Source organism: Ascaphus truei, chromosome 4 (genome assembly GCF_040206685.1).
Source record: "Ascaphus truei isolate aAscTru1 chromosome 4, aAscTru1.hap1, whole genome shotgun sequence".
In the NCBI taxonomy this organism is placed as follows: Eukaryota; Metazoa; Chordata; class Amphibia; order Anura; family Ascaphidae; genus Ascaphus; species Ascaphus truei.
In genome coordinates, this window is record NC_134486.1 from 7,782,664 (window position 1) to 7,926,842 (window position 144,179).

The 144,179-nt window shown below is 49.1% G+C and overlaps 3 protein-coding genes across 19 annotated transcripts in view; 1 reads left to right on the top strand and 2 right to left on the bottom strand.

The window, feature by feature from the left end:
- Positions 1-13,872: 13,872 nt before the first annotated feature.
- On the bottom strand, positions 13,873-97,157 carry LOC142492559 (zinc finger protein 212-like). Of its 3 annotated transcripts, XM_075595278.1 has the most exons (10): positions 96,680-96,899; positions 94,757-94,830; positions 76,488-76,575; positions 70,736-70,862; positions 63,467-63,574; positions 42,265-42,378; positions 33,225-33,329; positions 30,219-30,332; positions 21,287-21,400; positions 13,873-16,848 (listed from the first exon to the last, which is right to left on the bottom strand). In XM_075595278.1, exons 2-10 carry the CDS (start codon positions 94,795-94,797, stop codon positions 15,989-15,991), a joined length of 1,671 nt encoding a protein of 556 aa, XP_075451393.1. In that variant the 5' UTR covers positions 94,798-94,830; positions 96,680-96,899; the 3' UTR covers positions 13,873-15,988. The 3 variants fall into 3 exon arrangements, with proteins under 3 accessions (XP_075451393.1, XP_075451395.1, XP_075451394.1); XM_075595280.1 differs by lacking the exons at positions 94,757-94,830; positions 96,680-96,899 and adding an exon at positions 96,998-97,157; XM_075595279.1 differs by lacking the exon at positions 94,757-94,830 and having other exon boundaries at positions 96,680-96,895.
- Positions 97,154-109,004, top strand: LOC142492566 (uncharacterized). The gene is made up of 2 exons (XM_075595298.1): positions 97,154-97,357; positions 108,260-109,004. The coding sequence occupies exons 1-2, from the start codon at positions 97,216-97,218 to the stop codon at positions 108,784-108,786; spliced, it is 669 nt and encodes a 222-aa protein (XP_075451413.1). The 5' UTR covers positions 97,154-97,215; the 3' UTR covers positions 108,787-109,004.
- Positions 109,005-135,310: 26,306 nt separating this feature from the next.
- Positions 135,311-144,179, bottom strand: part of LOC142492557 (uncharacterized) — an 11,120-nt gene continuing 2,251 nt past the window's right edge. For 13 of the 15 annotated variants that reach the window (XM_075595264.1, XM_075595277.1, XM_075595273.1 and 10 more), the window contains 3 exons: positions 139,055-139,175; positions 138,621-138,716; positions 135,311-137,743 (listed from right to left, as the gene is read on the bottom strand). In XM_075595264.1, the coding sequence (XP_075451379.1) occupies positions 136,122-137,743; positions 138,621-138,716; positions 139,055-139,175 (1,839 nt within the window). In that variant the 3' untranslated portion in view covers positions 135,311-136,121. Of the gene's footprint in view, positions 137,744-138,620; positions 138,717-139,054; positions 139,176-141,087; positions 141,192-144,179 lie in introns of all 15 variants that reach the window. The other 2 variants (XM_075595275.1, XM_075595274.1) reach the window with 1 other exon arrangement.

The window sequence follows — 144,179 nt, forward strand, 5'->3', positions numbered from 1 at the left end:
TAAATACTACCTACTTGTTATCATATTATGTACTGTAATTAATGGTGGAATAAATACTACCTATTTGTTATCATGTTATGTACTGTAATTAATGGTGGAATAAATACTACCTACTTGTTATCATGTTATGTACTGTAATTAATGGTGGAATAAATACTACCTACTCGTTATCATGTTATGTACTGTAATTAATGGTGGAATAAATACTACATACTTGTTATCATATTATGTACTGTAATTAATGGTGGAATAAATACTACCTACTTGTTATCATATTATGTACTGGAATTAATAGTGGAATAAATACTACCTACTTGTTATCATGTTATGTACTGTAATTAATGGTGGAATAAATACTACCTACTTGTTTTCATATTATGTACTGTAATTAATAGTGGAATTAATACTTCCTACTTGTTATCATGTTATGTACTGTAATTAATGGTGGAATAAATACTACCTACTTTTATCATGTTATGTACTATAATTAATGGTGGAATAAATACTACCTACTTGTTATCATGTTACGTATTGTAATTAATGGTGGAATAAATACTACCTACTTGTTATCATGTTACGTATTGTAATTAATGGTGGAATAAATACTACCTACTTGTTATCATGTTACGTACTGTAATTAATGGTGGAATAAATACTATCTACTTGTTATCATGTTCGTATTGTAATTAATGGTGGAATAAATACTACCTACTTGTTATCATGTTACGTATTGTAATTAATGGTGGAATAAATACTACCTACTTGTTATCATGTTACGTATTGTAATTAATGGTGGAATAAATACTACCTACTTGTTATCATGTTATGTACTGTAATTAAAGGTAGAATAAATACTACCTACTTGTTATTATGTTATGTACTGTAATTAATGGTGGAATAAATACTACCTACTTGTTATCATGTTATGTCTTGTAATTAATGGTAGAATAAATACTACCTACTTATTATCATGTTATGTACTGTAATTAATGGTGGAATAAATACTTCCTACTTATTATCATATTATGTACTGTAATTAATGGTGGAATAAATACTACCTACTTGTTATCATGTTATGTACTGTAATTAAAGGTAGAATAAATACTACCTACTTGTTATTATGTTATGTACTGTAATTAATGGTGGAATAAATACTACCTACTTGTTATCATGTTATGTACTGTAATTAAAGGTAGAATAAATACTACCTACTTGTTATTATGTTATGTACTGTAATTAATGGTGGAATAAATACTACCTACTTGTTATCATGTTATGTCTTGTAATTAATGGTAGAATAAATACTACCTACTTATTATCATGTTATGTACTGTAATTAATGGTGGAATAAATACTTCCTACTTATTATCATATTATGTACTGTAATTAATGGTGGAATAAATACTACCTACTTGTTATCATGTTATGTACTGTAATTAATGGTGGAATAAATACTACCTACTCGTTATCATGTTATGTCTTGTAATTAATGGTGGAATAAATACTACCTACTTGTTATCATGTTATGTACTGTAATTAATGGTGGAATAAATACTACCTACTTGTTATCATGTTATGTACTGTAATTAATGGTGGAATAAATACTACCTACTTGTTATCATATTATGTCTTGTAATTAATGGTGGAATAAATACTACCTACTTATTATCATGTTATGTACTGTAATTAAAGGTGGAATAAATACTACCTACTTGTTATCATGTTATGTCTTGTAATTAATGGTGGAATAAATACTACCTACTTGTTATCATATTATGTACTGTAATTAATGGGGAATAAATACTACCTACTTGTTATCATGTTATGTACTGTAATTAATGGTGGAATAAACACTACCTACTTGTTATCATGTTATGTACTGTAATTAATGGTGGAATAAATACTACCTACTTGTTATCATGTTATGTACTGTAATTAATGGTGGAATAAATACTACCTACTTGTTATCATGTGATGTACTGTAATTAATGGTGGAATAAATACTACCTACTTGTTATCATGTTATGTATTGTAATTAATGGTGGAATAAATACTACCTACTTGTTATCATGTTATGTACTGTAATTAATGGTGGAATAAATACTACCTACTTGTTATCATATTATGTCTTGTAATTAATGGTGGAATAAATACTACCTACTTATTATCATGTTATGTACTGTAATTAAAGGTGGAATAAATACTACCTACTTGTTATCATGTTATGTCTTGTAATTAATGGTGGAATAAATACTACCTACTTGTTATCATATTATGTACTGTAATTAATGGGGAATAAATACTATCTACTTGTTATCATGTTATGTACTGTAATTAATGGTGGAATAAACACTACCTACTTGTTATCATGTTATGTACTGTAATTAATGGTGGAATAAATACTACCTACTTGTTATCATGTTATGTACTGTAATTAATGGTGGAATAAATACTACCTACTTGTTATCATGTGATGTACTGTAATTAATGGTGGAATAAATACTACCTACTTGTTATCATTTTATGTACTGTAATTAATGGTGGAATAAATACTACCTACTCGTTATCATGTTATGGACTGTAATTAATGGTGGAATAAATACTACCTACTTGTTATCATGTTATGTACTGTAATTAATGGTGGAATAAATACTACCTACTTGTTATCATATTATGTACTGTAATTAATGGGGGATAAATACTACCTACTTGTTATCATGTTATGTCTTGTAATTTATTGTGGAATAAATACTACCTACTTGTTATCATATTATGTACTGTAATTAATGGTGGAATAAATACTACCTACTTGTTATCATGTTACATATTGTAATTAAAGGTGGAATAAATACTACCTACTTGTTATCATGTTACATATTGTAATTAAAGTTGGAATTAATTCTACCTACTTGTAATCATGTTATGTACTGTAATTAATGGTGGAATAAATTCTACCTACTTGTTATCATGTTATGTCTTGTAATTAATGGTGGAATAAATACTACCTACTTGTTATTATGTTATGTACTGTAATTAAAGGTGGAATAAATACTACCTACTTGTTATCATGTTACATATTGTAATTAAAGGTGGAATAAATACTACCTACTTGTTATCATGTTACATATTGTAATTAAAGGTGGAATAAATACTACCTACTTGTTATCGTGTTACGTACTGTAATTAATGTTGGAATAAATACTACCTACTTTTTATCATGTTACATATTGTAATTAATGGTGGAATAAATACTACCTACTTGTTATCATGTTATGTACTGCAATTAATGGTGGAATAAATACAACCTACTTGTTATCATGTTATGTACTGTAATTAATGGTGGAATAAATACTACCTACTTGTATCATGTTATGTACTGTAATTAATGGTGGAATAAATACTACCTACTTGTTATCATATTATGTACTGTAATTAATGGTGGAATAAATACTACCTACTTGTTATCATGTTATGTCTTGTAATTAATGGTGGAATAAATACTACCTACTTGTTATCATATTATGTACTGTAATTAATGGTGGAATAAATACTACCTACTTGTTATCATGTTATGTCTTGTAATTAATGGTGGAATAAATACTACCTACTTGTTATCATATTATGTACTGTAATTAAAGGTGGAATAAATACTACAGTACCTACTTGTAATCATGTTATGTACTGTAATTAATGGTGGAATAAATACTACCTACTTGTTATCATGTTATGTACTGTAATTAATGGTGGAATAAATACTACCTACGTGTTATCATGTTATGTACTGTAATTAATGGTGGAATAAATACTACCTACTTGTTATCATGTTATCTCTTGTGATTAATGGTGGGAGATGACCTTCTCTGTTGAGACCTCTGGGTGGGAGTGAGGCCTCGGACCCCTTCACACTGTGCAAAGGGCGCTGCTAAATAATGCAACGAATAATCCGAGTTGGGAAAAATATGTGATCACAAATATATCGTCAGATGGGGGGAAATTGTGCCTTGAAAATTACTCTAAATACAGTGCGTCCTCGCTATCCGACTTCCCAGTATCCGTCGGATACGATATCTGACGCCGCATAATGCAGTCCAATAACCGACGCCGGACCCGCTTATACAACGGTCACCGCCGCCGATTAACAATGAGCCGCAATCCCCCGACCATTAACTGACTGCGGTTTGCGGACGCATTCCGTGGGATAAGCGAGGACCGCCTGTATAGGCAAACCGTAATAATTACAATGTTCAAACAGCGTCACAATCAGCACAAGTGAACCATGTTCATACCAGCTCACATCTTTAGAAAGCATGGAAGTAAAGGGCACCATTGTGACTCTGACATGTTTCACTCCCTCGCTGGCAGATTGCACTGTATTTACTCCTTCTTTAATGGCATTTCCACCACTAGGACCTCCACCTTCTTCCCACGTAGCAAAAACAAGGAGGGTGAGAGAGAACGAATGTGTGACGATGTTTGTCTGCGATCAGGAAGTGGACCCACAGGGCTAAGGGAGGGATGCCAATTAACCGACCAGAGCCCAGGGACCGAGTCCTGTTAGAGTATCCGTGGTCAGTAAGCAGACAAAGAGTCAGGGCAGGCGGCAGTGATGCAGAATCCAGGTGACAGGCAAAAGGTCAGGGCAGGCAGAAGGCAGCAAGGTCAGGGTCACGGTCTGGGGTCAGCAATAGGGATTCCAAATAAACAGGGAAGCCATAGGGATAGGCACGCAACAGGCTAACCTCTGGAACAGGGAAGCCACAGGGATGGACAAGCCACAGAGATAGGCAAGTCACACGGAAGGCTCAGGAACTAGGAAGGCTCAGGAACTAGAGCCCAGGGTGGCCAAGACACAACGAAAAGTATACAATGCTCAGGCAGGGTCTGGGAGTCACTGGCTGCTATTTAAGCCATTGAACAGGTGCAGCCAATATAGCAGGCTGCCAGTAATCAAAATGTCCACAGCAGCCAGGTAAGGGCGGGATCCTGCCAAAGCCTGGACTGGAACCCTTACAAGAATGGGAGAGGCAGAGAATGATCGAGAGAGGAAAGGAGAGTGACAGGAAGAAGGGAAGCAATACGCTGAGAAGGTAGTGATAACGATGAAAGAATAATCTGCTTTGTAAACAAACACATGAGAGTCTATGTATCGGCACAATACTGAGGGTGGGGGAGTCACTGCGCGTCAGCATCTGAACTTGTTGCAGTTCCTCTATTTGATGCAAATCGTTTAGCCTAAACCTGGAGATTTGTTTTGATGCACCAAAAATGGAGAAAACTGACAGAAAGGAATGCAGAAACTAGTACATCCATTATAAGACATGTCAAGTATCTTTCCCCCGTGCTTGTATCGCTCCACATAATGACTACAACTATTTCCTGCTCTAATGAAGCTCTAGGCATTTATATTTTATATATTTTAATTAACTTAGTATGCTTAATATGTTGTTCATCTATATGGCTGTACTAGTATCCCTGATTCATAAGAATTGAGATAATCACTCCAATTGATGTGTTACACCAGCTATCTGGTACTCAATGTTTATGATATAGTTATATATATTATCAATTATGTATGATTTATTATCATCATTACGGATGTTTTGGCACAGTGTTAGTCCTTATTGCCAACAGGTGGTAAGTGGTTTGTGTGTTTAGCAATCAAGCTTCGAGCCTGACAGCACTTATTGGTTATCTGATCAACAAATAGGGCAGCAGTAGAGGGTATTTCAGCAGGATATTTGTCACGGTGGACTAGTACTTATCAACAATTCTATATTTCTGGGATTTTCGATTGAGCATAACAAGGCGGACAAAATAAATTGTAATTTATTTTCTTTATAGACAAACACACGACAACCTCAGAAAACACATAATAATCACTTACTGGGATGGGGAAACGAAATAAAGTGTCCATAGAACTAAATATGAAGAAACAAAGTCTCTGGGTTACAATCCTAGATTGGGCATTTGCCTTAGTCTGTGGTAATCGCTTGGGAGCTCCATTTTACATATTGCTATAGTTTGCACTATGTCTGTCTTTTTTTCTTTTTAAAGGTATCAACGCTCCCCTGGTTTCTCTTACCTTACAATCCTTTTGGTTAGGGCACAACTTGCCGGCCCGATATTTCCACCAAATGTAAAAAGTGTGTTCTGGTTCGTTGGAATTCGTTCTGAGATCCCCAGCGCTAACGAATTCCTGAAGTAGGGGTAAATCCTTGGTTACGATGTTTTAACCCCTTGCGCTCTGGAACCGCTGCCGCTGTACTTGGACGGGATCTTGAACCACGCTTGAACAAATCGTGAATCACACAGGGGATAGCTCGGCAGGCTGGTTTATAGGGTTTACAGTCCTATACCTAACATGCGTGCCCAATCCCCTCCGTGGGAACATTTAACCCACCTATCCCCGATTTGCCCGGAGTTTGCAGAACGGGCAAAAAGGGCTTTCCGGTTTGCAAAGCGCATGTGTCAACCTGACACCTAAGCGGTTTACTATACCGGGGTCCACCCCTTACCTGGCGACTCTCAGTCTGGGGTTTGGTCACAAAGTGTGAATGGCCCATGCTGAGTACCGGTATCTGGCACTCAGCAACATCCCGGACACTTTCACACTTTGGATCTCTGAGGATTTTCAACTCCGGACTTCACTAGACTCAGAGGCTCCCATTTAGCAGGGGCTCTTTGAAGTACGGAGAGGAAAATACCCTCAGCTCATTCACCCTTAGCATATTTGCATGCTAAAGTATTCTTCCTGGGCTTACAGAAAAAACCTTTCCTGCCTGTCCATTTAAAAACAACAGTAAAATACATTTTATTAATAAAGTATGTTCTGCTTGTGCCACTGGAATAAACTATATGTGGGTGCATGGTTTCTTTATTCTGAGCTGCACTCCAAAAATTAGAGTGCTAGCCCACCCCGTTCGCAAGTTAGCTTACTTAATTGAAAGGGCTATGATGTGTGGTCTGTGGTTAACCTAGTTCCCACGTCAATATACTTCCCCCCTTTCAAGTTAAGAAGCTAACAAGGCAAGGGATACATTTTGACAGGAACCACTTCAGTTAAACCGCAAACAACTTGTTCACTTAACCTTGCGGTTGCGAGGTCAAGAGCTCAGAAATGGATACCCATACTTTCAACACGGCCACCCGTACACAGCCACACGTCTTCAATCAGCGCTTACAGCGCCATCTTGTGTCTGAAAACCAATTGGCACAGTTTGTATTCATTCTTATAACTACAGTCAGGGAATAGACTGCAAAATTGGGACAAAAGAGATGGTGTAGGGGAAAACACATCAGTGTGATGCACATACATTCAACCCCTTCACTCCCTGTGCGATTTGGGGTTAATCAGCCGGGTATAATGCCTTTATTAATGGCCTGATTAACCCTTTCATCGCCACAATATTTCTTCACTCATGCGATACCTTACATCCCCGAAGAAGCTGGTGGAGGAAAAAACGAAGGCGCTCGCTATATAATGCCATACAAATAACGGGGTAAAATTACCGCAAAGGTGGACCCTTCTAAGCACCCTATTGCCGGTGGCTTATGATGGAGTCCAATTCGTGCTGCTCAACCCAATAGGATCTGTCCAGGATCCTCATATATTGTGGGTAAGAAAAGGGGGGAGAGGAGCACAGAAATTAGCTGAAATGTTGTGTGAACAATACAACAGGGATGGGTGTACAATTAGAGGTGTGAAGAAAGCACACATATCTAGGTGTAACACATCAATGGTTTAGGAGAATATAATATCAAATGCGATACCTGACACCCCTGAAGAAGGTAACTGTGTCCTAGCGAAACGTGCAGGAGGAAGGGAGAAGGACAAGTTATTGTTTGTTCGCATGCCCTATGTGAGTGTATTTTAATTATTATTTTATGCATTTAAATCCCAAACTTATTTCTCCATGGGGGCAATTCTTTGCGCTTTCTTCTAGGCATTCTTAACTATTTCCTGCTGCAGGATGCAAAGAAAGGCAAAGAAAGGTAACTTGATGCACAAACACGTACTGTAAATCTGCAGACTTTTTATTGCCAGTTTTGGAGCTGGATACAAACAGCTGACACCGGGCAATACATTTTCTGCGCTTGATATTGGTTACTGTAAAACCAGAGACTCTAGTTAATATTATTCTATAATCCTACCTTTTGCTGAAGGCATTTGCTACGGTAAGGGCTACGTTTACGTGCCGCTTAAAAGTAAAATACAAGTGTGTTTGAGTCCGACCATCTAATTCAGATTCAGGGAAGATCGCTAAAGCTATATAGCTGGACTCACACGGAGGACGGCTACTAGGTCCTCAATAACAGAATATCACTGAGCAAAGAGGATCAATGCAAATTGGGGTTACCTATCTGGGATATATATATTTATATTGCATACTTCTGTGCATCTGGAGAACCAGTGAAATCCCACTCGGATTCCAAATGCATTAATATAATGTAGGTCAAAGTTCTAATACACACATTGGTCCTAGAGAAATGTAGACCTGCTGTAGGATGTGATACCATGTAAGGGCGCATTCCCACATAATCAGCCAGTTGAATATCTTAGGGGCTCTTATTGGGTGCCCTGTTAGGCACCAATAAAGATGGGCTCAAGTGCGCTGAGCGGATCCCAATGGCTAGAGAAGGTGGAACAGGACTGAGCGTGGAACAGGGCCATAGAGACTGGTTGAGCGTCACTAGTTGCTGCAGGTCAGGATCGACAAATGCACTACAATCGACGAGGCAGAAAAGAAAGTCAGGCAAGTGACAGAGGTCACAAGCGAAGGTCAGGCAAGCGACAGAGGTCACAAGCGAAGGTCAGGCAGGCGACAGAGGTCACAAGTGTAGTCAGGCAGGCAGTTGTTCAGGCAGGAAGCAGGTCAGACAGTATAAGATATTCTCAGACAGCAAGACTGGATGCAATGTCAGGAACACATTGATCTGGCAATCAGGAAGTGGTCAGTTTATAAAGGGAGCCAGGGGGAGTGACCAGAAAACTAATTTGTAACTGGTGTGAGCAATGGAGAGCTGTGACAGGCAAGGGTAACCAGGCTTCATAATAAAGGTTAAGCCCTCTGGTTGCCCTTGGGTCCCTGGCAGCTATCTAGCACTGTAAGCCAGGGGCCAGGTATCTATCCACTTTCCTTGTTCCCGTTACCCCAGACTCATGAAACTTGCTGTGTGTAAGTTGGAGTTTCCAGACTTGGTGGAGCCGGCCCTGCAGGTGGCAATGAGTTAACCATAGAGTCTGCTCTCCCTTTGGCTAAAATCATATTTCCCGCACACACGGCTTTTCGAGCCTGCTGGGCACGCCTACTCCTCTGACGTCAGCCGGAATCGAGCCCCTCTTTCTATTGGCTGATGGGGAGGAATTCCCACGCTCCGATTGGCTGCTCCTTCACCCTCTGTTCTGGGGATAGCCCAGCGGAGTGTATGTAAGGGGCCAAGAGATGGAGCAAGTCCATCCAAGCCAACCAATGAGGTGAGTCGGTGAAACTCGGCGGGTTTTTCAAAGTTGCTCTTTTCGAAATAACAGAGTGACCGCCTTCGTTTTGAAGCCTGAAAAGTCTGTCTCACAGGGACTAAGTCCCATCTTTTGCGCCCAAGTTCTCAAAATTGAACGGAGCGGTCTCGGCTGGGAATTGAAGCTGAAAAGAGGACAAGGAGAACCGGTGTGTGACGGTGAAGGGGTTACAAAAAGGTGTTGTAGAACCTGGTCTCCCGTATGAGGGGTGGGATAGAGGATGAGTGTGCTTGGATAGATGAAACGTCACACTTTCCTGTGATATTTTGTAAAGGTTTCACATGTATATGATATGCAAGAAGTGAACAACTATAACACATTAACATCTGTGTCATATAACTTCCCCCAACTTCTGTTACGGCTTAATATAATTGCTCTGTATATTTCCTTATTTAAACCTTATATTGCTCCATATAATCACTTCATATTTAGTCCTGCTCCATAACAGATCCTTATAAGTGGCCCATAACACCTACCATTACTCCCTAACAGTCCTATTACTCCGTATAATATAGACATATTCCACCCGGACAGCTCATGTTACTGGTAAGTGCTAAGTTTACGTAACCGTCCAGTCGTTCAGTTCACAAGACGTACGCAGTGCCTCACAGAATAGAATACAGGGAATACAAATAGAATATGTGCATGAAATGTACAACCACAGGATACAGGATGGAACCAATGTCCTGTGCACAGACACATGGAGGGGCAGAGGAATGTGAGTGGTGAATGAACTTTGTAGGTGATACAGATTTTGATGGGAAGCCAGGAGAGGGGTTTAAGGAGGAGATGAGCAGATAATGTTCTAGGACAAAGGTCGGCAACCTACTGCTCCTGAGCCGCATGTGGCTCTTTCCGCTCCCACTTCCAGCTCTCTGCAGGTTGCAGACACCCCACCTGCTGCTGGTCGAGCCTCTTGTTGCCGCCGAGCCTGGCGTCTCCCCAGCTGCTGGCCTGCCCCTTTCCTGTACTGTCCTATGCCAGGCTGTCATGCTGGTGCGGAAGTGCGTGTTGCGTGTTGCAACGTCCGGCGTGAACCGACGCCACAGAGCCTGACGTGGGACAGTACAAGAGAAAGGCAGGCCAGCAGCTGGGGAGACGCCAGGTTCAGCGGCAACAAGAGGCCCGACCAGTGTTGGCTGGGCCCCCCTGCAGCCACCGCCAGGATAGTGAGGGAGAGGCACCAGCTGGGGGGTCAGCATCCTGCAGTCACTCCCCCCTCCCCCGCAGCCACCGCCAGAACAGTGAGGGAGAGGCAGCAGCTGGGGTCAGCATCCTGCAGAGAGCCACTCCCCCCTCCCCCGCAGCCACCAGCAGGACAGTGAGGGAGAGGCAGCAGCTGGGGTCAGCATCCTGCAGAGAGCCACTCCCCCCTCCCCGCAGCCACCGCCAGGACAGTGAGGGAGAGGCACCAGCTGGGGGTCAGCATCCTGCAGAGAGCCATACACCCTCCCCCGCAGCCACCAGCAGGACAGTGAGGGAGAGGCACCAGCTGGGGGTCAGCATCCTGCAGAGAGCCATACACCCTCCCCCGCAGCCACCAGCAGGACAGTGAGGGAGAGGCACCAGCTGGGGGTCAGCATCCTGCAGAGAGCCATACACCCTCCCCCGCAGCCACCAGCAGGACAGTGAAAGAGAGGCACCAGCTGGGGGTCAGCATCCTGCAGAGAGCCACTCCCTGTCCCCCCGCAGCCACCAGCAGGACAGTGAGGGAGAGGCAGCAGCTGGGGGTCAGCATCCTGCAGATAGCCACACACCCTCCCCCGCAGCCACCAGCAGGACAGTGAGGGAGAGGCACCAGCTGGGGGTCAGCATCCTGCAGAGAGCCATACACCCTCCCCCGCAGCCACCAGCAGGACAGTGAGGGAGAGGCACCAACTGGGGGTCAGCATCCTGCAGAGAACCACTCCCCCCTCTTCCCCCGCAGCCACCAGCAGGACAGTGAGGGAGAGGCAGCAGCTGGGGGTCAGCATCCTGCAGAGAGCCACTCCCCCTCCCCCGCAGCCACCAGCAGGACAGTGAGGGAGAGGCACCAGTTGGGGGTCAGCATCCTGCAGAGAGCCATACACCCTCCCCCGCAGCCACCAGCAGGACAGTGAGGGAGAGGCACCAGCTGGGGGTCAGCATCCTGCAGAGAGCCACTCCCCGTCCCCCCGCAGCCACCAGCAGGACAGTGAGGGAGAGGCACCAGCTGGGGGTCAGCAACCTGCAGAGAGCCATACACCCTCCCCCGCAGCCACCAGCAGGACAGTGAGGGAGGCAGCAGCTGGGGGTCAGCATCCTGCAGAGAACCACTCCCCCCCTCTTCCCCCGCAGCCACCAGCAGGACAGTGAGGGAGAGGCACCAGCTGGGGGTCAGCATCCTGCAGAGAGCCACTCACCCCTCCCCCGCAGCCACCGCCAGGACAGTGAGGGAGAGGCACCAGCTGGGGGTCAGCATCCTGCAGAGAGCCACTCCCCGTCCCCCCGCAGCCACCAGCAGGACAGTGAGGGAGAGGCAGCAGATGGGGGTCAGCATCCTGCAGAGAGCCATACACCCTCCCCCGCAGCCACCAGCAGGACAGTGAGGGAGAGGGTTAATGTAAGTGAATATATATATATGTGTGTGTGTGTGTATGTATATATAATAAGTGTGTATTTCGGGGGTAGTGTGTGTGTGTATTTGGGGGGTCTTGTAAGTGGTTTTTTGGGGGGTATTGTGTATTTGTAAATGACACTGTTTTGCACAGAAAAACAATGAAAAAAAACTAAATAAAGGGACTTATTATTGTGAGATGCATTTTATTCCCACATATGTTGTCGAATGTTAATGCTTACACAGTATATACCTATTAGTGTGTGCACAATATATATATGTGTGTGTGGGGGTGTAATATTCATGCATGTGTTGCGGCTCTCGGAATATTTTGGAGAAAGACATTTTGTATAAAATGGCTCTTCTTCCTCGAGAGGTTGCAGATGCCTGATCTAGCTACTCTACACTGCCGCCTTCCTTCGACCTCTGCCTGTGACCCTGACTATGATACACTGCCACCTGCCTCCGACCCCTGCCTGTGACCCTGACTATGATACACTGCCGCCTTCCTTCGACCTCTGCCTGTGACCCTGACTCTTCTTCCTCTTGAGGTTGCAGACCCCGTGGCCTAGGGAAAGTGAAATGATTCTAGCTGCAGCATTTTGGATGGGCAAACAGAGAAAGTTGTGAGGAGGTAGGGAGACCCATCAGTGCTGGAATACAATAGTGAAGACAGAAGAGAATGAATTAGTGTTTTAGCAGTAGAGTGACAGAGGAAGATGAGGGTCTTGCCATGTTACGGAGGACAACGTTTTCCCCAAAGAATGAATTAAAAAGGAGTCAAATGTAAAAGCTAAGCCACATGCGTTGTTGAATGGATGCCATTTTCAGTGAAGAAGAAGGAAGCTACAGTATTGTGCCAGGAATGGCAGGAAATATAAGGAGCTCTGTTTTAAACATATTAGGTTTATGTCGGTGAAACGCCATCCATGAGGCGATAGTCTAAAGGCAATCAGAGAATGGAGGTTGGACTGCGGGTTTACGTTTAGGTGTGAATGGATAGAGGAGTATCATCTGCAGAACAGAGCCCGGATGCCAACACCAACGGGGGATGAAGACATATTAGCAAAAAAAGACAGAGGGAGGCATGAAGAGATCAAAGCTTAGAGCTTTGCAATAGAGAGTTCAAAATCTGAAGCAGAAGAGAGATTACAGTATTAAATGCAGCAGAGATCAAGCAGGATAAGCAGGGAGAGATGACCTTGGGATATAGCTTCATGGAGATCAATGGCTACTTTGCTAAAGGCAGTCTCAATTGAGTGAGTGGTACAAGAACTATATCGCAGAGGCACAATGAGAGCCTGGGAATTAGGAAAGAGGAGTGAAACAGGGACTTATCCTTGTTGAAGAAAATGCCTCTAAATCCAGCAGAAAGCAGGTTAAGTGCAGTCACGCAATCAAACCAGACTCCAGCTGCCTAATCAGAGCTCTGTGAAATAGTGTCATGTGAGACACAGGAAGAGGATTCCTGAGCTCACAATGGGGGCTGACCCAGGAAGGGCAGACCATAGATTCCCTAGTCCACAACTGGGCTGACCTGGGAAACAACAGATGTCTTGAGCTGCAAAGAGACTGCAGGCTGACAGCAAGACAAAAGGGACACGACCTCTAAACCTGGATCCTGATATTGCCATAGCACACAAGGGTGCAGACTCAGGAGAGCAGAGAGGCCTTCCCCTACAGATACAACAGATAAGACTTTCTTATGGGACTGTTGTATATGTGTGTGTGTATCTGTGTATGTGTGTGTGTGTGTGTATATATATATATATATAAAAAATTATTTGAGGCTGGTTATTAGCTTAGCTAATCACCCAGTTAGAGAGGGCTGGACTAAATGTGTAGATATTCTCCAAAGCAGAGTAGGCTTTCCTTTAGCTTATTTTGAATGTTTTTGCTGTGTTAAAGGAACAGGCGCAATAAAGCCTAATTTTAGTTTCACTTTAAACGGTCTCCATTGCGTACCTCTGCACACGTATCTTTCAAGGAGCATAATAAATTAAGATCAGTCAGTCTTCAGTTTGGAAGAAAGTGTCGGGAAAGAGACAGGGTGATAGTTAGCAAGACAATTGGGGTTAAGTGTGTCATTTTTGAGAATTGGTGTGATGACCGCGTGCTTGAAGGATGAGGAAAGTCAGAGAAAAAGGGAAGTAATGAAGATATATGTGTGAGAGTAAGAACTGATAGAAGCAATAAGTCTGATAAGCTGTAAGAGAAAAGGATGAAGAGGGCAAGTAGTAGAGGGAGAAGAGGAGAGCGACAAAGAAACTTCTACAAGTGAGAAAGTGTCAAACATGGAAAGAAGAGCTTAAGATGGAAGCAGTGCAGTGGAGTAATGCCACATATACGACGAGGTAGTTACATAACACAGAGAGGGACAGCAGTATGGACTAGAACAGTGAGATCTATTCCATTGTTTCCTGGCAGGTAAAAATTCCTATTGCAAGTGAATATGTTTCCATGTATAATAATATGGTGCATCTAATAGTAAGCTTTGTATGTCTGCCCACCAAACGAAACATTGAAATGTTACTTAAATTACAGTAACTGCAACAGATAATACTATGTTGAATTTGTAGACTGTCCACCCCACGGCCTAAACCACAATAGTAGCCAATAGCAGAGTCCTTCCAAGAACTGGAATTTTCTCTCTCAGTGTCTGGAGAAGTCAGAGGTCAAAGATGGTATTGGGCCTAAAAGGTAACTTGGCAACTCTGTAAAGTGTTTTGTACTTAAAATATTAAACATGGTATTGCAGCCCCTAGCACCAACAAACCCCCTCAGAGTCATGTCTACAGTGGGTAAACCCTCTCATGAGCGTAGGAAGCCAATAGGAGAACTCTGAAGTCTCACAAGTCCTTTTTTTCTATAGGATATGTGGAGAGATACTTAGCATCCTTATATAGTGCCTCATGCTGATCTGCATGAGGGGCAGAGGTGGAACACTTATGACTCACACGTAACATTTGTAATAGGTCTCGTGTGACAGTCCTGGGCAATGCTCGTCTGAGGGAATCTTTGGTATATTAGGCAGTCTCAGAAGGGAATCGGGAGAGGATCCGATCACACAGGAAGCCTGTGATGTTGTTTAATATAAACATTTCTTGTGATTCCAGCGTATTAATCAGTTTCACAAGGTTCTCATGTTGCCACTGACTATGAGAAAATTGAACCGATTTAACATTACCTAGTTGGGCAACCTGACACAAAAGGAGATAACCCCATTTAAAAAAATGGACTGCAGCTCTAAGTGACCACATTTGGGTCTGGAATTGAACCCATAATCTTGGGAATCTGAAGATGGCATGTTAAAACATCACAAAACACCTTCCTCACGTGTGAAACAGGAACTATCCAAACAAAAAGAAAAAAGAAACATGGCACGCGGTTGGGTGGAAATGCAAAGGCCAGATCTGTTGTTCTAGCTTCTAAAGTTCCCATTTAAAGATGACCCTGCGTGCAGGTTCTGTACTATTGTTCCTGTAGCAAATTATACCAGTAAAAGGGAAGGAATCACAAAAGAAAACAAATACTGAAATAGGGTCCAGCAAAGACCTTTTAGGAACTATCCTAAAACAAACCCTGAAATGGGGTTAAAGTATTTAGGATCGCCTTAGGATTATAACACATATGTAGGAGCACAGCAATGGTCTTTCATCATTGAACCTGAAGCATACATTGATATTAAAAGGCATTGAGCCAGCCACTTCTGTTGTGTTTCAACTCTTTCCCACAGCAATGTTCCACGTTTAGAGCCTCAAGGGTTTGCAAAACATCATGTGTGTTCATGCTATGAACCCCATGGGGTGAGCCTCTTATTGAGCCTTGTAAGGACTTCTAGTATTAAACGGCATAAAGGGTAAGAGTTGACCCTGGAAAGTGGCCAAAAATGTCTGTCATTTCTCCGGCCATAGTGTCTTCCAGCTGAGCTTCCTACGTTCCCCGATTCTCTGGTGAGACTTCTGGTGTCCGAGGAGGCTGGTCTTCTGACGGAAGCTCTTGCCGCATTCAAAGCAGACAAAGGGTTTTTCCCCTGTGTGAGTTCTCTGGTGGACGGTGAGGTGCGAGTTGACACTGAAGGTTTTGTGGCACTGAGGACACTGGTATGGCCTCTCCCCCGTGTGTGTCCTTAGGTGGACCTTGAGGTGATAGGACTTGGTAAACCTCTTTCCGCAAACCTGGCACCCATAGGGACGCTCCCCAGTGTGTGTTCTGTGATGGACCTTGAGGTGGGCACTCTTGTGAAAACGCTTCTCACAGACAAGGCACTTATATGGCCTCTCCCCGGTGTGGATTCTCTGGTGAATCTTCAGCTTGTACGAGTTGGAGAAGCCCTTCCCACAGTCCCCACATATATAAGGTGCTGGTATCACCGGGCAGACCCCGATGAGTGCGGGAGAAGGTTGTGGAGCAGAGTAGCTACCCCCACCATTCTCTTCTTGATCACAACTCCATGACGCATGAACTGTTTGATGTAAAAGTAGAGTCTCGCTCTCGTTGAAGCTCTGCTGGCACTCAGAGCACTGGAACGCTCTTGGTTGCTTGGGACTCGATGGGTCAGCAAAGTCATACGTGCACTGGGACACAGGCTGGCCAATCCTGTATATGGACTGGCACTTTCTGGGCCGTGGGAGTCGGATTGGAGATGGGTCATCCCATTCCTCCTCGCATGAGTGGGACCCGTTTTCTAATGACAACTCGTTGGGCTGGAGATCAGCAAGACACTCATCTGTCGGGCTCTGTACAAAACCGTTATCTGTCAGATCAAAATAAAGAGAGCTACAGTATTGTAACAGCAATGCAGAAAGAGGAGGGGTATGCAAACTCTGCAGTAATTCACTGCCAAAATATTAATATTTGGGGGTGAAAGAGTAAATTAGGGGCAACAACCAGGCTCAAATTCCATTGTAAGCACCTTGCTCACTTCCTGTGCCTCAGGTAACAAAATTAGACTGTAAGCTCTGAGATAGGGACTCGTTGTGCCTGTAATATTCTATGTACAGCGCTGTGCATACTATGAGTTCTACATTGAAAAAAAACTATTAGACTCATTTTTAACAGGTGGAAACATGTTTTGCAACACAGCACAGGTAGCATTAAGGGAAATAAAACACGACCATAATATACTGGTACAGCGTGATGTCCGTACTCATACAGCTTACAATCGTTCAAAGCTCGAGATATGTACCAAACAGGGAGTCCCCCAATAATTCCAGCGCACCCATCGTCACGTTAAAGACGCACACAAAAACGTCAGCGGCAATTCTTTAATAATAATAATAATAAAATGAACGCCTTTTTCTCGCACTTTCAGATTTCCAATGCACATTTAAATTATTTTAATTAAACTGCCAAGTCAGGCTGCACCTTTAATGACCAAAACCGCTGAGGTTATTTGATGACGGCTGCCATGAGCCACAATATAATATTTTAATACCTACCACACTATATCCTTTATTTTGACTCTTCCTTTTATGCCCATCGGGCGCCACGTTCCTTTCATGTGGAACATTCTGGTTTTCTCATTCATGGCCGATATTGTAAGGTAGTTTGTGGAGAGCAGCACCGGAGGGCTCTTATTGATCCCATAGGAATATTGGTGATTTTGGGACCTCTACTACATATTTTATACATTTTTTTATATTATTTATGCACAGTTTCACGTTATTTATATATATTTTGATATCAGTTTATTCTTTCAATCTCTCGGTATATATATTTTGATATCAGTTTATTCTTTCAATCTCTCGGTATATATATTTTGATATCAGTTTATTCTTTCAATCTCTCGGTATATATATTTTGATATCAGTTTATTCTTTCAATCTCTCGGTATATATATTTTGATATCAGTTTATTTTTTCAATCTCTCGGGTATTTATATGTTTTATCTATAATAGATCTTGAGACAAAACAATTTATCACATATTTTTTTTCGGACAGCACATTTCTATGTTTTGTTTTTATTTATACTTGGATATAGATATTTATATATTATTAAGTCATTTTGTATTAGTCACCTCATTATATATAGAGATTAGCGCTAGAGTAGGGATGGCCAAATGACAGAATCTGGAATGGCCCGCGTCAATCCCCGCGTCCATCCTCCATCCATCGGTGCACCTAGCCGGTGCCAGAAGTTGGGCTCACATGGAAGTCGAGTCCAACGTCCGCATCCGCCCGAGGATGCTACCCATCTCCCCTCTACTGCGGGACCGGATGCCGCCACATCCCCCAAGGTAAAATTGTTAGAGGGGGGGGGGGGGTGTATTACGTGAGATAGGAGGGGGTAGTATTGGATGAGATAGGAGGGGAGGTATTGATTGAGATAGTGGGAGGAGCTTTGAGTGATAGGAGGAAGGGGATATTTAGTGATAGGAGGAGGATGGGGGAGTATTGAGTGATAGGAGGATGGGGTGTTTAGTGAGAGAGGAGGAGAGGGGAATACTGAGTGATAGGAGAAGGGGGTGTTTAGGGAGAGACGAGGGGGTGGTATTGACTGATAGGATGGGGATATTGATTGAGAGAGGAGGGGGATATTGATGGAGTCTCATGTTCTTCTTGATGTCCTAATCTGCAGTACCCAAGCATATCCACAAGGACTGCTGTAGCTCTTGCTAGCTCTCTCAAAGAACCTTCCACACTCTGAAACCTGACACCCTGCACCTGTGCTCTACCTCTCAGCCTGCCTATATAAACCCCCCCCTTCCTGTCTATCAGTGCCTGTTTATACTGGTTCCTCCAGCACCTGCTAGGTTCCTTTGTTCACTGCTCCCTGCTGCTGCACTGCTATTGCCTTGCCCCAGTCCTGTTCCTGACTCCTCGCTGCCGACATCTGCCTGTGACCCTAGCTCAGGGGTAGGCAACCTGCGGCTCCCAAGCTGCTTGCAGCTCTTTCAGCATCTACATGAGGCTCTCCTCGGTGTCCTGGGTTGTCGTTCCCCAGCTGCTGCCTCTCTCCCTGTGATGGTGAAAGGTTACCCAGGCTCACTAATAAAGGTTCAGCCCATTTGGGTACCCCTGATCCGTGTGTTGAGGTCCTAGAGTGTCAGCTCTTGGACCCAGATGTCAGAAATGCATTACTGTGACTGTGCAAATTATGCGATAATAAAGATTTCTGTGTGTTTTGCATTTCTCGGGGTGCTGGGACCAGGAGATTTCTAGGCTGTAAGTTTCATGGTGGGTTTGCCGGAGAAAGTCTTTACAGAATGTGGCTATGTATCGGGGTTCCAGAGTTATGGGATACCCCAAAAGTTGGATCCGGGAATCAAGTGAGATTCTCAGATGCAGCCAAACACATTGCTCCGGGCAAACTCAGACTCTGAAAACGTTCATGCGACTCACCGCCAGGATCCCTGCTGCAGCATAATCCAGACAAGGTATAAGGGGCATGAAGGGGTTAATGCATGCCTACACCATATAGGGTGTCTCTAGTATAAAAAGGGGTGCCCAGATACATGCCCAGGTACCCTGAATCTGGCATAGGGGTTCAAGGGATGCTCCAGCTATATGATAAAGCTGAGAGTGTTTTTTTGTGTGTAAAAAGTTAAAAAGTTATTTCTAGAGTGTAGCAAGGATGAGGCTAGTGAGTGTAGACAGTATATCCCCTCACTCCATCCCTGACACCAGAACAGGGACTTACACAAGAACGTAGCGGTCAGTTCCAGGACTTTCATGAGTACCTACCGGTCATTGGAAAGGGCTCCTACAGAGGTCATTTTTGTGAATTTTGTTTAAAGAACAAGTTTATTCGTTAGCCCCGTTCCCAGTAAGTGTGTTAACCCTGTAAATTGTGTTATATTGTGTGTATGTCTTTTCCTGAAATAAATTACCATTTATTTTACCTCCTTGCTTTGCTCAATCATATGATCCCAGAATAAAAAGGTGTAAACCTGGTCTCCCGTGACACTCCTTCACTGTCCTGGCGGTAGCTGCGGGGGGGGGGGGGGGGAGGGGGCGTCCGGCACTGGTCAGGCCTCTTGCTGTTGCTGGGCATCTCCCCAGCTTCTGGCATGCCTCCTACACTGTTCCACACAGGGCCTCTCATGCCTGTGCGCGCCGCAATTTCCGGTGCACACTGACATCAAAGAGAAGCCCGCCGTGAGTGCAGGAGGCAAACCAGCAGCTGGGGAGATGCCCGGAAACAGTAAGAGCCAGCACAGCTCCCCGCAGCTACCGCCAGGACAGTGAGGGAGAGATGCACGCCCAATGTAAGTGTGTGTATATATGTATGTATACATTTTGGGGGGGCAGTGTTTGTGTGTGTATTTGGGGGGGTAGTGTGTGTGTATTTGGGGGGGTATTGTGTGTGTGTGTTTGGGTGTGTGTGTGTGTGTGTGTGTGTGTGTATTTGGGGGTATTGTGTGTGTATTTGGGGGGGTAGTATGTGTGTATTTGGGAGGTATTGTGTGTTTGTGTTTTTAGGGGGGTGTGTGTGTGTGTGTGTGTGTGTATTTGGGGGTTGGGGGGTAGTGTGTGTGCGTGTATTTGGGGGGGTAGTGTATGTATTGTGTATTTGTAAATGACAAACTGTTTTGCACAGACAAACAATGAAAAAAATGAATTGTATATACGTATTAGTGTGTGTACAGTATATGTATGTGTTTGTGGGGGTGTAATATTCATGTATGTGTTTGTGGGGGTGTAATATTCATGCATGTGTTGTGGATCTCTGAATATTTTGGACAAATAATTTTTTTATAAAATGGCTCTTCTTCCTTCAAAGGTTAAAGACCCCTAATCTAGCTACTCTACACTGCCGCCTGCCTCCGACCTCTGCCTGTGACCCCGAAAACGATACACTGCCGCCTGGCTACGACCTCTGCCCGTGACCCCGACAACGATACACTGCACCTGCCTCTGCCTGTGTCCCTGACAACGATACACTGCCGCCTGCCTCCGACCTCTGCCCCCGACAACGATACACTGCAGCCTGCCTCCGACCTCTGCCTGTGACCTGGACAACGATACACTACCGCCTGCCTTCGACCCCTGTCTGTGACCCTGACTACGATACACTGCCGCCTTCCTCCGACCTCTGCCTGTGACCTCGACAACGATACACTGCCGCCTGCCTCCGACCTCTGCCTTTATCCCCGACAACGATACACTGCTGCCGACCCATGCCTGTGACCCCAATGACGACACACACATGGTCCTCACGTGACTGACAGACACACACACACAGTCCTCACCTGTGTGCTGCTCCCTCAGAGGGTCCTCGCGATCCGTCTCGTGGATGTTCACCCAGAAAGGTTCATCCTCCCTGTCTATGGTCACAGAGATGCCCGTTTTCAAGGCCGGGTCACCTGGGGACACAAACACACGACTTGCCACCCAATCTCAGGGTTAAGCCCTTCCTTGTCAACCAGGCGAGTGCCACATTGAGGGTTGAAACGTGTGAGGGAGTGATTCTGCACTGACATGCCCCAAGCTACATCTGACTGGGCTCTGGGTCAGGGAAACCTTTATTTGAATGTCTGGAAATATTTCTGCAGTATTGATATGTGGATCCCCTGCAATAACAGTTATACTATCTGGTGCTGCAGAGTGCAGAGTGTATTAACCAAATGACGTCTCCATTGCAGCGTTTCAACTGGTCGGGGGCATCAAGGGCAGTGGCACAGTTTTGCCAGTCCTGTGATGCCTGCCAGCGAGTAGGTAAGGCAGGTGACCGTGTGAAGGCACCCATGAATACACTACCGGTATTTGGGGAACCTTTCCAGAAGAGTAGTCATGGACATAGTGGGACCCCTGAAGATCCCTAGCTGGACCGGCAAGCATTACATACTCACGGTGGTAGATTTTGCCTCCAGGTACCCTGAGGCTGTAGCACTGGCCACCATTGAGGTGAGTGCAGTAGCAAAGGATTTCTTAGTTATCTTCTCTAGCATAGGATTCCCTAGTGAGATTCTAACTGATCAAGGGTCGCAATTCAACTGTCTCTGGGATTCGTGCTGGGTGAAGCACCAGCGTACGACCCCTTACCACCCCCAGACAACGGGCATTTATAGAGGCTGAAGTAAAAGACTGGGAGACTCATCTGCAGCACTTGCTGTTTGCCTACCGAGAGGTACCGCAAGAGTCCACTGGGTTCTCTCCCTTCGAGCTTCTATATGGTCGCAGGGTACAGGGATCTCTTGACCTATTCCGTCAGGGATGGGAAGGGGAGAATACTAATACTGATGCTTCTGTTCTGAAGTATGTAGTAGATCTTAGAGACCAGTTAGAAATGCTTATGGGGTTGGCACAGGACAATTTCAGGGAGGCTCAGACCAAGCAGAAGACTTGGTATGATCAGAATGCCAGTAGCAGAGAATTCATCCCTGGGCAGCAAGTGCTTGTTCGGTAGCCCACTCGCAGAACAAATTAATGGCTGCCTGGTCTGGTCCGTATACAGTACTCATGAGAATGAATGAGTGCAACTATGTTGTACAGTTAGATGGAGAGACAGGAAGAAGTAGGACTTATCACATTAATATGCTTAAGGAGTATTTTCAACAGTGTGGCATCAGTGATCAGCTATCTGTAGCCCACCAATGGGGGACCCGGCGATCCAAGCTCTGCCCAACCTCCTAGGTGAGTCTAGGCAGGGGTGCACAGTACAGCAGGTTGAGATAGGGTCTCAGCTCAGTGCACAGCAGAGAGTGCAGGCAAGGGCTATCTTAGAGCAGCACAGGGACCTGTTTACGGATAAGCCGGGTAGGACACATATTACTGATCACCCAGTCCACATTGGTGATCAGAGACCTACATGTATGCATAAGCATGCCTATCGGGTATCAGCTGAGGTGAAGGGGAGTTTAGAGAGGAAAGTGAAGGAGATGCTCCTCCTAGGGGTAATTGTCCTGTCCCAGAGCTTTGGGCTTGTCAGGTAGTCCTCATGCCCAAGAAGGACAGAACCACTCGGTTCTGTGTGGACTACCGGCACCTCAATGCTCAGACGGTGTCGGATGCTTATCCCACACCCCGCATGGATGAGCTCTTAGATGAGCATGGGGGGGGGGGGGTGCAAATTATCTGACTACTATCGATTTGTCCAAAGGGTATTGGCAAATCCCTCTGACCAAGGAGGCACAGGAGAAGTCAGCCTTCATCACTCCAAGTGGCCTATATGAATTCTTAATTATGCCATTTGGGATGAAGAATGCCCGGGCTACCTTCCAATGCCTGGTCAATAGGTTAGTGGAAAGAATGCAGAGTTCTACAAGGGCATACCTGGATTAAATTGCTGTGTTTAGTAATTGATGGGAAACACACTTAGTGCATGTAGCAGCGGTGCTGAAAAGGATCAGGGAAGCAGGGCTGACACTGAAACCTACAAAGTGTCTAGTGGGTATAGCAGAAGTGTTGTACTTAGGGCACAGAGTGGGTGGAGGGCATCTGAAGCCAGAACCAGCTAAGGTAGAAGCTATTGTTCAGTGGCCAGTACCTAGGACCAAGTAACAGGTCATAACTTTTTGGGGCACCACTGGCTACTAAAGGAAGTTTGTTCCCCAGTATAGTGCCATTGCTAAACTCCTGACTTGACTTGACTCAGAATGGACTCTCGGCAGAATGGACTCTCGGTTCTGGTAGCCTGGTCTCCTGCCTGTGAAAAAATCGTTTCAGGCACTGAAGACAGCACTGGCTGGTGCTCCCATCATGGCAGCACCTGATTATAGCAAGAATTTCCTTGTACAGACGAAGCCTCAGACTATGGTATCAGTGCTGTACTCAGCCAGGTGGGCGAGGAGGGGGGCGAACACCCCATTGTCTACTTGAGCAGGAAACTGCTACCCAGGGAAGTGGCTTATGCCACTATTGAGCAAGAATGCCTGGCCATCGTTTGGGCACTGAAGAAATTGCAGCCCTATTTGTATGACAGGTCATTCACAGTGATCACTTATCACAACCCTTTGAGTTGGCTTCAGAGAGTGTCGGGGGAGAATGGAAAATTACTTCGCTTGAGCCTTGCCCTTCAAGAATTTGACTTTATCATACAGCACAAGAAGGGTAGTGAGCATGGTAATGCCGATGGACTCTCCCAACAGGACATCCCCAGTGAGCCAACAGCTTCAAGGACTTCCAGGCTTGCGGAGCCACCAGAAGAGGACTATCACCCTTATAGACTAATAGGTGTAGGATGCCTAGAAGGGGGTGTACCTGGGTGGTCCCCAGGAGCCGCTGAAGGAAGGGTCTGCAGTATTAGTGCCTAGGGGGTGGCAGAAAGTCTCTGGGTATTGTCCGGAAAGGAGGTACCACAGGGTCCTATGTATGAGTAGTAAGTCCCAGGCACCAAGAATCACAGAGAGCTGGATTTATTAATAGCAAGATGAGATATGCTTCAAAAGAGGTTTTGCCTGCCAAAGAGTAGTCTCTTAGTTATTAGCTGCAACAGAAGAAACATTCACATACACTACAGGGTTCCAAGATGGCGTCCACCATGTGGTGGTACGTGTGCATGAGTCCAAAATGGCGCTCCCGCCAAGAAAACGGGACCGCATGGGACGGGTGTGCAAGATTTGCAAAAGTTTGCAGAAAGAGTTGCAAGCTATTGCCGCCCCTTATGCTGATTTGCTCAGACGGAGTCAAGTCAAGCTGATGATACTAGTCCCACCTCTGAGATTCAACCAGGGGAGGAGCTGATCGAGTACAGCCAATCGGAGCTGTTGTCCCGGATGGGAGGAGTCCTAAGAGCAGACTATACATTAATACCGGGATTCTGCAATGAGCACACAAGTTGAGTAAAATAAATTGTAATTTCTTTCTTTCCAGACAAACACACAAATCTTCACAATATACACTCAATAAAACACTTACTGGGATGGGGAAACAAAAACAAATGTACTTGGAACGAAACAAAGTCTCTGGGCACCCCTGCACGCATGTAAGTGGGTGCGCAAAAGGATCCGTGTAGCAGTTCTTGGCTAGGGCGCAACTTGCCAGCCCTATATCTCAGCCAACAGGAAAAAGTTTGTTCAGTCCTTATAGGGTTCGTTCGGGAACCCTTAGCTCTAACGAATTCCAGAAGAGGGGTATGATCCTTGGTTACGATATTATTAACCCCTCACACTCCGGAACCGCTGACGCTGGAACTTGGTTGAATCGTTGTTACAATCAGGTGAATCTCTCTGGGACTGGGCTGCAGGCATCTTTATAGGGTAAAGGGTCCTATACCTAACATACACACCCAATCCCTTCCGTGGGAACACTTTTTCCCCCTATCCCAGACTTGCCAGTAGTTCATAGCGTGGGCGGGCAGAAGTGGCTTCCTGGTTTGCACAGAGCATGTGTCAACTTGACACCTAAGCTGCTTAGCATACTGGGTCCAACTTTTATCTGGCGACAGTAAGTCTGGGGTTTGGCTACCAAGTGTGAATGGCCCCTCCTGTGTACCTGGATCTGATTTTAAGGGATATCCTGGCCACTTTAACACCTAGCCTCTCTGAGGCTTTTCAACTTCGGATTTCTCATAGGCAACAGGGGCACCAACTTAGCAGAGGGCCCTTTGAAGCCCAAAGATGAAAAGGCCTTCAGCTCATGTACCCTTAACATATTTACATGTTAATAGATTCCTGGCAGAAAAAGCTTCCTAGGTAAGTGCTGTGTGAAGGTGAAAAAGACGGCGCTAACTCTACTAGTGTACACTTGTATTATACAGTGAGTGATGATTGTAATCAAATAAACAATGGTGACGTGATATACAACGTGAAAATGATAATAATAAGTTCAAACCCCCTGCTCAAACCCAGCTGGTAGGGACTGGTTCCACTAGTCCCACAAATCGTCGTTCTCCAATTGCAATCCAGGGGGAGCATGAAAGGGAAATAAAACAAAAAGCAATCTAAGTGCAGACAGTTTGATAACTTATATATAGAATCTGTGATGGATCTTGGCTCGTATGTGTGGCCTACTTACAAGATGTAAGTCAAAAACAAGCGGTTTGACACAATGGTCTCTGCAAGGAGGGTTTCTCACCCAGGAATATACAGACTCCCAATCTCAGCTCAGCAGCAGTGTGTATGAAAAGAAAAGATAGCCATAGTGCAGACCAGTAATGTATAAAAACTTGACTTTATATGGTTAAAAATGAACACTTACAATAAAAACATGTATTTCATGCGTGTATCACATTATAAGTGACCGAGGAGAGAATGCTGTTAGCTTCAGGCTCACCCACCACCTCCGGTATGGACTCTGCGTGGGACACTGCTGTCTGGGACTGGAAAAACACACCCCAGAGGGAGCCTACGAGGTGGAGAGTCCCAGTTATGAGGTGGTGGGTGAGCCTGAAGCCAACAGCATTCTCTCCTCGGTCACTTATAATGTGATACACGCATGAAATACATGTTTTTATTGTAAGTGTTCATTTTTAACCATATAAAGTCAAGTTTTTATACATTACTGGTCTGCACTATGGATATCTTTTCTTTTCATACACACTGCTGCTGAGCTGAGATTGGGAGTCCCTATATTCCTGGGTGAGAAACCCTCCTTGCAGAGACCACTGTGTCAAACCGCTTGTTTTTGACTTACATTTTGTAAGTAGGCCACACATACGAGCCAAGATCCATCACAGATTCTATATATAAGTTATCAAACTGTCTGCACTTAGATTGCTTTTTGTTTTATTTCCCTTTCATGCACCCCCTGGATTGCAATTGGAGAAAAAGCTTCCTGCCAGTACATTTAAAAACACCAGTACAAGACAGTTTATTGATAAAAGTATGTTCTGCTTATGCTACTATTATAAACCTTATATGTATGTATATGTTTTTTTTTTACTTAGCTGCACTCCAAAAATTAGTGTGCTAGCTCACTCCTAGTGCCGCAAATACAATTAGCACATTCACATACATCCAGTTACCTGCAGCTAGCTTTAGAGCTGCAAAAGAGGGACACAAATAATAGTGTAGGGGAAAACATGATATTAGGGGGACAATACATGTTAACCCCTTCAGTCCCAACAGGGATTAGGGTTATTAGCGGTGGTGTAGGGGAAAACATGTCAGTGTGGTGAACATACAGTTAAACCCTTCTGTCCCAACACGATTTAGTGTTAATAGCGGTGGTGTAGGGGAAAACAGGGGATTATGGGGATAATACATTTTAACCCCTTCACTCCCAACAGGGTTTAGGGTTAACCAGCCGGGCATAATTCCTTTATTATTGGCCTGGTTAACCCCTCTCGCCACACAGTCCCCAGAGCTCAGTCTGCTGTGAGCTGTTAGAGAGGGGAGCTGCTATACTAACGTGAGAAATCACTGCAAAACTGGCTGCTTCTAGCGAATCTCTTGATTTGGAAGTATCCAACTACTCCCTCCCAGGTGGCTACCTGATGGTGAAGATTGGAGACCAAATTCATCTGCGCTGTCTGTGCGCGCACTGTCGCCTGCCTGGTGGACCTGTCGGCCTAGATGTGCGGAGCCAGCACTGTGGCACCTACTACCTGCGGCCTGCCATCCCAGTGCCTGCGGAGGTGTGTGTGCCTGTCTCGAGAGCCATTACCCCGACTGGTGCGGTCTCTTTCCTGTTTCCTACTGCCACGGATGCTGCGGGCCCGTGCGCCCTTATTAATGTGGCCGGAGGCTCAAGTGGTCCGGTGCCAACTACAACCACTACCTCATATGCTGCTGTGGACCCTACTGTGGGTCCGTGTGTCCTACAACGGCCGGTATGGCCTATCAAGAAGGTACCGACGGTCCCGGGCTTGGGATCAGTCCCGGGCTTGGGATCAGCCAAGAAGGGTGAGTGGACTGCCCCAGGGGTGTCGGGTGTGAGTCTCCAGGTGACCGCAGAGCAAGGTGGCTCCATAAGCATGGTCGCCCGGATGACTGACTCACCCCGGCATCGCGCCTGGCAGAGGTGTCTACCCTGGATGTGGAAGAGGATCTCTACCAGGCGGGACCTGCGGAGGAGAGATCACCACTCACCTGTCCGTTACTGTCGAGCTCCGGTCCAGATTCGTCCTTCCAAGAGGGTGCGCAGGTTCTGGAGCATCTGACGAGATCCGCCATCGCAGATGACATCAGAGATGCCTGTATGCTGCCTGCAGAGGAACCGATGGACGTCCCCTACCTTTCTGTGGTTGAGCCGCCAAGTTCCTACTTCACAGCTAATCAGGTTGCGACCTACTTGCCTGAAGCGAATGTATCCAGCCGTCTCGTTATCCACTTAAGCTGAATTGGTGGCGCGTGTCAGTGGTTACAGATCAAATCCAGGACGGATACGTTGTATGCCGCCTTGTAACCCAGACCGATTATAGGTCAAACCGCAACCCACATCACAGAGCCCCTTCAATTAAGTGGATAACTTGCGCTAGGAAAGAGCTAGCACTCTAATTTTTGGAGTGCAGCTAGTTAATAAAGTACCATGAACATACATATGAGTTTTATAATTGTTACATATACAGAACATACATATAAAAATAAACTGTATTTCAGTGGTGTTTTAAAATGGATAGGCAGGAACCCTTTCCTGTCAGCCCGGCAATGAATCCATTAACATGCCCATATGTTATGGATGAATGAGCTAAGGGATTTTTCATCTCCGTACTTCAAAGGGCACCCTGCTAAGTTGGTGCGCCAGTGTCTAGAGAAGTCCGGAGTTGAAAAGCCTCAGAGACCTGAGGTGTTAGGTTGGCCGGGATATTTGTAAGTATCAGATATCGGTGCAAAGTATGGGCGCTTCACACTTGGTAGCCAGACCCCAGACTTACTGTCGCCAGGTAAGATGTTGGTATGCTAAGCAGCATAGGTGTCAGGTTGGCACATGCTCTGAGCAAACTGGGAAGCAACTTCTGCCCTTTCTGTGAGCTACTGGAAAGTCTGGGATAGGTGAGAAAAGTTGCTCCCACTGGAGGATTGGCTGTGTATGTTAGGGATAGGGCTCTTACCCCAATAAAAATACCTGCAGCCCAGTCCTAGTCAGATTCACCTAAGATCAACCAAGAAACGTCCAAGTTTTAGCATCAGCGGTTCTGGAGTGTGAGGGTTTAACAACATCGTAACCAAGGATCGTGCCCCTCTTCCAGAATTCGTTTGAGCTAAGGATTCCCGAACGAATCCTGTAAGGACATAACAAAATCTTTCCTTTCGACGAATATATAGGGATGGCAAGTTGCGCCGCTAGCCAAGGACTATCGCACGGTTGAAATCACGCACCCACTTGCATGCGTGCAGGAGTGTCCAAAGACTTTGTTTCGTTCCGTGGACATTTAATTTCCCCATCCCAGTAAGGATTTATTGAGTGTAATTGTGAAGAATTCTGTGTTTGTCTTAAAAGGAAATAAATTACAATTTATTTTGCCCGCCTTGTTGTGCTCAATCCAGAATCCCGGTATTAATGTGTTGGTAAGACCTGGCCTACCGTGACCCCCGCCCCTTCCAGAGACTTCCAAGTGAGAGTAGTAAAATTAGTCAGTCTTGTGCTGGGAGAAGAAGAGAGCACAAGGGCTGTCAGTCTTCCCCATCTGGGAAAGCATGCCCACCCCAGGCCTAGGCCTTGGGACCATCAAGTCCTGCCCCCTACTACCGGAGCAAGCACTCTCCAGACGTTTGGGACTTCGGAGATCACCATCTATGCTGCAATGAAGAGCTGCAGTGATGCACAATAAACCCTTGTTCGATATACCCCTGCTTGGGTGTCAGTTCCTGGGCAGGAAGGGGAAGAGGTGTTGTGGTGGGAACTGATGTCCTGCAACCCAGGAGCCCATCACAACTGGAGGTGCTGAAGTACCAACAAGAAAATCAGATATCACCATAAGCCTGTCCTGGTCTTACTACCATCATGCAGACGACTCAGTATTTCCTGGAGCCTAACAGGTACCGCACCATACACATATTAGTAACAGCATGTAGATTTCCCAGGGGGGGGGGGGGGACAGTGTTACACTTGTTTTATTCAATGCATGATCCTGGCTTCACCTGACTGACTGACGCTCTGACGCTCTGACGCTCTGACGCTCTCACGCTCTCACACTCTCACACTCTCACACTCTCACACTCTCACACTCTCACACTCTCACACTCTGACACTCTGACACTCTTACACTCTCACACTCTCACACTCTCACACTCTCACACTCTCACACTCTCACACACTGACACACTGACACACTGACACACTGACACACACAGTCCTCACCTGTGTGCTGCTCCCTCAGAGGGTCGTCGCGATCCATTTCGCGGATGTTCAGCCAGAAAGGCTCAGCCTCCCTGTCTATGGTCACAGAGATGCCCGTTTTCAAGGCCGGGTCACCTGGGGACACAAACACACGACTTGCCACCCAATCTCAGGGTTAAGCCCTTCCTTGTCAACCAGGCGAGTGCCACATTGAGGGTTGAAACGTGTGAGGGAGTGATTCTGCACTGACATGCCCCAAGCTACAGCTCACTGGGCCCTGGGTCAGGGAAACCTTTATTTGTATGTCTGGAAATATTTCAGCAGTATTGATATGTGGATCCCCTGCAATAACAGTTATACTATCTGGTGCTGCAGAGTGCGGAGTGTATTTACCAAATCAGCAGCTAAATGGCCGATGAAAGACATTAGAATAAAAGTAACATAATATGATTGTGCTTTTCATATCGTCTGTAAGGGTCACACAATGGGCCCTTAGTCTGTGAAATGGATCCTTTTCCTATCACAATCTGAAGTCCCTCCTCTGTTTGTGCACCCCCCCTCTGTTTGTGCACCCCCCCTCTGTTTGTGCACCCCCCCCCTACCCTCCACGGACCTGAATAGCAGTTCCAGCTGCAGTGGAGACGCAGAGGAGAGCAGCCTGCTTCCAGCCTCTGCTGCAGCGCCCCAACATGCGCTGCCCTATGCGACCGCCTAGTGGTTGCACCGGCCCTGAAAACGAGTAGCTGATATGTTGCAAGCTTACGAACCTCTCAGGGTCAGCGTTACCGATTAAAGACCCAAAGAGGGTCGAAAGCTTGTAACTTATCAATTACTTGTTGTCCATTAAGAAGTATCATACCACCTGCTCCCTCTCCCTCCTTTTCCTGGGTTATCTTTCAGTCTCGGCTCCACTGTTCTGAATTTTGAGGGTAATTCTGTACACCCCAATGCAGCCGTTCTGGCCATTTTGGGCCGAAAATCCCCTGTAACTTCAATGAAGATTTCCGTCCACAAAACGGGTAACGGACGCTTCGTGGTGTGAAGACTTACCCCCTTAATTAGAGGATTTCATACGTGAAGCAGTAGCATAACATGTTAGCACACGGGACATATGAAAAATACAATCTTTAACTGCATAGTGACATAGACAGAAAACACCAACCTAGCCTGTCCCTCCACCCATCCAGTCGGTCCCCCCGCCCATCCAGTCTGTCCCTCCGCCCATCCATTCAGTCCCCCCGCCCACCCAGTCAGTCCCCGCGCCCATCCAGTCAGTCCCCGCGCCCATCCAGTCAGTCCCCGCGCCCATCCAGACAGTCCCTCCGCCCATCCATTCAGTCCCCCCGCCCACCCAGTCAGTCCCCGCGCCCATCCAGTCAGTCCCCGCGCCCATCCAGTCAGTCCCCGCGCCCATCCAGACAGTCCCCCCTCCCACCCAGTCAGTCCCCGCGCCCATCCAGTCTGTCCTTCCGCCCATCCAGTCAGTCCCTTCACCCATCCAGTCTGTCCCTCCGCCCATCCAGTCTGTCCCTCCGCCCATCCAGTCTGTCCCTCCTGCCCATCCAAGGTGTCCTTCCCCATCCAGTCTGTCCTTCCGCCCATCCAGTCTGTCCCTCCTGCCCATCCAATGTGTCCTTCCCCATCCAGTCTGTCCCTCCCCAATCCAGTCTGTCCCTCCCGACCATCCAGGCTGTCCCTCCCCAATCCAGTCTGTCCCTCCCAACCATCCAGTCTGTCCCTCCCGACCATCCAGTCTGTCCCTTCCCCATTCAGGCTGTCCCTTCCCCATCCTGGCTGTCCCTCCCCATCCTGGCTGTCCCTCCCCCATCCTGGCTGTCCCTCCCCCATCCTGGCTGTCCCTCCCCCATCCTGGCTGTCCCTCCCCCATCCGGTCTGTCCCTCCTCCATCCGGTCTGTCCCTCCTCCATCCGGTCTCTCCCTCCTCCATCCGGTCTCTCCCTCCTCCATCCGGTCTGTCCCTCCTCCATCCAGTCTGTCCCTCCTCCATCCAGTCTGTCCCTCCTCCATCCAGTCTGTCCCTCCTCCATCCAGTCTGTCCCTCCTCCATCCAGTCTGTCCCTCCTCCATCCAGTCTGTCCCTCCCCCATCTAGTCTGTCCCTCCCCCATCTAGTCTGTCCTTCCCGTCCATCCTGGCTGTCCCTCCCGTCCATCCAGTCTGTCCCTCCCGTCAATCCAGTCTGTCCCTCCCGTCCATCCAGTCTGTCCCTCCTCCATCCAGTCTGTCCCTCCCGTCCATCCAGTCTGTCCCTCCTCCATCAAATCTGTCCCTCCTCCATCCAGTCTGTCCCTCCTGTCCATCCAGTCTGTCCCTCCTCCATCCAGTCTGTCCCTCCCGTCCATCCAGTCTGTCCCTCCTCCATCAAGTCTGTCCCTCCTCCATCCAGTCTGTCCCTCCTCCATCCAGTCTGTGCCTGCTGCATCCAGTCTGTCCCTCCTCCATCCAGTCTGTCCCTCCTCCATCCAGTCTGTCCCTCCTCCATCCAGTCTGTCCCTCCTGCCCATCCAGCCTGTCACTTCCCATCCAGTCTGTCCCTCCTCCATCCAGTCTGTCCCTCCTCCATCCAGTCTGTCCCTCCTGCCCATCCAATCTGTCACTTCCCATCCAGTCTGTCCCTTCCCATCCAGTCTGTCCCTTCCCATTCAGTCTGTCCCTCCTCCATCCAGTATGTCCTTCCCAACCATCCAATGTGTCCTTCCCCATCCAGTCTGTCCCTCTCGACCATCCAGTCTTTCCCTCCCCATCCAGTCTGTCCCTCTCGACCATCCAGTCTACCCCTCCCCCCCATCCAGTCTGTCCCTCCCCACCCTTCCAGTCTGTCCCTCCTGCCACTGCAAGGGGCCTCAGGGACAGGCAGGACATATGACCTTCCCGGTGCAGAATAACACTGTGACATTTTTCCCTGTGGATGCGGATTACCTGCAGAGCAGCACAGGCATTATAAGACCCCCTGGATGAGCATTACTTCCTGAAATGATGTGCAACCTCAGCTGGGGCTCTCACTTACTCAGCCCCTTCTGGCTGCTCTCGGGCACCACGTCAGGACAAGCTTCAAACACCAGCTCTTCCGGCTTTATCCGCAAGAAAATGTCCGGCTTCACGACAGGGAACTCTGCCAATACAAAAACAATCACACAGTATTAGAGCGGCCTTCCCGCGGGAGAGAGCACAGTGATATAACAATATAACACACCTGCGACATGAACTCACCTTCCCGCGGGAGAGAGCACAGTGATATAACAATATAACACACCTGCGACATGAACTCACCTTCCCGCGGGAGAGAGCACAGTGATATAACAATATAACACACCTGTGACATGAACTCGCCTTCCCACGGGAGAGAGCACAATGATCTAACAATATAACACACCTGTGGCAGAAGGCACAGTGATATAATATAACACACCCGCGACATGAACTCGCCTTCCCGCAGGAGAGAGAACAGTGAAAAAACAATATAACACACTTGCGGGAGAGAGCACAGTGATATAACAATATAACGCACCTGCGGGAGAGAGCACAGTGATATAACAATATAACACACCTGTGGGAGAGAGCACAGTGATATATAACAATATAACACACCTGTGGGAGAGAGCACAGTGATATAACAATATAACACACCTGCGGGAGAGAGCACAGTGATATAACAATATAACGCACCTGTGGGAGAGAGCACAGTGATATAACAATATAACACACCTGTGGGAGAGAGCACAGTGATATAACAATATAACACACCTGTGGGAGAGAGCCCAGTGATATAACAATATAACGCACCTGTGGGAGAGAGCACAGTGATATAACAATATAACACACCTGTGGGAGAGAGCACAGTGATATAACAATATAACACACCTGTGGGAGAGAGCACAGGGATATAACAATATAACACACCTGTGGGAGAGAGCACAGTGATATAACAATATAACACACCTTGGGAGAGAGCACAGTGATATAACAATATAACACACCTGTGGGAGAGAGCACAGTGATATAACAATATAACACACTTGCGGGAGAGAGCACAGTGATATAACAATATAACACACTTGCGGGAGAGAGCACAGTGATATAACAATATAACGCACCTGTGGGAGAGAGCACAGTGATATAACAATATAACGCACCTGTGGGAGAGAGCACAGTGATATAACAATATAACACACCAGTGGGAGAGAGCACAGTGATATAACAATATAACACACCTGTGGGAGAGAGCACAGTGATATAACAATATAACACACCTGTGGGAGAGAGCACAGTGATATAACAATATAACACACCTGCGGGAGAGAGCACAGTGATATAACAATATAACACACCTGCGGGAGAGAGCAGAGTGATATAACAATATAACACACCTGCGGGAGAGAGCACAGTGATATAACAATATAACGCACCTGTGGGAGAGAGCACAGTGATATAACAATATAACGCACCTGTGGGAGAGAGCACAGTGATATATAACAATATAACGCACCTGTGGGAGAGAGCACAGTGATATAACAATATAACACACCTGTGGGAGAGAGCACAGTGATATAACAATATAACACACCTGTGGGAGAGAGCACAGTGATATAACAATATAACACACCTGTGGAAGAGAGCGAAGGGATATAACAATATAACACACCTGTGGGAGAGAGCACAGTGATATAACAATATAACACACCTGCGGGAGAGAGCACAGTGATATAACAATATAACACACCTGTGGGAGAAAGCACAGTGATATAACAATATAACGCACCTGTGGGAGAGAGCACAGTGATATAACAATATAACGCACCTGGGGGAGAGAGCACAGTGATATAACAATATAACGCAACTGTGGGAGAGAGCACAGTGATATAACAATATAACACACCTGTGGGAGAGAGCACAGTGATATAACAATATAACACACCTGTGGGAGAGAGCACAGTGATATAACAATATAACACACCTGTGGGAGAGAGCACAGTGATATATAACAATATAACACACCTGTGGGAGAGAGCACAGTGATATAACAATATAACGCACCTGCGGGAGAGAGCACAGTGATATAACAATATAACACACCTGCGGGAGAGAGCACAGTGATATAACAATATAAACACACCTGTGGGAGAGAGCACAGTGATATAACAATATAACACACCTGTGGGAGAGAGCACAGTGATATAACAATATAACACACCTGTGGGAGAGAGCACAGTGATATATAACAATATAACACACCTGCGGGAGAGAGCAGAGTGATATAACAATATAACACACCTGCGGGAGAGCACAGTGATATAACAATATAACACACCTGTGGGAGAGAGCACAGTGATATAACAATATAACACACCTGCGGGAGAGAGCACAGTGATTTAACAATATAACACACCTGTGGGAGAAAGCACAGTGATATAACAATATAACGCACCTGTGGGAGAGAGCACAGTGATATAACAATATAACACACCTGTGGGAGAGAGCACAGTGATATAACAATATAACAAACCTGTGGGAGAAAGCACAGTGATATAACAATATAACACACCTGTGGGAGAGAGCACAGTGATATAACAATATAACACACCTGTGGGAGAGAGCACAGTGATATAACAATATAAACACACCTGTGGGAGAGAGCACAGTGATATAACAATATAACGCACCTGTGGGAGAGAGCACAGTGATATAACAATATAACACACCTGCGGGAGAGAGCAGAGTGATATAACAATATAACACACCTGCGGGAGAGCACAGTGATATAACAATATAACACACCTGCGGGAGAGAGCACAGTGATATAACAATATAACACACCTGTGGGAGAGAGCACAGTGATATAACAATATAACACACCTGTGGGAGAGAGCACAGTGATATATAACAATAACACACCAGTGGGAGAGAGCACAGTGATATAACAACATAACAAACCTGTGGGAGAAAGCACAGTGATATAACAATATAACAATATAACGCACCTGTGGGAGAGAGCACAGTGATATAACAATATAACACACCTGTGGGAGAGAGCACAGTGATATAACAATATAACACACCTGTGGGAGAGAGCACAGTGATATAACAATATAACACACCTGTGGGAGAGAGCACAGTGATATAACAATATAACACACCTGTGGGAGAGAGCAGAGTGATATAACAATATAACACACCTGGGGGAGAGAGCACAGTGATATAACAATATAACGCACCTGTGGGAGAGAGCACAGTGATATAACAATATAACACACCTGTGGGAGAGAGCACAGTGATATATAACAATATAACACACCTGTGGGAGAGAGCACAATGATATAACAATATAACACACCTGCGGGAGAGAGCACAGTGATATATAACAATATAACACACCTGTTGGAGAGAGCACAGTGATATAACATAATAACACACCTGTGGGAGAGAGCACAGTGATATAACAATATAACACACCTGCGGGAGAGAGCACAGTTATATAACAATATAACACACCTGCGGGAGAGAGCACAGTGATATAACAATATAACACACCTGTGGGAGAGAGCACAGTGATATAACAATATAACACACCTGCGGGAGAGAGCACAGTGATATAACAATATAACACACCTGCGGGAGAGAGCACAGTGATATAACAATATAACACACCTGTGGGAGAGAGCAGAGTGATATAACAATATAACACACCTGTGGTAGAGAGCACAGTGATATAACAATATAACACACCTGCGGGAGAGAGCACGGTGATATAACAATATAACACACCTGCGGGAGAGAGCACGGTGATATAACAATATAACACACCTGCGGGAGAGAGCACAGTGATATAACAATATAACACACCTGCTGGAGAGAGCACAGTGATATAACAATATAACGCACCTGTGGGAGAGAGCACAGTGATATAACAATATAACGCACCTGTGGGAGAGAGCACAGTGATATAACAATATAACGCACCTGTGGGAGAGAGCACAGTGATAAAACAATATAACACACCTGCGGGAGAGAGCACAGTGATATAACAATATAACACACCTGTGGGAGAGAGCCCAGTGATATAACAATATAACACACCTGTGGGAGAGAGCACAGTGATATAACAATATAACACACCTGCGGGAGAGAGCACAGTGATATAACAATATAACACACCTGCGGGAGAGAGCACAGTGATATAACAATATAACACACCTGTGGGAGAGAGCACAGTGATATAACAATATAACACACCTGCGGGAGAGAGCACAGTGATATAACAATATAACACACCTGCGTGAGAGAGCACAGTGACATAACAATATAACACACCTGCGGGAGAGAGCACAGTGACATAACAATATAACACACCTGCGGGAGAGAGCACAGTGACATAACAATATAACACACCTGTGGGAGAGAGCACAGTGATATAACAATATAACACACCTGTGGGAGAGAGCACAGTGATATAACAATATAACACACCTTGGGAGAGAGCACAGTGATATAACAATATAACACACCTTGGGAGAGAGCACAGTGATATAACAATATAACACACCTGTGGGAGAGAGCACAGTGATATAACAATATAACACACCTTGGGAGAGAGCACAGTGATATAACAATATAACACACCTGTGGGAGAGAGCACAGGGATATAACAATATAACACACCTGCGGGAGAGAGCACAGTGATATAACAATATAACACACCTGCGGGAGAGAGCACAGTGATATAACAATATAACGCACCTGTGGGAGAGAGCAAAGTGATATAACAATATAACACACCTGTGGGAGAGAGCACAGTGATATAACAATATAACGCACCTGTGGGAGAGAGCACAGTGATATAACAATATAACACACCTGCGGGAGAGAGCACAGGGATATAACAATATAACACACCTGTGGGAGAGAGCACAGTGATATAACAATATAACACACCTGCGGGAGAGAGCACAGTGATATAACAATATAACACACCTGCGGGAGAGAGCACAGTGATATAACAATATAACACACCTGTGGGAGAGAGCACAGTGATATAACAATATAACACACCTGTGGGAGAGAGCACAGGGATATAACAATATAACACACCTGTAGGAGAGAGCACAGTGATATAACAATATAACACACCTGTGGGAGAGAGCACAGGGATATATAACAATATAACACACCTGCGTGAGAGAGCACAGTGACATAACAATATAACACACCTGCGGGAGAGAGCACAGTGATATATAACAATATAACACACCTGTGGGAGAGAGCACAGTGATATAACAATATAACACACCTGTGGGAGAGAGCACAGGGATATAACAATATAACACACCTGCGGGAGAGAGCACAGTGATATAACAATATAACACACCTGCGGGAGAGAGCACAGTGATATAACAATATAACACACCTGTGGGAGAGAGCACAGTGATATAACAATATAACACACCTGTGGGAGAGAGCACAGGGATATAACAATATAACACACCTGTAGGAGAGAGCACAGTGATATAACAATATAACACACCTGTGGGAGAGAGCACAGGGATATATAACAATATAACACACCTGCGTGAGAGAGCACAGTGACATAACAATATAACACACATGTGGGAGAGAGCACAGGGATATAACAATATAACACACCTGTGGGAGAGAGCACAGTGATATAACAATATAACACACCTGCGGGAGAGAGCACACACCTGTGGGAGAGAGCACAGTGATATAACAATATAACACACCTGCGGGAGAGAGCACAGTGATATAACAATATAACACACCTGCGGGAGAGAGCACAGTGATATAACAATATAACACACCTGTGGGAGAGCACAGTGATATATAACAATATAACACACCTGCGGGAGAGAGCACAGTGATATATAACAATATAACACACCTGCGGGAGAGAGCACAGTGATATAACAATATAACACACCTGTGGGAGAGAGCACAGTGATATAACAATATAACACACCTGTGGGAGAGAGCACAGTGATATAACAATATAACACACCTGTGGGAGAGAGCACAGTGATATAACAATATAACACACCTGTGGGAGAGAGCACAGGGATATAACAATATAACGCACCTGTGGGAGAGAGCACAGTGATATAACAATATAACACACCTGCGGGAGAGAGCACAGTGATATAACAATATAACACACCTGTGGGAGAGAGCACAGGGATATAACAATATAACACACCTGTGGGAGAGAGCACAGTGATATAACAATATAACACACCTGTGGGAGAGAGCACAGGGATATAACAATATAACGCACCTGTGGGAGAGAGCACAGTGATATAACAATATAACACACCTGCGGGAGAGAGCACAGTGATATAACAATATAACACACCTGTGGGAGAGAGCACAGGGATATAACAATATAACACACTTGCGGGAGAGAGCACAGTGATATAACAATATAACACACCTGCGGGAGAGAGCACAGTGATATATAACAATATAACACACCTGCGGGAGAGAGCACAGTGATATAACAATATAACACACCTGTGGGAGAGAGCACAGTGATATAACAATATAACACACCTGTGGGAGAGAGCACAGTGATATAACAATATAACACACCTGTGGGAGAGAGCACAGTGATATAACAATATAACACACCTGTGGGAGAGAGCACAGGGATATAACAATATAACGCACCTGTGGGAGAGAGCACAGTGATATAACAATATAACACACCTGCGGGAGAGAGCACAGTGATATAACAATATAACACACCTGTGGGAGAGAGCACAGGGATATAACAATATAACACACCTGCGGGAGAGAGCACAGTGATATAACAATATAACACACCTGTGGGAGAGAGCACAGTGATATAACAATATAACACACCTGTGGGAGAGAGCACAGTGGTATAACAATATAACACACCTGTGGGAGAGAGCACAGTGATATAACAATATAACACACCTGTGGGAGAGAGCACAGGGATATAACAATATAACACACCTGCGGGAGAGAGCACAGTGATATAACAATATAACACACCTGTGGGAGAGAGCACAGGGATATAACAATATAACACACTTGCGGGAGAGAGCACAGTGATATAACAATATAACACACCTGCGGGAGAGAGCACAGTGATATATAACAATATAACACACCTGCGGGAGAGAGCACAGTGATATAACAATATAACACACCTGTGGGAGAGAGCACAGTGATATAACAATATAACACACCTGTGGGAGAGAGCACAGTGATATAACAATATAACACACCTGTGGGAGAGAGCACAGTGATATAACAATATAACACACCTGTGGGAGAGAGCACAGGGATATAACAATATAACGCACCTGTGGGAGAGAGCACAGTGATATAACAATATAACACACCTGCGGGAGAGAGCACAGTGATATAACAATATAACGCACCTGCGGGAGAGAGCACAGTGATATAACAATATAACACACCTGCGGGAGAGAGCACAGTGATATAACAATATAACACACCTGTGGGAGAGAGCACAGTGATATAACAATATAACACACCTGTGGGAGAGAGCACAGTTATATAACAATATAACACACCTGTGGGAGAGAGCACAGTGATATAACAATATAACACACCTGTGGGAGAGAGCACAGGGATATAACAATATAACACACCTGCGGGAGAGAGCACAGTGATATAACAGTATAACACACCTGTGGGAGAGAGCACAGTGATATAACAATATAACACACCTGTGGGAGAGAGCACAGTGATATAACAATATAACACACCTGTGGGAGAGAGCACAGTGATATAACAATATAACACACCTGTGGGAGAGAGCACAGTGATATAACAATATAACACACCTGTGGGAGAGAGCACAGTGATATATAACAATATAACACACCTGTGGGAGAGAGCACAGTGATATAACAATATAACACACCTGTGGGAGAGAGCACAGTGATATAACAATATAACACACCTGTGGGAGAGAGCACAGTGATATAACAATATAACACACTTGCGGGAGAGAGCACAGTGATATAACAATATAACACACCTGTGGGAGAGAGCACAGTGATATAACAATATAACACACCTGTGGGAGAGAGCACAGTGATATAACAATATAACACACCTGTGGGAGAGAGCACAGTGATATATAACAATATAACACACCTGTGGGAGAGAGCACAGTGATATAACAATATAACACACCTGTGGGAGAGAGCACAGTGATATAACACACCTGTGGGAGAGAGCACAGGGATATAACAATATAACACACCTGTAGGAGAGAGCACAGGGATATAACAATATAACACACCTGCGGGAGAGAGCACAGTGATATAACACACCTGCGGGAGAGAGCACAGGGATATAACAATATAACACACCTGTGGGAGAGAGCACAGGGATATAACAATATAACACACCTGCGGGAGAGAGCACAGTGATATAACACACCTGCGGGAGAGAGCACAGGGATATAACAATATAACACACCTGTAGGAGAGAGCACAGGGATATAACAATATAACACACCTGCGGGAGAGAGCACAGTGATATAACACACCTGCGGGAGAGAGCACAGGGATATAACAATATAACACACCTGTGGGAGAGAGCACAGTGATATAACAATATAACACACCTGTGGGAGAGAGCACAGTGATATAACAATATAACACACCTTGGGAGAGAGCACAGTGATATAACAATATAACACACCTGCGGGAGAGAGCACAGTGATATAACAATATAACACACCTGCGGGAGAGAGCACAGTGATATAACAATATAACACACCTGCGGGAGAGAGCACAGTGATATAACAATATAACACACCTGTGGGAGAGAGCACAGGGATATAACAATATAACACACCTGTGGGATAGAGCACAGTGATATAACAATATAACACACCTGTGGGAGAGAGCCCAGTGATATAACAATATAACGCACCTGTGGGAGAGAGCACACACCTGTGGGATAGAGCACAGTGATATAACAATATAACACACCTGTGGGAGAGAGCACAGGGATATAACAATATAACACACCTGAGCTAGGGGTCTCCCAGGGGGTTTTCTGCTTTGGGTCGCGGGAGCCGGGCAGATCCTCTTCCACCACTTCCCGGATCCAGAGGGAGATGTCAGGGTTAAATACAGGTGCGCCTGCAGGGGAGGCACAGGTCAGAGGGACACTCACCCCATCCAAAACACCCAGGGGAGGCACAGGTCAGAGGGACACTCACCCCTTCCCAAACACTCAGGGGAGGCACAGGTCAGATGGACACTCACCCCATCCCAAACACTCAGGGGAGGCACAGGTCAGAGGGACACTCATCCCTTCCCAAACACTCAGGGGAGGCACAGGTCAGAGCGACACTCACCCCTTCCCAAACACTCAGGGGAGGCACAGGTCAGAGGGACACTCATCCCTTCCAAAACACTCAGGGGAGGCACAGGTCAGAGGGACACTCATCCCACCCCAAACACTCAGGGGAGGCACAGGTCAGATGGACACTCACCCCATCCCAAACACCCAGGGGAGGCACAGGTCAGAGGGACACTCATTCCTTCCCAAACACTCAGGGGAGGCACAGGTCAGATGGACACTCATCCGTTCCCAAACACTCAGACGAGGGAGGCACAGGTCAGATGGACACTCATCCGTTCCCAAACACTCAGACGAGGGAGGCAGGGCCAGGGTAAACCCTAAGTACTGAGCCTGTTCAGAGGTTCACAAACATAGAATCTCGAAAGAGGGATCAAACGATCCCTCAGAAAAACACTGCACTCACTACTTCTATGTACTGTAGTGTATGCGTCAAACATATATTGTCCAGAACCACAGATATCTCCAAAGTATGGCCGAGATCAGAGGTTCACCTGCTAAGTGTATTCAGAGATTGAACTCGACAGACAATAGATAAACTACTACAGATGTAGCATGCTTTATTGTTGGGAAAAATTGCTGCGTGAGTCGCAATGGGGTGTGTTAGTTGTTAGATGTAGTTCAGCCCTCTCTAACTGGGTGGTTAGCTAAGCTAATTACCAGCCCCAAATATATATACAGATATATAACAGTCCCATAAGAAAGTCTTATCTGTTTCGTGTAGCTGTAGGGGAAGCCTCTCTGCTCTCCTGGGTCAGCACCTTTGTGTGCTAAGGCAATGTCTGACCAGGTATAGTCTGCTCCTCTTTGTCTTGCTGTCAGCATGCAGTCTCTTTGCAGCTCAAGACATCTGTCCTATGGTCAGTCCAGTGTCCACTAAGGAAATTCTCTGGTCTGTCTTTCCTAGGTAAGCTCCAATTGTGAGCTCAGGAATCCTCTGCTCCTGTCTCTCAGAACAAGAGTTCTGATTGGGCAGGTGGGGTGGCTGGACAGGTGTGCAATTAACCAGCACACTGCTGGATTAGAGGCAAGATTCTTAACAGGGATAAGTCCCTGTTACACGGAGGTTCGGTATGTGTGCTCAGTATACATGGGGAGGATCTGTATGTGCTCGGTATAGATGGGGAGGATCTGTGTGTGCTCGGTATAGATGGGGAGGATCTGTGTGTGCTCAGTATAGATGGGGAGGATCTGTGTGTGCTCGGTATAGATGGGGAGGTTCTGTGTGTGCTCGGTATAGATGGGGAGGATCTGTGTTTGTGCTCAGTATAGATGGGGAGGTTCTGTGTGTGCTCGGTATAGATGGGTAGGATCTGTGTGTGCTCAGTATAGATGGGGAGGATCTGTGTGTGCTCGGTATAGATGGGGAAGTTCTGTGTGTGCTCAGTATAGATGGGGAGGATCTGTGTGTGCTCGGTATAGATGGGGAAGTTCTGTGTGTGCTCGGTATAGATGGGGAGGATCTGTGTGTGCTCGGTATAGATGGGGAGGATCTGTGTGTGCTCAGTATAGATGGGGAGGATCTGTGTGTGCTCAGTATAGATGGGGAGGATCTGTGTGTGCTCGGTATAGATGGGGAAGTTCTGTGTGTGCTCGGTATAGATGGGGAGGATCTGTGTGTGCTCAGTATAGATGGGGAAGTTCTGTGTGTGCTCAGTATAGATGGGGAGGATCTGTGTGTGCTCAGTATAGATGGGTAGGATCTGTGTGTGCTCGGTATAGATGGGGAAGTTCTGTGTGTGCTCAGTATAGATGGGGAGGATCTGTGTGTGCTCGGTATAGATGGGGAGGTTCTGTGTGTGCTCGGTATAGATGGGGAGGATCTGTGTGTGTGCTCAGTATAGATGGGGAGGTTCTGTGTGTGCTCGGTATAGATGGGGAGGTTCTGTGTGTGCTCAGTATAGATGGGGAGGTTCTGTGTGTGTGCTCAGTATAGATGGGGAGGATCTGTGTGTGCTCGGTATAGATGGGGAGGATCTGTGTGTGCTCGGTATAGATAGGGAGGATCTGTGTGTGCTCAGTATAGATGGGGAGGATCTGTGTGTGCTCGGTATAGATGGGGAGGATCTGTGTGTGTGCTCAGTATAGATGGGGAGGTTCTGTGTGTGCTCGGTATAGATGGGGAGGTTCTGTGTGTGCTCAGTATAGATGGGGAGGATCTGTGTGTGCTCGGTATAGATAGGGAGGATCTGTGTGTGCTCAGTATAGATGGGGAGGTTCTGTGTGTGCTCGGTATAGATGGGGAGGATCTGTGTGTGCTCAGTATAGATGGGGAGGTTCTGTGTGTGCTCAGTATAGATGGGTAGATCTGTGTGTGCTCGGTATAGATGGGGAGGTTCTGTGTGTGCTCGGTATAGATGGGGAGGATCTGTGTGTGCTCAGTATAGATGGGGAGGATCTGTGTGTGCTCAGTATAGATGGGTAGGTTCTGTGTGTGCTCGGTATAGATGGGGAGGATCTGTGTGTGCTCGGTATAGATGGGGAGGTTCTGTGTGTGCTCAGTATAGATGGGGAGGATCTGTGTGTGCTCAGTATAGATGGGTAGGTTCTGTGTGTGCTCGGTATAGATGGGGAGGATCTGTGTGTGCTCGGTATAGATGGGGAGGTTCTGTGTGTGCTCAGTATAGATGGGGAGGATCTGTGTGTGCTCAGTATAGATGGGTAGATCTGTGTGTGCTCGGTATAGATGGGGAGGTTCTGTGTGTGCTCGGTATAGATGGGGAGGATCTGTGTGTGCTCAGTATAGATGGGGAGGATCTGTGTGTGCTCAGTATAGATGGGTAGGTTCTGTGTGTGCTCGGTATAGATGGGGAGGTTCTGTGTGTGCTCAGTATAGATAGGGAGGATCTGTGTGTGCTCGGTATAGATGGGGAGGATCTGTGTGTGCTCAGTATAGATGGGTAGGTTCTGTGTGTGCTCGGTATAGATGGGGAGGATCTGTGTGTGCTCGGTATAGATGGGGAGGTTCTGTGTGTGCTCAGTATAGATGGGGAGGATCTGTGTGTGCTCAGTATAGATGGGGAGGTTCTGTGTGTGTGCTCGGTATAGATGGGTAGGATCTGTGTGTGTGCTCGGTATAGATGGGGAGGTTCTGTGTGTGTGCTCGGTATAGATGGGGAGGATCTGTGTGTGATCGGTATAGATGGGGAGGATCTGTGTGTGTGCTCGGTATAGATGGGGAGGATCTGTGTGTGCTCAGTATAGATGAGGAGGATCTGTGTGTGCGCAGTATAGATGGGGAGGTTCTGTGTGTGCTCGGTATAGATGGGGAGGATCTGTGTGTGCTCGGTATAGATGGGGAGGATCTGTGTGTGCTCGGTATAGATGGGGAGGATCTGTGTGTGCTCGGTATAGATGGGTAGGATCTGTGTGTGCTCAGTATAGATGGGTAGGATCTGTGTGTGCTCGGTATAGGTGAGGAGGTTCTGTGTGTGCTCAGTATAGATGGGGAGGTTCTGTGTGTGTGCTCGGTATAGATGGGGAGGATCTGTGTGTGCTCGGTATAGATGGGGAGGTTCTGTGTGTGCTCGGTATAGATGGGGAGGTTCTGTGTGTGCTCAGTATAGATGGGGAGGTTCTGTGTGTGCTCGGTATAGATGGGGAGGTTCTGTTTGTGCTCGGTATAGATGGGGAGGATCTGTGTGTGCTCAGTATAGATGGGGAGGTTCTGTGTGTGTGCTCAGTATAGATGGGGAGGATCTGTGTGTGCTCGATATAGATGGGGAGGTTCTGTGTGTGTGCTCGGTATAGATGGGGAGGTTCTGTGTGTGTGCTCAGTATAGATGGGGAGGTTCTGTGTGTGCTCAGTATAGATGGGGAGGTTCTGTGTGTGCTCAGTATAGATGAGGAGGTTCTGTCTGTGCTCGGTATAGATGGGGAGGATCTGTGTGTGTGCTCAGTATAGATGGGGAGGTTCTGTGTGTGCTCGGTATAGATGGGGAGGTTCTGTGTGTGCTCAGTATAGATGGGGAGGTTCTGTGTGTGCTCAGTATAGATGGGGAGGTTCTGTGTGTGTGCTCAGTATAGATGGGGAGGTTCTGTGTGTGCTCAGTATAGATGGGGAGGTTCTGTGTGTGTGCTCAGTATAGATGGGGAGGTTCTGTGCGTGCTTGGTATAGATGGGGAGGATCTGTGTGTGCTCGGTATAGATGGGGAGGATCTGTGTGTGTGCTCGGTATAGATGGGGAGGTTCTGTGTGTGCTCGGTATAGATGGGGAGGTTCTGTGTGTGCTCGGTATAGATGGGGAGGATCTGTGTGTGCTCGGTATAGATGTGGAGGTTCTGTGTGTGCTCGGTATAGATGGGGAGGTTCTGTGTGTGCTCGGTATAGATGGGGAGGTTCTGTGTGTGCTCGGTATAGATGGGGAGGATCTGTGTGTGTGCTCAGTATAGATGGGTAGGATCTGTGTGTGCTCGGTATAGATGGGGAGGATCTGTGTGTGCTCGGTATAGATGGGGAGGATCTGTGTGTGCTCGGTATAGATGGGGAGGTTCTGTGTGTGTGCTCGGTATAGATGGGGAGGATCTGTGTGTGCTCGGTATAGATGGGGAGGTTCTGTGTGTGTGCTCGGTATAGATGGGGAGGTTCTGTGTGTGCTCAGTATAGATGGGTAGGATCTGTGTGAGCTCAGTATAGATGGGGAGGTTCTGTGTGAGCTCGGTATAGATGGGGAGGATCTGTGTGTGCTCGGTATAGATGGGGAGGATCTGTGTGTGCTCGGTATAGATGGGGAGGATCTGTGTGTACTCAGTATAGATGGGGAGGATCTGTGTGTGCTCGGTATAGATGGGGAGGTTCTGTGTGTGTGCTCAGTATAGATGGGGAGGTTCTGTGTGTGTTCGGTATAGATGGGGAGGTTCTGTGTGTGCTAGGTATAGATGGGGAGGTTCTGTGTGTGTGCTCAGTATAGATGGGGAGGTTCTGTGTGTGCTCAGTATAGATGGGGAGGTTCTGTGTGTGTTCGGTATAGATGGGGAGGTTCTGTGTGTGCTAGGTATAGATGGGGAGGTTCTGTGTGTGTGCTCAGTATAGATGGGTAGGATCTGTGTGTGCTCAGTATAGATGGGGAGGTTCTGTGTGTGCTCAGTATAGATGGGGAGGTTCTGTGTGTGCTCAGTATAGATGGGGAGGTTCTGTGTGTGCTCGGTATAGATGGGGAGGTTCTGTGTGTGTGCTCAGTATAGATGGGGAGGATCTGTGTGTGCTCGGTATAGATGGGGAGGTTCTGTGTGTGCTCAGTATAGATGGGGAGGTTCTGTGTGTGTGCTCAGTATAGATGGGGAGGTTCTGTGTGTGTGCTCAGTATAGATGGGGAGGTTCTGTGTGTGTTCGGTATAGATGGGGAGGTTCTGTGTGTGCTAGGTATAGATGGGGAGGTTCTGTGTGTGTGCTCAGTATAGATGGGTAGGATCTGTGTGTGCTCAGTATAGATGGGGAGGTTCTGTGTGTGCTCAGTATAGATGGGGAGGTTCTGTGTGTGCTCAGTATAGATGGGGAGGTTCTGTGTGTGCTCGGTATAGATGGGGAGGTTCTGTGTGTGTGCTCAGTATAGATGGGGAGGATCTGTGTGTGCTCGGTATAGATGGGGAGGTTCTGTGTGTGCTCGGTATAGATGGGGAGGTTCTGTGTGTGCTCGGTATAGATGGTGAGGTTCTGTGTGTGCTCGGTATAGATGGGGAGGATCTGTGTGTGCTCGGTATAGATGGGGAGGATCTGTGTGTGCTCGGTATAGATGGGGAGGTTCTGTATGTGCTCGGTATAGATGGGGAGGTTCTGTGTGTGTGCACGGTATAGATGGGGAGGTTCTGTTTGTGCTCGGTATAGATGGGGAGGATCTGTGTGTGCTCGGTATAGATGGGGAGGATCTGTGTGTGCTCGGTATAGATGGGGAGGATCTGTGTGTGCTCGGTATAGATGGGTAGGTTCTGTGTGTGCTCGATATAGATGGGGAGGTTCTGTATGTGCTCGGTATAGATGGGGAGGTTCTGTGTGTGCTCGGTATAGATGGGGAGGATCTGTGTGTGCTCGGTATAGATGGGGAGGTTCTGTGTGTGCTCGGTATAGATGGGGAGGATCTGTGTGTGCTCGGTATAGATGGGGAGGATCTGTGTGTGTGATCGGTATAGATGGGGAGGATCTGTGTGTGCTCGGTATAGATGGGGAGGTTCTGTATGTGCTCGGTATAGATGGGGAGGTTCTGTGTGTGCTCGGTAAAGATGGGTAGGATCTGTGTGTGCTCGGTATAGATGGGGAGGTTCTGTGTGTGCTCGGTATAGATGGGGAGGTTCTGTGTGTGCTCGGTATAGATGGGGAGGTTCTGTGTGTGCTCGGTATAGATGGGGAGGTTCTGTATGTGCTCAGTATAGATGGGGAGGATCTGTGTGTGCTCGGTATAGATGGGGAGGTTCTGTATGTGCTCAGTATAGATGGGGAGGATCTGTGTGTGCTCAGTATAGATGGGGAGGTTCTGTATGTGCTCAGTATAGATGGGTAGGATCTGTGTGTGCTCAGTATAGATGGGGAGGTTCTGTGTGTGCTCGGTATAGATGGGGAGGTTCTGTGTGTGCTCGGTATAGATGGGGAGGTTCTGTGTGTGCTCGGTATAGATGGGGAGGTTCTGTGTGTGCTCGGTATAGATGGGGAGGTTCTGAATGTGCTCAGTATAGATGGGGAGGATCGGTGTGTGCTCGGTATAGATGGGGAGGTTCTGTATGTGCTCAGTATAGATGGGGAGGATCTGTGTGTGCTCAGTATAGATGGGGAGGTTCTGTATGTGCTCAGTATAGATGGGTAGGATCTGTGTGTGCTCGGTATAGATGGGGAGGTTCTGTATGTGCTCAGTATAGATGGGTAGGATCTGTGTGTGCTCAGTATAGATGGGGAGGTTCTGTGTGTGCTCGGTATAGATGGGGAGGTTCTGTGTGTGCTCGGTATAGATGGGGAGGTTCTGTGTGTGCTCGGTATAGATGGGGAGGTTCTGAATGTGCTCAGTATAGATGGGGAGGATCGGTGTGTGCTCGGTATAGATGGGGAGGTTCTGTGTGTTCTCAGAATAGATGGGGAAGTTCTGTGTGTGCTCAGTATAGATGGGGAGGTTCTGTGTGTGCTCAGTATAGATGGGGAGGTTCTGTGTGTGCTCGGTATAGATGGGTAGGATCTGTGTGTGCTCAGTATAGATGGGTAGGATCTGTGTGTGCTCAGTATAGATGGGTAGGATCTGTGTGTGCTCGGTATAGATGGGGAGGTTCTGTGTGTTCTCAGTATAGATGGGGAGGTTCTGTGTGAGCTCAGTATAGATGGGGAGGTTCTGTGTGTGCTCAGTATAGATGGGGAGGTTCTGTGTGTGCTCGGTATAGATGGGGAGGTTCTGTGTGTGTACTCAGTATAGATGGGGAGGTTCTGTGTGTGCTCAGTATAGATGGGGAGGTTCTGTGTGTGTGCTCAGTATAGATGGGGAGGATCTGTGTGTGCTCAGTATAGATGGGGAGGTTCTGTGTGTGTGCTCGGTATAGATGGGTAGGATCTGTGTGTGTGCTCGGTATAGATGGGGAGGTTCTGTGTGTGTGCTCGGTATAGATGGGGAGGATCTGTGTGTGATCGGTATAGATGGGGAGGATCTGTGTGTGTGCTCGGTATAGATGGGGAGGATCTGTGTGTGCTCAGTATAGATGAGGAGGATCTGTGTGTGCGCAGTATAGATGGGGAGGTTCTGTGTGTGCTCGGTATAGATGGGGAGGATCTGTGTGTGCTCGGTATAGATGGGGAGGATCTGTGTGTGCTCGGTATAGATGGGGAGGATCTGTGTGTGCTCGGTATAGATGGGTAGGATCTGTGTGTGCTCAGTATAGATGGGTAGGATCTGTGTGTGCTCGGTATAGGTGAGGAGGTTCTGTGTGTGCTCAGTATAGATGGGGAGGTTCTGTGTGTGTGCTCGGTATAGATGGGGAGGATCGGTGTGTGCTCGGTATAGATGGGGAGGTTCTGTGTGTGCTCGGTATAGATGGGGAGGTTCTGTGTGTGCTCAGTATAGATGGGGAGGTTCTGTGTGTGCTCGGTATAGATGGGGAGGTTCTGTTTGTGCTCGGTATAGATGGGGAGGATCTGTGTGTGCTCAGTATAGATGGGGAGGTTCTGTGTGTGTGCTCAGTATAGATGGGGAGGATCTGTGTGTGCTCGGTATAGATGGGGAGGTTCTGTGTGTGTGCTCGGTATAGATGGGGAGGTTCTGTGTGTGTGCTCAGTATAGATGGGGAGGTTCTGTGTGTGCTCAGTATAGATGGGGAGGTTCTGTGTGTGCTCAGTATAGATGAGGAGGTTCTGTCTGTGCTCGGTATAGATGGGGAGGATCTGTGTGTGTGCTCAGTATAGATGGGGAGGTTCTGTGTGTGCTCGGTATAGATGGGGAGGTTCTGTGTGTGCTCGGTATAGATGGGGAGGTTCTGTGTGTGCTCAGTATAGATGGGGAGGTTCTGTGTGTGTGCTCAGTATAGATGGGGAGGTTCTGTGTGTGCTCAGTATAGATGGGGAGGTTCTGTGTGTGTGCTCAGTATAGATGGGGAGGTTCTGTGCGTGCTCGGTATAGATGGGGAGGATCTGTGTGTGCTCGGTATAGATGGGGAGGATCTGTGTGTGTGCTCGGTATAGATGGGGAGGTTCTGTGTGTGCTCGGTATAGATGGGGAGGTTCTGTGTGTGCTCGGTATAGATGGGGAGGATCTGTGTGTGCTCGGTATAGATGTGGAGGTTCTGTGTGTGCTCGGTATAGATGGGGAGGTTCTGTGTGTGCTCGGTATAGATGGGGAGGTTCTGTGTGTGCTCGGTATAGATGGGGAGGATCTGTGTGTGTGCTCAGTATAGATGGGTAGGATCTGTGTGTGCTCGGTATAGATGGGGAGGATCTGTGTGTGCTCGGTATAGATGGGGAGGTTCTGTGTGTGTGCTCGGTATAGATGCGGAGGATCTGTGTGTGCTCGGTATAGATGGGGAGGTTCTGTGTGTGTGCTCGGTATAGATGGGGAGGTTCTGTGTGTGCTCAGTATAGATGGGTAGGATCTGTGTGAGCTCAGTATAGATGGGGAGGTTCTGTGTGAGCTCGGTATAGATGGGGAGGATCTGTGTGTGCTCGGTATAGATGGGGAGGATCTGTGTGTGCTCGGTATAGATGGGGAGGATCTGTGTGTACTCAGTATAGATGGGGAGGATCTGTGTGTGCTCGGTATAGATGGGGAGGTTCTGTGTGTGTGCTCAGTATAGATGGGGAGGTTCTGTGTGTGTTCGGTATAGATGGGGAGGTTCTGTGTGTGCTAGGTATAGATGGGGAGGTTCTGTGTGTGTGCTCAGTACAGATGGGGAGGTTCTGTGTGTGCTCGGTATAGATGGGGAGGATCTGTGTGTGCTCGGTATAGATGGGGAGGTTCTGTGTGTGCTCGGTATAGATGGGGAGGTTCTGTGTGTGCTCGGTATAGATGGTGAGGTTCTGTGTGTGCTCGGTATAGATGGGGAGGATCTGTGTGTGCTCGGTATAGATGGGGAGGATCTGTGTGTGCTCGGTATAGATGGGGAGGTTCTGTATGTGCTCGGTATAGATGGGGAGGTTCTGTGTGTGTGCACGGTATAGATGGGGAGGTTCTGTTTGTGCTCGGTATAGATGGGGAGGATCTGTGTGTGCTCGGTATAGATGGGGAGGATCTGTGTGTGCTCGGTATAGATGGGGAGGATCTGTGTGTGCTCGGTATAGATGGGTAGGTTCTGTGTGTGCTCGATATAGATGGGGAGGTTCTGTATGTGCTCGGTATAGATGGGGAGGTTCTGTGTGTGCTCGGTATAGATGGGGAGGATCTGTGTGTGCTCGGTATAGATGGGGAGGTTCTGTGTGTGCTCGGTATAGATGGGGAGGATCTGTGTGTGCTCGGTATAGATGGGGAGGATCTGTGTGTGTGATCGGTATAGATGGGGAGGATCTGTGTGTGCTCGGTATAGATGGGGAGGTTCTGTATGTGCTCGGTATAGATGGGGAGGTTCTGTGTGTGCTCGGTAAAGATGGGTAGGATCTGTGTGTGCTCAGTATAGATGGGGAGGTTCTGTGTGTGCTCGGTATAGATGGGGAGGTTCTGTGTGTGCTCGGTATAGATGGGGAGGTTCTGTGTGTGCTCGGTATAGATGGGGAGGTTCTGTATGTGCTCAGTATAGATGGGGAGGATCTGTGTGTGCTCGGTATAGATGGGGAGGTTCTGTATGTGCTCAGTATAGATGGGGAGGATCTGTGTGTGCTCAGTATAGATGGGGAGGTTCTGTATGTGCTCAGTATAGATGGGTAGGATCTGTGTGTGCTCAGTATAGATGGGGAGGTTCTGTGTGTGCTCGGTATAGATGGGGAGGTTCTGTGTGTGCTCGGTATAGATGGGGAGGTTCTGTGTGTGCTCGGTATAGATGGGGAGGTTCTGAATGTGCTCAGTATAGATGGGGAGGATCGGTGTGTGCTCGGTATAGATGGGGAGGTTCTGTGTGTTCTCAGAATAGATGGGGAAGTTCTGTGTGTGCTCAGTATAGATGGGGAGGTTCTGTGTGTGCTCAGTATAGATGGGGAGGTTCTGTGTGTGCTCGGTATAGATGGGTAGGATCTGTGTGTGCTCAGTATAGATGGGTAGGATCTGTGTGTGCTCAGTATAGATGGGTAGGATCTGTGTGTGCTCGGTATAGATGGGGAGGTTCTGTGTGTTCTCAGTATAGATGGGGAGGTTCTGTGTGAGCTCAGTATAGATGGGGAGGTTCTGTGTGTGCTCGGTATAGATGGGGAGGTTCTGTGTGTGATCGGTATAGATGGGGAGGATCTGTGTGTGCTCGGTATAGATGGGGAGGTTCTGTATGTGCTCAGTATAGATGGGGAGGATCTGTGTGTGCTCGGTATAGATGGGGAGGTTCTGTATGTGCTCAGTATAGATGGGTAGGATCTGTGTGTGCTCAGTATAGATGGGGAGGTTCTGTGTGTGCTCGGTATAGATGGGGAGGTTCTGTGTGTGCTCGGTATAGATGGGGAGGTTCTGTGTGTGCTCGGTATGGATGGGTAGGATCTGTGTGTGCTCGGTATAGATGGGGAGGTTCTGTGTGTGCTCGGTATAGATGGGGAGGTTCTGTGTGTTCTCAGAATAGATGGGGAAGTTCTGTGTGTGCTCAGTATAGATGGGGAGATTCTGTGTGTGCTCAGAATAGATGGGGAGGTTCTGTGTGTGCTCGGTATAGATGGGTAGGATCTGTGTGTGCTCAGTATAGATGGGTAGGATCTGTGTGTGCTCAGTATAGATGGGTAGGATCTGTGTGTGCTCGGTATAGATGGGGAGGTTCTGTGTGTTCTCAGTATAGATGGGGAGGTTCTGTGTGAGCTCAGTATAGATGGGGAGGTTCTGTGTGTGCTCAGTATAGATGGGGAGGTTCTGTGTGTGCTCGGTATAGATGGGTAGGATCTGTGTGTGCTCAGTATAGATGGGTAGGGTCTGTGTGTGCTCAGTATAGATGGGGAGGTTCTGTATGTGCTCGATATAGATGGGGAGGTTCTGTGTGTGTGCTCAGTATAGATGGGGAGGTTCTGTGTGTGCTTGGTATAGATGGGGAGGATCTGTGTGTGCTCGGTATAGATGGGGAGGTTCTGTGTGTGCTCGGTATAGATGGGTAGGATCTGTGTGTGCTCGGTATAGATGGGGAGGTTCTGTGTGTGTGCTCAGTATAGATGGGGAGGTTCTGTGTGTGCTTGGTATAGATGGGTAGGATCTGTGTGTGCTCAGTATAGATGGGGAGGATCTGTGTGTGATCGGTATAGATGGGGAGGTTCTGTGTGTGCTCGGTATAGATGCGGAAGATCTGTGTGTGCTCGGTATAGATGGGGAGGTTCTGTGTGTGCTTGGTATAGATGGGTAGGATCTGTGTGTGCTCAGTATAGATGGGGAGGTTATGTGTGTGCTCAGTATAGATGGGGAGGTTCTGTGTGTGCTCGGTATAGATGGGTAGGATCTGTGTGTGCTCGGTATAGATGGGGAGGATCTGTGTGTGCTCGGTATAGATGGGGAGGATCTGTGTGTGCTCGGTATAGATGGGGAGGTTCTGTGTGTGCTCGGTATAGATGGGGAGGATCTGTGTGTGCTCAGTATAGATCGGGAGGATCTGTGTGTGCTCAGTATAGATGGGGAGGTTCTGTGTGTGCTCGGTATAGATGGGGAGGTTCTGTGTGTGCTCAGTATAGATGGGGAGGTTCTGTGTGTGCTCGGTATAGATGGGGAGGTTCTGTGTGTGTGCTCGGTATAGATGGGGAGGTTCTGTGTGTGCTCAGTATAGATGGGGAGGTTCTGTATGTGCTCAGTATAGATGGGGAGGTTCTGTGTGTGCTCGGTATAGATGGGGAGGTTCTGTGTGTGCTCGGTATAGATGGGGAGGTTCTGTGTGTGCTCGGTATAGATGGGGAGGTTCTGTATGTGCTCAGTATAGATGGGGAGGATCTGTGTGTGCTCGGTATAGATGGGGAGGTTCTGTATGTGCTCAGTATAGATGGGGAGGATCTGTGTGTGCTCAGTATAGATGGGGAGGTTCTGTATGTGCTCAGTATAGATGGGTAGGATCTGTGTGTGCTCAGTATAGATGGGGAGGTTCTGTGTGTGCTCGGTATAGATGGGGAGGTTCTGTGTGTGCTCGGTATAGATGGGGAGGTTCTGTGTGTGCTCGGTATAGATGGGGAGGTTCTGAATGTGCTCAGTATAGATGGGGAGGATCGGTGTGTGCTCGGTATAGATGGGGAGGTTCTGTGTGTTCTCAGAATAGATGGGGAAGTTCTGTGTGTGCTCAGTATAGATGGGGAGGTTCTGTGTGTGCTCAGTATAGATGGGGAGGTTCTGTGTGTGCTCGGTATAGATGGGTAGGATCTGTGTGTGCTCAGTATAGATGGGTAGGATCTGTGTGTGCTCAGTATAGATGGGTAGGATCTGTGTGTGCTCGGTATAGATGGGGAGGTTCTGTGTGTTCTCAGTATAGATGGGGAGGTTCTGTGTGAGCTCAGTATAGATGGGGAGGTTCTGTGTGTGCTCGGTATAGATGGGGAGGTTCTGTGTGTGATCGGTATAGATGGGGAGGATCTGTGTGTGCTCGGTATAGATGGGGAGGTTCTGTATGTGCTCAGTATAGATGGGGAGGATCTGTGTGTGCTCGGTATAGATGGGGAGGTTCTGTATGTGCTCAGTATAGATGGGTAGGATCTGTGTGTGCTCAGTGTAGATGGGGAGGTTCTGTGTGTGCTCGGTATAGATGGGGAGGTTCTGTGTGTGCTCGGTATAGATGGGGAGGTTCTGTGTGTGCTCGGTATAGATGGGGAGGTTCTGAATGTGCTCAGTATAGATGGGGAGGATCGGTGTGTGCTCGGTATAGATGGGGAGGTTCTGTGTGTTCTCAGAATAGATGGGGAAGTTCTGTGTGTGCTCAGTATAGATGGGGAGGTTCTGTGTGTGCTCAGTATAGATGGGGAGGTTCTGTGTGTGCTCGGTATAGATGGGTAGGATCTGTGTGTGCTCAGTATAGATGGGTAGGATCTGTGTGTGCTCAGTATAGATGGGTAGGATCTGTGTGTGCTCGGTATAGATGGGGAGGTTCTGTGTGTTCTCAGTATAGATGGGGAGGTTCTGTGTGAGCTCAGTATAGATGGGGAGGTTCTGTGTGTGCTCAGTATAGATGGGGAGGTTCTGTGTGTGCTCGGTATAGATGGGTAGGATCTGTGTGTGCTCAGTATAGATGGGTAGGATCTGTGTGTGCTCAGTATAGATGGGGAGGTTCTGTATGTGCTCGATATAGATGGGGAGGTTCTGTGTGTGTGCTCAGTATAGATGGGGAGGTTCTGTGTGTGCTTGGTATAGATGGGGAGGATCTGTGTGTGCTCGGTATAGATGGGGAGGTTCTGTGTGTGCTCGGTATAGATGGGTAGGATCTGTGTGTGCTCGGTATAGATGGGGAGGTTCTGTGTGTGTGCTCAGTATAGATGGGGAGGTTCTGTGTGTGCTTGGTATAGATGGGTAGGATCTGTGTGTGCTCAGTATAGATGGGGAGGATCTGTGTGTAATCGGTATAGATGGGGAGGTTCTGTGTGTGCTCGGTATAGATGCGGAAGATCTGTGTGTGCTCGGTATAGATGGGGAGGTTCTGTGTGTGCTTGGTATAGATGGGTAGGATCTGTGTGTGCTCAGTATAGATGGGGAGGTTATGTGTTTGCTCAGTATAGATGGGGAGGTTCTGTGTGTGCTCGGTATAGATGGGTAGGATCTGTGTGTGCTCGGTATAGATGGGGAGGATCTGTGTGTGCTCGGTATAGATGGGGAGGTTCTGTGTGTGCTCGGTATAGATGGGGAGGATCTGTGTGTGCTCAGTATAGATCGGGAGGATCTGTGTGTGCTCAGTATAGATGGGGAGGTTCTGTGTGTGCTCGGTATAGATGGGGAGGTTCTGTGTGTGCTCAGTATAGATGGGGAGGTTCTGTGTGTGCTCGGTATAGATGGGGAGGTTCTGTGTGTGTGCTCGGTATAGATGGGGAGGTTCTGTGTGTGCTCAGTATAGATGGGGAGGTTCTGTATGTGCTCAGTATAGATGGGGAGGTTCTGTGTGTGCTCGGTATAGATGGGGAGGTTCTGTGTGTGGTCGGTATAGATGGGGAGGTTCTGTGCGTGCTCGGTATAGATGGGGAGGTTCTGTGTGTGCTCGCTATAGATGGGGTGGTTCTGTGTGTGTGCTCAGTATAGATGGGGAGGTTCTGTGTGTGCTCGGTATAGATGGGGAGGTTCTGTATGTGCTCGGTATAGATGGGGAGGTTCTGTGTGTGATCAGTATAGATGGGGAGTATCTGTGTGTGCTCAGTATAGATGGGGAGGTTCTGTGTGTGCTCGGTATAGATGGGGAGGTTCTGTGTGTGCTCAGTATAGATGGGGAGGTTCTGTGTGTGCTCGGTATAGATGGGGAGGTTCTGTGTGTGCTCAGTATAGATGGGGAGGTTCTGTATGTGCTCAGTATAGATGGGGAGGATCTGTATGTGCTCAGTATAGATGGGGAGGATCTGTGGGTGCTCAGTATAGATGGGTAGGATCTGTGTGTGCTCGGTATAGATGGGTAGAATCTGTGTGTGCTCGGTATAGATGGGGAGGTTCTGTGTGTGTGCTCAGTATAAATGGGTAGGATCTGTGTGTGCTCGGTATAGATGGGGAGGTTCTGTGTGTGCTCAGTATAGATGGTGAGGATCTGTATGTGCTCAGTATAGATGGGGAGGTTCTGTGTGTGCTCGGTATAGATGGGGAGGTTCTGTGTGTGTACTCAGTATAGATGGGGAGGTTCTGTGTGTGCTCAGTATAGATGGGGAGGTTCTGTGTGTGTGCTCAGTATAGATGGGGAGGTCCTGTGTGTGCTCAGTATAGATGGGGAGGTTTTGTGTGTGCTAGGTATAGATGGGGAGGTTCTGTGTGTGCTCGGTATAGATGGGGAGGTTCTGTGTGTGCTCGGTATAGATGGGGAGGTTCTGTGTGTGTGCTCAGTATAGATGGGGCGGTTCTGTGTGTGCTCGGTATAGATGGGGAGGTTCTGTGTATGTGCTCAGTATAGATGGGGAGGTTCTGTGTATGCTCGGTATAGATGGGGAGGTTCTGTGTGTGTACTCAGTATAGATGGGGAGGTTCTGTGTGTGCTCAGTATAGATGGGGAGGTTCTGTGTGTGCTCAGTATAGATGGGGAGGTTCTGTGTGTGCTCGGTATAGATGGGGAGGTTCTGTGTGTGTGCTCAGTATAGATGGGGAGGTTCTGTGTGTGCTTGGTATAGATGGGGAGGATCTGTGTGTGCTCGGTATAGATGGGGAGGTTCTGTGTGTGCTCGGTATAGATGGGTAGGATCTGTGTGTGCTCGGTATAGATGGGGAGGTTCTGTGTGTGTGCTCAGTATAGATGGGGAGGTTCTGTGTGTGCTTGGTATAGATGGGTAGGATCTGTGTGTGCTCAGTATAGATGGGGAGGATCTGTGTGTGATCGGTATAGATGGGGAGGTTCTGTGTGTGCTCGGTATAGATGCGGAAGATCTGTGTGTGCTCGGTATAGATGGGGAGGTTCTGTGTGTGCTTGGTATAGATGGGTAGGATCTGTGTGTGCTCAGTATAGATGGGGAGGTTATGTGTGTGCTCAGTATAGATGGGGAGGTTCTGTGTGTGCTCGGTATAGATGGGTAGGATCTGTGTGTGCTCGGTATAGATGGGGAGGATCTGTGTGTGCTCGGTATAGATGGGGAGGATCTGTGTGTGCTCGGTATAGATGGGGAGGTTCTGTGTGTGCTCGGTATAGATGGGGAGGATCTGTGTGTGCTCAGTATAGATCGGGAGGATCTGTGTGTGCTCAGTATAGATGGGGAGGTTCTGTGTGTGCTCGGTATAGATGGGGAGGTTCTGTGTGTGCTCAGTATAGATGGGGAGGTTCTGTGTGTGCTCGGTATAGATGGGGAGGTTCTGTGTGTGTGCTCGGTATAGATGGGGAGGTTCTGTGTGTGCTCAGTATAGATGGGGAGGTTCTGTATGTGCTCAGTATAGATGGGGAGGTTCTGTGTGTGCTCGGTATAGATGGGGAGGTTCTGTGTGTGCTCGGTATAGATGGGGAGGTTCTGTGTGTGCTCGGTATAGATGGGGAGGTTCTGTATGTGCTCAGTATAGATGGGGAGGATCTGTGTGTGCTCGGTATAGATGGGGAGGTTCTGTATGTGCTCAGTATAGATGGGGAGGATCTGTGTGTGCTCAGTATAGATGGGGAGGTTCTGTATGTGCTCAGTATAGATGGGTAGGATCTGTGTGTGCTCAGTATAGATGGGGAGGTTCTGTGTGTGCTCGGTATAGATGGGGAGGTTCTGTGTGTGCTCGGTATAGATGGGGAGGTTCTGTGTGTGCTCGGTATAGATGGGGAGGTTCTGAATGTGCTCAGTATAGATGGGGAGGATCGGTGTGTGCTCGGTATAGATGGGGAGGTTCTGTGTGTTCTCAGAATAGATGGGGAAGTTCTGTGTGTGCTCAGTATAGATGGGGAGGTTCTGTGTGTGCTCAGTATAGATGGGGAGGTTCTGTGTGTGCTCGGTATAGATGGGTAGGATCTGTGTGTGCTCAGTATAGATGGGTAGGATCTGTGTGTGCTCAGTATAGATGGGTAGGATCTGTGTGTGCTCGGTATAGATGGGGAGGTTCTGTGTGTTCTCAGTATAGATGGGGAGGTTCTGTGTGAGCTCAGTATAGATGGGGAGGTTCTGTGTGTGCTCGGTATAGATGGGGAGGTTCTGTGTGTGATCGGTATAGATGGGGAGGATCTGTGTGTGCTCGGTATAGATGGGGAGGTTCTGTATGTGCTCAGTATAGATGGGGAGGATCTGTGTGTGCTCGGTATAGATGGGGAGGTTCTGTATGTGCTCAGTATAGATGGGTAGGATCTGTGTGTGCTCAGTGTAGATGGGGAGGTTCTGTGTGTGCTCGGTATAGATGGGGAGGTTCTGTGTGTGCTCGGTATAGATGGGGAGGTTCTGTGTGTGCTCGGTATAGATGGGGAGGTTCTGAATGTGCTCAGTATAGATGTGGAGGATCGGTGTGTGCTCGGTATAGATGGGGAGGTTCTGTGTGTTCTCAGAATAGATGGGGAAGTTCTGTGTGTGCTCAGTATAGATGGGGAGGTTCTGTGTGTGCTCAGTATAGATGGGGAGGTTCTGTGTGTGCTCGGTATAGATGGGTAGGATCTGTGTGTGCTCAGTATAGATGGGTAGGATCTGTGTGTGCTCAGTATAGATGGGTAGGATCTGTGTGTGCTCGGTATAGATGGGGAGGTTCTGTGTGTTCTCAGTATAGATGGGGAGGTTCTGTGTGAGCTCAGTATAGATGGGGAGGTTCTGTGTGTGCTCAGTATAGATGGGGAGGTTCTGTGTGTGCTCGGTATAGATGGGTAGGATCTGTGTGTGCTCAGTATAGATGGGTAGGATCTGTGTGTGCTCAGTATAGATGGGGAGGTTCTGTATGTGCTCGATATAGATGGGGAGGTTCTGTGTGTGTGCTCAGTATAGATGGGGAGGTTCTGTGTGTGCTTGGTATAGATGGGGAGGATCTGTGTGTGCTCGGTATAGATGGGGAGGTTCTGTGTGTGCTCGGTATAGATGGGTAGGATCTGTGTGTGCTCGGTATAGATGGGGAGGTTCTGTGTGTGTGCTCAGTATAGATGGGGAGGTTCTGTGTGTGCTTGGTATAGATGGGTAGGATCTGTGTGTGCTCAGTATAGATGGGGAGGATCTGTGTGTAATCGGTATAGATGGGGAGGTTCTGTGTGTGCTCGGTATAGATGCGGAAGATCTGTGTGTGCTCGGTATAGATGGGGAGGTTCTGTGTGTGCTTGGTATAGATGGGTAGGATCTGTGTGTGCTCAGTATAGATGGGGAGGTTATGTGTTTGCTCAGTATAGATGGGGAGGTTCTGTGTGTGCTCGGTATAGATGGGTAGGATCTGTGTGTGCTCGGTATAGATGGGGAGGATCTGTGTGTGCTCGGTATAGATGGGGAGGTTCTGTGTGTGCTCGGTATAGATGGGGAGGATCTGTGTGTGCTCAGTATAGATCGGGAGGATCTGTGTGTGCTCAGTATAGATGGGGAGGTTCTGTGTGTGCTCGGTATAGATGGGGAGGTTCTGTGTGTGCTCAGTATAGATGGGGAGGTTCTGTGTGTGCTCGGTATAGATGGGGAGGTTCTGTGTGTGTGCTCGGTATAGATGGGGAGGTTCTGTGTGTGCTCAGTATAGATGGGGAGGTTCTGTATGTGCTCAGTATAGATGGGGAGGTTCTGTGTGTGCTCGGTATAGATGGGGAGGTTCTGTGTGTGGTCGGTATAGATGGGGAGGTTCTGTGCGTGCTCGGTATAGATGGGGAGGTTCTGTGTGTGCTCGCTATAGATGGGGTGGTTCTGTGTGTGTGCTCAGTATAGATGGGGAGGTTCTGTGTGTGCTCGGTATAGATGGGGAGGTTCTGTATGTGCTCGGTATAGATGGGGAGGTTCTGTGTGTGATCAGTATAGATGGGGAGTATCTGTGTGTGCTCAGTATAGATGGGGAGGTTCTGTGTGTGCTCGGTATAGATGGGGAGGTTCTGTGTGTGCTCAGTATAGATGGGGAGGTTCTGTGTGTGCTCGGTATAGATGGGGAGGTTCTGTGTGTGCTCAGTATAGATGGGGAGGTTCTGTATGTGCTCAGTATAGATGGGGAGGATCTGTATGTGCTCAGTATAGATGGGGAGGATCTGTGGGTGCTCAGTATAGATGGGTAGGATCTGTGTGTGCTCGGTATAGATGGGTAGAATCTGTGTGTGCTCGGTATAGATGGGGAGGTTCTGTGTGTGTGCTCAGTATAAATGGGTAGGATCTGTGTGTGCTCGGTATAGATGGGGAGGTTCTGTGTGTGCTCAGTATAGATGGTGAGGATCTGTATGTGCTCAGTATAGATGGGGAGGTTCTGTGTGTGCTCGGTATAGATGGGGAGGTTCTGTGTGTGTACTCAGTATAGATGGGGAGGTTCTGTGTGTGCTCAGTATAGATGGGGAGGTTCTGTGTGTGTGCTCAGTATAGATGGGGAGGTCCTGTGTGTGCTCAGTATAGATGGGGAGGTTTTGTGTGTGCTAGGTATAGATGGGGAGGTTCTGTGTGTGCTCGGTATAGATGGGGAGGTTCTGTGTGTGCTCGGTATAGATGGGGAGGTTCTGTGTGTGTGCTCAGTATAGATGGGGCGGTTCTGTGTGTGCTCGGTATAGATGGGGAGGTTCTGTGTATGTGCTCAGTATAGATGGGGAGGTTCTGTGTATGCTCGGTATAGATGGGGAGGTTCTGTGTGTGTACTCAGTATAGATGGGGAGGTTCTGTGTGTGCTCAGTATAGATGGGGAGGTTCTGTGTGTGCTCAGTATAGATGGGGAGGTTCTGTGTGTGCTCGGTATAGATGGGGAGGTTCTGTGTGTGTGCTCAGTATAGATGGGGAGGTTCTGTGTGTGCTCAGTATAGATGGGGAGGTTCTGTGTGTGCTCGGTATAGATGGGGAGGTTCTGTGTGTGCTCGGTATAGATGGGGAGGTTCTGTGTGTGCTCGGTATAGATGGGGAGGATCTGTGTGTACTCAGTATAGATGGGTAGGACCTGTGTGTGCTCGGTATAGATGGGGAGGTTCTGTGTGTGCGCTCAGTATAGATGGGGAGGTTCTGTGTGTGCTCAGTATAGATGGGGAGGTTCTGTGTGTGTGCTCAGTATAGATGGGGCGGTTCTGTGTGTGCTCAGTATAGATGGGGAGGTTCTGTGTGTGCTCAGTATAGATGGGGAGGTTCTGTGTGTGCTCAGTATAGATGGGGAGGTTCTGTGTGCGTGCTCAGTATAGATGGGGAGGTTCTGTGTGTGCTCAGTATAGATGGGTAGGACCTGTGTGTGCTCGGTATAGATGGGGAGGTTCTGTGTGTGCTCAGTATAGATGGGGAGGTTCTGTGTGTGTGCTCAGTATAGATGGGGCGGTTCTGTGTGTGCTCGGTATAGATGGGGAGGTTCTGTGTGTGCTCAGTATAGATGGGGAGGTTCTGTGTGTGCTCAGTATAGATGGTGAGGATCTGTATGTGCTCAGTATAGATGGGGAGGATCTGTGGGTGCTCGGTATAGATGGGGAGGATCTGTGGGTGCTCGGTATAGATGGGGAGGATCTGTGTGTGCTCGGTATAGATGGGGAGGATCTGTGTGTGCGCGGTATAGATGGGGAGGTTCTGTGTGTGTGTTTTGTATAGGTACGGAGGCTTTAGGTGAGTACTTTCTATGAAGGACACAGTTGCCCCCTTACTTGCGGTGAGCGTGTTTCTGTGGTCCCTCACTCTGTCTGCCCCCGGCGTGGACGTCCCTTTTTCCTCCTGCACACGCAGCAGCTGTTCTGGGTTCAGAATCGTGTATCCTGTTGTAATGAATCAGATAGAAGAACCAATAAAGTCCATTCAACCAAACTCTCCCATCACACCGGCCACGGAACCCACGTGCCCCTGCGCTAATAACCCTTTCTGTGCCAAACTCTCCCATCACACCGGCCACGGAACCCACGTGCCTCTGTGCTAATAACCCTTTCTGTGCCAAACTCTCCCATCACACCGGCCACGGAACCCACGTGCCTCTGCGCTAATAACCCTTTCTGTGCCAAACTCTCCCATCACACCGGCCACGGAACCCACGTGCCTCTGCGCTAATAACCCTTTCTGTGCCAAACTCTCCCATCACACCGGCCACGGAACCCACGTGCCTCTGCGCTACTCACCCTTTCTGTGCCAAACTCTCCCATCACACCGGCCACAGAACCCACGTGCCTCTGCGCTAATAACCCTTTCTGTGCCAAATTCTCCCATCACACCGGCCACGGAACCCACGTGCCTCTGCGCTAATAACCCTTTCTGTGCCAAACTCTCCCATCACACCGGTCACGGAACCCACGTGCCTCTGCGCTAATAACCCTTTCTGTGCCAAACTCTTCCATCACACCGGCCACGGAACCCACGTGTCTCTGCGCTAATAACCCATTCTGTGCCAAACTCTCCCATCACACCGGCCACAGAACCCACGTGCCTCTGCGCTAATAACCCTTCCTGTGCCAAACTCTCCCATCACACCGGCCACAGAACCCACGTGTCTCTGCGCTAATAACCCTTTCTGTGCCATACTCTCCCATCACACCGGCCACAGAACCCACGTGCCTCTGCGCTAATAACCCTTCCTGTGCCAAACTCTCCCATCACACCGGCCACGGAACCCACGTGTCTCTGCGCTAATAACCCTTTCTGTGCCATACTCTCCCATCACACCGGCCACGGAACCCACGTGCCTCTGCGCTAATAACCCTTTCTGTGCCATACTCTCCCATCACACCGGCCACAGAACCCACGTGCCTCTGCGCTAATAACCCTTTCTGTGCCAAACTCTCCCATCACACCGGCCACGGAACCCACGTGTCTCTGCGCTAATAACCCTTTCTGTGCCAAACTCTCCCACCAAAACGGCCACGGAACCCACGTGTCGCTGCGCTAATAATCCTTTCTGTGCCAAACTCTCCCATCACACCGGCCACGGAACCCACGTGCCTCTGCGCTAATAACCCTTTCTGTGCCAAACTCTCCCATCACACCGGCCACGGAACCCACGTGCCTCTGCGCTAATAACCCTTCCAGTGCCAAACTTTCCCATCACACCGGTCACGGAACCCACGTGCCTCTGCGCTAATAACCCTTTCTGTGCCAAACTCTCCCATCACACCGGCCACAGAACCCACGTGCCTCTGCGCTAATAACCCTTTCTGTGCCAAACTCTCCCATCACACCGGCCACGGAATCCACGTGCCTCTGCGCTTATAACCCTTTCTGTGCCATACTCTCCCATCACACCGGCCACAGAACCCACGTGCCTCTGCGCTAATAACCCTTTCTGTGCCAAACTCTCCCATCACACCGGCCACGGAACCCACGTGCCTCTGCGCTTATAACCCTTTCTGTGCCATACTCTCCCATCACACCGGCCACAGAACCCACGTGCCTCTGCGCTAATAACCCTTCCTGTGCCAAACTCTCCCATCACACCGGCCACAGAACCCACGTGTCTCTGCGCTAATAACCCTTTCTGTGCCAAACTCTCCCATCACACCGGCCACGGAACCCACGTGCCTCTGCGCTAATAACCCTTTCTGTGCCAAACTCTCCCATCACACCGGCTACAGAACCCACGTGCCTCTGCGCTAATAACCCTTTCTGTGCCAAACTCTCCCATCACACCGGCCACGGAACCCACGTGTCTCTGCGCTAATAACCCTTTCTGTGCCAAACTCTCCCATCAAACGGCCACGGAACCCACGTGTCTCTGCGCTAATAACCCTTTCTGTGCCAAACTCTCCCATCACACCGGCCACAGAACCCACGTGCCTCTGCGCTAATAACCCTTTCTGTGCCAAACTCTCCCATCACACCGGCCACGGAACCCACGTGTCTCTGCGCTAATAATCCTTTCTGTGCCAAACTCTCCCATCACACCGGCCACAGAACCCACGAGCCCCTGCGCTAATAACCCTTTCTGTGCCAAACTCTCGCATCACACCGGCCACGGAACCCACGTGCCTCTGCGCTAATAACCCTTTCTGTGCCAAACTCTCCCATCACACCGGCCACGGAACCCACGTGTCTCTGCGCTAATAACCCTTTCTGTGCCAAACTCTCCCATCACACCGGCCACGGAACCCACGTGCCTCTGCGCTACTCACCCTTTCTGTGCCAAACTCTCCCATCACACCGGCCACAGAACCCACGTGTCTCTGCGCTAATAACCCTTTCTGTGCCATACTCTCCCATCACACCGGCCACGGAACCCACGTGCCTCTGCGCTAATAACCCTTTCTGTGCCATAACTCTCCCATCACACCGGCCACGGAACCCACGTGCCTCTGCGCTAATAACCCTTTCTGTGCCAAACTCTCCCATCACACCGGCCACGGAACCCACGTGTCTCTGCGCTAATAACCCTTTCTGTGCCAAACTCTCCCATCACACCGGCCACGGAACCCACGTGCCTCTGCGCTAATAACCCTTTCTGTGCCAAACTCTCCCATCACAACGGCCACGGAACCCACGTGCCTCTGCGCTAATAACCGTTTCTGTGCCAAACTCTCCCATCCCACCGGCCACAGAACCCACGTGCCTCTGCGCTAATAACCCTTTCTGTGCCAAACTCTCCCATCACACCGGCCACAGAACCCACGTGCCTCTGCGCTAATAACCCTTTCTGTGCCAAACTCTCCCATCACACCGGCCACGGAACCCACGTGCCTCTGCGCTAATAACGCTTTCTGCGCCAAACTCTCGCATCACACCGGCCACGGAACCCACGTGCCTCTGCGCTAATAACCCTTTCTGTGCCAAACTCTCCCATCACACCGGCCACAGAACCACGTGCCTCTGCGCTAATAACCCTTTCTGTGCCAAACTCTCCCATCAAACGGCCACGGAACCCACGTACCTCTGCACTAATAACCCTTTCTGTGCCAAACTCTCCTATCACACCGGCCACAGAACCCACGTGCCCTTTCTGTGCCAAACTCTCCCATTACACCGGCCACGGAACCCACGTGCCTCTGTGCTAATAACCCTTTCTGTGCCAAACTCTCCCATCACACCGGCCACAGAACCCACGTGCCTCTGCGCTAAAAACCCTTTCTGTGCCAAACTCTCCCATCACACCGGCCACGGAACCCACGTGCCTCTGCGCTAATAACCCTTTCTGTGCCAAACTCTCCCATCACACCGGCCACAGAACCCACGTGCCTCTGCGCTAATAACCCTTTCTGTGCCAAACTCTCCCATCACACCGGCCACGGAACCCACGTGTCTCTGCGCTAATAATTCTTTCTGTGCCAAACTCTCCCATCACACCGGCCACAGAACCCACGTGCCTCTGCGCTAATAACCCTTTCTGTGCCAAACTCTCCCATCACACCGGCCACGGAACCCACGTGCCTCTGCGCTAATAACCCTTTCTGTGCCAAACTCTCCCATCACACCGGCCACAGAACCCACGTGCCTCTGCGCTAATAACCGTTTCTGTGCCAAACTCTCCCATCACACCGGCCATGGAACCCACGTGCCTCTGCGCTAATAACCCTTTCTGTGCCAAACTCTCCCATCACACCGGCCACGTAACCCACGTGCCTCTGCGCTAATAACCGTTTCTGTGCCAAACTCTCCCATCCCACCGGCCACAGAACCCACGTGCCTCTGCGCTAATAACCCTTTCTGTGCCAAACTCTCCCATCACACCGGCCACAGAACCCACGTGCCTCTGCGCTAATAACCCTTTCTGTGCCAAACTCTCCCATCACACCGGCCACGGAACCCACGTGCCTCTGCGCTAATAACGCTTTCTGCGCCAAACTCTCGCATCACACCGGCCACGGAACCCACGTGCCTCTGCGCTAATAACCCTTTCTGTGCCAAACTCTCCCATCACACCGGCCACAGAACCACGTGCCTCTGCGCTAATAACCCTTTCTGTGCCAAACTCTCCCATCAAACGGCCACGGAACCCACGTACCTCTGCACTAATAACCCTTTCTGTGCCAAACTCTCCCATCACACCGGCCACAGAACCCACGTGTCTCTGCGCTAAAAACCCTTTCTGTGCCAAACTCTCCCATCACACCGGCCACGGAACCCACGTGCCTCTGCGCTAATAACCCTTTCTGTGCCAAACTCTCCCATCACACCGGCCACAGAACCCACGTGCCTCTGCGCTAATAACCCTTTCTGTGCCAAACTCTCCCATCACACCGGCCACGGAACCCACGTGCCTCTGCGCTAATAATTCTTTCTGTGCCAAACTCTCCCATCACACCGGCCACAGAACCCACGTGCCTCTGCGCTAATAACCCTTTCTGTGCCAAACTCTCCCATCACACCGGCCACGGAACCCACGTGCCCCTGCGCTAATAACCCTTTCTGTGCCAAACTCTCCCATCACACCGGCCACGGAACCCACGTGTCTCTGCGCTAATAACCCTTTCTGTGCCAAACTCTCCCATCACACCGGCCACGGAACCCACGTGCCTCTGCGCTAATAACCCTTTCTGTGCCAAACTCTCCCATCACACCGGCCACAGAACCCACGTGCCTCTGCGCTAATAACCGTTTCTGTGCCAAACTCTCCCATCACACCGGCCACGGAACCCACATGCCTCTGCGCTAATAACCCTTTCTGTGCCAAACTCTCCCATCACACCGGCCACGGAACCCACGTGCCTCTGCGCTAATAACCGTTTCTGTGCCAAACTCTCCCATCCCACCGGCCACAGAACCCACGTGCCTCTGCGCTAATAACCCTTTCTGTGCCAAACTCTCCCATCACACCGGCCACAGAACCCACGTGCCTCTGCGCTAATAACCCTTTCTGTGCCAAACTCTCCCATCACACCGGCCACGGAACCCACGTGCCTCTGCGCTAATAACGCTTTCTGCGCCAAACTCTCGCATCACACCGGCCACGGAACCCACGTGCCTCTGCGCTAATAACCCTTTCTGTGCCAAACTCTCCCATCACACCGGCCACAGAACCACGTGCCTCTGCGCTAATAACCCTTTCTGTGCCAAACTCTCCCATCAAACGGCCACGGAACCCACGTACCTCTGCACTAATAACCCTTTCTGTGCCAAACTCTCCTATCACACCGGCCACAGAACCCACGTGCCCTTTCTGTGCCAAACTCTCCCATTACACCGGCCACGGAACCCACGTGCCTCTGTGCTAATAACCCTTTCTGTGCCAAACTCTCCCATCACACCGGCCACAGAACCCACGTGCCTCTGCGCTAAAAACCCTTTCTGTGCCAAACTCTCCCATCACACCGGCCACGGAACCCACGTGCCTCTGCGCTAATAACCCTTTCTGTGCCAAACTCTCCCATCACACCGGCCACAGAACCCACGTGCCTCTGCGCTAATAACCCTTTCTGTGCCAAACTCTCCCATCACACCGGCCACGGAACCCACGTGTCTCTGCGCTAATAATTCTTTCTGTGCCAAACTCTCCCATCACACCGGCCACAGAACCCACGTGCCTCTGCGCTAATAACCCTTTCTGTGCCAAACTCTCCCATCACACCGGCCACGGAACCCACGTGCCTCTGCGCTAATAACCCTTTCTGTGCCAAACTCTCCCATCACACCGGCCACGGAACCCACGTGTCTCTGCGCTAATATCCCTTTCTGTGCCAAACTCTCCCATCACACCGGCCACGGAACCCACGTGTCTCTGCGCTAATAACCCTTTCTGTGCCAAACTCTCCCATCACACCGGCCACAGAACCCACGTGCCTCTGCGCTAATAACCCTTTCTGTGCCAGGTGGAGTCACAACACATGCTGGTGCAGACTCCGTGGTAGAGCAGAGAGTAGTGGCAGTGGATGGGTTGGCAGAACAGGCCACCCACAACACGGGAAGACCTCTGTGCCGTTCTCTTGATAAACCCTGCAGCTTCTCGCCTGTTCATTCCTGTGGTTATCTCGCACATTATAGGTGCGCTTCTCCGTACATGGAAGGGGAGCAGGGGATCGCCGGAGCTGAATCACGCTATTTTCAGCTTCCGGTACCCTCTAGTTCACGAAGTACCAAGCTAGAGCCGATAGCGTCACCTCCAGGGGAAACAAAATGGAGGTTTAAATCGTCCCACTTCCTATTGGCCCTCATGACGCATGGGATTTAAATAAATGGGAGTGTCAATGGCAAATGTCCCGATATGTACTTCAGGAATAAAAGGGGGTCCTGTGAGCTGCAGTTAGCACAGATCCGCTCCTGGAACCCCCCACTCACCATCCATGAAATAAAACAGGGTGGGGGCCGAGGCGGACTGCTCCTTTCAGCTTCAGAAACTGCTCATTTACCCACAGACCCCAGCGTGGGTTTATGTGACACGCTACGATTTAATACAGGGGTGGCCAACTCCGGTCATCAAGGGCCACCAACAGGATATCCCTGCTTCAGCACAGGCGGAGCAGTCGTTGCCTGAGCCACTGTTTGAGCCACCAGCGCTGAAACCGGGATATCCTAAAAACCTGACCTGTTGGCCCTTGAGGACTGGAGTCTTCCAGCCTGTAAAAGCCACACATTACTTCCGCATGCGTGGAGCGGTTACCTTCATATCACCGCGTTTGTGAAGTAGAACCATTTTATTCTTCTTGAATGAACCCTAAAGATGAAGCCGTTATTCATATTTCTTTGTCTGGCAATCTGTGGTGTCCGTGGCCACCCGTCGGCCATATTAACACACAGGGGGAACTCCTTTTTTGGAGCCTGGCTTTCAGGAATGGAAAATGGTACAGGAACCAAATCCATATTCAACCGAGCAAGAGCAGCTACTGTATGTCACCGGAAACCAGACCAAAAACGTACGTTCTTTAAACAGGTCGCATGACTTTCTCCTACATTATAAGTTCATAGGTTTAGGGTCATCTTCCCCCATTTCATTTCCAGGGGACCCTCTTACCACACAACACGGAGGAGGCACGGACCCTATTAACTCACAAGCCACAATGCACCCTTACCCATGGCCTGCAGTGCGGAGTGGATCTCCCTCATCACGTTCCCGTACACCTCCTTCTGCCAGTCCTCTAACTGGCCCCACTCCTGCGCAGAGAAGCAGGCGGCCACGTCGTGGAACGTTACCAGCGCCTAAAAACAGCAAGATGGACCAAGTTACCATCTTTCGGGGAGCCTCGTCTGTGGGTTGCAATAAGAGCGTTCCCTCTATGGGAGAGGGATTCACAAAGTTCCCATAAGGGATATTGGAGCGTGACCCCGTGTTAAGTGCTGTTGACGTGTACGGCAGATTGAGCTCTTGTACCGGTTATCGACACTTTGTGAATCCCGCCCTCTGCGAGAGATAGATGCTGCTACTTGCAGCACTGAGCCAATGAAAGCATTAGGGCAAGGGGTGGTCGACTGCACTCATCAGGGGCCACCAACAGGTCAGGTTTTAAGGATATCCCTGCTTCAGCACAGGTGGCTCAATCAGTGGCATTGAGAATTACTGAACTGCCTGCGCTGAAGCAGGGATATTCTTCATACCTGGCCTGTTGGTGGCCCTTGAGGATTGGCGTTGGCCACCCTTGCATTAGGGCAACTCATGTAAACGTGCAGTCTCTCCAGAAAAATCTTACGGAGGAAAAACTCAAAGTCGCCAAAGCGCCCGTGGGAATATTATAGGAGAATTCATTCCGCCAGCTCCTCGTTTGGCCAAAACTCATTCGAAATCACAGAATGTTAAACGTGATCGTAGTGACTCAGTGACACCAAGTGACAGGACAATGCCGACGGTATCAACAAGAAGCTGCATGACTGTTACAACGCCCAGCATGTAACACCGGCCCAGGAGGGACCGACACAGAACGTGCGCCCTCCTCCACTGCTCATTTTCTGCACATTTGTTTCTTTTCAGGTTACATTTTGCAATCTTGGCATGTTGAAGTTGTATTTATGGGACCGATCCTCTTCGTGTGGCTGAATCATCTTGTTGTCTTAATCAGTTTGTGTGATGCAGACATCTTTCGTATTTCCGTCTGATTTATGGGCTTATCCTATATCCGCCGAGGAGGCCGATCTGGACTTTTTTTGAGCAAAATTCTTTATTGAAGTCAATGGAGAATTTTGGCCGAGTAACGGCCTGATCCCTAAGGCGTGTTACATAAGCGCTGGTGCGCGTGCGGGCGCCCGGCGTTGCGCACGTTTTGTTTATATGTTGTAAGCGGTGGCGTGGCTATAGACGTCACAGCGATAGCTGCGCTGTGATTGGCTTGGCAGCGTAACGTGGCGCAGCAGCTGTGCGAAAACATACATTTTCATGTATTTGCTGTGAGCTGCCGCGCCCGGTGACGCTGCCGTGCAGCTGAAGTATAGAACGCCAGGCCTGGACACTGCCAATTCTAATTGACACGCGCACTATATTACACGCCTTAGACAGTGCGCGGCAGCTACCGCATCGGAAGGTTTGTTATAACTACAGCAGATTAAGGAAATCAAAATCAAAAGAGCTTGCGTGTACTGACTGATCTGTGTGGTTGATTTGAAGTGCTGGTTGGTTAAAGTGTGTGCAGTTAGAACCAGAAGCAGTTTGAACAAGGAAGCGGTTAAACAAGGTATAGTTTATTGAAGTACAGTTTACTGTTAGTACTTCTAAACTTCATAGTTGCTAGAATGAGCAGGATTGAAAATGCCACTCAATGCTCATCTTGCCACATGTATGTGCACTGGGATCTAGGCCAAAAGCTTAAGGCAAGGACCTCCAAGGTAGTATTTTCTGAAATACTACCAGTGCCATGCGCTACGCAGGGAGACAGTCAGAGATCAGGGAGGTTAATGCATGGCTAAGAAAGTGGTGTAGGAAGGAGGGGTTTGGGTTTTTAGAGCACTGGGACTCCTTTTCTGAGAGGTGCCATCTATATTCTAGGGACGGATTGCGCCTCAATGAAGAGGGATCTTCTGTGCTAGGGGGGTGAATGCTAAAAAGGTTGGAGGAGATTTTAAACTAGGATGGAGGGGGGAGGGGAATGAAACAGATAATGAACTAAATGGAATAGATGAGGATACAAGGTGGTATGGAGGTAGAATGAGGGCAAGTGCAAGTTTGACAAGCAGTGAGACACCCATAGTAAATACAGATAATACTAGAAAACTTCTAAAGACTAAACCAAGTGGGAGCAGAAAGGAAAGAGCAGATAAGATAATAGTACAGGCTGAAAAAAAACTTAAATACATGCTTGCTAATGCAAGAAGCCTGACAGATAAAATGGGGGAGCTTGAATTAATAGCTGCAAGGGAGCAGTATGATATCATAGGCATTACTGAAACATGGTGGGATGAAACTCATGACTGGACAGTTAATTTAGAGGGTTATTCTCTTTCTCGGAAGGATCAAACAAATAGGAGAGGAGGTGGAGAATGTTTATATATTAAACCGGATATAAAACCTATTACAGTATAAAGGGATGATGTCTATGAAGGGAATGATGAAAATGTAGAGACTTTGTGGATAGAAATTAGCAGTGGAGGTAAAAGTATAAAGAAAATGTTTGAGGGAATATGCTATAAACCACCAAATATCTGTGAGATTGAGGAAGCTAAAATACTTTTGCAAATGGAGAAGGCATCAAAACTGGGTCATGTTTGCATAATGGGGGATTTTAATTATCCAGACAGACTGGGGCAATGAGATTAGCATTACAACAAAAGGAAACAGGTTTTTGGGAGTGCTTAAAGACAATTATATGACCCAAATTATTGAGGAACCAACCAGGAGAGGGGCTGTTCTGGATTTGGTCATATCAAACAATGTAGAAGTAATAACAAATATTCAAGTCCTGGAACATTTTGGTAACAGTGATCATAACATGGTCTCATTTGAAATAAATGATCAAAAAACAGATTACTTGGGTTCAACAAAGACTTTAAACTTTAGAAAGGCAGATTTTAATAAACTGAGGTCTAATCTAGTAGTAATACAATGGGATGAGATTTTTGCAGGGAAAAATGTAGAAGATAAATGGGCAGTCTTTAAAACATTGTTAGAAAAGCACACTTATCAGTGTATACGATTGGGTAATAAGTATAAAAGAAATAAGTCAAAACCAATGTGGCTAAATAAACAGGTAGGGGAGGAAATGGACAAGAAGAGGAAGGCGTTTAGATTCTTTAAGTCAGAAGGGACAGAGACATCGTATCAGAATTATAAGGAATGTAACAAAAATTGCAAAAGGGCAATCAAATTAGCAAAAATGGATAATGAAAAAAGGATTGCAATAGAAAGTAAGGTCAACCCTAAAAAGTTCTTTAAGTACCTTAATAACAAAAAAATGAGAAAATAAACTATAGGACCCTTTCAGTGTGAGATGGGTAGGCAGATTATTGGAGAGAAGGAAAAAGCTGAGGTATTAAACAAATTCTTTGCCTCTGTGTTTACCAGGGAAGAATCAAGTTCAATAGTAGTGCCGCAGGAGGAAGCCACAACCTCCATATTAATGAACAATTGGTTAACTGAGGAAAAAGTTCATAAGCGACTTGAAAAATTTAAAGTAAATAAGGCACCTGGCCCCGATGGCATACATCCAAGAGTTCTCAAGGAGTTAAGCTCAGTAATAGCAAAACCATTATATTTAATATTCAAGGACTCCATTTCCACAGGCTTAGTACCACAAGATTGGCGTAAAGCAGATGTGGTGCCTATATTTAAAAAAGGGAGCTAGATCACAACCGGGAAATTACAGACCTGTAAGCCTGACTTCAATAGTAGGGAAACTACTTGAAGGTTTAATACGGGATAATATTCAGGAATACCTAATGGAAAACAAAATCATTAGTAATAGTCAGCATGGATTTATGAAGGATAGATCTTGCCAAACTAACCTTATTTGTTTCTTTGAGGAGGTAAGTAGGAATTTAGACCAGGGTAATGCAGTTGATGTGGTCTACTTAGATTTTGCAAAGGCTTTTGATACGGTTTCACACAAGAGGTTGGTGCACAAAATAAACAAGGACTCAGTAATAATATGTGCACCTGGATTGAAAACTGGTTAAAGGACAGACAACAGAGGGTTGTCATAAATGGAACTTTTTCAGGTTGGGCTAAAGTCGTGCGTGGAGTACCTCAGGGATCGGTACTGGGACCCCTGCTTTTTAACTTGAGGTTGGGATCGAGAGCAAAGTCTCCATCTTTGCTGATGATATTAAATTATGTAAGGTAATAGAATCAGTGCAGGATGTAATTTCTCTTCAGAAGGACTTGGAGAGACTGGAAACGTGGGCAGGTAAATGGCAGATGAGGTTTAATACAGATAAATGTAAGGTTATGCATTTGGTATACAAGAATAAAAAGGCGACTTACAAATTAAATGGAGATATATTGGGGGAATCCTTGATGGAGAAGGATTTAGGAGTGCTTGTAGACAGCAGGCTTAGCAATAGTGCCCAATGTCAGGCAGTAGCTGCAAAGGCAAACAAGATCTTATCTTGCATCAAACAGGCAATGGATGGAAGGGAAGTAAACATAATTATGCCCCTTTACAAAGCACTAGTAAGACCACACCTTGAATATGGAGTACAATTTTGGGCACCAATCCTAAGAAAAGACATTATGGAACTAGAGAGAGTGCAGAGAAGAGCCACCAAATTAATAAAGGGGATGGACATTCTAACTTATGAGGAGAGGCTAGCTAAATTAGATTTATTTACATTAGAAAAGAGGCGTCCAAGAGGGGATATGATAACTATATACAAATATATTCAGGGACAATACAAGGAGCTTTCAAAATAACTATTCATCCCGCGGGCAGTACAAAGGACTCCGGGCATCCCTTAAGGTTGGAGGAAAGGAGATTTCACCAGCAACAAAGGAAAGGGTTCTTTACAGTAAGGGCAGTGAAAATGTGGAATTCATTACCCATGGAGACTGTGATGGCAGATATAATAGATTTGTTCAAAAAAAGGTTGGACATCTTTTTAGATGGGAAAGGTATACAGGAATATACCAAATAAGTATACATGGGAAGGATGTTGATCCAGGGATTAATCCGACTGCCAATTCTTGGAGTCAGGAAGGAATTCATTTTTCCCCTTAATGGGGTTTTTTGTTTGCCTTCCTCTGGATCAATAAGTAAGTATAGATATAGGATAAAGTATCTGTTGTCTAAATTTAGCATAGGTTGAACTTGATGGACCTACGTCTTTTTTCAACCTCATCTACTATGTAACTATGTAAAAACAGATTTAAAATGTCATTAAGGGATTTGGCTGTCTGACCCCATAACATATAAATGAAGTTGAAAACATAACCTGATAGAAATAAATCAGCATAACATGAACTATTATTGTTTTGTTTCAAACTGTCCATTATTTCTCTGGCATCAGCTCTTACCGTGGTAACATCTTCTAATTGGTGTGAATAGCAGCCGCCATTTTAACCTCCCAGAGGCAAACTTTCAGCAACTGAAATCTCCAGAATTTACTTATATAAAATTGCAGGGGGGAAAAAAATGTGTGGGATTGCTAAAAACAGCAGCAAAATAACTTTGCAATGGTAAAAAGAAAAAAAAGAGACATTTTTTTTTTTTATGGTGAGTAGAGCAGATTGCATCTTTAATTCCTTGAGGACTTCAATTACTGGTTACATTATATGAAAAGAAAACATGAATTATGCATTTTCACTGTGACAAAACAAGGGAAAATAAATTTTGCATGGTCAGTATATTCTGAGGGTCTCTCCATCCTCAGTTACACAGCTGCCTACTCGGCCACACATTTTCGTACCCGGACTGAAACCTGCTGCGGGAGGCTTGCAGCCTCCATACTGCCACACGCTGAGACTTGCAGGGAGAGAAGCGTCTGCACCGAGGCTCTGAGGAGAGAGGAAAGCCTGTTAGTTCTCATCTGTACATCATCAACGTATCCTTCCACCGTCAAGGCGATTTAGCACACACAGGGCCAGCAGGGATACTGGTAGCAGGCTTTTTTGGGAGAAAAATGGGGGATATTTCCCAACATGACTCCTAGTCACCCCAGGAATGTAATCTAGTCCTTGTTTTCTAACGTTAATCTCTGCACGTTCCGGTTCTAAGTCGCAACATGAACAGGTGTGTGTCGAATCACAAGGTGACTGGTTAATTGCCCTTCAGCTGCCAGAAAGGCTGCTTGGCAACGAGTTGTTGGCTCCCTCTGGCAGTGAAAGGGTTAAGAAATATAGTCCTGGTTTCCCAACCTTTGCTACGAGTAGCACACCGGTGGTATACAGGGTGGTAAGATGTGGTTCTCCGTACCCCTGTGGGTCTAAGCCTCAGGTTGCTGCGGGGTAAGCGGAGAACTGGAGCAAAGAACAAATAAGCATGATGCAACTTCATTAAAAACAAGTCAAACACAGAGGGAAAGAGCGAGGGACAACAGGCGTATATCCTGCGAGATACAGCGGCACCGCCGGGAATATCTGCTCATACAGGCAGTTCTGCTGCTTTCTTTTAATCATTTAGATAAGCAGGGGAACCTGGTTCAATCCCCAGAATCAGCTCCGTGTGGCCTTGGGCAGGTCACTATCTCCCTGTGCCTCAGGCAGCACAAAGCACTGTCCGCACAACAGCCTGGTGAAGGAGAGTGGGCGGGAAGGTCTCCATGGTCACATCAAACAGAAGAGTCAAAGGAATCCCAGCAGTGTGTGGCTGCAGGGTCGCTTTGTGCCAGCGCCCAACGCAGGGGCGGGCCAACCCCAGTCCTCAAGGGAGGCCAAAACGTCAGGCTTTTAGGATATCCCTGCTTCAGCACAGGTGGCTCAATCAGTGGCTTAGTCAGAATGACTGATCCACATGTGCTGAAGCAGGGAGATCCCCAATACCTGACCTGTTGGTGGCCCTTGAGGACTGGAGCTGTCCGCCACTGCCGTAACGCAAGAAACTCTCGTTATGTTGCCTCCATTTGACCTCTCAGGCGAGGACACACCAGTGTTGACCTGAACCGAAACAAGAGACATCTACAGGAGAAACACTGCAACGTCCGGAAAAAACATGGCGCCTGCAACTCCTCCTATAACCACTCCCCGAATCACTCCCCAGCAAGAGTGGCTATAACGCGACACTTCCCCGAGTCCATCACTCACAACGGAAAACGGACACAATACTCACTTACAACACCATGTATAGCACCCTAAGGCAGGGGTGCACGAGATGTTTCTGGGGTGGCACAGCAGTTGCAGAGGTCCCGCGCTCTTCCCCCAAGGAGGGGGGCGCGAGCAGGGAGGGAGAGCTGGCTGGGGGTGCAGGGAGGAGGGAGAGCTGGCTGGGGGCGCAGGGAGGAGGGAGAGCTGGCTGGGGGCGCGAGCAGGGAGGGAGAGCTGGCTGGGGGCGCGAGCAGGGAGGGAGAGCTGGCTGGGGGCGCAGGGAGGAGGGAGAGCAGGCTGGGGGCGCAGGGAGGAGGGAGAGCTGGCTGGGGGCGCAGGGAGGGAGAGCTGGCTGGGGGCGCAGGGAGGGAGAGCTGGCTGGGGGCGCAGGGAGGGAGAGCTGGCTGGGGGAGCAGGGAGGGAGGGAGAGCTGGCTGGGGGCGCAGGGAGGGAGAGCTGGCTGGGGGCGAAGGGAGGAGGGAGAGGTGGCTGGGGGCGCAGGGAGGAGGGAGAGCTGGCTGGGGGCGCAGGGAGGAGGGAGAGCTGGCTGGGGGCGCGAGCAGGGAGGGAGAGCTGGCTGGGGGCGCAGGGAGGGAGAGCTGGCTGGGGGCGCGAGCAGGGAGGGTGAGCTGGCTGGGGGCGCGAGCAGGGAGGGTGAGCTGGCTGGGGGCGCGAGCAGGGAGGGAGAGCTGGCTGGGGCGCGAGCAGGGAGGGAGAGCTGGCTGGGGCGCGAGCAGGGAGGGAGAGCTGGCTGGGGGAGCAGGGAGGGAGAGATGGCTGGGGGCGCAGGGAGGGAGAGCTGGCTGGGGGAGCAGGGAGGGAGAGCTGGCTGGGGGCGCAGGGAGGGAGAGCTGGCTGGGGGAGAAGGGAGGAAGAGCTGGCTGGGGGCGCAGGGAGGGAAAGCTGGCTGGGGGCGCAGGGAGGGAGAGCTGGCTGGGGGAGCAGGGAGGGAGAGCTGGCTGGGGGAGCAGGGAGGGAGAGCTGGCTGGGGGAGCAGGGAGGGAGAGCTGGCTGGGGGCGCAGGGAGGGAGAGCTGGCTGGGGGCGCAGGGAGGGAGAGCTGGCTGGGGGCGCAGGGAGGGAGAGCTGGCTGGGGGCGCAGGGAGGGAGAGCTGGCTGGGGGCGCAGGAAGGGAGAGCTGGCTGGGGGCGCAGGGAGGGAGAGCTGCCTGGGGGCGCAGGGAGGGAGAGCTGGCTGGGGGCGCAGGGAGGGAGAGCTGGCTGGGGGCGCAGGGAGGGAGAGCTGGCTGGGGGCGCAGGGAGGGAGAGCTGGCTGGGGGCGCAGGGAGGGAGAGCTGGCTGGGGGCGCAGGGAGGGAGAGCTGGCTGGGGGAGCAGGGAGGGAGAGCTGGCTGGGGGAGCAGGGAGGGAGAGCTGGCTGGGGGAGCAGGGAGGGAGAGCTGGCTGGGGGCGCAGGGAGGGAGAGCTGGCTGGGGGCGCAGGGAGGGAGAGCTGGCTGGGGGCGCAGGGAGGGAGAGCTGGCTGGGGGCGCAGGGAGGGAGAGCTGGCTGGGGGCGCAGGGAGGGAGAGCTGGCTGGGGGCGCAGGGAGGGAGAGCTGGCTGGGGGCGCAGGGAGGGAGAGCTGGCTGGGGGCGCATGGAGGGAGAGCTGGCTGGGGGCGCAGGGAGGGAGAGCTGGCTGGGGGCGCAGGGAGGGAGAGCTGGCTGGGGGCGCAAGGAGGGTGAGCTGGCTGGGGGCGCAGGGAGGGAGAGCTGGCTGGGGGCGCAGGGAGGGAGAGCTGGCTGGGGGCGCAGGGAGGGAGAGCTGGCTGGGGGCGCAAGGAGGGAGAGCTGGCTGGGGGCGCAGGGAGGGAGAGCTGGCTGGGGGCGCAGGGAGGGAGAGCTGGCTGGGGGCGCAGGGAGGGAGAGCTGGCTGGGGGCGCAGGGAGGGAGAGCTGGCTGGGGGCGCAGGGAGGGAGAGCTGGCTGGGGGCGCAGGGAGGGAGAGCTGGCTGGGGGCGCAGGGAGGGAGAGCTGGCTGGGGGCGCAGGGAGGGAGAGCTGGCTGGGGGCGCAGGGAGGGAGAGCTGGCTGGGGGCGCAGGGAGGGAGAGCTGGCTGGGGGCGCAGGGAGGGAGAGCTGGCTGGGGGCGCAGGGAGGGAGAGCTGGCTGGGGGCGCAGGGAGGGAGAGCTGGCTGGGGGCGCAGGGAGGGAGAGCTGGCTGGGGGCGCAGGGAGGGAGAGCTGGCTGGGGGCGCAGGGAGGGAGAGCTGGCTGGGGGCGCAGGGAGGGAGAGCTGGCTGGGGGCGCAGGGAGGGAGAGCTGGCTGGGGGCGCAGGGAGGGAGAGCTGGCTGGGGGCGCAGGGAGGGAGAGCTGGCTGGGGGCGCAGGGAGGGAGAGCTGGCTGGGGGCGCAGGGAGGGAGAGCTGGCTGGGGGCGCAGGGAGGGAGAGCTGGCTGGGGGCGCAGGGAGGGAGAGCTGGCTGGGGGCGCAGGGAGGGAGAGCTGGCTGGGGGCGCAGGGAGGGAGAGCTGGCTGGGGGCGCAAGGAGGGAGAGCTGGCTGGGGGCGCAGGGAGGGAGAGCTGGCTGGGGGCGCAGGGAGGGAGAGCTGGCTGGGGCGCAGGGAGGGAGAGCTGGCTGGGGGCGCAGGGAGGGAGAGCTGGCTGGGGGAGCAGGGAGGGAGAGCTGGCTGGGGGCGCAGGGAGGGAGAGCTGGCTGGGGGCGCAGGGAGGGAGAACTGGCTGGGGGCGCAGGGAGGGAGAGCTGGCTGGGGGCGCAGGGAGGGAGAGCTGGCAGGGGGCGCAGGGAGGGAGAGCTGGCTGGGGGCGCAGGGAGGGAGAGCTGGCTGGGGGCGCAGGGAGGGAGAGCTGGCTGGGGGCGCAGGGAGGGAGAGCTGGCTGGGGGCGCAGGGAGGGAGAGCTGGCTGGGGGCGCAGGGAGGGAGAGCTGGCTGGGGGCGCACGGAGGGAGAGCTGGCTGGGGGCGCAGGGAGGGAGAGCTGGCTGGGGGCGCAGGGAGGGAGAGCTGGCTGGGGGCGCAGGGAGGGAGAGCTGGCTGGGGGCGCAGGGAGGGAGAGCTGGCTGGGGGCGCAGGGAGGGAGAGCTGGCTGGGGGCGCAGGGAGGGAGAGCTGGCTGGGGGAGCAGGGAGGGAGAGCTGGCTGGGGGCGCAGGGAGGGAGAGCTGGCTGGGGGCGCAGGGAGGGAGAGCTGGCTGGGGGCGCAGCGGGGAAAGTATCACACAGTTAACTCGCTGGCACCATGGACAGCTAAACCTGGATTAATAAAGTACAAAGCCTACAACCATTTCAGGGATAGATCATTTAGTTTATTTTTTTTCTTCAATAAATTAAAGCATCTGACTGTATAGAAATCAATAAAAAAATGGTGATAAGATTAAGCGAGGCTGGCTTCTCAGTGAAGACCGCTTCAGAGAAGGTTTTCAGGATATCCCTGCTTCAGCACAGGTGGCTCAATCATTATGACTGAGCCACCTGTGCTAAAGCAGGGATATCCTGAAAACCTGACCTGTTAGTGGCCCTTGGGAACTGGAGTTGCTAGGACATAGCTCCTACATTACGGGGCTCCTGGCTGCTACATTACGGGGCTCCTGGCTGCTACATTACGGGGCTCCTGGCTGCTACATTATGGGGCTCCTGGCTGCTACATTACGGGGCTACATTATGGGGCTCCTGGCTGCTACATTACGGGGCTCCTGGCTGCTACATTACGGGGCTCCTGGCTGCTACATTACGGGGCTACATTATGGGGCTCCTGGCTGCTACATTATGGGGCTCCTGGCTGCTACATTATGGGGCTCCTGGCTGCTACATTATGGGGCTCCTGGCTGCTACATTACGGGGCTACATTATGGGGCTCCTGGCTGCTACATTATGGGGCTCCTGGCTGTGAGTGTGAGGGAGTCCCACAGGTAACGGGCAGTGAGGGAGAGAAGGTGCTCGGTATATACTGAGGGTGAGGGAGTCCCACAGGTAAGGGGCAGTGAGGGAGAGACGGTGCTCGGTGTATACTGAGTGTGAGGGAGTCCCACAGGTAAGGGGCAGTGAGGGAGAGAAGGTGCTCGGCGTATACTGAGTGTGAGGGAGTCCCACAGGTAACGGGCAGTGAGGGAGAGAAGGTGCTCGGTATATACTGAGGGTGAGGGAGTCCCACAGGCTCCTGGCTGCTACATTATGGGGCTCCTGGCTGCTACATTATGGGGCTCCTGGCTGCTACATTATGGGGCTCCTGGCTGCTACATTACGGGGCTACATTATGGGGCTCCTGGCTGCTACATTATGGGGCTCCTGGCTGCTACATTATGGGGCTCCTGGCTGCTACATTACGGGGCTCCTGGCTGCTACATTACGGGGCTACATTACGGGGCTCCTGGCTGCTACATTATGGGGCTCCTGGCTGCTACATTATGGGGCTCCTGGCTGCTACATTATGGGGCTCCTGGCTGCTACATTACGGGGCTACATTATGGGGCTCCTGGCTGCTACATTACGGGGCTCCTGGCTGCTACATTATGGGGCTCCTGGCTGCTACATTACGGGGCTCCTGGCTGCTACATTACGGGGCTCCTGGCTGCTACATTATGGGGCTCCTGGCTGCTACATTACGGGGCTCCTGGCATGCCAGACCTCATGATGTGGCGGCTAAACCCGGGGCACCCAAAGGGTTAAAGACTAACAGCGAGCTTCCCTAACTAACCACATGGGTTATGAAGTCAATGGCAGTTAATGCATGGTCGCCGTTCCATTGCCGTATCGGCGATTAATGAAGCCCAGAGTCAGTCAGTCTGTCTGTCTGTATATAGCACCCAGAGTCTGTCTGTCTGTCTGTATATAGCACCCAGAGTCTGTCTGTCTGTCTGTATATAGCACCCAGAGTTTGTCTGTCTGTCTGTCTATAGCACCCAGAGTTTGTCTGTCTGTCTGTCTATAGCACCCAGAGTTTGTCTGTCTGTCTGTCTGTCTATAGCACCCAGAGTTTGTCTGTCTGTCTGTCTGTCTATAGCACCCAGAGTTTGTCTGTCTGTCTGTCTGTCTATAGCACCCAGAGTTTGTCTGTCTGTCTGTCTATAGCACCCAGAGTTTGTCTGTCTGTCTGTCTGTCTGTCTTTCTATAGCACCCAGAGTTTGTCTGTCTGTATATAGCACCCAGAGTCTGTCTGTCTGTCTGTATATAGCACCCAGAGTTTGTCTGTCTGTCTGTCTATAGCACCCAGAGTTTGTCTGTCTGTCTATAGCACCCAGAGTCTGTCTGTCTGTCTATAGCACCCAGAGTTTGTCTGTCTGTCTGTCTATAGCACCCAGAGTTTGTCTGTCTGTCTGTCTGTCTGTCTTTCTATAGCACCCAGAGTTTGTCTGTCTGTCTATAGCACCCAGAGTCTGTCTGTCTGTCTATAGCACCCAGAGTTTGTCTGTCTGTCTATAGCACCCAGAGTTTGTCTGTCTGTCTGTCTGTCTATAGCACCCAGAGTTTGACAAGAGAGACAATACAGTACACTGAATTATAATACATTACGTGCAACAAACAAACCTGCATCAGGACCGAAAGAAAACCTTCAGGAGACCGGCGAGGAGCGACAACAAATGGCAGAACTCGTGGATGGGAGCGGGAAAGCGCTGTGCCCGGGTACGGGGGGTCTGTTTGTCACGTTTTGTTTCATTCCTTTGGTTTGGGACAGCAGCCACGGCTCCGGGCTAATGAAATGCTTCATTTAAGAGGCGAGTTAAGGATAGACGTAAAGATGGGGAGAGAAGGTGCTCGGTGTATACTGAGTGTGAGGGAGTCCCACAGGTAAGGGGCAGTGAGGGAGAGAAGGTGCTCGGTGTATACTGTGTGTGAGGGAGTCCCACAGGTAAGGGGCAGTGAGGGAGAGAAGGTGCTCGGTGTATACGGAGTGTGAGGGAGTCCCACAGGTAAGGGGCAGTGAGGGAGAGAAGGTGCTCGGTGTATACTGAGTGTGAGGGAGTGCCACAGGTAAGGGGCAGTGAGGGAGAGAAGGTGCTGGGCATATAGTGAGTGTGAGGGAGTGCCACAGGTAAGGGGCAGTGAGGGAGAGAAGGTGCTCGGCGTATACTGAGTGTGAGGGAGTGCCACAGGTAAGGGGCAGTGAGGGAGAGAAGGTGCTCGGTGTATACGGAGTGTGAGGGAGTGCCACAGGTAAGGGGCAGTGAGGGAGAGAAGGTGCTGGGCATATAGTGAGTGTGAGGGAGTCCCACAGGTAAGGGGCAGTGAGGGAGAGAAGGTGCTCGGTGTATACTGTGTGTGAGGGAATCCCACAGGTAAGGGGCAGTGAGGGAGAGAAGGTGCTCGGTGTATACTGAGTGTGAGGGAATCCCACAGGTAACGGGCAGTGAGGGAGAGAAGGTGCTCGGCGTATACTGAGTGTGAGGGAGTCCCACAGGTAAGGGGCAGTGAGGGAGAGAAGGTGCTCGGCGTATACTGAGTGTGAGGGAGTGCCACAGGTAAGGGGCAGTGAGGGAGAGAAGGTGCTCGGTGTATACTGAGTGTGAGGGAATCCCACAGGTAAGGGGCAGTGAGGGAGAGAAGGTGCTCGGCGTATACTGAGTGTGAGGGAGTTACACAGGTAACGGGCAGTGAGGGAGAGAAGGTGCTCGGCGTATACTGAGTGTGAGGGAGTGCCACAGGTAAGGGGCAGTGAGGGAGTCCCACAGGTAAGGGGCAGTGAGGGAGAGAAGGTGCTCGGTGTATACTTAGTGTGAGGGAGTCCCACAGGTAAGGGGCAGTGAGGGAGAGAAGGTGCTCGGCGTATACTGAGTGTGAGGGAGTGCCACAGGTAAGGGGCAGTGAGGGAGAGAAGGTGCTGGGCATATAGTGAGTGTGAGGGAGTCCCACAGGTAAGGGGCAGTGAGGGAGAGAAGGTGCTCGGTGTATACTGTGTGTGAGGGAATCCCACAGGTAAGGGGCAGTGAGGGAGAGAAGGTGCTCGGCGTATACTGAGTGCGAGGGAGTCCTGCAGGTAAGGGGCAGTGAGGGAGAGAAGGTGCTCGGTGTATACTGAGTGTGAGGGAGTCCCACAGGTAAGGGGCAGTGAGGGAGAGAAGGTGCTCGGTGTATACTGTGTGTGAGGGAGTCCCACAGGTAAGGGGCAGTGAGGGAGAGAAGGTGCTCGGTGTATACGGAGTGTGAGGGAGTCCCACAGGTAAGGGGCAGTGAGGGAGAGAAGGTGCTCGGTGTATACTGAGTGTGAGGGAGTGCCACAGGTAAGGGGCAGTGAGGGAGAGAAGGTGCTGGGCATATAGTGAGTGTGAGGGAGTCCCACAGGTAAGGGGCAGTGAGGGAGAGAAGGTGCTCGGTGTATACTGTGTGTGAGGGAATCCCACAGGTAAGGGGCAGTGAGGGAGAGAAGGTGCTCGGCGTATACTGAGTGTGAGGGAGTGCCACAGGTAAGGGGCAGTGAGGGAGAGAAGGTGCTCGGTGTATACGGAGTGTGAGGGAGTGCCACAGGTAAGGGGCAGTGAGGGAGAGAAGGTGCTGGGCATATAGTGAGTGTGAGGGAGTCCCACAGGTAAGGGGCAGTGAGGGAGAGAAGGTGCTCGGTGTATACTGTGTGTGAGGGAATCCCACAGGTAAGGGGCAGTGAGGGAGAGAAGGTGCTCGGTGTATAGTGAGTGTGAGGGAATCCCACAGGTAACGGGCAGTGAGGGAGAGAAGGTGCTCGGCGTATACTGAGTGTGAGGGAGTCCCACAGGTAAGGGGCAGTGAGGGAGAGAAGGTGCTCGGCGTATACTGAGTGTGAGGGAGTGCCACAGGTAAGGGGCAGTGAGGGAGAGAAGGTGCTCGGTGTATACTGAGTGTGAGGGAATCCCACAGGTAAGGGGCAGTGAGGGAGAGAAGGTGCTCGGCGTATACTGAGTGTGAGGGAGTTACACAGGTAACGGGCAGTGAGGGAGAGAAGGTGCTCGGCGTATACTGAGTGTGAGGGAGTGCCACAGGTAAGGGGCAGTGAGGGAGTCCCACAGGTAAGGGGCAGTGAGGGAGAGAAGGTGCTCGGTGTATACTGAGTGTGAGGGAGTCCCACAGGTAAGGGGCAGTGAGGGAGAGAAGGTGCTCGGCGTATACTGAGTGTGAGGGAGTGCCACAGGTAAGGGGCAGTGAGGGAGAGAAGGTGCTGGGCATATAGTGAGTGTGAGGGAGTCCCACAGGTAAGGGGCAGTGAGGGAGAGAAGGTGCTCGGTGTATACTGTGTGTGAGGGAATCCCACAGGTAAGGGGCAGTGAGGGAGAGAAGGTGCTCGGCGTATACTGAGTGCGAGGGAGTCCTGCAGGTAAGGGGCAGTGAGGGAGAGAAGGTGCTCGGTGTATACTGAGTGTGAGGGAGTCCTGCAGGTAAGGGGCAGTGAGGGAGAGAAGGTGCTCGGTGTATACTGAGTGTGAGGGAGTCCCACAGGTAAGGGGCAGTGAGGGAGAGAAGGTGCTCGGCGTATACTGAGTGTGAGGGAGTCCCACAGGTAAGGGGCAGTGAGGGAGAGAAGGTGCTCGGTATATACTGAGGGTGAGGGAGTCCCACAGGTAACGGGCAGTGAGGGAGAGAAGGTGCTCGGTATATACTGAGGGTGAGGGAGTCCCACAGGTAAGGGGCAGTGAGGGAGAGAAGGTGCTCGGTGTATACTGAGGGTGAGGGAGTCCTGCAGGTAAGGGGCAGTGAGGGAGAGAAGGTGCTCGGTGTATACTGAGGGTGAGGGAGTCCCACAGGTAAGGGGCACTGAGGGAGAGAAGGTGCTCGGTGTATACTGAGTGTGAGGGAGTCCCACAGGTAACGGGCAGTGAGGGAGAGAAGGTGCTCGGTATATACTGAGGGTGAGGGAGTCCCACAGGTAAGGGGCAGTGAGGGAGAGACGGTGCTCGGTGTAAACTGAGTGTGAGGGAGTCCCACAGGTAAGGGGCAGTGAGGGAGAGAAGGTGCTCGGCGTATACTGAGTGTGACGGAGTCCCACAGGTAACGGGCAGTGAGGGAGAGAAGGTGCTCGGTATATACTGAGGGTGAGGGAGTCCCACAGGTAAGGGGCAGTGAGGGAGAGAAGGTGCTCGGCGTATACTGAGTGTGAGGGAGTCCCACAGGTAAGGGGCAGTGAGGGAGAGAAGGTGCTCGGCGTATACTGAGTGCTCGGGAGTCCCACAGGTAAGGGGCAGTGAGGGAGAGAAGGTGCTCAGCGTATACTGAGTGTGAGGTAATCCCACAGGTAAGGGGCAGTGAGGGAGAGAAAGTGCTCGGCGTATACTGAGTGTGAGGGAGTGCCACAGGTAAGGGGCAGTGAGGGAGAGAAGGTGCTCAGTGTATACTGAATGTGAGGGAATCTCACAGCTAAGGGGCAGTGAGGGAGAGAAGGTGCTCGGCGTATACTGAGTGCTCGGGAGTCCCACAGGTAAGGGGCAGTGAGGGAGAGAAGGTGCTCGGTGTATACTGAGTGTGAGGGAGTCCCGCAGGTAAGGGGCAGTGAGGGAGAGAAGGTGCTCGGCGTATACGGAGTGTGAGGGAGTGCCACAGGTAAGGGGCAGTGAGGGAGAGAAGGTGCTCGGTGTATACTGAGTGTGAGGGAGTCCCACAGGTAAGGGGCAGTGAGGGAGAGAAGGTGCTCGGCGTATACTGAGTGTGAGGGAGTCCCACAGGTAAGGGGCAGTGAGGGAGAGAAGGTGCTCGGCGTATACTGAGTGCTCGGGAGTCCCACAGGTAAGGGGCAGTGAGGGAGAGAAGGTGCTCAGCGTATACTGAGTGTGAGGTAATCCCACAGGTAAGGGGCAGTGAGGGAGAGAAAGTGCTCGGCGTATACTGAGTGTGAGGGAGTGCCACAGGTAAGGGGCAGTGAGGGAGAGAAGGTGCTCAGTGTATACTGAATGTGAGGGAATCTCACAGCTAAGGGGCAGTGAGGGAGAGAAGGTGCTCGGCGTATACTGAGTGCTCGGGAGTCCCACAGGTAAGGGGCAGTGAGGGAGAGAAGGTGCTCGGTGTATACTGAGTGTGAGGGAGTCCCGCAGGTAAGGGGCAGTGAGGGAGAGAAGGTGCTCGGCGTATACGGAGTGTGAGGGAGTGCCACAGGTAAGGGGCAGTGAGGGAGAGAAGGTGCTCGGTGTATACTGAGTGTGAGGGAATCTCACAGGTAAGGGGCAGTGAGGGAGAGAAGGTGCTCGGCGTATACTGAGTGTGAGGGAGTCCCACAGGTAAGGGGCAGTGAGGGAGAGAAGGTGCTAGGCGTATACTGAGTGTGAAGGAGTGCCACAGGTAAGGGGCAGTGAGGGAGAGAAGGTGCTCGGTGTATACTGAGTGTGAGGGAGTTCCACAGGTAAGGGGCAGTGAGTGAGAGAAGGTGCTCGGCGTATACTGAGTGTGAGGGAGTCCCACAGGTAAGGGGCAGTGAGGGAGAGAAGGTGCTCGGCGTATACTGAGTGTGAGGGAGTCCCACAGGTAAGGGGCACTGAGGGAGAGAAGGTGCTCGGCGTATACTGAGCATGAGGGAGTCCCACAGGTAAGGGGCAGTGAGGGAGAGAAGGTGCTCGGCGTATACTGAGTGTGAGAGAGTCCCACAGGTAAGGAAGGGGCAGTGAGGGAGAGAAGGTGCTGGGCGTATACTGAATGTGAGGGAGTCCCACAGGTAAGGGGCAGTGAGGAGAGAAGGTGCTCGGCGTATACTGAATGTGAGGGAGTTACACAGGTAAGGGGCAGCGAGGGAGAGAAGGTGCTCGGCGTATACTGAGTGTGAGGGAGTCCCACAGGTAAGGGGCACTGAGGGAGAGAAGGTACTCGGCGTATACTGAGTGGGAGGGAGTTACACAGGTAAGGGGCAGTGAGGGAGACAAGGTGCTCTGCGTATACTGAGTGTGAGGGAGTCCCACAGGTAAGGGGCAGTGAGGGAGAGAAGGTGCTCGGCGGATACTGTGTGTGAGGGAGTCCCACAGGTAAGGGTCAGTGAGGGAGAGAAGGTGCTCGGCGGATACTGTGTGTGAGGGAGTCCCACAGGTAAGGGGCACTGAGGGAGAGAAGGTGCTCGGCGTATACTGAGCATGAGGGAGTGCCACAGGTAAGGGGCACTGAGGGAGAGAAGGTGCTCGGCGTATACTGAGCCTGAGGGAGTGCCACAGGTAAGGGGCAGTGAGGGAGAGAAGGTGCTCGGCGTATACTGAGTGCTCGGGAGTCCCACAGGTAAGGGGCAGTGAGGGAGAGAAGGTGCTGGGTGTATACCGAGTGTGAGGGAGTCCCACAGGTAAGGGGCACTGAGGGAGAGAAGGTGCTCGGCGTATACTGAGTGTGAGGGAATCTCACAGGTAAGGGGCAGTGAGGGAGAGCAGGTGCTCGGCGGATACGGAGTGTGAAGGACTCCCACAGGTAAGGGGCACTGAGGGAGAGAAGGTGCTCGGCGAACAATGAGTGTGAGGGAGTTCCACAGGTAAGGGGCAGTGAGGGAGAGAAGGTACTCGGCGTATACTGAGTGTGAGGGAGTTACACAGGTAAGGGGCAGTGAGGGAGAGAAGGTGCTCGGCGTATACTGAGTGTGAGGGAGTTACACAGGTAAGGGGCAGTGAGGGAGACAAGGTGCTCGGCGTATACTGAGTGTGAGGGAGTTACACAGGTAAGGGGCAGTGAGGGAGACAAGGTGCTCTGCGTATACTGAGTGTGAGGGAATCTCACAGGTAAGGGTCAGTGAGGGAGAGAAGGTGCTCGGCGGATACTGTGTGTGAGGGAGTCCCACAGGTAAGGGGCACTGAGGGAGAGAAGGTGCTCGGCGTATACTGAGTGTGAGGGAGTGCCACAGGTAAGGGGCACTGAGGGAGAGAAGGTGCTCGGCGTATACTGAGTGTGAGGGAATCTCACAGGTAAGGGGCAGTGAGGGAGAGAAGGTGCTCGGCGGATACGGAGTGTGAAGGACTCCCACAGGTAAGGGGCACTGAGGGAGAGAAGGTGCTCGGCGAACACTGAGTGTGAGGGAGTCCCACAGGTAAAGGGCAGTGAGGGAGAGAAGGTGCTCGGCGTATACTGAGTGTGAGGGAGTTCCACAGGTAAGGGGCAGTGAGGGAGAGAAGGTGCTCAGCGTATACTGAGTGTGAGGGAGTCCCACAGGTAAGGGGCAGTGAGGGAGAGAAGGTGCTCGGCGTATACTGAGTGTGAGGGAGTACCACAGGTAAGGGGCAGTGAGGGAGAGAAGGTGCTGGGTGTATAGTGAGTGTGAGGGAGTCCCACAGGTAAGGGGTAGTGAGGGAGAGAAAGTGCTCGGCGTATACTGAGTGTGAGGGAGTCTCACAGGTAAGGGGCAGTGCGGGAGAGAAGGTGCTGGGTGTATACTGAGTGTGAGGGAGTCCCACAGGTAAGGGGCAGTGAGGGAGAGAAGGTACTCGGCGTATACTGAGTGTGAGGGAGTCCCACAGGTAAGGGGCACTGAGGGAGAGAAGGTACTCGGCGTATACTGAGTGCTCGGGAGTCCCACAGGTAAGGGGCAGTGAGGGAGAGAAGGTGCTGGGTGTATAGTGAGTGTGAGGGAGTCCCACAGGTAAGGGGCAGTGAGGGAGAGAAGGTGCTCGGCGTATACTGAGTGTGAGGGAGTCTCACAGGTAAGGGGCAGTGAGGGAGAGAAGGTGCCCGGCGGATACGGAGCGTGAGGGAGTCCCACAGGTAAGGGGCAGTGAGGAGAGAAGGTGCTCGGCGTATACTGAGTGTGAGGGAGTCCCACAGGTAAGGGGCAGTGAGGGAGAGAAGGTGCTCGGCGTATACTGAGTGTGAGGGAGTCCCACAGGTAAGGGGCAGTGAGGGAGAGAAGGTGCTCGGCGTATACTGAGCATGAGGGAGTCCCACAGGTAAGGGGCAGAGAGGGAGAGAAGGTGCTCGGCGCATACTGAGCATGAGGGAGTCCCACAGGTAAGGGGCAGTGAGGGAGAGAAGGTGCTCGGCGTATACTGAGTGTGAGGGAGTCCCACAGGTAAGGGGCAGTGAGGGAGAGAAGATGCTCGGCGTATACTGAGTGCTCGGGAGTTACACAGGTAAGGGGCAGTGAGGGAGAGAAGGTGCTCGGCGTATACTGTGTGTGAGGGAGTTACACAGGTAAGGGGCAGTGAGGGAGAGAAGGTGCGCGGTGTATACTGAATGTGAGGGAGTTACAAAGGTAAGGGGCAGTGAGGGACAGAAGGTGCTCGGCGTATACTGAGTGTGAGGGAGTCCCACAGGTAAGGAGCAGTGAGGGAGAGAAGGTGCTCGGCATATACTGAATGTGAGGGAGTCCCACAGGTAAGGGGCAGTGAGGGAGAGAAGGTGCTCGGCGTATACTGGGTGTGAGGGAGTCCCACAGGTAAGGAAGGGGCAGTGAGGGAGAAAAGGTGCTCGGCGTATACTGAGTGTGAGGGAGTCCCACAGGTAAGGGGCAGTGAGGGAGAGAAGGTGCTCGGCGGATACGGAGTGCGAGGGAGTCCCACAGGTAAGGGGCAGTGAGGGAGAGAAGGTGCTCGGCGTATACTGTGTGTGAGGGAGTCCCACAGGTAAGGGGCAGTGAGGGAGAGAAGGTGCTCGGCGTATACTGAGTGTGAGGGAGTCCCACAGGTAAGGAGCAGTGAGGGAGAGAAGGTGCTCAGCATATACGGAGTCCGACAGGTAAGGGGCAGTGAGGGAGAGGGTGTGCTCGGCGTATACCGAGTGTGAGGGAGTCCCACAGGTAAGGGGCAGTGAGGGAGAGAAGGTGCTCGGCATATACTGAGTGTGAGGGAGTTACACAGGTAAGGGGCACTGAGGGAGAGAAGGTGCTCGGCGTATACTGAGTGCTCGGGAGTCCCACAAGAAAGGGGCAGTGAGGGAGAGAAGGTGCTCGGCGTATACTGAGTGTGAGGGAGTCCCACAGGTAAGGGGCAGTGAGGGAGAGAAGGTGCTCGGCGTACACTGAGTGTGAGGGAGTCCCACAGGTAAGGGGCAGTGAGGGAGAGAAGGTGCTCGGCGTACACTGAGTGTGAGGGAGTCCCACAGGTAAGGGGCAGTGAGGGAGAGAAGGTGCTCGGCGTATACGGAGTGTGAGGGAGTCCCACAGGTAAGGCGCAGTGAGGGAGAGAAGGTGATCGGCGTATACCGAGCGTGAGGGAGTCCCACAGGTAAGGGGCAGTGAGGGAGAGAAGGTGCTTGGCATATACGGAGTCCGACAGGTATGGGGCAGTGAGGGAGAGGGTGTGCTTGGCTTATACTGAGTGTGAGGGAGTCCCATAGGTAAGGGGCAGTGAGGGAGAGAAGGTGCTCGGCATGAGGGTGTCCCACAGGTAAGGGTTCAAAGCGAGAGAGAGTAGTATGGGTGAAAGGGGTGGAAAAAGAGACAGTTATGGGTAGAGCGCAGGAGACGGGCTGGGGCATAACGAGAGATCAAAGCTGATATGTAGGGAGGAGCAGATGAGGGGAGAGTCTTGCAAGGAAAGAGGGGAACTCTGTATGTCATCCAACATTTGATGGGAAGCCAGGAGAGGGATTTAAAGAGGAGATGAGCAGAGACTGTTTTGGAAGAACGTGAAATTATTCTAGCAGACAAATTTCGGATAAAATACAAAGGAGAAAGCAGTGAGACGGGGAGGCCGGCTAGCTGTATGTTGCAATAATCCAGACAGGAGAGGGTGATGCATTAGCGTAGCAGTAGATTGACAGAGATGACGGCGGATCTTGGCAATGTTATGAAGGAAGAAGCGACACATTTTAGCCATGCTGTGCATGGATGAGGAACGGGACGAGTTAAATATCACTCCTAGGAACGTGCTTTGGCGAGAGGATAGATGGTAGTACTGTTTACTGTGATGGAAAAGGGGATAGTAGGCTAGATTCAGGGGAAAATATGAGGAGCTCAGTTGTAGACATATTAAGCTTAAGGCAGCAGAGCACGATCCATGCAGATATAACCAGGAGTCACTCCGACACTTGGACAGGATTGCAGGTGTGCGGATCGGGTAGGATAGATATATCTGTGTATCATCTACCTAAGGCAAAAAGGGTTGATGAGACCACCAAGTGATAGAGAAAAGGAGAGGTCCCAGAACAGAGCCCTGAGGTACACCGACAGACAGATCAACAGGAGACGAAGACATGTTAGCAACAGAAAATGAGAATGTGTGATGGCAAAGGTAAGATGAGAACCAGGATAGAGCTTTGTTACGGACACCAAGAAGTTTACAATATGAAGAAGAGAGTGATCGACGGTCTCAAAAAGCAGCAGAGAGCTCGAGCAGGAGAAGTAGGAAAAAGGACCATGGGATTTAGCTTCATGTAGATCATTGGCTACTTTAGTGAGCACAGTCTCTGTTCAGTGAGCTGTACAAAAATCCAGATTGTAAGGGGCCCGGGAATTAAGAACGTTGATCATACAGGAGAATACAAGACCTTGTGGCAGATTGGAGGGACACAGGGTAGTACTTAGCAATGCACGTAGGGTCTATGGAGTATTTGAAAATAATGCATGCTTAAAGGAAGAGGGGAAAGTGCCAGAGGACGGGGAGGAATTGGAGATTGTATTGTATGTCTTTATTTATATAGCGCCATTAATGTACATAGCGCTTCACAGTAGTAATACAGGTGGTAATCGAATAAATAACAGATAATATAAATAACAGATCATTGGAATAAGTGCTTTAGACATAAACATAACATTAAGGAAGAGGAGTCCCTGCCCCGAGGAGCTTACAATCTAATTGGTAGGTAGGGAGAACGTACAGAGACAGTAGGAGGGAGTTCTGGTAAGTGCGTCTTCAGGGGGCCAAGCTTTATGTATCATGTGTTCAGAATGTTCACAGTGCTATTCATATGCTTCTTTAAGCAAGTGTGTCTTAAGGTGGGTCTTAAAGGTGGATAGAGAGGGTGCTATCGGGTACTGAGGGGAAGGGCAAGTCGGGTACTGAGGGGAAGGGCAAGTCGGGTACTGAGGGGAAGGGCAAGTCGGGTACTGAGGGGAAGGGCAAGTCGGGTACTGAGGGGAAGATGATGTAAGAGTGAGGACTGAGACAGGAGTAAGCGTTCTCAGAAGGTGTGAGAATGGGATTGAGTGGGAATGTGGTAGAGGGAGAAAATAAAATCAGCTTACAAACTTCCAACTCTACCAGGAGAAAGGAGTCCAGAGTGGAAGGAGGAGGTTCCAGCGGGAGCAGAGAGGGGAGCGACAGGAGTAGGACTGCCGTACAATGTGTGAGAAATGTGTGTGTTTTTATGCTATGGCAGACAAAGAACAAAATAGCTATTATTTTACTGCTAACAGCTTTGTCAAAAAGCCTATAGGATAAAGCAAAGACACCAATGGCAGATTCTAACCACATGGCCCACTCTGTGTGCCTATTTTCCTATGTGCGTTGAAACCTCAGACACAATTAAATCCTTGGTTTGAATAGAGAAATAAAACAAACAACAACAACAACAACATACATACATATATATATATATATATATATATATATATACACATACACATATATATATATATATATTATTCGTTTTCACCACCTCTGTTGGGAGACCATTCGTTGAAACCACTACCCGTTCTGTAATAAAGTACTTTCCTACTATTCCCATGAGCCCGCCACCCTCCTTCCTCTAGCATTCATCTTTCTCTGAAGGCAAACATGTGTTTAGTCCCATAGGCTGCTCCCATTAAATGGCATGGCCTCCCATGAGACAGGTTACCTCCTTAATAAGCGAGGCTACCTCCCAGAAGCGCCAGGGTGCTTACCCAACGCATACAACCATTTCCCACTTCATTAAAAAGCACTTTAAATAAACAGACTTTTTTTATAAGCGAGACTGCCATCCAAATAATATTCAGATGAGGTAGACACCCTCAGTGATACAGCCTCCAATGAACAGGACTCACTCCCAATGGTGACACGGCCTTGCAATGTGTACGACTCACTCGTAATGAGTAGACATACACAAGCTTAGCGAGCTCAAAATCCAGTCAGCTGGAGCGCTACTGGGAGAGTGGCCTCAAATACACAACAGTAAGCACAGGAGCCCCGATGCACAGCCAATGAGACGCGGTATTTACTTCATCTCTGTGTGTTTCGTCTTCTCATTAATATGGGTCATTTAATTCCATCTTTTGGCCAAAACATTTCAATCCTGAAACCACAGCAAGGTTAACCCTTTCAGCAGGTCCGACACTACCGTGAGACTGGGGGTAGGGGTGGTGAGACTGGGGGGGGGGGTGAGACTGGGGGGGGGGGGGGTGAGACTGGGGGGGGGGGGTGGTGAGACTGGGGGGGGGGGTGGTGAGACTGGGGGGGGGGGGTGGTGAGACTTGGGGGGGTGGTGGTGAGACTGGGGGGGTGGTGGTGAGACTGGGGGGGGTGGTGAGACTGGGGGGGGGGTGGTGAGACTGGGGGGGGGTGGTGAGACTGGGGGGGGGTGGTGAGACTGGGGGGGGGTGAGACTGGGGGGGGGTGAGACTGGGGGGGGGTGAGACTGGGGGGGTGGTGAGACTGGGGGGGTGGTGAGACTGGGGGGAGGGTGAGACTGGGGGGGGTGAGACTGGGGGGGGGGGGTGAGACTGGGGGGGTGGTGGTGAGACTGGGGGGGTGGTGGTGAGACTGGGGGGGTGGTGAGACTGGGGGGGGTGTGAGACTGGGGGGGGGGGGTGGTGAGACTGGGGGGGTGGTGGTGAGACTGGGGGGGTGGTGAGACTGGGGGGATGGTGGTGAGACTGGGGGGATGGTGGTGAGACTGGGGGGATGGTGGTGAGACTGGGGGGATGGTGGTGAGACTGGGGGGATGGTGGTGAGACTGGGGGGGTGGTGAGACTGGGGGGGGGTGAGACTGGGGGGGGTGGTGAGACTGGGGGGGTGGTGAGACTGGGGGGGGTGGTGAGACTGGGGGGGGTGGTGAGACTGGGGGGGGGTGGTGAGACTGGGGGGGTGAGACTGGGGGGGGGGGTGGTGAGACTGGGGGGGGTGGTGAGACTGGGGGGGGGGTGGTGAGACTGGGGGGGGTGGTGAGACTGGGGGGGGGGGGTGAGACTGGGGGGGGAGTGGTGAGACTGGGGGGGGAGTGGTGAGACTGGGGGGGGTGGTGAGACTGGGGGGGGTGGTGAGACTGGGGGGGGTGGTGAGACTGGGGGGGGTGGTGAGACTGGGGGGGGGGGTGAGACTGGGGGGGGGGGGGTGAGACTGGGGGGGGGTGAGACTGGGGGGGGTGAGACTGGGGGGGGTGAGACTGGGGGTAGGGGTGGTGAGACTGGGGGTAGGGGTGGTGAGACTGGGGGTAGGGGTGGTGAGACTGGGGGGGGGTGAGACTGGGGGGGGGTGAGACTGGGGGGGGTGGTGAGACTGGGGGGGGGGGGGTGGTGAGACTGGGGGGGGTGGTGAGACTGGGGGGGGAGGTGAGACTGGGGGGGGGGTTGAGACTGGGGGGGGGGGTGAGACTGGGGGGGGGTGAGACTGGAGGGGGGGTGGTGAGACTGGAGGGGGGGTGGTGAGACTGGGGGGGGGTGAGACTGGGGGGGGGGTGGTGAGACTGGGGGGGGGGGGGGGTGAGACTGGGGGGGGTGAGACTGGGGGGGTGAGACTGGGGGGGGTGAGACTGGGGGGGGGTGAGACTGGGGGGGGTGAGACTGGGGGGGGGTGAGACTGGGGGGGGGGTGAGACTGGGGGGGGGTGGTGAGACTGGGGGGGGGGTGAGACTGGGGGGGGTGGTGAGGCTGGGGGGGGGGGTGAGACGGGGGGGGTGGTGAGGCTGGGGGGGGGGGGTGAGACTGGGGGGGGTGAGACTGGGGGGGGGTGAGACTGGGGGGGGTGGTGAGACTGGGGGGGTGAGACTGGGGGGGTGAGACTGGGGGGGGGTGAGACTGGGGGGGTGAGACTAGGGGGGGGGTGAGACTGGGTGGGGGGGTGAGACTGGGGGGATGTCTGGGTAAGAGAGGGCCCAGTCTGTAACCCCCTGCAGGACACGCAGGGACCCCGCAGCACTCCCTTACCTGCTCCCCACGCTGCAGATCAGCAGATCTCTCTCTTTTCTGTTCTAGCATCCAAGGCAAAAATAAACATTAAGCAAAGACCCATTCACTGTGCGCATGTGCAAGAGGAACGTGCCTCTAAGCTCTGCGCATGCGCAGCGGCTCACTGTACTACTGGCTGCCCATGCGCAGTCACTCGGTCTCGCTTTCCGCAACTTCATGTTTCTCCTCACTACGCATGCGCAGTAGTTACAACGCTTTTTTTTTTTTTTTTTTTTTTTTTTTTTTTTAATAGCCTGCGTCTACACTCCCCGCGCGCGCGCGCGCAAAAGGCCGTACCTCGATGAGGCCGGCCAAAGAGCGCGCGTCCTCGCGCCCAATGAAGTGACGACTTCGGAGCGAGGGCCGGGTCACGTAAGCGGCTACGGACCAATGAGAGCGAAGCTCAACTATGCTGCCGGAGCCATTCCTTCCCTGCGCGCGTGCCTTTGTGCGTGCGTGCCTTTGTACGTGCGTGCCTTTGTGCGTGCGTGCCTTTGTACGTGCGTTCCAGCAGCATGGATGACAGTACGGTGGAGCGGCTGATCTCCGAGGTGTTTAAGCGGGATCCTCTGTGGAACCCGCGGTGCCAGTCTCACACCGACCGCAACCTGCACGCGAAGCTGTGGCGCGAGATCGGGGCGGCCCTGGGCATTAAGTGTGAGTGAGCGTTACATCGCGGAGCGCTGCCGGTATGTCCCGACATGCTGCGCGTTACATCGCGGAGCGCTGCCGATATGTCCCGACATGCTGCGCGTTACATCGCGGAGCGCTGCCGGTATGTCCCGACATGCTGCGCGTTACATCGCGGAGCGCTGCCGGTATGTCCCGACATGCTGCGCGTTACATCGCGGAGCGCTGCCGGTATGTCCCGACATGCTGCGCGTTACATCGCGGAGCGCTGCCGGTATGTCCCGACATGCTGCGCGGTAAAGTCCCGACATGCTGCGCGTTACTGTCCTGACATGCTGCGAGTTACATCGCGGAGCGCTGCCGGTATGTCCTGACATGCTGCGCGTTACATCGCGGAGCGCTGCCGGTATGTCCCGACATGCTGCGCGTTACATCGCGGAGCGCTGCCGGTATGTCCCGACATGCTGCGCGTTACTGTCCCGACATGCTGCGCGTTACTGTCCTGACATGCTGCGCGTTACATCGCGGAGCGCTGCCGGTATGTCCCGACATGCTGCGCGTTACATCGCGCAGCGCTGCCGGTATGCCCCGACATGCTGCGCGTTACGTCGCGGAGCGCTGCCGGTATGTCCTGACATGCTGTGCGTTACATCGCGGAGCGCTGCCGGCATGTCCTGACATGCTGCGCGTTACATCGCGGAGCGCTGCCGGCATGTCCTGACATGCTGCGCGTTACATCACGGAGCGCTGCCGGCATGTCCTGACATGCTGCGCGTTACATCCCGGAGCGCTGCCGATATGTCCTGATATGCTGCGCGTTTCTTACATCGCAGAGCGCTGCCGGTATGTCCTGACATGCTGCGCGTTACATCGCGGAGCGCTGCCGGCATGCCCTGACATGCTGCGCGTTACATCGCGGAGCGCTGCCGGCATGTCCTGACATGCTGCGCGTTACATCGCGGAGCGCTGCCGGCATGTCCTGACATGCTGCGCGTTACATCCCGGAGCGCTGCCGATATGTCCTGATATGCTGCGCGTTTCTTACATCGCAGAGCGCTGCCGGTATGTCCTGACATGCTGCGCGTTACATCGCGGAGCGCTGCCAGCATGTCCTGACATGCTGCGCGTTACATCGCGGAGCGCTGCCGGCATGTCCTGACGTGCTGCGCGTTACATCGCGGAGCGCTGGCGGTATGTCCTGACATGCTGCGCGTTACATCCCGGAGCGCTGCCGATATGTCCTGATATGGTGCGCGTTTCTTACATCGCAGAGCGCTGCCGGTATGTCCTGACATGCTGCGCGTTACATCGCAGAGCGCTGCCGGTATGTACTGACATGCTGCGCGTTACATCGCAGAGCGCTGCCGGTATGTCCTGAAACTGTGTGGGGAAGCTGAGCGCTAGAAAGTATAAAAAATGTATTTACCGGAGCGCCAGTGAGCGTGTGTGCACGCGCATACCCGCGCATCGCGTGAGCAGGGACTTGCATATATATACATACATTACCAAACCCTTCCTATTCCTCCCTCTCTTGCTTTTCCCTACTTTGAGGCTCACACTGTCCAAATCTTCTCTCCTCTCCCTGTCCATGTGGCGGTCATCTATAGCTCGCATACCTCTACTCACTCCCCTTCTGTCTTTCTCTCTCACTTTGAATCCTGACTCTCTTTCTTTCTCTCCTCAGACTCCCCTGTTCGTCTCCTTGAGGACTTCAATTGCCACATTGGTGGCCCCTCTCTCCCTTGGGCTTCCTGCTTTCTGTAACCTCGTCTTTTGGCCTTCAACAGTGGACTGCAGCCAGCACCCACAAGGATGGCCACTACCTAGACCTGGTTTTCACCAAACTTTTCTCTCTGATTTCTCTATTTCCCCCTTTCCTCTCTCTGATTTCTCCATTTCCGCATTTCCTCTCTCTGATTTCTCCATTTCCCCCTTTCCTCTCTCTGACCATCACCTCATTCTCTCTAACCTACCAGACTTTGAGTCCACTTTACACTCCTCCCTCTCCTCTCTCAGCTCTGCTACAGACCCTGATAACCTGGTCAGGAGCTACAACTCTGCCGTATCCTCCTCTCTTGATCTACATGTTCTGCTATCTCTGCCGTCCTCGCCTTTCTAGCCCCAGACCCTGGCTAAATTCCCACATGTGCATGCTGCGTTCCTCCACTCATTCCTCTGAATGCCACTAGAGGAAATCTCACAGACTTCCTTCACTACAAATTTATGCTATCCTGTTTGAACTCTGCCTTTTCTCAAGCTAAACAAACCTACTTTTCTTCACTAATCAACACGCATGTCTAACCCACGCCGACGCTTCTCTGTCTTTGACGCTCTACTCAAATCACCCTCAGCTGCCTCTTCTTCCTCCATCTCCGCTCAAGACTTTGCTGACTATTTTAAGGAGAAGGTGGAATCCATACGTCAGAACATCCCCTCTGTTTCTTCTTCCCATCCTACACCTCTTCCTAACTCTCCTCCTGCCTTCCTTGACTCTCTTTCCACTCTGAGGAGCATGTGTCACTGTTGATCTCCTCTTCTCCCTCTTCCACGTGCTCTCTTGACCCCATTCCCTCCCTTCTCCTAAAACCTCTTGGTTCTACTATAATCCCTACGCTCACACAAATTTTTAACTCCTCCCTCTACTCTGGAACCTTTTCATCCTCCTTCAAACATGCAACAGTTATACAATTACTCAAAAACAGCAAGATTGACCCTATCTGCCTTTCTATCTATCTATCTATCGACCTGTCTCCCTCCTGCCTTTTGCCTCTAAACTCCTTGAACGTCTTGTATTCTCTCGCTTGCACCATTTTCTCAACACAGGAGAAAAAGAAACCTAATATACCAGCACTCTATCAAACTGAATGTATAGTGACATAATTAAAATAATTTTATTAATAAACAATGAATAAAAAAATGGGCTTTAAAATCAGAGAATGTGGCCTCTTACCTACTCCTGACACGTGGGAAGCCCTTTCATTTGAATGCAGCATTGACTGATATGTTCCTAGCTGCGATACTGCTGGCGCCCCGTGTGCTGTCTATATACTCTGTTCCTCTGTGTTATTAGCACACAGTAGGATCTTGTTTAACATAGGTCCGTTCTGAATCCACCTTACAAGTTAGGCTTGCCCTCGAGCACATCAGCGCTGATATATCCATGATCAGCGCTGATGTAGGGGGCAAAGCATGGCCAGATATCACTGTGCTACCTGCCTGTATGTTTAAATTTTACTTACCTGCTCGTGTGGGCTCTGAGTAAACCCGACCACCTGACATCTGCCTCCGTCGGGGCTCTGCTTCAAACAGCTGTTACATCCCGGCTGGGTAAGGAGCATAAACAGCGCTGTCGACAGGTTTATTGATCCTGCCGTGATACTTCACGGATGGGCCACTCAGCAGTGCTTCATATAGTACACCGCCTGCCTAAACCAACTGACTAGGTGGACATTTGGGTTATTTTGCACCTATGTTATATACCCACGAGTGTCAATATATACTGCAGCTTTTATCCTGCGCAGAGGCTATACACTATCAGATGCCTAGGACTCTATGGAGACTCTCTCTCATTATTAACACAGCTCCTAGTACCCTCTATGGGTGTGTGCATTAACCCCTTCAGACACCCTAGACTTTGAACATTGAGGGTTCTAGGGAGTGCAATCACTAAGTGCCTTCTCCAGTTCTAGGACGTGCAGCTCTGAATGTGGGTATGTAAGCATACAGCAGTTATAGGGGGATACACACAGCAATTGCTGTGTCTGGCATAGTTATTACCTCTCACTACTTATATGTCACCACAGATTCAGAGCACATACTAGCTCTGAGATATATTTTTATATGTGGATGGACATTTAGTTTATGGTGGTTACTCTACGGACCTATTTCCTAATTCAAGGAGGCTATATATATATAGCCACAGATCCTGAATATCCATAAAGGATCTCCATATGTATACATCACTTAACTATCCTTGGTTAAGTTACCAATGATTACAGTCACGTGCTGTTTAACACATTCTCTGATTTTAAAGCCCATTTTTTTTATTCATTGTTTATTAATAAAATTATTTTAATTATGTCACTATACATTCAGTTTGATAGAGTGCTGGTATATCAGGTTTCTTTTTCTCCTGTGTACCTTATCCCTTACCTAGTAAGCACCTCAAACACGGTTCACATTGTAGCAGTGCGGGAGTTCTCTCTGTGTGTAGGTAACCATTTTCTCAACACCTATTCTATCCTAGACATCTACAATCTGGCTTCCGCACTGCTCACTCCACTGAAACAGCCCTCACTATAATAACTAATGACCTCCATGCTGCCAAAGACAGAGGTCAATACTCTGCTCATATTACTCGACCTCTCCGCAGCATTTGACAGCGTACACCACCACCCTCTTCTCCTTCTCCATACTCTTGGTATTCAGAACAAAGCTCTATCCTGGATCTCCTCTTACCTCTCCCATCGTACTTTCAGTGTCTCTTCTGCTAACACCTCCTCCTCCTCTATTTATCTCTCTGTGGGGGTACCCCAGGGCTCTGTCCTGGGACCTCCTCTTTTCTCTCTACACCACTCTCTCCTGGTGACCTAATAACATCTCTTGGGTTTAATTATCACCTCTATGCTGACGACACACAAATTTACTTTTCAACCCCTGACCTTACACCTGCTGTACAAACCAAAGTATCTGAATGTCTCTCTGCGATATCCTTATGTTTGAATGTACCTGTCTGGCCAAAATTTCGCCAGCAGAGGGGGAGGTGGTTGGAAAAAACGAGTGAAGCTTGGCTGGTGTGTAATACCACCTGTGTAGGGTTTTAAGGTTCGTTTCATGAACTCCCGAGCATCTAGATGACCTGGCTGATCTGTCATAGATATATCCTCCCACTCCTCACTATCTAATGGTCGTCTTGTATAATTTTCCCAGTCTAGAGTATCTTTTTTTTGTTTGGCCATTGGTTTGAGTGATCAGAGCTTGATACAGTATGATATTCCCTTGCTAGATAGATGTTCTCAAATAGATAAGGGCCTAAAGATATCTTGTTTTGGTTGAATTGATGCAACATAGCGTCTCAGCTGAAAATATTGATACAAATGCATATTTTGGCAAATCATACTTCTCTGACTTCTTGGAACGTCTTAATTCTATCTGTTCTTAGGATATCTCTAAATTTTCCTAGTCCCTTTTCTCATATCTTATACACCTTTTGACTGAAGGGATGGTTGTGACTGGGAAGGGGTACCCAGACCAGGAAATAAAGGTATTATGCCCGGCTGGGTGCCCCTGGGTCATATTGTAAATGTGAAGTGTCAGCTCTGCAGCCCACTGCTGGCTACAAGCCTGTAAATGCACTAGAATTGCATGTGTGTGTCCTGCTAGGAATAAGGGGACCACACGCATTATAATAAGCTACATTGAGTGAGTGCAGCCATGCATTAGTTCCGAGTGTTGCAACCACAATTACCATATCGTTAAATTAGGTTACATTGTATGACTGCAGTCGCGATTCTGTATTAATCCTGATTATTGCAACAATGTTTCACTGCCAAACCGCAAAGCAGTAAAAGGGTTTTAAAAACGCCAGCGGCTTTTCCGCACAGAGGCAGGGATCTAACTTGGGTTAGGAGGCTTCCAGCGCTGTGACATTTTGCTGTGAATGCTGCTGGGGTCCTAACATATATAAAAAGTAGTGAATGAAAGTCCCCCTCTTTTGGTGTATTAAAATTATGAGAGGAAGGAAATTTAACATTCAAACCTTAAAGCTGCAGTTCAGTCTTTTTATTTATTTTTTATTTATTTTTTTTACTTCAATAGTTTCATGTGGGCAATCTCTAATTACCTAAAGATCTGCATAGCTGCCGGTCAATTCGTTCTCCGTCTATTGATCGGCAAAGTTTGGCGACATCTTTAAATATGGGGAATGTAAATCGTTGCTATAGGAACAAGCATGCTTGTTAAAATAGAATACAAGAAAAATTGGTCTTTCAAAGTTGTTGTTTTTAAAACAGAAAATGCTAAAAGTATTTTTTCTTACTACAGAACTGATTTATTAAAAAAAAAACCACACACATACAGGATATTGCCTGAACTGCAGCTTTAAAAGGGTACAGACACCGGTGGCGTTCTGGAGAAAGGTACTACCCCTTCCAAGCAGATGATTAAAAGAAGGGTGAACGAGGTTATGTTGATGGAGAGATTAGCAGCGTTCCTTCAACGCAAGACTGAGGGCTACTATAAAGTCTCGGAGCCCTGGATTTGCCACTAACCCAAACTAAATACCCAATGAACTGGGAATCAAAGGAGAATTAGAGTCCTCAGCTTGGATAGACGGATTTTGACAACTGGGGAGAAGTTCCTACCCCCCCCCCTCCCCTACCGCCACCCTGCCACCCCCCTTTTCTCTCTCCCCTCTCTTTTTCTGACCTTATACTCTCTGGCCCACGGTGTGGTCCAGAGGTCTCGCCTCTTTTGGCGATGCTTTTTTCTATCGTTACATTTTTCTAAAAAACGTTATTTTGTATTTGGCTGCCACTGTTTATTATATGTCTGTAATCTTGAATCTTGCCTAATAAAAATGTTGGGGGGGAAAAAAAAGGGTACAGACACTTTAAAGTGTTAAGTGAAGGGAAGTAAATGTAAACAGGTTTGCCTGCCAGATGTCCTGGGACCGGCAGCCAACATGTCGCCAGGGAAGTGGGCTTGGCTAGGTGTGCTAAACGACTCGTGCGAAGTTGGCGCATGACCGTAGCATACCTTGAAGCCTCTGCCCGGCCCCATGAAGTGTGGGCGAACCTTGGCAATAGGTGGGATACGTTGTTCCCACGCATGGATTGGCTGCACATTATACCGATAGGACTTTGGTGCTTTTAAAAGTCCGTGCAGCCAATCGAGTATGGTTCCATCATGTGAAGAGATATCGGGTGGTACAAAGACTATTCCATCGTAACTAAGGATTGTACCCCGCTTCAGGAGTTCGTTAGAACTAAGGATTTGCGAACAAATCCTGCAAGGACAGAACAAAAAGTTTATTTTTGGCAGACAAACGGGTCGCATGCAGCGCCCCTATCCAAAGACTGTCGCACGGCTCTATTTGCGCACAAACCCCGCTCCTGGGAATTGGTGCCTAGAGACTTTTATTCTTGGGAATTTCATCTGTGGACATTTTGTTTTGCCCCATTCCAGTAAGTTTTTATTCGTATTATTTTGTATTTCAAGCTGTGTGTTTCTCGTGTAAATCACAATTTTTTTTTATCTCACATTTTGCTCAATCAAAGGATCTGGGTATTTTTGTGTTTAAAGCACTGGTCTCCCATGACCCTGGTGTAAACTCAGGGTTAGTCGTAATTGGTGTCGGGATGGACAAAATAGACTTGGCTCTGCACATCTTGTCCCATATTTTTAAAGAGTGCGATATCCCTCGTTTTATACCTTCTCATAGTGGCCAATATATTAGCGGACTCAATCTAGTGGCTTCATAGTATTTGATCAAATCTGGTTGGGACAATTCCCCCGTTGTTGGTGGTAGCGCCATTGATTTTATTTATTTCTTGTTTTTTCTAGGCTTTCTACCATTCCATATAAAGTTAGTTGTTTCTTTCTCAAGTTCCTTGGTATCTTTTTTTGCGAAACTGCGATAGTAAAATCTGGAATGAATACAACATTCTGGGCAATAGGTTCATTTTTACTGAGGTTATTCTCCCTGACCATGACCTTTGGTGTGCGCTCCAGACTCTTAATTCCTTTTTCAATTCTGTAATAAGTTCTGGGTTGTTTGCTCCATAAAGTCCCTCGTATGTTCCCGTGATAAACACCCCCAGATATTTTATCTTATCTGACTTCCATTTAATAGGGAAACACATGTCATATCTAGTTTATCTGCTGTGGAGATATACAGGCTGATTTTGTATGGTTTATTTTAAAATGTGATAGTTTGCCAAATTCTTAGACTGTGATGAACAGACACAGCAGTGATGTTTTCGGATTAGTGAGTGAGAGCAGGACATCATCCGCAAAAAATATACCTTGTATTCTTTGCTACCAATTGTTACACCTTTTATTTTGGGGTTTAGCCTGATTTTGGATGTAAGGGCTTTAATACAATGGGCAAACAGTAAAGGGGATAGAGGGAACCCCTGGCGAGTGCCGTTTGTTATTTGAAAAGGTGGCGATGTATAGCCTGAGGTGCACACTGTGGCTGTCGGGTTTGAGTATGGAGCATGTACCCCTTTTGATAAAACGTTCATGTATCCCCATTTTGCTCAATATCTGGAACATAAATAGCCATGCTACTCTATCATTTAATCTCCATCCACCACTGGGGGATCTCTGTGTAATATCTTTTAGAGTTAGCACAACTGGAGCATGGTCCGCCCAGGTGATTATTGTCCATCTCAGTCCTGATTTATATTACCGGCCATTTGCCCCAAGACAAAAACAGAGTCTATTCTAGTATATTGGTCATGGGGTAGAGGGCTGAGTAGTATGAAAAACTCCTAGAAGTAGGATTCGCCACCCTCCATGTGTCTATCAGAGCATTTCCAGTTGGAATTCCTTTCAGAATCATAGAGCTTTTTGACCTTGTGTGGCTAGCTTTGTTGGGGGGTCTTGCCTTGTCTCTGTCAACATCTAGAATAGTATTTAAATCGCCTATTAGATGCCCTTTCCTGTGCTGTGGGATTAGTGTGAAAAGCCTTCTTTAGAAAGGTTTCCTGCCCCACGTTTGGTGCGTAGAGGTTTGCTATAGACCGGGACATCGTCCCTATTTTGCCTGAGATAATGACCATTTCCCCTATCCTATCCCTTTTTTATACTTCCTAGTGAAAAGGGTACTGTTGACCTGAATAAGATTGCTACTCCCGCTTTTTTATTGTGTGCCGGTGAATGATAGATTTGAGGAAATGATTTATCTTTTTAAACAAACTATATCTTTCTTAAATAAATGAGTTTCTTGTAATATATATATATGTATGTATGTATGTATGTATGTATGTATGTGGTTCTTTAAGTCTCTAAACCTTACTCTTCTCTTCCCTGCCGAATTCAAGCCCTTCACTCTCAGGGAGACTATTTTTCATTTACTAGCCATCTAGCTGTTTGGGTCCTTTTCTGGTTGAGTCTCATGGGTTTGTCCCCTCAGTTAGTTTGGCCCAGCTTAGTCCATGTAGTATTGTTACGTTATTCCTGTTTCGCACCATGATATAGTGGTTGTGGTTGTGGAAATGTTTTGGTTTGTTTGGGGGGGAAAAAGAAAGTAAAATATGGAAAAAATGGGTAAAGGCATATGGGTCTTAACTTCGGTAGGGTTGGAGCCCATATACATCCTGGGCCTTTGACTCTACTTTGGGGGGTGGGGGGGTGTACCGTGGTACCAGAGATCCATAGTCCGTCTCTCGCACCTTCTCGTCGTTTCTGACTAAAACTGAATATTAAATACGATAGGCGATTCTGTTTCCCCCCCCCCCCTGCCTTGGGAGGGATTTTCTCTGTCTCTGGAATCCTAGATATAAAAGGTGTGGTTTAGCTTGAACAAATGACACATTATAAACTTACACTTCAACTTTAGCGGCAGTTTAAGAACGGATGAATATCCAAGCGCCATGTATTCTGGCTAATTGTAGTTGCGGCTCGTTGGGGGACAGGTCAAGGGGCTGTATCATATCGCAGCCCAAACTTTACTCGCCCCTTCTCCTCCCACCAGCCGTCCAAGTCTCGCTTAACATTCAGTATGGCGACTCATTGGGGGAAGACGTATAAAGTGTCTCAAACAAACATACACATATTATAAACTTTACACATGAACTTAGATGACAACTTGTAAACTATCAAACATTAACCGTTAATCTGTTCTAGCCCACAACATATCGGAGTCTGTCGCAGACCGGTCAGAGAGCGGCGTCCCTGCACCGCTCGATCTGCCACTCCTATCATCCTCCCACCATCCCGTTAAATCTTGTACAGTGTTCAGCAAAGTCTGCCCCCTCAGTGGGGTATCGCATTCAACGTGCTGAAGCAGATTCTTCACCGGGTGCACTCAGGTCTTGTTCTTTGTCCTTTGTCTTCTTAGGCCTTGTCCAGGTAGCGAGCGCGCTCACCGACGCTCGAGCGCCATGACGTCGGGCACTGGGCGATTCCTGGCCAAATAGTTGCACACGTTGGGGGGGGGGGGCGTGCCCATGATATCATGTGAGCGCTTCGCCCTCATTGGCTGAAATACAAAAATATGTGTTGCGCCTCTGCACGCTCACGCGCAGCTTGGACACAACCATTTGATTTAATTGTTCTCGGGGGCCTGCTGGTTATAGCAATATCTGCGCCGCGTCTGCATGCGAGTGAAACCGCGTCAGGCGATTGTTCTTTTCAGGGGTTTTTACAGCCTTGGTGGGCTGCGCCACTCGGGTCCCCCTCCGCTATAATTGCAGCTGTTTCCTGTGTTTGGGGCGTGTAATATAGTGCGCGCGTGTGTGCTACCGTGCGCACGTTAATTATAATTGGCTGTGTTAGCCAGACGTCCCTACACTAGGGACGCGCACGTCCGTGGGCGGCGGCGCGGCAGACCAGGGAAAGTACAAGAGAATTGTATTTTCGCGCTGTCGCCGCACTGTGTGATGCTATGAACCAATCAGAGCATGGCCTAGCGCTGTGACGTCATAGCCACACCCCCGTGGCCGCGCGCATTACCGCTTACCCTCTACACACAACGCCCGCGCGCAACGCGGTGTGCACACTCGCCAGCGCACTGTATTACAAGCCTTATGGGGGATTGAAGCGCCCTTTACTGCTCTTTATATACGTCCGCGCCGCGCGGTAGTTGGCCACGCCCCCTGAAATTGTGTGTTGTCTTTTTATGGCAGAATGCTTGTTGTGTCGCCTGAAATAGTGTGTAATTGCAAATTGGTTAACCTGTGTGTGTGTGTTTTTTTTTTGTAGGTGACTTCGCAAAAGGACGGTGGGAGAATCTAAAGATTTCTTTCCAAAGAGAGTTAGAGAAAATGAAGGCGCCGCGCTCGGGGGACGCGGGCCCAAGTGCGCAGGAATCTGCGTCTTCCTGGCCGTTCTTTAAAATGATGGCGTTTCTCAAAGAGCAGATGGTGCCTGCAAAGACCGTGTCGAGTGCGGAAGCGGCGGGAAGTGCGGAAGCGGCAGGAAGTGCGGAAGCCGCCGCTGGAGACGTCGCATTGGCTGAAGATTCCTTGCGCGAGACGGCAGCGTCCCCGGAACCGCCGGCCAAAAGATCGAAGACGTCCGACGAATTAAAGCAACTGATTAGTTTAGAAGAAAAAAAATTGGAAGTGATGAGTCATGTGTTTAAAGACCCTGTAGACGAAGAGTTAAAGTTTTTTAAAAGTCTAATTCCATATATCAAACAATTGGGTCAATTACCAAAATTAATGGTACGCCAGGAGATTCAGGCCGTTGTTTTGAGGGCGGTACAAAGAAACAGACAAAATAAGTAAGAACAATGTGTTCTTGAACATGGACTTTGATCTGTTAAATAGTTTTTATATTGAGTTTTCCCTGTTTTCCCTGTCCCCTGGTTAATACATGTTTTCACTGTTTAATACCATGTCTGTTTTTACTCTCATTTACAAATAGTATATAGCCACATTATTTCATAAAAAAATAACAATCGTACAGTACTTAAAACCGTAATAAAATACAGAACCACTACATGTTTATGTGGATGTGACGTCACTTTCACGCCTCCCTGTCGCGCGTCATCAGATTCCCGTAGGCCGCGGATTGCTCAAGCGGCAGGTGTGCGTGACGCCATGCGCTCTGTCGCGCCCGCGTTCTGTGGCCATGGCCGGCCCAGTCACAGGGTTAGTGGGCGGCGCGGCAGTTACAGGGTTAATGTGCGGCAGTCACAGGATTAGTGGGCGGTGCGGCAGTCACAGGGTTAATGTGCGGCAGTCACAGGGTTAACGTGTGGCAGTCACAGGGTTAGTGGGCGGTGCGGCAGTCACAGGGTTAATGTGCGGCAGTCACAGGGTTAGTGGGCGGTGCGGCAGTCACAGGGTTAATGTGCGGCAGTCACAGGGTTAATGTGCGGCAGTCACAGGGTTAATGGGCGGCAGTCACAGGGTTAATGGGCGGCAGTCACAGGGTTAGTGGGCGGTGCGGCAGTCACAGGGTTAATGTGCGGCAGTCACAGGGTTAGTGTGCGGCAGTCACAGGGTTAGTGGGCGGTGTGGCAGTCACAGGGTTAGTGTGCGGCGGTCACAGGGTTAGTGTGCGGCAGTCACAGGGTTAGTGGGCGGTGCGGCAGTCACAGGGTTAATGTGCGGCAGTCACAGGGTTAGTGGGCGGTGCGGCAGTCACAGGGTTAGTGGGCGGTGCGGCAGTCACGGTTAATGTGCGGCAGTCACAGGGTTAGTGGGCGGTGCGGCAGTCACGGTTAATGTGCGGCAGTCACAGGGTTAATGGGCGGTGCGGCAGTCACAGGGTTAGTGTGCGGCGGTCACAGGGTTAGTGGGCGGTGCGGCAGTCACAGGGTTAATGTGCGGCAGTCACAGGGTAGGTGGGCGGTGCGGCAGTTACAGGGTTAATGGGCGGTGCGGCAGTCATAGGGTTAATGTGCGGCAGTTACAGGGTTAGTGGGCGGTGCGGCAGTCACAGGGTTAATGTGCAGCAGTCACGGGGTTAACGTGCGGCAGTCACAGGGTTAACGTGCGGCAGCCACAGGGTTAGTGGGCGGTGCGGCAGTTACAAGGTTAATGTGCGGCAGTCACAGGGTTAGTGGGTGGTGCGGCAGTCACAGGGTTAATGTGCGGCAGTCACAGGGTTAGTGGGTGGTGCGGCAGTCACAGGGTTAATGTGCGGCAGTCACAGGGTTAGTGGGTGGTGCGGCAGTCACAGGGTTAATGTGCGGCAGTCACGGTTAATGGGCGGTGCGGCAGTCACAGGGTTAATGTGCGGCAGTCACAGGGTTAATGTGCGGCAGTCACAGGGTTAATGGGCGGTGCGGCAGTCACAGGGTTAACTTGCGGCAGTCACAGGGTTAATGTGCGGCAGTCACGGTTAGTGGGCGATGTGGCAGTTACAAGGTTAATGGGCGGCGGTCGCGGGGTTAGCGGGTCGGCGGTCGCGGGGCGGCGGTCGCGGGGTTAGCGGGGCGGCGGTCGCGGGGTTAGTTGGGCGGCGGTCGCGGGGTTAGTTGGGCGGCGGTTGCGGGGTTAGTGGGTCGGCGGTCACGGGGTTAGTTGGGCGGCGGTCGCGGGGTTAGTGGGTCGGCGGTCGCGGGGTTAGTGGGTCGGCGGTCGCAGGGTTAGCGGGTCGGCGGTCACGGGGTTAGTTGGGCGGCGGTCGCGGGGTTAGTTGGGCGGCCGTCGCGGGGTTAGTGGGTCGGCGGTCGCGGGGTTAGCGGGTCGGAGGTCGCGGGGTTAGTTGGGCGGCGGTCGCGGGGTTAGCGGGTCGGCGGTCGCGGGGTTAGTTGGGCGGCGGTCGCGGGGTTAGTTGGGCGGCGGTCGCGGGGTTAGTGGGGCGGGGTTAGTGGGTCGGCGGTCGCGGGGTTAGTGGGTCGGCGGTCGCGGGGTTAGTTGGGCGGCTGTCGCGGGGTTAGTTGGGCGGCGGTCGCGGGTTTAGTTGGGCGGCGGTCGCGGGGTTAGCGGGTCGGCGGTCGTGGGGTTAGTGGGTCGGCGGTCGCGGGGTTAGTTGGGCGGCGGTCGCGGGGTTAGTTGGGCGGCGGTCGCGGGGTTAGCGGGTCGGCGGTAGCGGGGTTAGTTGGGCGGTGGTCGCGGGGTTAGTTGAGCGGCTGTCGCGGGGTTAGCGGGTCGGCGGTCGCGGGGTTAGTTGGGCGGCGGTCGCGGGGTTAGCGGGTCGGCGGTCGCGGGGTTAGTTGGGCGGCGGTCGTGGGGTTAGTTGGGCGGCGGTCGCGGGGTTAGTGGGTCGGCGGTCGCGGGGTTAGTTGGGCGGCGGTCGCGGTGTTAGTTGGGCGGCCGTCGCGGGGTTAGTTGGGCGGCCGTCGCGGGGTTAGTTGGGCGGCCGTCGCGGGGTTAGCGGGTCGGCGGTCGTGGGGTTAGTTGGTCGGCGGTCGCGGGGTTAGCGGGTCGGCGGTCGCGGGGTTAGTTGGTCGGCGGTCGCGGGGTTAGTTGGGCGGCTGTCGCGGGGTTAGTTGGTCGCGGGGTTAGCGGGTCGGCGGTCGCGGGGTTAGTTGGGCGGCGGTCGCGGGGTTAATTTGGCGGCTGTCGCGGGGTTAGTTGGGCGGCGGTCTCGGGGTTAGTGGGTCGCGGGGTTAGCGGGTCGGTGGTCGCGGGGTTAGTTGGGCGGCGGTCGCGGGGTTAGTTGGGCGGCGGTCTCGGGGTTAGTGGGTCGCGGGGTTAGCGGGTCGGCGGTCGCGGGGTTAGTTGGGCGGCGGTCGCGGGGTTAGTTGGGCGGCCGTCGCGGGGTTAGTTGGGCGGCCGTCGCGGGGTTAGTTGGGCGGCCGTCGCGGGGTTAGTTGGGCGGCCGTCGCGGGGTTAGCGGGTCGGCGGTCGCGGGGTTAGTTGGTCGGCGGTCGCGGGGTTAGTTGGGCGGCTGTCGCGGGGTTAGTTGGTCGCGGGGTTAGAGGGTCGGCGGTCGCGGGGTTAGTTGGGCGGCGGTCGCGGGGTTAATTTGGCGGCTGTCGCGGGGTTAGTTGGGCGGCGGTCTCGGGGTTAGTGGGTCGCGGGGTTAGCGGGTCGGTGGTCGCGGGGTTAGTTGGGCGGCGGTCGCGGGGTTAGTGGGTCGCGGGGTTAGCGGGTCGGCGGTCGCGGGGTTAGTTGGGCGGCGGTCGCGGGGTTAGTTGGATGTGCGGCAGACACAGGGCTCTAGGGGGCTGGGCAACTTCCTCCATCCTCATTGGCTGCATTACCGAGCAGCAACCAATCAGGAAGAGGCGTCAGGAGCCTGGTGCTAATGATCTTCCTGGTCCTCAGAAACTGATTACACGGCAAACCGTTAGTTGGGCGGCGGTCGTGGGGTTAGTTGGGCGGCGGTCGCGGGGTTAGTGGGTCGGCGGTCGCGGGGTTAGTTGGGCGGCGGTCGCGGTGTTAGTTGGGCGGCCGTCGCGGGGTTAGTTGGGCGGCCGTCGCGGGGTTAGTTGGGCGGCCGTCGCGGGGTTAGCGGGTCGGCGGTCGCGGGGTTAGTTGGTCGGCGGTCGCGGGGTTAGTTGGGCAGCTGTCGCGGGGTTAGTTGGTCGCGGGGTTAGCGGGTCGGCGGTCGCGGGGTTAGTTGGGCGGCGGTCGCGGGGTTAATTTGGCGGCTGTCGCGGGGTTAGTTGGGCGGCGGTCTCGGGGTTAGTGGGTCGCGGGGTTAGCGGGTCGGTGGTCGCGGGGTTAGTTGGGCGGCGGTCGCGGGGTTAGTTGGGCGGCGGTCTCGGGGTTAGTGGGTCGCGGGGTTAGCGGGTCGGCGGTCGCGGGGTTAGTTGGGCGGCGGTCGCGGGGTTAGTTGGATGTGCGGCAGACACAGGGCTCTAGGGGGCTGGGCAACTTCCTCCATCCTCATTGGCTGCATTACCGAGCAGCAACCAATCAGGAAGAGGCGTCAGGAGCCTGGTGCTAATGATCTTCCTGGTCCTCAGAAACTGATTACACGGCAAACCGCTAATCGTCCCCGGAGGAGACTCTGGTCTCAGGAGGTGGATACACACCTAGGGAGCAGGTGCAGATTATGGATTTACTTCAGATTATTCTACAGGAGAATTATTTTTTATTTGAGGACAGCTTTTATATCCCAGTACAGGGGACGGCCATGGGTTCCAATGTCGCACCCACATATGCCAACATTTACATGGCCCGGTTTGAGGATGAACATGTTTTCCATCAGCCTGGGTTCATCAGCCATGGGTGTATGTGGGTGCGGTACATTGACGACGTGTTTATGGTGTGGCAAGGGAATGAGGCGTCATTACTCAGCTTCGTCTCGGATATTAACGAAGCTCGCAGCACCATTGGGTTCACGTGCCTCCATAATAGTACTACAATCAATTTCCTGGACACGACTATCACATTAATCATAAACTAGAATCTAACATTTTTACAAAACCTAAAACAAAAACTCAGACGCTTACTGTATAGAGAAATACAAGGGGAGGATGGTGGAACAAAATAACGGGCACAATATTACCGTGTGTGATGAAAACTTGTCTCCCCACAAGAAGGTGACACGTGCTGGAACGTAGATTCCTTTCTGCTCAGACCCCAATATAGGATCTATCCAATATCCTTAGAACATGTGAAAAAAGGGGGCGCAAAGGACAATCGGCGAATTCAACTGAGCTCACACTCGGTCTGACTCGGTCTGTTAATAACTAATATAAATACACTGGCGACACACTTTATTCGAGCTTGGCTAGTCCCACGAATTCGGGTATACCCGGGTGTATTGAGGTTTGTGACTGTTTTCTGCCCGAGTGCATTGAGTTATTTTCCAAGCAGGGATTGAAGCATTTTATTCCCGCTGGCTGCAATACTGCACAGTATATATATATATACTGCATTACAATTCATGAATTTATGCCATCTGGTAGACACGCGAAGCATTGCAGCCTATTAAATCCTAATCATTATCATTTAACAGATCAGCCGCCCATCAGCCAGGCATGAACCCAGGCTGGGAAGGCAAATGCAACGGGGCTTGTCAGAGGTGAGGAGTGGCGCATTCCAGGTATCTGCCAGGTACATACCGGGTATTTGCTCGAATAAAGTGTGTCGGTGCAGTAAACCTGGATGAAAATAAATTCATAGGACTGATCCAAGAACGAGAACCAGGGGGGATGTATATCAAGGGCCGATGTGTAGGTGAAATCTGTACTATAATTCTAAGTTGGATTCCGTCTGTTTGTTTGTATGTCCGAAGCATCGATATCTCAGAAACGGCACAACGTAGCACAACGAAACTTTCACTGTACATTCTGCTGCGGATTTGCATTTCTGTGGTAGATAATGCCATACAAACAAAAACTTTTTTTAAGCCAGTTCAGGCGAATAATTATTTGAGGGCTGACAGCTAGCATAATCCTAGCTGGATACGTAATATACCTAAGGGACAGCTCGTCCGCCTGAAGCTCAACTGCTCTAGTCAAGAGGAGTTTGTGGCTCAGACGGATGAGCTCAAACAAAAATTCATCGATAGGAAATATCCAGAGAGCCTCTTAGAAGAGGCCTTCTCACAAGTAGAGAAGTTGGAGAGAAAGACTCTTTTGGAGTATAAAAGTAATAATCAACAGTCTCAAACGAAATCCAATTACGGTGTGTCCTTTATAACACAATATAACGAAATGGCACCAAAAATACGTAAAATTATTAATAGACATTGGCCAATACTTTTATGTGATAACACACTAGCACAGCACCTCCCTGGTAAACCAAATATTATTTTCACCAAGGCTTCAAATATAAAGTCAAAATTAGCCCCTTGTTGTCCATTAGATCATTCTGGACCTAAATTAATTAATTCTACTAAAGGTTTCTTCACATGCGCGACTTGTACTGCTTGTTCATTCAGTACAAACACGAAATCATTTAGATCCAATGTTACTTCCAAAATTTATTCTATCAAATCTTTTAGAAATTGTCATTCTACATTTATTATATATTTACTCCAGTGCCCCTGTGGCCTTCAATATGTAGGCAGGACAGGGAGGTGCTTTCAAATGAGAATTTATGAACACATATATAATATTAAAAAAGGATTAACAACACACAGTGTGTCTCATCATTTCCGTACACATCATAACCAGAACCCACTGGGGTTGATGTGTCAAGCAATAGAGTTGGTATCGGCCAATTGGAGAGGGGCGTGACCGACTCAATCAGATCAGTAGGCGGGAAGCCTACTGGATCTATGAGTTGAAAACCCTCTCTCCAAGTGGCCTGAATATTGATTTTGAAATGGGGGTATTTTTAAAATAGGGTTAAATTGTACATGATACAAAAAATAGGAATAAACCTTAGCGCTTATGTGAAGTGAATATATCAAAAATATACAATCAATGAGTAATAAGTCCTCAAAGGATAAGTCAATGGTGGTGATTGGAGGAAAATGTCCTTTCTTCTAAATGATGATAAAGCTGGAATGGACTCAGTCCTCAATGTGTGGTATAAGTTCCTCTTTACAGCAGCGGCTGTCCTGTTCGGGGAAACATAAAACAGGGACACAACATAGCGCAGCAATGTTTTTAGCAATGGAGCCCTCTTATGTGGGTGTCCCAAAAGAATGCCCACTTACTAGGAATAGGAAGACAGCGCGCGGTGGAGAGAAACTGTATGGTGAGCCCTCCGAATCCCATCTTTTTCCAGGGTAGCACGAACCCCACGTGATGTCCCTGGTTGGGATGGATATCGAGGAGAGGACCCTCTTTCACAGGACCTGCTTCAATACTCCTATACTTAGATCTCCATGGCATGGGATAAAAAGAGAGAGAGAGGATTGCGCAGTACCGTTTAAACGTTAATAAAATCCTCGCGTGAACAGAAACGCACTCACAGTGTTTCTGTAAGTTACAAGCATCTGATAGACGTGCCTAAACAGGCTGGATGCCGCCGCACAGTCTCTGACAGTCCCGGATACTCCGCGTGCATCCCACGTTGTTCCGGCGCACAGCGATGACGTCACTGTCCCTGTGTCAGATGGATCACCAGTCTGGCACCTCCTTTGGCTCCTCCCTACGCGTTTCGTGATGGGGAATCGTCACTTCCTCAGGGGATTGTGGAGCCTAACCAATCCCAATGTCTTTAAATAACTCTAAGTTAACCCTTCAAATTGCGGGATAACATCAAGTGTGAACAAGGTGAATGAACTGATGCCGCAATGAAACGGTACCAGTGGGGTTAATACATACACCTAGAATCCTGGAGGTGTGTATAAACATGGGGATAAATGAAACCATAAAAACACACTACAATTATTAAAAATTAACAATTAATTAGAAATGGAAAATAAAATGAAATTAAATGAAAACATCAATTGACTATGCAACAAAAATGCCGAATGAATTAATTGCAATACGTGGCAGTGGCACAGGGGGTCTCAAAGAAAAGATGCCAAATCAAAGTCAATATTCAATCCTTTTGGGGGAGAGGGTTTTTAAGGTATAGATCCAGAAGGTCTCTTGTTGTGGGACCATCTGTAATCTATCCCCCCCTCTAACATTGACTTTGGGGCAATCAATACCAATACAAATGAGCCCATCTGGTATTATATTATGACGTACCTTGAAATGGTTTGATGCACTGTGTGTTTCTAAGCCCTTTCTGATGTTGTATACATGTTCAGCAAATCTTCTCTTGAGAGGCCTCCCTGTTCTACCCACGTACTGCAACCCGCACGGGCATTCTAACAGATAGACGCAGAAAATAGATTTACAATTAATAAATGTTTTAATGTCATATATCTTGCCTGCAACATTGGATTTAAATTCTTTGCATTTTTGCCCAAAATTGCAACCAATGCATTTTCTACAGGTGTAGTACCCCTTAAGGTCTCCGAGCCACGTGCATGGGCCAGATCCCAACGATTTACTGGGGCAACTTGGTGCTATTTGGGATTTCAAATTCTGCGCCCTTTTGTATACAATTTGAGGTTTGCTAGATAATATAGATTTAAGGATAGGGTCTCTTTGTAGAATCCCCCAGTGTTTATTAAACACCTTGGGGATATCTTGAGCCATCCCATTAAATTGTGTGATAAATGGGAGTAATTCCCTATCTAAAACAATAGGTGCCTGTTTTATAGGATGGGTCAATGAGGCTCTGTCTGTCTTACTCGCCAAATCAATGGCATTTTGGACCACTCTCTTATTATATTTTCTCTCCATAAATTTGGAACCTAAATCCTTAATCTGATCTTTATAAACCTCTGGTTGAGAACAGTTTCTCCTCACTCTTAATGCCTGCCCAATAGGGATATTGTTGGCATTAACTTCTTTATAATACGTTTTGGTTTGTATAGTATTATTAACTATATACAAGGATAAGTCCAGAAAATTGATAGACTGGGGACTACTACTGAACGTGAATTTGATGTTATAATCGCTCACATTGAGATGAGTCTTGAAAGATTCTAATTCCTCCATGGTGCCCCTCCAGACGCACAGCACATTGTCGATGTAGCGTTTCCAAAGTACCAGGTTTGCACCAAATGGGTTGCGGTTCCAGATATGATTTTCTCCCCAGATACCCATAAAAATGTTTGCATAACTTGGTGCAAACCTGGTACCCATCGCGGTGCCGCACGTCTGAAGGTAGAAACGCCCCTCATAACTCAAATAGTTATGGGTGAGGATATATTGAATGGCTTCCACAAGGAAAATTTTTACCGAAAGTTCCATGTTAACATCTTGATTCAATGCGGACTCAATGGCCTTAAGACCCATGGAATGATCAATTATTGTATAGAGTGATACAACGTCACATGTTACCCAAATTAAACTCTCGTCCCATAAAAGATCCTGGATAGTTTGTAGCACATGTGATGTGTCTTTAAGGTGGGATGGTATTTGTACCACATATTTTTGCAGTAGATGGTCCACAAACTGAGACAAATTTGATGACAATGACCCAATTCCTGAGATGATGGGTCTTCCCGGGGATCTCAAGGGATCTTTATGGATCTTGGGGATGAAGTAAAAGAGTGGTAACTTGGACTGTTTTATAGTCAAGAATTCCAACTACTTTTTACTAATCACCCCATCATCAAAACCTTTTTCCAACCATTTGGATAATATAATCCCATATTCAATAGTGGGATTATGGTCCAATGTAACATATGTGACCCTGTCATCAAGTATTCTTTGTGATTCCTCCTGATAATAGCTTTTATCCATAACTACTATCCCACCTCCCTTGTCTGCAGATTTTATCACTATTTGGTTGTTACTAGCTAGTGACTTAACCGCCCCCTTTTCAATTTTGGTTAAATCCTGTTTTTTACACTTGAAGTCGTGACTTAAAGTCTCTAAATCTCCAATGACCATTTCTGCAAACGTATCTATAAAATGACCTTTGCACGCCTTTGGGTAAAACGGGGAGGGATTCTTGAATGAGGTGAGGGGAGTTTTACCTCCTGTATTAGCAGGTGGATTGATCATACCTACAGCTCTGGTAACGGCATCCTTAACAAAATACTTCTTAAGTGTGAGCTTTCTTACATACTGTGAACATCAATATATCATTTGAACATATTAGGTCCTTGAACCGGAGCAAAAGTGAGCCCCTTTTCAAGAACCTTACTTTCAACTTCTGTTAACTGATAGCTACTAATATTAAAGATGCTCTGCTTTTTTACCAGCCTCTCTCTGCATTTGACCTCTTTTTTTTTTCTTGTTCCTCCTCTCTCCCCTCGGAGTCGTCTGCTCTTGATCTTTTCCTCTCCACCTTTCTGGGTTCTTGCCAACCTCTTCTGTTCTCCCTCCTGTTTTCCTGAAAAGGTTTGTGGCCTCTGCGTTGCTCTAAAAAGGGAGTTGATCTTTTATTATATTCTGAACCTCTTTCCTCTCTCTCATTGGGTCTCCATATAAGTGATCTCTCCCTGTAACTTCTAAAAACTTGATCCCTATCCACATCTTGTTGTTTAGAAGATTCATATCTCATTTTATCATTCCCAGGATTTTTATACTCTCTTTTATTTTATTTTTTATTTTCATCATTTTTCTTATTTTGAACTTGCTGTTTTGCTACTTTTTTGTGTAGGTTGTTCAGTGTTTTTCTGGGACAATTTTCTGTTTTTGTTGCCATAATGACTACATTAGTCTCACCTTCAACTGGTTCATTGGTTACAATCACCTGATCATTTTTCCAGTTACTGTACGTTGCCTATTTTCCTCGTAATCTTTTTTTATCACGAGCAAATTTCTTTTGCTTGTTCAATTTGGTTTCTTTATCTAGTTTCTCTATTCTAGAAATAACTTTTTCTTCTAACTCTTTATATTCTTTTAATTCCATAAAAGGTTCCAACTGTTCTTTAATCTTATTAATTTCACTATCAATAGCTTCTAAGGTTAAGGTCCTTTGTTTAACTAATAGTTGAATAAGATTGGTAGAACATTGATCTAGATTAAAATTCCATTCCTCCATAAAACTCTCTTTATCTTGATCAATAGTAGGAATTTTTAAGACACGCAGTCCTCTGGGTATTCTTTTATACTCTAAATATTTTTTCAGAGCATAAGAATCCCAAGTTTGTTTAACTTCTTGGTTCAACAATTTTTCTAATTTTGAAAAATGGGTCTCTATATTTTCTATTTCGAAATCCATACAGTCTGGAGTGTCATCAAAACCCCCTTCACAATGTAGACCTCTAAGGGCTCTATTGGTGAATAGTGCCATGAAAATATGTGATCACCTGCTGATAGTGTGAGATGAAAACTAGGATACAAATACAAGTGATACTATAAATAGCGCTCGATCAATTAAATAAAACAGTGCAGTGCACAAAAATAACTATAAAAGTGACAATGAATGTCCCAGTGTGAAAGCTGCCCAGTTTCCTAATGTGGGGACTATCTCAAATAGTCACCAAAAAACAATAAATTATACAAAAAATAGGAATAAACCTTGGCACATATGTGAAGTGAATATAGCAAAAATATACAATCAATGAATAATAAGTCCTCAAAAGATATATCAATGGTGGGCGAAAATGCAAAGAATTTAAATCAAATGTCACAGGCAAGATATATGACATCAAAACATTTATTAATTGTAAATCAAGTTTCTGTGTCCATCTTTTAGAATGTCCATGCGGATTGCGACATTGTGACATTCATTGTCACTTTTATAGTCATTTTTGTGCACTGCACTGTTTTATTTAATTGATCGAGCGCTATTTATAGTACCCCTTGTATTTGTATCCTAGGGTTAAATTGTATTGATTATGTCATTTGTCCTCTATCCACCTGGTTCTTGTTAATAGGGTCTTATTTTGTTAATAGGATCCAGCATAAAGTTTTGTATGTGTACATTCAATGGGTAATAGTAATCCTAAAATGGGAATTACTAGTGTTAGGATTTCTTGTTATTAACATGTAATTTTTTTTTTTACAAGGTTTTTTTTATATGTTTCCATTCACATGTTCTGATGTAATGATTTGTTTTTTGTTCTTTGTAATGTTATGTGTCGTTAGCGAGGCTGTTTCCAGTACTAGGCTTGACTGGCAATGATTCCGACCAATCAGTGTACTTTTGGTAGTGATGAGTGGCTAAATTTTCCATCCAATCACAGCCGTTTTTACTATGTAAAAGTGTCCAATGCCTAGTACTCTTTAACCCCTGATGAAGTGCGCATGCGCACGAAACGCGTAGGGTTTTAGCATATGAGCCGTATCACGAACTCACGCAGACAACGTGGCAACGTGTATTGCGTTGTAGCAGCAAGAAGGAGCTTTTCTCCCCCAAGGCGCACCCTTAGCAACGGACATTGATCCAGGCGTGTGCGACAGCGTCAAAGGGGTTTCCGGATCAGCCCCGACGCCACTGGTGGAGAGGCTGTCATCTCCTATTGACAACTTTCACTGCGCAATTACATTCTACCTCTTATGAGTTGGATTCCGGTTCTACTCCAACTGGACCAGTTGCCTGCCATTTGTTCATATCTGTATTTTATATTCATGTTGTATTGGCTCTTTTATTTTTCAGCCTTGCTTCTGTCTGTCTATTGTCACTTGTTGTTTGTTTGTGCTTGTGTTATGTATTTTTGAGTAGCAGTTTGCACTATGATTTGTTTTTCTGTTTGTATTCCACATATCACGTGACATCTGGCCGTGGATACACCTACATCCTTGGAAGCATAAGAATTGAAGCAGTTCTTTGCAATCCCTTCCATTTGGACTTCATATAGACTGTTATTGGCGCCATTTTAGGCGCCGGTTTGAATTTTGTCTTTTTGAAAAGAAATAAATGACGATTTATTTTGCCCACCTTGTTATGCTCAATCGAGAATCCCAAAAATATTAAATTGTTCATAAGTACTAGTCCACCGTGACAAGGATGCGCCGTGCTGGAGACATGCAGAGAGTACTACTCCAGAAAGAAACACAGTGGATTTGACGCCTGGACACGGTAAGCCCCAGAGGCATGAACAAGGAGTTAGACCTCAGCTGTTATTTTGAATAACGCAGATATATATGAACACTCCTGCGGACACCGTTGTCATGTGTTGCATGCTATTGTACCTCTATGCCAGGCCTGATACACTGATCCCACTGACACTCAGGCTGCTCTGTGTTCTGAATGTTGTGGCTGGCTAATGCTGTGGCTACTGATGGTGGCCTTCTGACAGTGATCCTTCCTTCAGCTTCAGTGGTCTTCACTCGCCTCTATCCCAGGACACCACTTTCGGTATGTTCCTTTTGCTCTGGATTTATGACGATACTGATATAGCATCCAATATAGGGATACACCCATGGATCTGGGCTCATGGATATATCTGTATTGTAATAGTGTAGGATTTGTGCAATTTTATACATTATTTTATTTTTCCTCCTTTTTAATGGAGATGCTGTGGACCAGGGGTGACACAATCCCATCACAGTGTGTCGGTGTACATAAGTTGATAACGGTCGTCATGCCATAGAAGACACATCCACGGTGGCGCATGCGCAAGACAGGAGCACCCGCGATTGGCTATTGATCCCCCACACATGCGCTAGGCAGAACGGCTCACGAGTGCTACCGGCGTCACGGAGAGACACAGCTGCTAAGACGCATGCGCAAAATGGAAGCGCACGTGTCCAATCACAGAGGGTAGTCATGGCAACGGAGGCGGACTCTCCACCAATGCGCTGGGACGGATCACGTTGCTGACGTCTCTGGAGCAATTACGGAGACTAACACACAGCTGCTGCCTAGGCACACACTGATGATGCAATCAGTGTGAGACTATATCTACACAGGAAGGTATAGACACACTCACCAGCCCCACACAGCAGGATTGAGAGAGAGAGGTTGTTGTGCCAAGGATCATTGGGTTTGATTTTCTATCACTTGCTGTTGACTGAATTGAAACTCTTGCTGATTTTTGACTTTGGCTACTTTTGAGCGGTTGCTCTGTTTTGCTGGACATCATATTATCCGTGGCTGTGGGCTTTGGCTGGCGGATTATTGGTTGGGGAAAGAGGGATAAGGAAATTACCTCACGGTCCTTAAGGACCAGAGGGAACAGGCCTGAAGAAGGGGTATCCACTTCGAAACGTTGCCCCTCTAATTTACCCTCCCCCCATTGTGTTTGCTTCCCCCACACCTTGTCTTTTTGTCTCTTTCACTCCCTTACCCTGTGTTCTTTCCCTAGACCGCGTATACCCAAGAGTTCTACTACCCAGTGTGAGACATCTCTTCCAGTTGCGGTTATCTGGTGTATACATCAAATTAAATTGTTTTCATTTTGACTTAATGGAATAAGTTTGAGATGGGAGTGACTAGACGTGATGGAATTTGAAAGTCAATATAGTAACCTCCATTTGCTTTTGCTCAATCCAGGTACGAGCACCGAGACTAACAAATTAGTGCCAGACCACAGAACAGAAATTGGGCAACCAGGTAAGCTTGGGGGAGGTCAGGAAGATGGAGTACACAGGGATAACTGCAAGTGTGTCTATCTGACAGATATTGGACTTGGCTAGAGTCAGACCATGTAGTAGTAAAGAGACATGGGTCGTAGGGAATAGGTGCGCCTCCTGAGAAAGAAACACATACCGAATTACACAAGGATCGGTATAATAGACTCTGGGTCCAGGGGGGGGGAGGAGGCTGCATATCAACACTGGACAACTGGAGTGTCAAAGTAAAGATCAATTGGAAACCTTGCGTGGGGAACAAGAACCAAGGTGAACTAGGTCAGGAGGGCAACCAAGATGGGCGAGGACCTGCCTCCCACCCCTGGTGCGGAGAAAGTGTTGTCAGATTGTGTCTATCTAGTCAGGGCCCAGAGTTGCTGGTTCCCCTAAAAATGTACCCAGGAATCATGTCGGATTCCTGGATGCTAGTAGACACATTGTTTCGGTAATAGCTCCCCTTGGAAATGCTTATTGCGACACACCACTAGGGGTCCCTGCTTCAGCACAGCCCAGAAAGGTAAATGGGTGCAAAGGGATGTAAAGTATCCCTGTAACTATAAGAGTCCACAGGTTAGGGGGGATACCCAGTTACTGTAGAGGTAACCCAGAACCTGCTTGGAGGTTCTGGGGTTACTCCAATCATCTATACGATTGTGAGGGGACTTTTAAAAGTCCAGTCCTAAGTTTATTGTATAAAACACAAAGATGTTCAGAGCACTCAAATTGGGCAAGAATAGGATGTCACGGTAGACCAGGTCTTACCAACAAATAATATCGGGATTCTGGACTGAGCAGTACAAGGTGGGTAAAATAAATTGTAATTTATTTCCTTTTAAGACAAACACACAATACTTCACAATTACAGTCAATATAAACTTACTGGGATGGGGAAACGAAATAAAATCTCCACGGAACGAAACAAAGTCTCTGGGCACCCCTACACGCATGCAAGTGAGTGCGCGATGTGAGCCGTGTGACAGTCCTTGGCTAGGGGCGCAACTTGCCATCCCTATATCTCCGCCAAAATGAATTATTTCGTAATGTCCTTACAGAATTTGTTCGGGAATCCTTAGCTCAAACGAATTCTGGAAGAGGGGTGCAATTCTTCGTTATGGTGTAGTTAACCCCTCACACTCCAGAACCGCTGATGCTGTAACTTGGACGCTTCTTGGAAAAGCTTTGATGAATCCTAGGTGAATCTAACTAGGTGAATCTAACTGGGCTGCAGGCATCTTTATAGGGTTAAGGGTCTTGTACCTAACACACACACACCCAATCCTCTCGTGGGAATAACTTTTCCCACCTATCCCAGACTTGCCAGTAGCTCACAGAGAGGGCAGAAGTTGCTTCCCGGTCTGCACAGAGCATGCGCTAACTTGACACCTAAGCTGCTTAGCATACCGGGCCCAACCTCTTACCTGGCGACAGTAAGTCTGGGGTTTGGCTACCAAGTGTGAAGTGCCCATACTTCACACCGGTATCTGACAAATATACAAATATCCCGGCCACCCTAACACCTAGGGTCTCTGTGGCTTTTCAACTCCGTACTTCCCTAGACACTGGGGCACCGCCTTGGCAGGGTGCCCTTTGAAGTCCAGAGATGAAAAATCCCTCAGCTCATTCATCCGTAACATATGGGCATGCAATGCCTTTGCATTTAAAACACCATTGAAATACAATGTTTATAAATGTATGTTCTGCATATGTAACAAATATAAAACTCATATGTAGGTTCATGGTACATGTGTAACTACCTGCACTCCAAGAATTAGAGTGCTAGCTCCTTCCTAGCGCAAGTGATCCACTTAATTGAAGGGGCTCTGTGATGTTGATTGTGGTTTGACCTATAATCGGTCTGGGTTACAAGCCGGCATACAATGTATCCGTCCTGGCTTTGATCGGTAACCGCAGACATGTGCCATCAATTCAGCTTAAGTGGATAACAAGACAGCCAGAAAGATTGTAGCAAGAAGGTACTTCAGCTAAATCGCACACCACTTATTCAATTGACTTTGCGGTTTCAAGGCCTGTGGTCTTCAAACTGATACCTATCTTTAATACAGCTACATACTCGCAGACACACTTCTCCAATCTAGCGCTTGGCACAGCGCTAGAGGCTCCCCTTGTGTCACAAATACAGTTAGCACAATTTCATTCATTCATTTAACAGCAAATAGCTTCTGAGCTGCAAACCAGGGACAATAACGGTAGGGTAGGAGAAAACATGGTTTAGGGTCAACCAGCCGGGCATAATACCTTTATTATTGGCCTGGTTAACCCTCTCCTGCCACAACATCCAGCCAAGAATCCCAAGATATACACCCGAGCATGGTCTCCAAGAGGGGGATGATGGAGCTGCACTTCCGTTAAGTTGAATCACCTACTCAAAAAGGAAATCCTGTGGGGAAGACCACAAGGTCTATTCAAGATAGGCTACCACAAAAGGCTCTAGTGATACTTTTATGTTTGAGTGGAGTAATGGTGAGCCTTGCCATGTCACTCAGTAGACCTACTGAGCTGGGCGTCTCATTGTATTTTCCTCAGACGTAGGCCCAAGTCAGAGAAAAAACCATCCACCTGCTCCCGTGATCTCAAGGCATATTGCTTACCTTTTTCAGAGATCAGCAGCCTAAAAGGAAATCTCCACGTATAGCGTAGTCTTGTAATCATTATTCTTCCGTTGTAAAAGAATGCCTTTGTCTGTTTGGGGTGGGACCCAGGGAGTTGTACTTACAATTTAATGATCCAGAGGAAGGCAAACAAAAGTACCTTCCGTACACTAATGCCCCATAACTCTCCAAGGAACAGCCAGTGTTTTCCACACGTTTATATTGTGTAAAAATATTGTTATGTGTACAATAATTATTCATATGATGCACAGTTCAAGGAGTCCCTGCTCCAGAGAGCTTACAAGACGATGTGTCTGTGCAAAATAAACCATTCCAGATCCACCCTTTACCCAGTGAATCTAAAAACAGCAAAACATGAAATCTTGTTTTTTTTTAAAATTTAAATAATGCAATTCTGCAGTATTAGATAATAGTGCCTGTTTTTCTCATCATTCATCTCTTAATGTCATTTTTAATGAGTTTTAAAGCATCCTTTGATTTCTATAGCAAGTTTAACCCACCTCCCAAGCAGTGCAAGATTTTTGTAACTTTCCTGTTTGTGATTTGTTGCCAATGTTCCCAGCAGTTTGAGCTGCAAAATGTAATGTTATCTTAGTAATATAATGTGATACATTGTAGCTTCTGAGTTCCACTGACTAAAGGATTGATTGAAACTGAAAAGCGGCCATTATGTCAGGCACACAATCAGGATTTTTTTTTGTTTCAAATTTTTTTATTAGGCATTTATAACATTTCACATTATTACAGATATTTACAATATGTCGGCCTAATACAAGTTTTTTCCACTTTTTAACTGGAGAGGGGGGAGAAAGTCTCAACGTCCCCCTGACCCTACTGGGTATGCCGGGGTGGCGTGAGTATGGAAACAGAAAGGGGGGAGAAGGGGGAAGGGAGAGTGGGGGGGGGGGGGGGGTAGGTAAGGGAGATTGTTCCCCCTTTCCTCGGCATACGCAGTTCGGGCAATGTCATGTGGTGTTTCAGCTCATAAGAGCCATGTGGGTTAGCCATGGCTCCCATACGTCATTAAAGGAGGAACAGGACCGCTTTAGAAAAGCTGAGAGTCTCTCCATCTCCATCACCTCCTGCACTCTTTTTATTACTGTTCGCTTGGGAGGGGGAGACACTTTCTTCCAGGCGGCTGCCACCGCACATCTGGCCACTGTGAGGATGAAGGAGACTAAGTTACCTGTTGGTCGGTCCAGTGTCTCTATGGGCCTGGCCAATAGGCAGGTCAGCGGGTCAATAGGTATCGTTAGGTCTGTGACCTCTTTTATCAAATTTTGTATAGTTTCCCAATACTTCTGAATTTCCGGACATGTCCACCAAATATGGGCCATGTCCCCCTTTTGACCGCAGCCTCTCCAGCACAGATCGGAGGCCAGAGGGTAGATTTGATTTATTCTAACTGGGGTGAGATACCAGCGAAACAATATTTTGTATATATTTTCTTTGATTGTGGTACATATAGAGGTCCCTGAGGCATTTTCCCAAATACTTTCCCAATCCTCTCGGTCTATAACTATGTCCAATTCTGCTGCCCAATGTAGCATATAGTCGTGTGTGGGGGCTTCTGTGGCCCTCTCTAGTTCTGCACAAATTTGCGTTATCAGACCTTTCTGGTAAGCTGTTTCTCTACAGAGCCGCTGGAAACCTGTGAGAGGGGGAAATTCCAACGTTGGGGATAGTGTTTGAATAAAGTGCCGAATTTGTAGGTACTTGAAAGCATTTAACCCTACTATTTCATAGTTGGTTTGCAAATTTTGATAGCTCAGGAACTCCCCGAAGCTCAAGAGGTCGGCAACCGCTCTGATATTTTTTGCTTTGAATTGATCAAATTGTCTGGGCTCACAGCCAGGAGGGAATTTCGGATTTTTATGAATTGGTGTAAGTTGGGATTGAGGTGTGCTTATATTTGAATTTGCTTTTCATCCAGGTCTCCCATGTGTGTCTCATCGGGCCTAATTTGAATTTGCTATTCTGCATGTCCTCCCTGCTCAGGGACCAAAGGCAGGCTGGCATCGAAGGCATCCCGGCATATTGTGTTTCTATATCTAGCCAATAGTATTGATTTGGGTTAGCGTTCCAGACTACTGCCTGTCGTAGTTGGGCGGCCAGGTAGTATCTTGTGATGTCTGGGACACCAAGTCCTCCTCTCCCCCTTGAGGCCAAGAGAACTGTTCTGGCGACTCTGGTTTTTTACCCTGCCAGATGAATTGGAGGATTAGTTTTTGTATATTTTTCAATTCAGAGCCAGGGATGTGGACCGAGAGAGTCTGGAAATAGTATAGTAATCTAGGGAGTACGTTCATTTTAACTGAGATCATTCTCCCAATCCATGATATCTGGTATCCTCCCCATTTATCTAAATCTTGTTTGATTTTTTGGAACAGGGTCGGATAGTTATGTTGATACAGGGTTTGGTAGGTCCTCGATATCTTAACTCCCAAGTATTTGATACAGGAGGAGCTCCAACGATAGTTAAAGTTTAGTTTGAGGAGTTTCACCTCTGGCTCTGGCAGGCTTAGGTTCAGGGCTTCTGATTTATCGTTATTTATTTTGTATCCTGAGATTTTTCCAAAATCCCGGAGTTCCTTTTGAAGGTTGGGTAGGGAGATTTGGGGTTTGGAGAGGGTCAAAATAACATCATCCGTGAATAGGGATATTTTATGCTGCCTGTGTTTCCCCTTGATTTGGGAGTGGGTTGTGCGGGAAGGGCCCACTGTGGTTGATCTGTCCTCGGTGGGGTTTAAGACCATGTTTAGGTCCCCTCCCACTATCATCGATGACAGATATCCCGGGTCAACGCCCTCTAGAACAGTTTGTAAAAATTCTGTTTGGTTCTCGTTTGGGGCATACACATTGATTAGAGCAATTGCCGAGCCCGCAAGGGAGCCATATACCACTAGGAATCTACCCTCTGGGTCCACCTTTGTTTTGACATGATTGAATGGGGTACCTTGTCTGATCAGGATAGCCACACCCCTTTTCTTACTACTGAATGATGCAAAAAAGCACATTGGAAAAAAAAATTTGAATAAATTTGGGGGGTCTTGTGATGTGAAGTGGGTCTCCTGCAAGAATATAATGTCTCCCCCTGATTTTTTCATATCTTGAAGGGCTAGCCTTCTTTTTCGGTTATTTTGTAAGCCTTTGACGTTTAATGAACGGACTTTAATTGGGGCTGTGGTGGTCATTGTAGATTTGTTGTAGTTCGGGGCCTTGGGGTCCCTCCTTTCCCACTAGGGGAGACCTTGCTCTTATGTTCTACAGTTCCTTTGTGTCTTAGGCCGCCCATTGGGCTGGTCCTCCTTCCTGGGGGGGTGTACCTAGCGTGCCATGGGGAAGGGGGGCAGGGGGGAGGGGAGGTAAAGATCTGCTGGGACAGGGTCAGCAGATGGAGAATAGATAGGAGTAGGGCCTTTTTCGGTCCTAAAGTGATGTCGCCAGGTTTTTGGGCGACCGGCATTTGGGCTTGGGTGCCCTTCTGGGGTGTGTCCGGCTCCAACGACCGGGATGCAACTGAGGGGGCCAGACCCTGAGTTGCTTTTGCGTGGCTCTCTCCCCTTTCAACTCTTCTGTTCAGAGTTTGAACGACATCATTTACTATGTTTGGTGGTGACTAGGGGGGCTGGGGGGGGAGGGGGGATAGGGGGGGGAGGGAGGGGTGTAGGGAGGGGGGGTTAGTTCCGGATCTGTCTTATTTCACCTTACATAGTACACTATCAGCGGGGTCATTACATTTGTGTGGAAATATAGAGTTCTCATTTAAACAACCTTGCCTTGTGCCCACTGGTCCGATGGTGAGAGGGGACTCGTTTGGTGTGGGGGGAGAGAGAGGGAGGGGGGGTGAAGGAGGGGGAAGAAGGCAGGGGAGGAGGGGAGAGAGGGGGGGAAGGGGAAAAGGTGAGGGGGGGCAGGGAGATAAGGGAGAGGGGGGGGCGGGGGTGGAGGGAGGGGGAGTGGAGGGGGGCGGGGGTGGAGGGAGGGGGAGTGGAGGGAGGGGAAGTGTAGGGAGGGGGAGTGGAGGGCGAGGGGGTGGAGGGAGGGGGGGTGGATGGAGGGGGGGTGGGAGGGGGAGAAGGAGGGGGGGGGGAGAAGGAGAGGGGGGATGGGTGTCTATGATAGCAGCCTTATTTGGTATCTGACGCCTGGGCGGTTGCTTTTCTTGGGCATCTCCACATTTTTAACAAGTAAAAGCCTTTCCATAGATCTCCCGACATTGTTGGCAGGACTTAACATCGTCTTGTGCATCATACCATTCTTGAACAAACTTAAACAGGACTTGACATTTCCCTGGGCTTCTTAACAGTGTCAGCAGGGCTTAGTGTCTCCTTGAACCTCGCAACATTTTTAAACAGAGCTTAACATTGCTTTTTTTACCCATTCTATGTAGCTGTATACCTTTTGTTCCTGGGAGAGGGTTGTGACCGCAGCAGACCGTATGGTGGGGAAAAGTTCTCTTATTTAGACCTTCCTTGGTCGTTTCGGGGATGACTGGGTTCCGCTTGGGGGTGAGGTGGTGGGGAGCGGAAGGGATGTTAGGTGGAGTGCTGGGATGGGGAGGGGCCTTTGTGGGGGAGAGAAGGGAAGGGGGGGGTAGGCTCAAGGGGGGCCGGGGGAGGGGGTTAGGGGTGGTGGGACCGGGGAGGTGGGGGGATGGGGGGGGGGGGGAGGAGGAGGGGGGGAATCTACTTATATTACGTTAGTGTTACTTGCTTTTTATCTATGTGTCTGATCGTGCTGTGTTCGCTATCACTGCGTGTGGCTACATCCTTTTGCGTGTGTGATTTGACAGTTTGTACGGCGGTTCTCTTAACGATAAACATCTACATCTTGTCTACTAACATGTATTAACCCCTGCATATCAACATTTTTACAGAATACATATTGTTCCGTGGACATTAGTGCGGCTAAGGTCACCGTTCCTCATGGTTAAGTGTGTGGGCGGAGGTGGCAGCTTAAGAGGGTTCTTTATAAACAATTGTCTCGTTTCGATTATTGTCTCGTTTTCACCAGGCCCCTTCTGGTTGCTCGGTACCGGTTGAGGGGACTGCCTAGGGGGGAGAGGGGGGGGGTTGGCTCCCTGGTCTACCAGTGCTCAGACCTAACCGGTCAGTGGGGATTTGTTCATTTAATTGGTAGCCTGTGGCGCCATCTCTAGGCTGTGGGGTCGGTCTGGGGGTTCCTCTAGCCCGTGGGCCCGGAATGGCCGTTGGTATCTAGATAGTTGGGGGGCCGCTGGTTTGCGGTTCCATTTTAACCCGTTGTGGACCTCCCCCCACCCCTTCTGTTTGGGTCTGTTGCAGCAGGCCTGCTTGGCTCTGTCGGTTCAACCCGGGGATTTGGGTTACTTACGCTTGTTGGGGCAATTCGTCCTGTGCCCGGGAGTCCATGGTGTCGGGGAGTTCCGACTCTCTGGGCCAGAAATCCCATATAAGGGGGTTGGGGTTCGAAAAGCCGGGGGGGTTGACAATAAAGAGACGTGGGGGGGGGGGGGCGGGGCGCTCCCCTGCCTCTCCCCTCCACTCCCCCCCCCTCCGTGTGAAGCTGGGCTGCTCGTCTCCTGTCATCTCGAGCCTCGTTCCTCGCTTCGGGTGAGTGCTGTAAGTAATGTGAGGGGCGTCGAGGTAGGGTTTGGGTGCGGTGCTGTTCTTTGCAGGTTGCTTCTCTCCCTCTGGCACGGGCGTGTCAGTGAGGCGATCCTCGGCGGCGTTTGTTTCCTCCTTGCAGTGCTGTCACGGTGGGGTCTTTAAGCCATTTTTGGAATCGGTGCCTTTGTGTAAACTGTGAGTGAGGGTTTGGGTTCCTTATTTGTTCCTCTGGCCCCGCTGTCCTGCGAGCCTTTCCGATGCTCTGATCGGAGGCTCTTCTGACCTGGGTCCTTCCGTGCTCCAGCTGGAGGGGGGCGTGAGGTTTAGTGCCTTTGCGAAGTGTTCCATGTCCTCCGGGTGCTTAATTGAGAGCAGCTTGCCATTGCGCTGAACCATAAGCCTGAAAGGAAAACCCCATTTATATTTTACACCGCTGTCCCGCAATAATATAGTTAGCGGTCTTAGTTCCTTGCGGCGGTCAACCGTGCGCTTGGAAAGGTCGTTGTAGAGTTGTAGGGGGTTTTCTTTAAACGTGATGAGCTCCTTGGTTCGGGCGATCTCCATTATTTTCTCTTTCACTGAGAATCTGTGGAGCTTGACTATCACGTCTCTCCGTGGGCCCAGGGAGCGGTGAGCCCTGTCCATTTCGAGGTCCTTCTGTTCCAGGTCTCCGCTTAATGAGGCGAAGAAGTCCAGGAGGTAGGTCTTTAGCTGGCCCGGGAGTACCGACTCTGGGATTCCCCGTATTCGTATGTTCTGTCTCCTATCGTGATTTTCCTGGTCTTCCAGGCATTCGCGGAGATTTTCTACCTCTGCCCCGAACCGGTATATCTCGTTTGCGGTTAGTTCTTGGGCCTGTGTGGTGTCCGCCATTTTAGCTTCTAGGGCCGCCGTGAGCTCCGTGCGGCCTGTTATCTCCTGCTTTAATTCTGTGACCGCCGCTCTGAGATCGGCCTTTAATGAGGTGTGTAAGTCATTTAGCATTTCAGCCATAAGTTCCTTCATGCACTCGCAGGCGAGTGCTTCGGCCGCCTGCGCTGGTTCTCCCGGTCGGTCCTGGGTTGGGGCGCTTTGCTTGGGGCCGCGTGCGCTCGATGGTCCTGCGCCATCTTGATTTTTAGTGGCCGCCTCCGAGTTCCGAGGGGAGAATAGTTTAGTTACAGCCTGTGCTGCCTGGGTTTTTTGTTTGCTCGCCATGCCGGCCAGGTCTGTGGGTGTGTTTTTAGAGGGGGGATTTTGGGGGGAAAGCGCCTCTATTCGTTTGTTTATGTGAGGGTCTGGGGAGCTCCTCAGTTACAAGTCCATCTCCGTCGGCGTCCTGGCCACGCCCCCACAATCAGGATTTTTACAGATTTATAACAGAAGCACCAAATGATTGTCATATATATACAAATAAGGAGGAGGAAGTAGTATTGTTTCTTTAACTCTTTACATACAATTCCAAAGTGCCTGCTTTGTGTAATTTTTCAGGGGGCCTCTGTGAGCCTGGCACTGCTTGGGTTAATGCTATTGTGTAATATTGTATCTCGTTTTCCCCTAGCCAGGCACCGGAGCTGTTTAATCTGATTTGTAAGGACAGTTTGAGGAGCGCGTTGTTGTTATACAATGAGATGTGACACGATCAGACTTTTCATTTTTCCTCACAAGCTATTAGAGGGGAATAAACGTAAACAGCTGGTACCTGACATTGCATACTATGAGGATGTGAGAGTGAGAGAGCAGTGCTTAATACGGTTCTTTTATTAATTCAATGTAATATCAATGCCTTGGATGTTATGTATACATAGTTCATTAAGCCTGTGATCTTACTTAGACCTAACAGTTGTGTTCGTCCACGACAGGGGTGGTCAACTCCATTCCTCAAGGACCACCAACAGGTCAGGTTTTCAGGATATCCCTGCTTCAGCACAGGTTGCTCAATCAGTGGCTGTCGCTGACTGCACTTGTGCTGAAGCAGGGTTACCATGAAAACCTGATCTGTTGGTGGCCATTGTGGACAGGAGTTAGCCCCCCATGGTCCATGTGGTGTATATTTGTATAGATGTTCATATAGTTTGCTGAATAAGGCATAAAACCAATATATTTGTTCAAAGACTTCATTATTTTCGGGCAGTGGCCTTCCCCTTTTCTGGCAGCGGCCTTTTTCTGCTGCTCAACCGCTCTTCAGGTTCCCTGGCTGTGTTCATGGCAAGACCAACGTTCCTACAGCATCACTGGATATTGCAATCACCCACCTTCCTGCAGTGCTGTAACCGTACACATGAAGAACACAGGACATTTCCAACACTTTGCACACAAAAGTTAAGTGTTTCCTAAACAGGGGACCAGACGCCTCACAAAGCGTGTTCAGAGTGTCAGACGGGCTATGCATCCTGGGATACGCAGGACGTGACAAGAGGCAGTTTAATGAAGCGACAATTAGACAGTCAAGCTCACAGACAGAAGGAATAGCAGCTTTCCCGAACCAATATCCTACGTCATGTACTCCTCTATTCTCGGTAATGCAACTTTCCTTTCAATATACAAATCTTAGACATCTTTCTTTGTGCAGGAAATACAAATGGGGTATTGTAGGGGGAATGGGGCAAACGCAAAACAAATGCTTTTGGGGGGCACGGGAGGTCCGAGTTTAAAAGGATTGGGAAGTACTGACATAACTATCTATAATTGGTCCTATGAAAAGCAGCACAAAACCATGGCAAATCGGAGATATAAAAACTGTTTTCTGATGGACAAAGGAAGGCAAGAAGAAGCAGCTGAACGGTAGTGCTGGGCTCTGAAAAAGCTCGTCTGAATTGAAGATAGTCGCCCTGATACGAGGGGCTCTGCTCGTACCGTTGGGAATCATGTATTAAGTTTCTGTATATTACATTTTTATATATATAGAATGCACGCTAAAACCACCCTAACTCCTGTTACAAGTTTTAAATACCTGGGCATATTGTTTGACTCCCATTTAACATTCGGGATGCACATTGATACCCTGACATCCAAAACCTATGCCAAACTAGGTGTACTCTACAGGGACAAAACCTCCCTAAGCCTGCTGGTCATAAAGCGTATCGCACAGCAGATGCTAATGCCAATTATCGACTATTGAGACATAGTATATGGCACGACACCTCAAACCTACCTTGGCAAACTTCACACTCTCTACAATTCAATATGCCGTTTTGTTCTCCAATGTAATTACAGCACACATCACTGCGAAATGCTCAAAGAACTAGATTGGTCATCACTTGAGTCTAGGCCCAAAGTTCATCTTTCATGTCTTGCCTTCAAATACTTTCTGGGCAAGCTACCCGTCCATCTGAACAAGCTCCTCACCCCTACCACACGCAGCATTTATAATCTGAGATCTGACTCCAAAAGACTGTTCATGGTCCCAAGGCTCAACAACGTATCCGGCCGCTCCTCCTCCTCTTACCGTGCCCCCCAAAACTGGAACAGTCTACCGGAGAATCTCACAGCCACCACCAGTCTAAGTTCTTTCAAAACTAAGGCTGTCTCACACTTTAATCTGGTCTGTAACTGGTACATACGCCCATAATATATATTATCTCTAACTGTGCATGCTATGTCTTGTATATAATGTATACCCTGTTCACTTATGTAACTATGTATTTCTAACCATGTATTATTTGTCTTAACTCTGTGCCCAGGACATACATGAAAACGAGAGGTAACTCTCACTGTATTACTTCCTGGTAACACATTGTATAAATAAACACTACTCCAATCAGCGGTATCCAGCCCAACACATGCGCTGGGTGTAAAGGGTTGGGGAAGCCTACACATCTCTACAACCAATAGGCCTAGGAGTTACCAGGTAGCGCTGTGTTAAAATGGATATGAATACTTCAGTGTGCATTAACTTGAATGCTCGATGCCCCAAAACAATCTACAAATGCCTCAATATCAGGAAATGTATCAATGAACCCCCCACATGTCCAACTGACAATCATGCTCACGGCGTACTGACTCTTTTCTTTCGGCTGCAATCAGTGAGTCTGTAGGATTTGTTTTCTATCCCTCAGAATGAGATTCTGATTAAAGCCAGCTTGTTGTGAGAAGCTGATCATGTTCATTGCCTATCGATTGTTTCACTGAAGATGACTTATGTACTATGCAGAAGTTAAATAAAAGAGGATGGTCGATAATGGCGTGTCGTCATGCAGCATTTTTTAATCTGATGCTCTCATCACATATCTTTTTGTTCTTTTGACATGGCCGAGGAACATGTTGGTTGAAATCCTTTTCAGAGGGCACTTTTTATTTATCGGCCAATACAAAGCTATAACGGACTTTCATTAACTTAAGGTGACAAGATTTGTACTTGCCCCAAACAAAAATTAAATATTTAAAAAAATAAATATCGTCGCTCTGGAATGGCTTTACTTAATTACAAGCGCAGCAGCGAATCAGAAGAGTAATACACAACGTCCATTTAAACTAGCGTGCATCTAGGATGGCTGATTATCTCTTTAACCTTTACAACCACACTTTAGCTACACTTGTGTAGTCCTTGTATGAATAAACAAAGGACGACGTGTGAAGTAGCCACTGGGGGATGTTTCTACCTGGATTAAAATGAGATCCAGACCATAAAGCAGGTTTGCTCACTCCAGGCCTCAAGCACCCCCCTCCCGCAGCACAAGTGGGTCAAAGACAGCCTCTGAGCCACCTGTGCTGAAGCAGGGACTGATTGGGCCACCTGTGGACTGGAGCTGAGCACCCCTACCATAAAGCATTTTCCAAAATGAGCCAAGTGGATCTTTTCTGCCATCAATGTCTGTTTCTATAAAGTCTTTTGGGTCTATTTATGAAACTATCATGTATTATAAATTACAGCTACTCAAGTACAACTGAGGTATATTATATTACAGACGCTAGCAATAACTTACAAATCTAATTTAAATAATACTTGTGTAAGAGTGAATTTCCCCTCCTCTGACATGACATATACGAAGTGGGCTAGTATTAAATGTTCTACTTTTTGCATGTATCTTGCTTATCAACAATTATCTTCCCTGCCATGTTAAGTTTCCCAATACGGAGTATACTCAAGTGTTCCCTATGTGAGTTCTCTCGTGCAGCTTCAGGTGATAGTTGATGGTGAAACTTCTGGTGCACTGGTTACATTTATACGGCCTCTCCCCAGTGTGCACTCTGTGATGGATTTTCAGTGTGTAAGCCTTAGTGAAGCACTTCTGGCACACCTCACACTTGTGAGGCCTGGCGCCCGTGTGATTCCTGCGGTGTTCTACAAAAGAGGAGCAGTCACTAAAGGTTTTCTCGCACTCCGTGCACTTGTATGGACGCTCTCCAGTGTGGGTTCTCTTGTGCACGGTGAGGTGAGACTTCTCCCGGAAGCTCTTCTTGCATATGTTGCACTGGTATGGCTTGGCGCCCGTGTGGATCCTCTGGTGCCTAACCATTGAGGAGTAGTCACTGAAACTTTTCATGCACTCTGTGCATTTGTACGGCCTCTCTCCTGTGTGGGTTCTCTTGTGGACCCGCAAGTGGGAAATGACACTGAAGCTCTTTAGACATTCCATGCACTGGTATGGCCTTTCACCGCTATGAGTCCTCTTGTGGACAGTAAGAAGGTTGCTCTTTGAAAAGCTTTTGTGGCATTGGTCACATGGGTAGGGTTTCTCCCCTGTGTGCGTTCTCAGGTGAACCTTGAGGCTGTAGGATTTATTGAAGCTCTTCTCACACACATTACATTTGTGCAGTTTCTCAAGCCTAGCAGTGGGTTTAACCTTCCTTAGTCTGCTGGCTTCATGTGCCCATTCCTCATGAGTTGTCCGGTGAATCTTCAACTTAGCATTCTGAGAAAAGCTCTTACCACACTTGGGACATATATATGGTTTCTCACCTGTGTGAATTCTCTGATGAACCTTAAGGTTATAAGATTTGCTAAATGTCTTTTCACACACATTACACAAGTACGTTTTTTCAGAGATGGGATTCACCTGGTTGCCAGAAGAGTCCAGTTGAAGCATCCTTTTCACATTTCTCACTAGCCTGTCCTGCTTTCCTATGTGGGTTGTTTGGTGCTTCCTAAGAATACCTCTCTCACCAAAACTCTTCTCACAGTCAGAACATTTGAAGGGCTTCTCCCCTGTGTGCAAGCGTTTGTGAGCTTTTAAATAGTCTGACCGAGAAAAGCCTTTCCCGCAGTCTCTGCACACATACGGCTTCTCTCCTGTGTGAACCCTAGCATGGATTGTGAGACGGTATATGTTAGTAAAGGTTTTCTTACAGATACTGCATGGCAAAAAAGTGTCTGTTCTGTGGATGGCTTCGGTAGTGTCAGGGTTCTGGTACCTTTCCATAAATCCAGCCACTGACTTGTGCTTCACTATAGGCTTCTTCTGTCGTACTTCATCTTGGCAGGTCACTATATTGCCTAATCCCAAAGAAGAAGTTCCCACAAGAAGTGATTCATTCTGCACAGACGTGAATGGACTATCGTTATCGTCCTCATGTTTAATGGGCTTTGTTAATGGCAGTCTGACATTCTCATGACAATATCCGTTAGAGTTTGGTCTCCTAATGCAGCGCTGATTGTCCATGTACGGTCGTAGATGGTTATGGTTTTCCTGCGGATAGCTCTGCCTGTTGGAGAATTCACTGGACTCCGACTTTTTCACATTCTCAACAAAAGCCCCAACATCCGCTGAAAGAGAAACAGGGGTCAATTAAAATTCCTTTCTAAACTTACACCTGGTGATGCTCCAGTAATCCTCGGGAACAAGGCAAGGTGGGTCACAACAGCTACACAGATCACCGAACCGTGTACTATTATCAAACAACAACAAAAATTAACCTAATAAGACCACATGTAATTGTAATTAATGTCAGCTCTGGGGACCCGGGGAGAGATGCTGCGATTCCTACCCGTTGTTAAAATCCCCTGCGTGACGCTGGCCAATGGGACGCTGGAGAATTAAACATCTAATTTAGGGCTAGCCAACTCCAGTCTTCAAGGGCCACCAACAGGTCAGGTTTTAAGGATATCCCTGCTTCAGCACAGGCAGTTCAGTCATTCTGACTGAGCCACCTGTGAAGCAGGGATATCCTTAAAACCTGACCTGTTGGTGGCCCTTGAAGACTGGAGTTGGCCACCCCTGCTCTAATTTGTGTCTCCCGGTGGTGAGAAATCAGCAGCACAAAAGGATTTCAGAAGCTAAGGGGACCCTGGAGCTGAAATTAACACTGATCGAGGTTTATCAGCCATGGTGAATACAGGGAGGGCAAACAACAATGACAATCACACCCCTATGCTCACAGGGAGAAGGTCGCTGTGCTCCGCATACAATCCTTCCAGCATTTCCTATTCTCTGCTCCTATCTTTTTGACATTTTTGACACTTCTGAAAGTCCCATCTGATCTCCAACCCTCCCGCTGCTTCCAAGCCGAATGCCCGCTCTGCTCGATTAGAGCATTTTGCATGCGACATTGGTAAAAGGTCCCCCTGGAGCGAGGAGACAGCCGCATATTATCGCAGCTTCCCCGGACCTTCCGTATTAAACACTCAGGCCTTGCTCACTCACCACGGTTGTGAGGGCTGCCTTCCAATTTCACTGGGGTCTGCTGCTCGCTGCCCCGGTCCACCCCCGAGACCATTACAGATTTCACAGCTGGGAATCCTGAAGAGGAAGAAGTGATAATTGTGTTTGTGAGAAAGGAAGGAGGGCCCTTTGGGACAATTTTCACACCATGGCTCTCCCCCTCCCATTGATGCAGTCCAACATAGTAGCAAACACATCTAATAACATGAATATGTTTAATAGGATAAGGTCTCAATTACCTACATTTAAACTAACACATCACTGTTACTTCTATGTTGGGCTGCTACATCTAGTTATTTTTTCGTAGCGGTTCCTGGAAGGCTGTTCCTTTACTGTGAAACATCCTTGATAATGCTTTTTATTTAACCCTCCATATCCCAGATTCATTAGGTGGAACCCAAGCTGGAGCACCTTACCCAGCGATGAGACCGCCTCATAATTCTCCTTCATCACATTCCTGTAGAGCTCCTTCTGCCACTCCTCCAGTGACGCCCACTCCCCCTCTGAGAAATAAACAGCCACGTCTTCAAAAGTGATCTGCCAATGAGAACACAGAGGAATGAGCGCCACGTACGAGATTTTCTGCCCGAGAACACAGAGGAATGAGCGCCACGTACGAGATTTTCTGCCCGAGAACACAGAGGAATGAGCGCCACGTACAAGATTTTCTGCCCGAGAACACAGAGGAATGAGCGCCACGTACGAGATTTTCTGCCCGAGAACACAGAGGAATGAGCGCCACGTATGAGATTTTCTGCCCGAGAACAGAGGAATGAGCGCCACGTACGAGATTTTCTCCTCCCGAGAACAGAGGAATGAGCGCCATGTACGAGATTTTCTCCCCGAGAACAGAGGAATGAGCGCCACGTACGAGATTTTCTGCCCCCCTGAGAACACAGAGGAATGAGCGCCACGTACAAGATTTTCTCCTCCTGAGAACAGAGGAATGAGCGCAACGTACGAGATTTTCTGCCCCCCCGAGAACACAGAGGAATGAGCGCCACGTACGAGATTTTCTGCCCCCCGAGAACATAGAGGAATGAGCGCCACGTATGAGTTTGTCTCCCCCCGAGAACACAGAGGAATGAGCGCCACGTACGAGATTTTCTCACCCCTGAGAACAGAGGAATGAGCGCCACGTACGAGATTTTATGCCCCCAAGAACAGAGGAATGAGCGCCACGTACGAGATTTTCTGCCCGAGAACAGAGGAATGAGCGCCACGTACGAGATTTTCTGCCCCCAAGAACAGAGGAATGAGCGCCACGTACGAGATTTTCTGCCCGAGAACAGAGGAATGAGCGCCACGTACGAGATTTTCTGCCCGAGAACAGAGGAATGAGCGCCACGTACGAGATTTTCTGCCCGAGAACAGAGGAATGAGCGCCACGTACGAGATTTTCTGCCCCCAAGAACAGAGGAATGAGCGCCACGTACGAGATTTTCTCCCCCTGAGAACAGAGGAATGAGCGCCACGTACGAGATTTTCTCCCCCTGAGAACAGAGGAATGAGCGCCACGTACGAGATTTTCTCCCCCTGAGAACAGAGGAATGAGCGCCACGTACGAGATTTTCTCCCCCTGAGAACACAGAGGAATGAGCGCCACGTACGAGATTTTCTCCCCCTGAGAACACAGAGGAATGAGCGCCACGTACGAGATTTTCTCCCCCCTGAGAACACAGAGGAATGAGCGCCACGTACGAGATTTTCTCCCCCCTGAGAATAGAGGAATGAGCGCCACGTACGAGATTTTCTCCCCCTGAGAACACAGAGGAATGAGCACCACGTACGAGATTTTCTGCCCCTGAGAACACAGAGGAATGAGCGCCACGTACGAGATTTTCTCCCCCTGAGAACACAGAGGAATGAGCGCCACGTACGAGATTTTCTCCCCCTGAGAACACAGAGGAATGAGCGCCACGTACGAGATTTTCTCCCCGAGAACAGAGGAATGAGCGCCACGTACGAGATTTTCTCCCCCTGAGAACACAGAGGAATGGGATTTGCTTCTGGGGATTTCTCTCTTTGTGCCACAGGAGAAAACAAATAACTTTTCCCTTTTTTGACTTTCTATTGTGCCAGTGTTATAGAGGAGATCTGCAGAGATCTGGCAGCAGATAAGAGACAATTGGCTCATCGAGGTTTTATAGCAGACTAGCTGATATACCTGATCCTGATCCTTGGCTCTCTTTAAAACGTAGGACCGTTTAGGCCTATCCTAAGCATTGTAAGATTCCCTTACTGTATTAGCCTCCGTTACCCCTGCTGGGAGTCGAGTCCATGAGTCCACCACCCTTTCCATGAAGCACCTCCGCATGTCCCCTTCCCTCCAGCCCCAGAGAATGATCTCGTGTTGGAGCGCGTCTGTCCCTGAAACACGCCGCCCTCCTGTACTCTATGTATCTGAAAGTTTCCGCCATATTTCCCTTCTTCTCCGCGCTGCACATACCAAGGTCCTGCAGTCTTTCTTCATTAATATTATGACGCACCATTTTAGAAGCCATTCTTTGCACAATCTCTGATAGATATCCTGCTGAAGCTACTGCATGGTCCCTAAAACAATGCGGAACTCTACATTAGGTCTCACCTATGTATCTATAACACCCCGCTGCTAATACCTCTCCCTATACACACCAAACACCCCGCTGCTAATACCTCTCCCTATACACCCTAACATCCCGCTGATAATACCTCTCCCTATACACCCTAACATCCCGCTGCTAATACCTCTCCCTATACACCCTAACATCCCGCTGCTAATACCTCTCCCTATACACCCTAACATCCCGCTGCTAATACCTCTCCCTATACACCCTAACATCCCGCTGCTAATACCTCTCCCTATACACCCTAACATCCTGCTGCTAATACCTCTCCCTATACACCCTAACACCCCGCTGCTAATACCTCTCCCTATACACCCTAACACCCTGCTGCTAATACCTCTCCCTATACACCCTAACATCCCGCTGATAATACCTCTCCCTATACACCCTAACATCCCGCTGCTAATACCTCTCCCTATACACCCTAACATCCCGCTGCTAATACCTCTCCCTATACACCCTAACATCCCACTGCTAATACCTCTCCCTATACACCCTAACACCCCGCTGCTAATACCTCTCCCTATACACCCTAACATCCCGCTGCTAATACCTCTCCCTATACACCCTAACATCCCGCTGCTAATACCTCTCCCTATACACCCTAACATCCCACTGCTAATACCTCTCCCTATACACCCTAACATCCCGCTGATAATACCTCTCCCTATACACCCTAACACCCCGCTGCTAATACCTCTCCCTATACACACCAAACACCCCGCTGCTAATACCTCTCCCTATACACCCTAACATCCCGCTGATAATACCTCTCCCTATACACCCTAACATCCCGCTGCTAATACCTCTCCCTATACACCCTAACATCCCGCTGCTAATACCTCTCCCTATACACCCTAACACCCCGCTGCTAATACCTCTCCCTATACACCCTAACACCCCGCTGCTAATACCTCTCCCTATACACCCTAACATCCCGCTGCTAATACCTCTCCCTATACACCCTAACATCCCGCTGATAATACCTCTCCCTATACACCCTAACATCCCGCTGCTAATACCTCTCCCTATACACCCTAACATCCCGCTGCTAATACCTCTCCCTATACACCCTAACATCCCGCTGCTAATACCTCTCCCTATACACCCTAACATCCCGCTGCTAATACCTCTCCCTATACACCCTAACACCCCGCTGCTAATACCTCTCCCTATACACCCTAACATCCCGCTGCTAATACCTCTCCCTATACACCCTAACATCCTGCTGATAATACCTCTCCCTATACACCCTAACACCCCGCTGCTAATACCTCTCCCTATACACCCTAACATCCCGCTGCTAATACCTCTCCCTATACACCCTAACATCCCGCTGCTAATACCTCTCCCTATACACACCAAACACCCCGCTGATAATACCTCTCCCTATACACCCTAACATCCCGCTGATAATACCTCTCCCTATACACCCTAACATCCCGCTGCTAATACCTCTCCCTATACACCCTAACATCCCGCTGCTAATACCTCTCCCTATACACCCTAACATCCCGCTGATAATACCTCTCCCTATACACCCTAACATCCTGCTGATAAAACCTCTACCTATACACCCTAACATCCCGCTGCTAATACCTCCCTATACACCCTAACATCCTGCTGCTAATACCTCCCCTATACACCCTAACATCCTGCTGCTAATACCTCTCCCTATACACCCTAACATCCCACTGCTAATACCTCTCCCTATACACCCTAACATCCCGCTGCTAATACCTCTCCCTATACACCCTAACATCCTGCTGATAATACCTCTCCCTATACACCCTAACATCCTGCTGATAATACCTCTCCCTATACACCCTAACACCCCGCTGCTAATACCTCTCCCTATACACCCTAACATCCCGCTGCTAATACCTCTCCCTATACACCCTAACATCCCGCTGATAATACCTCTCCCTATACACCCTGCTGATAATACCTCTCCCTTTACACCCTAACATCCTGCGGCTAATACCTCTCCCTATACACCCTAACATCCCGCTGCTAATACCTCTCCCTATACACCCTAACATCCCGCTGCTAATACCTCTCCCTATATACCCTAACATCCCTCTGCTAATACCTCTCCCTATACACCCTAACACCCTGCTGCTAATACCTCTCCCTATACACCCTAACATCCTGCTGCTAATACCTCCCCCTATACACCCTAACACCCCGCTGCTAATACCTCTCCCTATACACCCTAACACCCCGCTGCTAATACCTCTCCCCATACACCCTAACATCCCGCTGCTAATACCTCTCCCTATACACCCTAACATCCCGCTGCTAATACCTCTCCCTATACACCCTAACATCCCGCTGCTAATACCTCTCCCTATATACCCTAACATCCCTCTGCTAATACCTCTCCCTATACACCCTAACACCCTGCTGCTAATACCTCTCCCTATACACCCTAACATCCTGCTGATAATACCTCTCCCTATACACCCTAACATCCCGCTGCTAATACCTCTCCCTATACACCCTGCTGATAATACCTCTCCCTTTACACCCTAACATCCTGCGGCTAATACCTCTCCCTATACACCCTAACATCCCGCTGCTAATACCTCTCCCGGCAAAGCCGTGATGAAATGTCCTCGCCCGGACATTTTTCTGTCACAATGTACCGTTCTGTGTATTAACAAGAAGAAGCGCGTTTGGAGGCGCCGGTCACCATTGAATGAAGTTTATTCAATCCCGTGCAGACGGGTAGCCACAGGCAGAATCCGACACGTCCCATTATAATCAATACTCCTAATAACTCGGCATATTTACAGTCTCCGAATACTGTGGCAAAGCACCAAGACACCGTGATAACAATGCCTGTTACATTCCCGTTTCATGCGTGTGGATAGGTATGCAGATTCACATGATACCTATATACATATGTATATTCCTTGCCTAAATTCTGCAA

Coding starts and splice junctions, on each gene's coding strand:
- LOC142492566 (XM_075595298.1), top strand. CDS start 97,216: ATGGATGACAGTACGGTGGAGCGGCTGATCTCCGAGGTGTTTAAGCGG. Junction 97,358..108,259: donor GGCGGCCCTGGGCATTAAGT/GTGAGTGAGCGT, acceptor TTTTTTTTGTAG/GTGACTTCGCAAAAGGACGG.
- LOC142492559 (XM_075595278.1), bottom strand. CDS start 94,797: ATGACCCATATTAATGAGAAGACGAAACACACAGAGATGAA. Junction 42,379..63,466: donor CAGAAACACGCTCACCGCAA/GTAAGGGGGCAA, acceptor CCTCCCCTGCAG/GCGCACCTGTATTTAACCCT. Junction 33,330..42,264: donor CTGGGAGACCCCTAGCTCAG/GTGTGTTATATT, acceptor TTGTATTGGCAG/AGTTCCCTGTCGTGAAGCCG.